At 40.8% G+C, this 113,009-nt stretch overlaps 4 protein-coding genes across 4 annotated transcripts; all 4 read left to right on the forward strand.

The window, feature by feature from the left end:
• Positions 1–19,528: 19,528 nt before the first annotated feature.
• Positions 19,529–36,881, forward strand: LOC122684824 (plasminogen activator inhibitor 2-like). Its single transcript, XM_043889245.1, has 8 exons — positions 19,529–19,613; positions 23,697–23,876; positions 28,030–28,149; positions 30,275–30,403; positions 31,044–31,161; positions 34,171–34,313; positions 34,988–35,152; positions 35,692–36,881. The coding sequence occupies exons 2-8, from the start codon at positions 23,706–23,708 to the stop codon at positions 36,094–36,096; spliced, it is 1,251 nt and encodes a 416-aa protein (XP_043745180.1). The 5' UTR covers positions 19,529–19,613; positions 23,697–23,705; the 3' UTR covers positions 36,097–36,881.
• A 2,059-nt stretch (positions 36,882–38,940) lies between these two features.
• Positions 38,941–42,261, forward strand: LOC122684973 (nucleoporin SEH1-like). Its single transcript, XM_043889563.1, is given in 3 exon segments — positions 38,941–39,388; positions 39,391–40,006; positions 41,600–42,261. Coding segments are annotated over 3 exon segments (1,260 nt in total). The 3' UTR covers positions 41,796–42,261.
• A 3,133-nt stretch (positions 42,262–45,394) lies between these two features.
• LOC122684972 (serpin B10) lies at positions 45,395–68,226 on the forward strand (the record flags this gene model as incomplete). The annotated part of the gene is made up of 8 exons (XM_043889562.1): positions 45,395–45,436; positions 49,364–49,540; positions 53,815–53,880; positions 54,320–54,457; positions 55,476–55,593; positions 61,847–61,989; positions 65,248–65,403; positions 67,405–68,226. Coding segments are annotated over 8 exons (1,245 nt in total), but the record flags the coding sequence as incomplete, so codon positions are not given.
• Positions 68,227–68,985: 759 nt separating this feature from the next.
• LOC122684760 lies at positions 68,986–80,354 on the forward strand. Its single transcript, XM_043889067.1, has 5 exons — positions 68,986–69,004; positions 70,206–70,531; positions 75,785–75,922; positions 76,773–76,858; positions 78,987–80,354. Exons 1-5 carry the CDS (start codon positions 68,986–68,988, stop codon positions 79,075–79,077), a joined length of 660 nt encoding a protein of 219 aa, XP_043745002.1. The 3' UTR covers positions 79,078–80,354.
• Positions 80,355–113,009: the final 32,655 nt, after the last annotated feature.

Genomic DNA, 113,009 nt, shown 5'->3' on the forward strand with positions numbered 1-113,009 from the left:
GTGTGCCGCAACCATTGGGCTTGTGCTCTAGAGCCTGGGAGCTGCGACTACTGAGTCCACGTGGCACAGCCACTGAAGCATGCGCGCCCTGGAGCCCATGCTCCGCAGCAAGAGGAGCTGCTGCAATGGGAAGCCCGCACACCGCAGCTGGAGACAGCCCTGCTTGTTGCAACTAAAGAAAAGCCCACACAGCAACAAGGACTGCAAAGCCAAAAATAAACAAATAAATAACATTGGAAAAAATTAGATAAGGTTTTTACATTGAGTCTGTCAAGAAATTTGATTCAATCATCAGATAAATGGAAGAAGCAATGTCACAACTGAACTTTATCAGACAGGAAGTCAGGGATCGCCTTATAAGGTAGCAGATCCTATTTTCTAGGGGAAGGTGAGCCAGCTAAGGCTGGGCTGGAGGACGGTGACTGGTGGAGGTGGTTTCCCCTGACAGGGGTTGCCCCTAAGTGGAGGCTGATTAGGCTTAGGTTTGTGACGTGGGCTGGGTCCTGAGTCAGCCTCTACCTCGTGGGTCCTGATACAGGAATGAACTTTATCAAGCTAAAACAAATGAAGCACTTACTACGTGTCAGGTGCTGTGCTGGGAAACTGTAGCCAACCATCTCTCTCTCTCTTTTTAAAATTTTTGACCATGCCGTGAGGCACATGGGGTCTTAGTTCCCGGGCCAGAGATCAAACCAGCATCCCCTGCATTGGAAGCTCAGAGTTTTAACCACTGGATCACCAGCAAAGTCCCTGTACCATCTCTTAATTTGAACATTTCCTGCTACAATCCCTCTCTTCTTAGGTTTCATTAGAGTCTAAGAACTATTTTGGAGAAAGTCACCTGTTTTATTGGTAGGTTGTGTGTGTGCATGCTAAATAACTTCAGTTGTGTCTGACTCTTTGAGACCCCATGGACTGTAGCCCGCCAGGTTCCTTTATCCATGGAATTCTCCAGCAAGAATACTGAAGTGGGTTGCTGTGCCCTCCTCCAGGGGATGGGTTCTCTCAAAAGTAAACCTTAAGCCTTGGATTTTTGCAGAAGTGAATCTTTTAAGGAAGTACCCCCAGGGGAAACCAGAAAGGGTACAGGGGAGGAAGGAGAGGAATCCAAATAAGGGTGGGATTTCAAGTGAAGTCCCAGACTCAGCCTAATCACCTGGGGAGCTCCAAGGGGTTAAATTTCAGGGTTTGTACCACATCAGAACAAAGCAAAGGAGTTGAACTTTTGGGTTCTCACCTACGGCAGCTGTTGGCTATGGGCCTCCCACAGGAGTTGTAAAACTGTCATGTTCTCCCAGCTCTCAGTACTGGAGGCAGGGCTTGAGCACCCAGTGGAAACTCTCTGAATGTTGCAGATGTAAGCCATTAGCAGCAGAGCACTCAGAGATGGGGATGAGCATGTAGGCAAGGCACTAACAGTGCCCACTGCACCACATAGCATGGGAGGGTATAGACAGGCTTTACAGAAGGAAAGAACATGCAGAGTCTTGTTCCACAAAGTGTGGTCCTCAGAATAGCAGCATCTGGTCTAACAAAGATCCATCACCAAGGAGTTTGTTGGGAATGTGGAGTCTCAAGTCTTATGGAAGACCTAGTTAAACAGAATTGGAATATTAAGATCTTCAGGAAGTTTGTATCCATATTAATTTCTAAGAAACTTGGCCCTTGAGTGTTTGAGAAAATGATTTACTAACCTCCTAACATTCAGAAAACTAAGATCATGGCATCTGGCCCCATCACTTCATTGGAAATAGATGGGGAGACAGTGGGAACAGTGTCAGACTTTATTTTTTTGGGCTCCAAAATCACTGCAGATGGTGACTGCAGCCATGAAATTAAAAGACGCTTACTCCTTGGAAGGAAAGTTATGACCAACCTAGATAGCATATTAAAAAGCAGAGACATTGCTTTGCCAACAAAGGTCTGTCTGGTCAAGGCTGTGGTTTTTCCAGTGGTCATGTATGCATGTGAGAGTTGGACTGTGAAGAAAGCTGAGCGCCGAAGAATTGATGCTTTTGAACTGTGGTGTTGGAGAAGACTCTTGAGAGTCCCTTGGACTGCAAGGAGATCCAACTAGTCCCTCTTAAAGGAGATAAGTCCTGAGTGTTCATTGGAAGGACTGATGCTGAAGCTGATACTCCAATACTTTGGCCACCTCATGCGAAGAGTTGACTCATTGGAAAAGACCCTGATGCTTGGAGGGATTGGGGGCAGGAGGAGAAGGGGACTGCAGAGGATGAGATGGCTGGATGGCATCACTGACTCGATGGGCATGAGTTTGAGTAAACTCCGGGAGTTTGTGATGGACAGGGAGGCCTGGCATGCTGCGATTCATGGGGTCGCAAAGAGTCGGACACGGCTGAGTGACTGAACTGACTAAACTGGCAGGAATAAGCACTGAGACCAGAGCTACAGTGTGGTGGACTTGGAAAGTTCTCAGTGTGAAGATTCCCTGGTCTGGCAGCTGAAGTCAAGGGGAAGAGAACACAGTTCTAGTTGAAAACAGGTCAATGCCTACCTCTCTACTCCGTACTCCATTGTGCCAAGCTGGCAGGTCCCAAATTCCCGGGCTCTGCAGTGTTCATTATGCTACCTGGAATCCATATCTTTCTGACCATCAAGAAACGGAGGGCAGGGAGAGAAGCTAAGGGGGAAGAGTTTGGGTGTGGACATTGGAAAGAGCAAAATACAAAATAAGGCAAGATTTAGAGCCAACCCCACAATTTAAGCTTGAAAGGCATTTAAAAAATTCCCTGTAACTCACTTGACTCAGATATGTATCACTAAGGAGTCATGCCTGGCACTACTCATGCATGAGGAGAAATATCTGAGGTCAAATACATGGATCAACAAAAGACCTCAAACAGCACAAAATGTCATGATGCAGTCAGTCACCTAACACAGCCTCCTGAAGGCTGTGGTAGGAAATTCTGGGAGACATTTGGTTGAAGATGGTAACAATTACACATGCTTATTTAACCTCAGATCTTTTCTAAAATCACACAAGGAGATCATAAAGTTTTCTTGTTGTTGCTGTTGTTTTAAAGCACTGATCTAGGGAGATAGAATTACAAAGAATATAGCAGCCATAAAACTTTTTGGAGGCTAAAAAGTGGATTGGTTATTTAGAGTGGTAATTGACTTAGCAGAACCCAACATGTTGAATCCTAGAAAGTGAGGGATGGGAAAGGCTGGGACCCACAGAGTATCTCTAAGGAATTAGCAGCACTGGGTACATTAAAAATCCAGGACTGAGTGGAAAAAAAACATACAAATAGAAAGAGTGGTAGACTGCTGAAGAAGCAGTTTGACAAGCAGATCCTCTCCCACACTACACACAGGCAGCAAACTGCACCTCTCCCACCCGATAGGAAGGTAGGTGACCTGGATGTTAATTCTTCAGAGAGAGTCAGAGGGTGACCTCCAGATTACACTGCAGCAGACATAGATAAGATCAGTGTTGCCACAATAAAAAAGGACAAGCAAGTGAAAGTTTAAATTCTGAATTTTTCAGACTTCCCCGGGACCCCAGAAATCTGACAGCCACTGTCCTGCAGGCATCCGAAGATAGTAATATTGGGATTGTCCTGAAGAATCATCCAGCTAGATGATCCTACATTCAACACTTTTCTCCCCTCTTCCCAGGTTCCCTTCTAGGCAGAACTTGAAGTCAGCTTTTTGATGTCCCATTCTAAAATAAAACTGGTTAGGATCCACGAAGATCTAAGGAAAGCATGTAAAATAAGAGAACAATGTCAAAGTGCTTTGCATGTTAGAGATGCTTCTCCCAGCACTTGTCCAGAGGGGCTGGGAAGCACAGCCCAGAAGCTGAAAGAGTTCATGTTCCATGGGACAATCCTGGATTAGAGAGACAGGAGCCTAGAATAAGCCCATTAATAAATGTCTCTCTTTTGTTCTGATGCACCGTCCAACGTGTTCTCTTTCCATACAGCTTCTCGGAGGCGTTCTGTGTGAAAGGGCGTCTGGCTGGGCGTTCGAGCTGCAGCCAACCAGGTGATGAACCTCTTGGTGACAGCTCTCCTTCTTTGTCTGTGTCACTTCCCTTCTTCCTTCCCTTTTGATGCCCTGGGATTATACCTTATATTAATACTTAATGTGTAAGCATTGCCTTATGTTCTTTTCTAGGTAACACGGGATGCTACACCTGGTTTGGGAACTAATACAAAGAGCAGACCATTCACCCTCTACCCACTGATTCACATGGGTCCATGGAGTAGCTGAAAAAATTCTTTTATTGGATTATGGTGTTGAATTTTATTTTATTTCTGTTATGAAAAAATTCAAATATGTATAAAAGTAGAGACAACAGTTTAATGAACCTCAGTATGCTTACCAAGTAGCTTTAGTTATTATCACCGTATGGCCTCTTGTTTCACAGAAACTCCACTTTCTCCCTCAGCTTGGAATACTATGAAACAAATTCTAGGTATCATGTCATTTTATCCACAAATATTTCAGCACATCTCACTAAGGTAAAGACTGTTTAAAATAAAAATACAAGATCCTTAATCCAATGAACAAATAATCGTATCATCCAAAAAGCCAATGTCTGTTTAAATTTCTCCACTTGACTCTCCATTTTCTCCTTTTATAACTGGCTGATTTTAAATCAGAATCCAACTAAGATCCACAAATTACTTTAAAAATATCTCTTCTCTCTTTCAATCTACATTTCTCCTTTTTTGTCCTTGAAATAAAGTTTTTGAAGGAAATTAGTGATTTTATTACATATTCTCCCATGAAATTCAATAGTTTTGCTGATTGCATTCTTTGGTGCTATTTCCTTTCATTATCATTTTAACTCATGGATTTTAATATATTTGCAATGTTCCCATTTATTACTGTGATTTATTATTTTTTTCATTCTCAAATTGCCGTATGTTTAGCCTGTGGGAGATTTTTGCAAGTTGGCTTCTGAGTCCTACTGACATGACCCTAGGTATCTTTGATGGCCTCCTTGTTTTTCTGGTAAGACAATTATGTTCCAGATTCATCTTGTATATTTCCTGCCCTAGATATGGAATCACTTATTTTTTTCAAGTAGCTCTAGTCCTCCTTACAGGCAAAAATTTTAGAAGTTACTATAGTTATGAATATCTTTCTGACTTTGAGATAGAAAAGATTTCCTTAAAAAAACATAAAACACTAAGCATGTAACAAAGTATAGACATATTTAAATTGCCAAAACAACACAAACAAAAATTTTTTGAAAAAAGACAAAATAAGAATATTTTTACAACATATATAACTGAAAATATGTATAAAGAACTCCAATAAGTCAATAAAAGAAAGATAAATTAAAAATGAAAAAAGAAAAAATGCCTTCCTAAAATGTCCCACAAAAAAAAAAAAAAAGCATTTCACAGAAAAGGAAGTCCACATCATTGTAATATTGTGAAAGAATATTCAACCTCTTCTGTCATCAGGGAAATGCAAATAATGATCAACCTTTTTTTAAAATAAGTTAGATGGCCAAAAATTAAGAAATTTGACAATATCAAATACTGGAGAGGTGTGTATTAGAGATATCTCTGTATAGTGTTGGTGAGAATATATCTTAGAAAATCACATCAGAAGATGAACACCAGAAGCAAATTAAATGTGTATTGACAACAGAATGGATAAATAATCTGTGACACTTTAACTCAGTGGAGTAGTAATGAAAACACGGACTATCCCTACAAGAAGCAACCTGGCTGAATAATGTAAAATGGAATCACCAAGATCCAGAAGACTTGATGGAATATGTAAAATTTTGTAACCTATTTGGCATTGTTTTGTACAGACCATACAGAGACTCTTGCGTTTACTGTATATGTACATGTTCAGAGTTTTTCTGGAGCAGGAGCAGCAAACTACAGTTCATGTCCCATCATCCTGCTTTTTGAGTTAAATTGTGTTCAAACATGGGTGAGCCCGCTCTGCCTTCCCACCCCAAGAGCAGAGTAGAGGTGGCAGAGACCATAGGGTTAGCAAAGACTAAAACATTTAGAGATTCTCTGGCTCTTTATTTATTGCTGAGACCCACTCTAGAGTATGGACAAATAGGGCCAAATTTTTATAAAGCTCACACATAAGCTAAACTCAACAACCTGTTATTAGACTTAAAGGTAGTAAAGGCATAAAAATAAAACAAGGGACTGATGAGTATAAACTCAGAATAGTGTAGGGATAGAAAACAAAAAAAATAGGATCAGAAGGAATCCACAGTAAACATAAGCTCATGGAAATATTTTATGTTTCTTTTATTTCTTTCATTCAAGCAAGTCAGTTTAAATCCATGAGCATGAGATGATATTTTTTATAATCTCTTTAGCACATTGGGTTGTTGCTGTTATTCAGTTGCCAAGTCACTTTCGACACTGTGACCCCACTGAGTGTAGCACGCCAGGCTTATCTGTCCCTCACCATCTCCTGCAGTTTGCCATCTTAGTATGGCAACTTTTCATGAATTGGAAGATGGTACAATGGTAAGGCATCTTCCGGCCAAGTGGGAGACCTGGGTTCGATCCCTGGGTTGGAAAGTTTTCATTGTAGCACTTTAGCATATTGTGCCATCTTCCAATTCTTGCAAATTTCTTTCTCCAGAATGACTGCTGTTTAACCATCAGGAAGAAAACATACAAATGAAAAGAGCAGCAGTCCCTGACATTTCAGAAGCTGGTCTGACACAACCAGGTCATATTACTCTCCTGTTAGACATAAACCACCATGTCATGGGATACCAACCTCGACAAGTCACTCTGAGACCATGAAAAAAAATGAGACAAAATAGGGTCCTCTCATAATATTGTCCAAACTCAGACAAAAATGAAGTCACTGTGCCCTTCATAAAATACGAAACACCCTTAAACTTCACCTCTCCAATGATTTCGCTTATTGATCATTTAGTTTTATCCTCATTCTAGTCTCCCCTCCCCATAAGCAAAGCTTTATTCAGATACTGGAAAATTATCCACCTTTCTTTCTGACAGCATCTAATGCAGAGAAAACCCCAGCTATAAGTTGGTTGGGATGTTAGACAATGCATTGCCAGAAGTCACATATCCTGGGAGGGTCCAGCTTAGCATATTGACTGAAGACTTATCATTTGCTAATGACTTTGCCAGGCTCTGGGGAAGCCAAGAGTGAATACCACATTGTCTGATCCTGGTGGTCCTGGTAGTTCCTTAAAGAATCACAGGAATATAGACTCATACGTTTCAAAAGTAGAGCGTTGACCTAAAACATTTAGATTTAATTTAATTTTGACCATTCAGTAACTATGAGGTACATACTTTGACTGCTCTCCTATCCTATTTCCTCAGCTGTAAAACAATGATTTATCTGGTTAAGCAGTCATTGAACATATTTAATAAGATAATGTGCATTAATGGGGCTTCCCTGGTGGCTCAAATGGTAAGGAATCTGCGTGCAATGTGGAGACCCGGGTTCAATCCCTGGGTGGGAAAGTTTCCCTGGAGAAGGAAATGCAACCCATTTCAGCATTCTTGCCTGGAGGATTCCATGGACAGAGGAGCCTGGTGGGCTACAGTCCATGGTGTTGCAAAGAGTTGGACATGATCAAGCAACCAACACAATGTGCATTAAAATATTTTATAATTTGTATGGGACGACCACAATGTGGAAGAGAAAGCCTAAGAAGACCCAGTCAATATCACACAACTATTATCAGGTGTCAGTATAACACTCAAGTGTTATAATTAAGAGATAATTATATCTTAATTATATCTCATAATATCTCGAGATAATTACTAATAATACTCTAACAATAATGTGCTCAGTTGCTCAATTGTGGCCAACTCTTTGCGACCCCATGAACTATAGCCCACTGGGCTCCTCTATCCATGGAATTTTCCAGGTAAGAATACCAGAGTGGGCTGCCATGTCCTTCTTCAATAATAATAATATTGAGTGTTTAATGTAATCAGACATTTTGTTCATGCTTCACCTGCATAATTTCATTTATAACAACAATAGTTCTGAATACAGAACATGTAACTATTTTCAAATCTCTCCTACTTTATAATTTTATCCAAAGCTGTTGGGACTCATGAGTATTATTTACTATAATTTAGATGACTGTATCAAACATTGGAAATGCAGGATACGTGTGCAAATTTCCACACTGATATGATTAGAAGGAAGAGGATCTTGCTTCAAGTTTATGATGCCATATTAGAAAGTCATGTAGCATAATTTCAATATGAGTCATAGATTCAGGCTAAGAGGTCATGACTATTAGGCAAGTATGATGACCAAAGGTCTTCCTTGATGGTGGAGTTCTCCAAAAAAATTTTGTAATGAGCTTTAGTTACAAACTCTTATTCCATAACCAATTTCTCTTTGCCCAGACAATTCCATGAATTGGTTATGGAGTGAGAGTTTGTAACTACTAAAGAAAAGTTAGATTATTGTACTCAATCTCATGTCCTGCCAGTGTGTGAACAGATAAGCCAGCACTTTCAAACTGGGTTGGCCAAGAATTTTATTTGCGTTTTTCCATAATGTACTTCTTGGCCAACGCAATTTTAAGGCAACACGCTTGTGGGGGCAAGTATGGAAATTACTAAGAAATAGGATTAAAGTAGTGTTGGAAGGGTGATAAGAGCAAAATTCACTGAGACACAATATACTTTGGGGGATATTCATTCCTTTGACTCAGACTTCCGATCAGCAAGGGCTCCAAAGGAATGGATTAAGTAACTAGAAGCAAATGTCAGGGAGAAAAAGTCATCCCAATTGAGACTTGATGGAAATCTGAGATGTTCTGATCTTTGTATGTTCTCATTAGCTTATTCACTTCAGTGCCATTGGCATAAATCATTTATTTATTTCAATGAAGCTAGTAATCTTGCCAGTCTCACATAGTCTATAACCTAAAAGGTGGTGTTTAGCAGCATTTTAAAAAAATTCCTTTATCATCGAAAGTTTTATTCACTTCTGTTTGGAGTCAAGTGTCCAATACAAAACTTAGAAAATAAAGGCAGATGGAGTAGACTTCTTCCCCTGTAAAGTCCACTTTCTGTGGCCTTGCCATTATCATCTTTTAGTTCTTTGCCTCCTTCCTTAGTACTGTTACTTCCTCACTGTTTAGACTTGGGGTCCCAACTTCACTCTAGCTCTGGAGTAGAGGAAATGTTGCCCCTTCCACAGGCCTGTTCCCCTCCAAGCCTGTTGTACAAGATGAAGATGTCTGCTCCTTTGCCTACCTGCCCCTATAGTTCCCTGGGCTCTTAGACCCAGGGTCCCAGCATTCACCTCATATACAGTTCATGGGGCTCACTCTTAACTACTCTCTGTCCTGGAAGATTAAGTTTTTGAGAAATGGAGTATTTGCTGCCACATTGGTAAAAAAATGAATGTCCCAGTCATCAGAGATTGCAGTCACCACAGATGGTGAGCTGGTAAGCCCTGAGGAAACTCAGGAAGGAAAGAATACCTGCCATCTAGCAGTGATCAGACTGCACGCACTCCCTACAGTGAGCCCTGAGGAAACTCAGGATGTGAAAACATAGGATCCTGGCCCCAGATAGCTGAGATACATACCAAAGGAATGATTTCAGTGAGCCCAGACTCTTGCATCTTCTCACATATAGAAAAGTGCTAAATTCCTTAACTTGGGATATTGATTTTCTTTAATTTACAATAATCTTTTGACATTCAGACTACCTACCCTTTGTTGCAAAACTTCTATATAACCTGGTTCTCCCCCATCACCTTGTTGGAGAGCAGTTCTCTCAGGGTTACTTGAGATGCTGCCTCCTGGGCTTCAAGTCCTAAAAATTCCCACCAAATAAAACTCTCAGGATGTGATTTTTTTTTTTTTCAGTTGATACTTTCTATCCTCATAGAGAAGGGGAAAGAAGAAAAAAACCATACTTTAGGTATTCAATAGTTCTATAGAAGATCAGCATTGAGACACAAAAGATAGTTTTCAGTTTAATTAAAAAAACAGTAAGTAGGTATCCACAATGAGCACATATTATACCAAGTTAAAAAATGAGACACCCAATTTCTGCCCTGAAAGAGCCTTACTGAGGAAAAAAATATGCAAAGATAGCACTTTAATACAATTTCTAAGTACATAATAAAGTTGAATGTGATAGTAATCATTAATTTTGAGTACTTACTATGTGCCAGCTATTGGGTTGGTCAAAAAGTTTGTGTGGAAAAACCCAAACAAATTTTTTGGCCAACACAATATTATGATAAAAACTTACCTAGAGTCTTTAATGTGATTTGAGAGGAAGGCAGGGACTAGATAACAAATGATCTTGGACCCATGTGAACCCAGTTAGGACATTGAGTATGTGTGCGCTCAGTTGTGTCTGATTCTTTGCAACCTTTTTGGACTGTAGCCCACCAAACTCCTTTGTCCATGGGGTTTCCCAGGCAAGAATGTTGGAGTGGGTTGCCATTTCCTTCTCTAGGGGATCTTCCTAACCCAGGGATCAAACCCATATCCCCTGTGTCTCCTGCACTACAGGTAGATTCTTTACTATCTGAGCCACCAGGGAAGCCTTAAGTGACAGGTAACATAATGGGGACTCATTGAAAAATTTGAAGAAGAGTCAAGGCTGGGTCAGATTTACATTGTAAATACAATAAGCTGTGGCTTAAAGAACAAGACATGCAAGACAGATCAGGGTAGAGATGATGAAGATCTGAGCCAGGGCAATAGTTTAAAAGAAAAAAATAGAGAACTCAACTCAAAATATCTTAAAACTAAAATTAGTGAGATCTGTTAACTGATAGATGTGACAGTGGATGAAAATAAAGACGTCAAGGATGTGGCTTTGATTTTGGCTTGGATGACTGGTAAATGGGGAGTAGGTAAGGAGAAACATGTCTGGGAGAATGATGGGGAGATAGCGTGTCCAGTTTTGGGCACACTGAAACCCAAGTGGCCATGGTCAATCAGTGGAGATGTCCGTAAGAAGTTGGATTTGGCATCTCAAGGTCTGGGAGAGGTCAAGGCTGGAGATAGAGTTGTAGGAGTCTTCGTTGTTTCCTTTCCCTCCTCCTCCCCAGTCATCCACACATCCCATTCACATCCCCATATTGCTGTCCATACATTCCATGAATTGTGACTAATGAACAGGGAAGAACTAAGCAAAAATTTCCTCTCCCTCCTCCTCATTTGACACAAGTCTAAATAAGGCTATTTGAAGACAATATGGATTCCCTGGTTTGATCCTGTGATAAAACACATCCCTGCCTCACAATTCATCTAACTTTTCTTTGCCATGTCCTTCCTAGAAATTAAAGGATTACCCTACTCATTTTATATGAGGCCAAATCTGGATGTGTATGTGAATCAGGCATGTAATTTGGTCTCAAGTCATTTATCTACTCAAAGGAAAAAAAAATACAGAAATTCATAGAAGTGTAAAGCAAAAGTAATTGATACCTAGATTTGGAGTGCCTTAAATGAAGATGTGGTTATTTATTGTCTATGTATGTTTTATGAAGGTTGAAACTGAAGTGTTTACTTTTACTAGGCATATGCCATTGACTGAGATGTAGTAGGAACATGCTAGATAAAAGAGAGAGTAAATTAAGGAGTGTTAAGTGATATAATAATCCATTTATAGAAAAGTAATCCACAAGGATAATAGAGTTGAATGATGCAGGCAATTGTGGCTTCAGGAATCCAATAATACATCACTAGGTCCTTGAAGGAAATGCATCATTGTAAGTGCAGAGTTTCACCTGATGTGTATGGTGAGTGAATTCATGATTCACGATGCATTCTGAGGCTGCTCTAAAAAGGCAATCTCTTTGCATGCTTTTGTCATGATAAGTCTTAGGAAGGTTGTTGACCTTCTCAAACCACTGAATCACAGAACCCTGGATATGTGTTCCCACAGTCTACCAACCATGGCATCCACATTGGGTTTATCACTTGGCAACAAGATAAATACTCTGATGAGGTATTACACCCCCTAACAAAGCTTGTTTCATGTACAAACTTTCTCACACTTGTGGCTAGCCTGGGGCAACATCTTAAAATAGGTGAGGTTTGCTTTCTGTTGTCCTGGATTCTGGAACTGTCCCTCTCTGTGGCCTAGCCCCAATCTCACTAAAAACCTTCTCATTCTCTTGCTTATCCTCTTCACACACCCCGAAACTCCTTCCTTGACCATGTCCCCTTCCACTCAATCAAAACCCTCTCTGCAGGAATTTCAAAACATGTATCATCTCTCCAAGAGACATTAACATACTATATTTTTTATTGCCAATTGTAAAAGGAGATATTTATTCTCTTATAAAGATACTTCAAGGAATGTATGTTGGAGGATGTTTTAGTCAAGGTGACCCCAAATTCACACTACAGGGGTAACTACTTTCATATACACTTGGTCCTGCTCTCAGCAACAACTATTCAAATTTCTAAAGTGAATCATGCTATTTAAACGCACAGGCTAATCTGTTTTAATGATCTTTGTTATAAAAACAATGTTGTAGTATATTTAACTGAAAGTATTTTATAAAATAAGATTACTATATGGAGTTTTTTAAAAATAATTTATTCTTCTTACAATGTTGTGGGTTATCTGGATTTTTTTTTGTTGTTGTTGTTCCAGTGATATTTTTTGGAATCATCTGATATTTGTTGGAACTGTCTGAGTACAGCTGGTGTTCAACTTGGGGCATTCTCCTCTGTACATTTTCTCTCTCTGCATGATGTCTTATCTTTAAGGGTTGTTTATTTTTTGACTACGCCATGCATGCGGGATCTTATTTCCTGGACCAGGGATCAAGCCTGTGCCCCCTGCAGTGGAAGTTCGGAGTCCTAACTACTGGATCACCAGGGAAGTCCCACTATATGGACTTTTGTATCAAATGGGGCTCCTTTTTGACCTACATTTACATTATCCTTTGGATAACTTCAATAATGACATTACTGCCAGGGTAGATATATCTTTCTAAATCATACAGTCCCCAATCACATGGAAAGGGTAATTAGGAAGTGTTAGTGTTTGCTCATTCAACTTGGAGAGAACAGAAAGACATCACAGTGCATTGAGGATGAATAAGTCATTTATCAAGCATTTAGTGAGAAACAGCCTGAGCCAAGTGTCTCTCCTGGCCATCAGGAAAGATGATTGTGGTTGTGGAACTCATGATGTTTACCCATCTGGCAGGAAGACAGACACCGAATAGTTAACTGCAAGCACTATTCAATCACGGTTGACCTTGAGTTTCAAAAACAAAGGACAGGGTATGTCATCTCTAAATTAGAATATTAGAACCTTATTCATAAAGTTGCTTTCTTATTTTGGGTATTATTTCTGCATATTATTTCTACTTTATACATAATTCATTGTAGTGCTACTGGAAAGAAAATGAACACTTCAATATAGATAATTTGATAATATATTTTTGATTTTAAAATAAATGCATACCCATTATAGTATATATAAAAAATTTTTAAAGTAAATGAAAAAATGTTGAACATCTATGAAGCTATAATGCAGAGATATCACTGTTTACATTTTGACGTATTTTCTTCAAGTCATATTTTTGCACATATTAATATATATAGTTCACATCATACTATATATTTAATTATATATCCTTCCTTTTTCCACTTAAGATAATCAAATACACATTTCCTAGAAAATAAGAAAATGAGAAGGTGAAAGATATTCTGTTCATTTTATTCTTTACTTCCATAGAAATGATCTGTCCTACAACTGTTACATGTACTATTTCAGGGTCACTAATCTTACCATAAAACCTAATCAAATATATTTTACAATAGTAAGGAACACTTCGTAGAAGCTGTGCTTTTCAAAGTAGCATCCTAAGACGTGTTTATCCTTTGGATTCTTTCTCTTCCAGACTTCCCAGATTTTTCTTGGTAAAACACCACATTTTACAAGTTACTTCCCTTCTCCGGGGTGTGCAGTAGGCTGCCTTTAGATTGGGTTTCCCTGCTGGCTTAGTGGTAAAGAAACTACCTGCCAATGCAAGACACATAGGAGAAGAGGGCTTGATCCCTGGGTCAGGAAGACCCCCTGGAGAAGGAAATGGCAGCCCACTCCAGTGTTCCTGCCTGGAAAATTTCACGGACAGAGGAGCCTGGCAGGCTATCATCCATGGGGTTGTGAATAGTTGGACATGACTTAGCAAGTGAGCACAAAAGCACACCTTTAGATTAGCGTTCAACTCCATCTAGCATTAGAGGCCCCTCTGTGAGATGCTGTCTCCTTTCCTCTCTCCAGCTCCTGGACACTGACTGCTCCAGACAGCCAGTCAGTGTGCTCCCCACTTTGTAATTTTAGTGTCTTTTCTTTTCAATCTTCATTTTTAAAATTTATCTCAACCCTTTCCTTGCGGTCCTCACACATAGTTTCAATGCTTTCCCCTCCTCCCTATGACACTTCCTACTTTTGGCACTATTCAGTTTGGCTCTGAATCATATATTGCCTTTTACAACTTTCTCCAATTGCTTGATTGGTGAATGTCTTTTTCGGATGTTGATCTCATCAAATTGCTCTAATCTAGGCAGGGTGGTGACTTCCACACCTGGACACCAGCGATCACTCTGTTATACCAGCTAACACCATGGGGCACTTGCCATGTAAAGGATAATATGTTAAGTACTTGACAAACAGTAGTTCATTCATTCTTCACAAAAGTCTGTGTCTTCTAGGAATGCTTTTGGCTGCAAACAAGGACTCAAGCTGTCTCACAATGCCTAAACAATACAGATTTATTTATTATCTAATACGACTAACAACAAGAGAAAAAACTGGAGGTAGCTGGTTTCCAGCATTGGCTTAGGAACTCTGGTGTCGGGCTTCTGGTTTGGCGTCTTTACAAGTCTTTCCGGCTTCCCTGTGGTTGCGATATGGCTGTAGCATTTCTCAGTATCACATCATCGTACAACCCTGCTCAAAGTCGGGTAGGAGGGGTGGTGTAGAGAACAGAGGGTTCTCTTCACATATCTCCCTCTTATCAGGAAGGAAAAATTTCCCCAGATTTTCCCCAGCAGGTTTCTCCCACATCTCATTGACTAGAACTGGGTTATCTATCCACCCTCTAGATGAGCAACAACTAAGTCCTTCTTCCCAAGATCAAGAAATCTGTGAATAATACTAAAAATCAGGAGAAAAGACATGAAAAATGAACTGCTCTTGCATAGGCAATAAACAGTACTAGCTGTGGGTCATGTTAGGAAATGTAAGCTCACAGAAGTTGAGGCATTTGCATAAGATTACCCATCCAGTATTCTTGCCTGGAGAATCCCCATGGACAGAGGAGCCTGGTGGGTTATAGTCCACAGGGTTGCAAAGAGTCGGACATGACCGAGTGACTAAGCACAAGGACAGGACATACAGTTAGTCTATAGCATCTTTGTTGATTTTTTTGTCACTAAGTTGTGTCCGACTCTTTTGCAAACCCATGGACTGTAGACCACCAGGCTCCTCTGTCTATGGGATTTCCCAGGCAAGAATACTGGAATGGGTTGCCATTTCTTGCTCCAGGGGATCTTCCTGACCCAGGAATCAAACCTGCTTCTCCTTCTTAGGCAGGTGGATTCTTTACCATCTGAGCCACCAGGGCTTCCCACTAAATGGCAGGAAGAGGATTCAAATCAGACTTTTGGAGTCTCTCAGAATCCACATCTTTGCTCATCACACTATAAGATCTTTCTAGAGAGTTTTAGCATCTTATTCAATTCATCAAAAAATATTCAGTACCCACTTGATGCTCAGCACTGTTCTTGCTGCTAAAGGGGAATGAAGCATATAATCTAGTTAGTGCCAGAAGCTCAACCCAGATGAAACAGTTGGAACACACAAGGGTAATTAATTAATAATCATACATTTTTATGTTGCAAGTTCAACTTGAAGGGGTACAGTTCTATGTAACAGAAATTCACCGAAGTTGGTAGAAGTCAGGGTGGACACTATGGAGTGTGAACCGAATCTCACAGCTTTGGTTCAATGGAAATAAAGGTGACTAATGTTTTAGCTGTTAATACATTCACTTTTTTTTCTTTCTTTTTAAAAAATGTATTTATTTTAATTGGAGGCGAATTACTTTACAATATTGTAGTGGTTTTTACCATACATTGACATGAATCAGCCATGGGTGTACATGTGTTCCCCATCCTGAGCCCCTCTCCCACCTCCCTCCCATCCCATCCCTCAGGGTCATCCCAGTGCACCAGCCCTGAGCACCCTGTCTCATGCATCGAACCTGGATTGGTGATCGTTTCACATATGATAATATACATGTTTCAATGCTGTTCTCTCAAATCATCCCACCCTCGCCTTCTCCCACAGAGTCCAAAAGACTGTTCTATACATCTGTGTCTCTTTTGCTGTCTCGCATATAGGGTCATCGTTACCATCTTTCTAAATTCCATATATATGTGTTAGTATACTATATTGGTGTTTTTCTTTCTGACTTACTTCACTCTGTATAATAGGCTCCAGTTTCATCCACCTCATTAGAACTGATTCAAATGTATTCTTTTTAATGGCTAGGTAATATTCCATTGTGTATGTGTACCACAACTTTCTTACCCATTTATCGGCTGATGGGACATCTAGGTTGCTTCCATGTCCTGGCTATTATAAACAGTGCTGTGATGAACATTGGGGTACATGTGTCTCTTTCAGATCTGGTTTCCTCGGTGTGTATGCCCAGCAATGAGATTGCTGGGTCATATGGCAGTTCTATTTCCAGTTTTTTAAGGAATCTCCACACTGTTCTCCATAGTGGGGGTACTAGTTTGCATTCCCACCAACAGTGTAAGAGGGTTCCCTTTTCTCCACACTCTCTCCAGCATTTATTGTTTGTCGATTTTTGGATAGCAACCATTCTGACCGGTATGAAATGGTACCTCATTGTGGTTTTGATTTGCATTTCTCTGATAATCAGTGATGTTGACCATATTTTCATATGTTTGTTGGCCATCTGTATGTCTTCTTTGGAGAAATGTCTGTTTAGTTCTTTGGCCCATTTTTTGATTGGGTCGCTTATTTTTCTGGAATTGAGCTGAAGGAGCTGCTTGTATATTTTTGAGATTAACTCTTTGTCTTTTGCTTTGTTTGCTATTATTTTCTCCCATTCTGAAGGCTGTCTTTTCACCTTGCTTATAGTTTCCTTCATTGTGCAAAAACTTTTAAGCTTAATTAGGTCTCATTGTTTATTTTTGCTGTTATTTCCATTACTCTGGGAGATGGGTCATAGAGGATCCTTCTGTGATAATACATTCACTATTGGCTTAGCAGACTGTTGTGCTGCCTATGTGTGGTTAGAAAACAGTTGAACAAATTGGTTGCAGTGTCAGGGGTGCCCTCCAGGGGACTGAGACTGAAAAAAGAGAGAGACCTAGGCCACCAAGCAATAGCACCCACTGAGTGTTCACTGAGACAGAGCAGTGGCTGAGTGCCAAGGGACATGACAATCTATGAAAGGGCCAGTGGCTGCCTGCAGGGTTACTGTGGTCTAATGGAGAAATGAGGAGTGGAAAGGTCACTCTTTAAGTGAAATTTCAGCTCTTTTTCTTTATGTGACCTGAGATCTTCCAGAAATTAATAAACTGAATAGTTTGGCTTTTGAAGGCCAGATTCTGAAGAACACACCTATCTCATTGCCCCTTTAATAATAATGAGGCATTTGGGTTAAGTCTGGTGGTTCAGATGATAAAGAATCTGTCTGCAATGCGGGAGACCTGGGTTTGATCCCTGGGTGGGGAAGATCTGCTGTAGAAGGGAATGGCTACCCACTCCACTATTCTTTCCTGGAGAATCCCATGGACAGAGGAGCCTGATGGTCTGTAGTCCATAGGGTCACGAAGAGTTGGACACAACTGAGCGACTAACACTTTGGGTTAAGTCAGCCCACTCCTTTTTGACCAGAGACTCACATTAGCAAGAAGAGCTAAAAAGAAAAGTCTGGCTCTGTGGACCACAGTCAGGCTAAGAAGCTCACACAGGGCTCAAACCCACAGGATTGGTTTCAAGGACACTCCAGGTTGTCAACTCAGCTCTTCCAGTGGAGACATGGGGCTTGCCACACCAGCAGAGAAGAAGCATGGTGCTTTTGCTTCTTTTCATCCCTAACGCTTTGGGGATTTCCTATGCATAAAAGTTAAGTGTGCAACTAGAGATGATCATACTAGGTGAGGTAAGTCAGAGAGAGAAAGACAAATACCATATGATATCACTTATTTGTGGAATCTAAAATGTGGTGTGAGTGAACATCTGTGAAACAAATTCAGACCTAGTGATTAGACTTGTGGTTGCCAAGCAGGAGAGAGGAGAAGAAGAAGGATGGATTGGGATTTTGGCGCTGGTGGATGAAAACTATTGCATTTAGAATGGGTATAGAACCAGGTCTTACTGTATAGCACAGGGAAAGTATATACAATCTTCTAGAATAAGCCATAATGGTGTTTGTGTGTGCTCAGTCATGTCTGACTCTGGTTCCTCTGTCCATAGGATCTTCCAGGCAAGAATACTGGAGTAGAGTGCAATTTCCTACTTCAGGGGATCTTTCTGATCCAGGGATCTAATCTACCTCTATTAGTTTCCTGCATTGGCAGGAGGATTCTTCACCTCTAGTGACACCTGGGAAGCCCATGATAGCAGGATATTAAAAAAACAACAACTATATATATGTGTAAAACTGAGTCACTTCACTGTGCAGCAGAGGTTGGAAGAACATTTTAAAACAACTCTACTTTAATAAGGAAGCAAAGTGAGAAGAAAAACCATCTTCACAATGTGTTGCAAACACTTTTCAATAAGCTCTAACAATATGAACATTTTATTATTTTTTTTTTTCAATATGAACATTTTAAAACTCAGATTCTCTCTCATTATGCATATCTTTTATTTGTTTTTATCAGAATCCTTTGACTGTATAAAAAAATCTAGTGATTTTCAGAATCATGTTTTCAACATCACAAATTCCAATTAACAGCTTTAGTTTACCCACTTAAAAGTTAACTTCAAGTACCAGTGGATTTTCAGTTTAATTAAAGATAAGATTTATGTTCTAAAAAAGGGCAAATGAAATGTTCTTTGGGTGTGATTTGTGACAGATTAGGGTGGAACTCAGAATTATTTAGACAATGTAAGAGGGTTTAAAATAGAGAATACATAAGGAAGAAAAGTTTTTTTTTTTCCTGTTCCCAAAGAATTGTTTGGGGGCTGTCTAGATTCAAAAGAGAAAGGATTCCACTGCAAAAAGCTCCCAGGCCATTTTTGTCAAAAGATACAAGAGACATTGTAGAATTTCTTACTAAGAGAGCAAGTTAAAGAGGGGACTGTTGAAACTGGGGCTGACAGATTTTAGCTAATTTTAACAGGCCTGTGTAGGTATTGCTAAATTCTTAAGTTTCTGAATGATGTCATCTTCTTAAATGATGACTTAGCAAACAAGCATTTCTATTCTAATGATGTCTTTCTGAGTAAAATGTTGAATCACTCAAAGGACACAGATAGACAGAGACAAACATACCATGTGGGAGGGGCAGAGCTTTATAAAACCAGTCGTTGCCATGTCTGAACTCTAACAACGCTCGGAAGACCGTTTCCTGTCAAGCAGAGAAGAACCAGGTATTTCAGCCATTTCCATGTCTCTCTCTGTGAAATAGGGTTTTATTTTGCATACTGGTATTATTAACATAATGAAAATTAAACTGTGGGATGTTTTTAGAGGATGAGTAAAAATTTAATGGTGTTTTCTTGTTTAGATGCTTGTTTGAGAATATTTTGGTTCAAGATTTGAATTAAGTTATACATAATCTTAAATCTCAGAGATCAGCAAATGCCTATGTAACATTCACCAAACCCAAATGTACATTCTGGTTGTGATGTTAGTTTTACTGAATAGCTTAGAATGTGTGTATCCTTTACTAGTTTGTGTTTGGCACTGAATTTAATGAAAATAGCTAGACCAATTAAAATGTATTTTTTTAGCAACTGAAAGTAATTTATAAATTGTACATAAATATGATATGGACAAAAAGAAGACTCAGTTTTCATCTTAAACAACCAGAAATTAAGCAGAAAACTGAGTGGTTCAGTTCAATACCAGAATATACTTACTGAATTTAGTTTGATAATTGGTCAGTTTAGTTAAAGAGAAAGAACAGCCCAGTTAGTTGCTGGATCGACTGAAGTAATAGTTCAATAAATAATTTAATATCCAATAAACAAAAAATTATTCATTATGAAAGAAATCAAATACAGAAAAGTCTTTTAATTTTATGGGGGAAAACTTGGTAATTTGGAATGGGAAATTTCCTTGAAGTTGTTGTTTTCTCTGTGTCATTAATTTTTCTGGTCAATTTCAAAATATTTACACTGTGTTCCTGCAAAAAAATTCAATTAAAAATGCTGCAGCAAGCTCAAATCTAACTTCGATGCCAGTGAGCAGAGGGGGTGTGGCTGCAGGTCTGAGCTCTTTGTCACCTGTGCCAAGTTTCAGGGGCACATTTGACAACTTTTGTTGTTTTAGGAACCAACACAAGCATCGCAGAGACCAACCCCACACTTGCTTTTCATCTGCTTGTTCTTCTAAAGATGATAGTAGATGTTGGTTAGGAGTATAAATCTAGAGATTGTTGGAGTTGTGCACCTCACTCTAGTGTTAGGAAATTCACAACAGGTGTTTCCTGTTCTGAGAGATTCTGAAGTCACTCAGTGACTTCGGTTTTACATGGTCTTAGGTAGATCCCACTTAAATGTAGGGTGGACGTGTGGTAGAGTCAGAAGACACTGTGTACATATACATATATATATATAGAGAGAATATACATTCATAGATTTCTACAAATATAAACTTCTCAAACCTTATTTGAAAGGTCCGTAGGAACAGCACTAGAGCTGGAATTGAAAGCTAGTCTAGGCTTTGAAACCAGCTGTGCTATCGACATCTTCATATTCTCATTGGTATAACAAGAATTACTAGGTTTACCAGGCAAGTAATTATGCACGGTAAATAAAACAGTGAGGCTGAAGGCTCACTGAGGTTGAGGCTGACATAGACATCACACATTAATTTTTATGTTAAATGCAGTTAATTGCACCTATCTGAAAGATAAAAGTTAGACTATTTTTAAAACAAGTAAATACATCTGGGGTGATTTAATTCTGTCCTTACTTTTTAATTTTTTTAAAAAATAGTCACAGTCAACTGGAATTCTAACTTGGCATTAAAAGCCCTCACTTCTCATTTGTCTTGACAAATTTTGCTAGTGTCAAAGTGACTGACTATTTAGGTCATTATAAAGAATTAGATATAGGAGAGGCCTACATTAACTAATTAATTAATTAATTGGTCACATGATGCAGCTTGTGGGATCTTAGTTCCCCAGCCAGTGATTGAGCCCATGCCCTCAGCAATGAAAGTTCCGAGTCTTAACCACTGGACCACTAGGGAATTCTTAGGCTTAAGTTTATTTTTATAGCTCCAATTCTTTATTTTTTTGCACACAATAACATTTATGCTATTAATTCTCTGTTTTTAAAATGTTTTTGAGAGGAATAATTCATTATAAGGATGATTTTAAAATTGAGAAAGAAGAGGAAACAAATTTCTGAGTCACCCAGGTTAATCTAACCTCAGTGATGAAGCAAGAGAAAAAAAACAGTGATTTTTTTTTTGAAACTTAAGCCTTCTAGGAGTATTACAAACTGGCTTCCTTCCTCTTTTTATTTCCTCTTTCTAGCATTTCTCAATCCAGTAGCTGGCTGAAACTCTTATACGTAGTAGTTAAACATCAGTAGGTGAAGTATAAGTGACATTGGACAAAGTGGGGAATCCTGGGCTTGAATCCCTGCACCATTACATACAAACCCTGTGACCTTATATATGTCTCAGGGCATCAGGATGTAACCTGCAGAATAAAGATCAGAATATGTACCTCACACTGATCCTGTGAATATTACATGTTAAAGGAGATAAGAAGACATGAGAGAGTTTTGGGGACAAGTTTTATTTAATTTACTATTTTGTCTTGATAAAATACAATTGGGTGGTATCTCGCATGAGAAATTTTGATACAAATGGCAATCACTTTTTTCACAAGAAATGTTCGTGAACTGAGTGTTCACATGACAGCCGTGGACTAGGGAGATGTGAGCCTGGGAGGCCCCGCTAAGGGAGCCCAAGGCTGAAGAGAGCCTCCTCCAGGGTCTCCCCCAGCAGCTCCCCAGCCACCGTCCCCAGAAGGGTTCCTGTGGAATGATGAGTGTCAGCGTCGCTGGGTACATTTATAGATTTTGGTAATTGCAGGGTGTGTTTGAAGTCATTGTGAAAGTGTAAGATACAGTCTGTTGGCTAGAACCAGCAGGTACCCACCCACACCGGGTGTGTCCAAGCATTTGGCTGCATGCAAGTCTTAGGTCACGGAAGGTGTGTCTGTCATTTATCAGATGGTGGATGGGGTGTGTGTGTTCATGTGTGTGTGTGTGTGTGTGTGTGTGTATGTGCATGTGTATGTGTGTGTGTGAGTTCCATAAATCCAGGGCCATTCCTGCAGAGAGACCTGGAGTTGACTGTTCTGCTAGGGGTGGTGGTAGGAGGGGGGCCTTTCCAGCACCCCCAGTTGCTCAGCTCAGGGGGTGCTTTGGTAGAAAGGCTGTGGTGTGTGAGTGAGTCGAGGGGGTATAGGAATGGGAGATAGGGCAGTGTGAAATCCTCACTCTCAAAAGGTGAGTCTAAGCCACTTGTAGAAAGGAGTTTGGCCATCTCCACTGGGGCCAACAAGAGTGTGCGTGCATGTGGTATGCATTTGAATATGTGTGTGTTTTCCTCTAGTGTGTGTGATGGTGATGGTTTAGTCACTAATTCGTGTCCATGGATTCTTGTGACCCCATGGACTGTAGCCTGCCAGGCTCCTCTGTCCATGGGATTTCCCAGGCAAGAATACTGGAGTGGGTTGCCATTTCCTTCTCCAGGGGATCTTCCTGACCCAGGGATCAAATCTGGGTTTCCTGCACTGCAGGCGGTCTCCTGCATTTCAGGTGGATTCTTTACTGACTGAGCCACCAGGGGAGGCCCTAATGTGTGTATCTGTATGTCTGTATGTGTGATGTGTGTTTGTAGGTACAACACAGGGGTTGAGAGTATGACCCTGGAGGCCACCCACCCACCTGGCTTCAATTTCCAGTCCTGTCCCTTATAGTTGAGTGACATGGGTCACTTTTCTGATTCTCTTTGGGCAGTAATTTTTCCCCTTGTAAGCACAAGAATAGCAATGCCTTCCTCACAGGATTTGTGTGAGGATTAACTGGTTTAGAACAGGTGAAATGTTGAACACAGCATCTGTTGTACAGTTAAGAATTCAGTAAGGGCTATTTATTGTTATTGCTGTTATTATCATTATTATGAGGTGGAATGTCACCACGCATCCCAGGACGGTTCCCTCTATCTCAGGATCAGCTGTGTCATTTGCAGAATCCAGTGCAGAAGGGAGATGCAGGGAGGGCCCTTTGTATAAAATTATTAAGGGATTGCAAGGTTGTGACAGCAGCACACCGCACCGAGAGCGGAGCCTTCTGTGGCTGCGCCGCTGGCCCTGTTCAGTGAAGGGAGAGTAGAGAGGGGACCCCTGCCCTGTGCTACGCCACTGACATCACTCAAAACGTTGAGTCATCTTTTAGAGCTGTTGCTTTTCCTCGTTTTCCTTCCAGATTGAGACAATGGAAGAACTTTATGTGGCAAACACAATCTTTGCCCTCAATTTCTTCAAGTATCTGGCAAATACAAGCGCCGACACCCAGAATCTCTTCTTCTGTCCCTGGAGCATCTCCTCCACCATGGCCATGGTCTACCTGGGCGCCCGAGGCAATACTGCAGACCAGATAGCCCAAGTGAGTTTCTGTTAAAGTTCCCAATTGGGACTGAAGGATTCCTGGACTGAATTGTAGAACTGCTCTGATTATATGCTTGCAAGATCTGGACTATAACAGTCAGCTACTAGTGGGATCTTAGTTTCCCCACCAGGGATCGAACCCATGCCCTCAGCAATCATCACAAACCATTACAACACAAGTTACTTAGATTCAAATATATAAAAGAGTCAAACCACGAAAATCCTCAATGGTAGATGTAGTAGAAGGATTATCAGTTTTCTTATCCTGCAACGTTAGAAATAGTTAATAGTGACTATATCTGACATCTGAAAATGTTTATATTTTTCAAAGGATTTGTCTGCTTTATCTCTTACTGGTTTTAAGAGTGTCACTGATGGATGGGCAGTGGGACTGAAGCACCTTTCCCCAGGGTTCCTCTGGTTTCTGCTCTCTCGTCTCAGGCTCTTTCCATTTATGTGAAGAATTCCTAGTAGTGGTTTTAAGAGAGTGCCATGAAGAGAAAAAACTGTCCCAGAGCTCGGTCTGTGCACTCTGGGGGAGGCACCGAGGGCAACAGGACTTCGGGGAGCCTCAGCCAACATGCTCTGCCCCATGAGCTCATGTCAACAAAATGGGGCTGATGGGATGGCTGTCTTCAAAGCCCAGGTGGTCGGGGGGTCCAGCACTCTGGGGTCTTTCTGTCAGGGCCGCTGGCTTCCTTCCTTGGTGAACGGACACCAGCTCAGTCAGGAGACCCTTTCACTGGGTCAGGGACTGTGGAAATATGTTGACCTACTTCACTTGTACACAGCAGTCATCCTCTGGTATGAGTGTGGCGCTATTAAATTTCACACGGTCCTGTCTTCCCTGGGTCCATGAGCAGACGAGGTAATTATATCATTAAAGTTCTTTCCTGGTCCCATGTGTACAGACGTCAGTGCTGAGTGCTGGGCGTCCAAGCTCTGCCTCTCACAAGCGTGGCTGCTGTCCTCAGTCACACAGAGATTCCCGTGAGGATCGCACCTGAGTGTGCGAGTGCCGGGGGGTGGAGAGTCTTCCAGGTACACGGTCACCCACTTAAGGCGGGCCTCGTTTGGAGTGGCTCACACAGTGTTAGCCAATCTCACCACAGGAGGGAGAGGGCCAGGAGCTTCTCTCTCTGTTTGTGGCAGTTTGAACAGCAAGACTCACAACAAAGCCTAGTTGCTCAACTCTGATGCCAGCCACATCTTGCAAGACTCCTTCCCCTTTATTTCCTTTGCTTTGGAAAAAAAAATAAATAAAGGCAGCGAACTCTGTTATAAACTTTAGAAAACATCAAGGACTTCAATTTTTATTTGTATTTAGTTTTTGGCCATGCTATGTGGCATGTGGAATGTTAATTCCCATCCCGCTGCACTGAAAGCATGGAGTCTTAACCACTGGACGGCCAGGGAAGTCTTCATTTTTTAAATGTAAAGGAATCAGAAGAAATTTTTTTTTCTTTTTTTTTTTTGAGGACAGATGCCAAACAAAGTGCTCTAGGTGCTAAAGGGAAAATCTTGATTTTGCTACCAGAGGATAAGTAACTTATTGGTCACTCATGGTACAACACAGCTTTTCTGTGTTTCGAAAGTATTTTCTGCATGTGGGACAAGAATTTTATATATAATAGTTTTCTTGTAACTGTTACATGGGAAGATTTTAAAATTCAAAGGCAAATTGGCATAATTCTCTACCAAAAAAATAGAGGAGACGCTTTTTGGTTTGGACGTGGAAGCCTGGACTTTGGGGACAGACCTGCCTGTCTTTGGTTGGTGGTTTTGCCACTTACTAGGTGTGCAAATGAAGACATTTAAACGCTCTGAGCCTCAGCTTTCTTATTTTTTATAAGAACAACTTTGTTGAGATATAATTCACATTTCATAAAATTCACCCATTTAAAGTTTACAATTCAGTAGTTCTTAGTATATTCGCAAGAATTGTGCAGCCATCGCCACAGTCTGATTTTAGAGTATCTTCTTCCCCAAAGGAATTCTCTATGGTCTATGGCTATACCACCCTGAACCCTCCCAATCTTGGAAGCTAAGCAGGGTTGGGCCTGGTTAGTACTTGGATGGGAGCCATTCTGTACCCATAAACTATATTAATTTGATCATACATAACGTGGATTTTTAACCACATATTTTGTACAATAGTTGCAGACCTCCAGAACACCATTTGATAACTCAAAAGAGTCTAGTAGTAACTTTCTTATTTTTAAAATGTAAATGAAAATGTGTATTGGGCAAGATGAGTATGAAGAGTAGAGTTAATAGGAGAGGCATGTGCTGGAACTAATTGTTTTCATAACTGATACTTACAATGCCCCAGCCAGGCACCTTGCTGAGAATGTGTTATGAATTTATCCACAGAATACAAAGTCCTGTGAGGTAGGTGCTCTGATTACCGTATTCACTTTACAGATGAGAAAATCATTGCAGGAAGAGGCTGCCCACATTTGGGAACTGGCGTAGCTTGTAAGGCTGAAACGGTTGTAGTGGATAAAAGGAGCAAATAAAATAAATAGATAATCTCTTCCCTTGTGGCTCAGATGGTAAAGCGTCTGCCAACAATGAGGCAGATCTGGGTTCGATCCCTGGGTTGGGAAGATCCTCTGGAGAAGGAAATGGCAACCCACTCCAGTACTCTTACCTGGAAAATCCCATGGACGGAGGAGCCCAGTAAGCTACAGTCCATGGGGTCGCAAAGAGTCAGACACGACTGAGTGACTTCACTTCACTTACAGAGCACAGGCAACGTGAGATTTGCAGGAGTATTTTTACCCAGCTCTTATCTTTAGGATAAGGGCACAGAACGGCCGGGGCCAGGCCTGCTCTCTGGGCAGGGTGCCTGCCTCAGCCTGGCTCAGGACCATGACACACACCCCATACCTGCAAGGACTCTTGCCATGACTTGAGTGGGCTTCAGTGCTGCCCAGAGACCCCAACTTATGGGCCAGCTTCCTTAAAAGGTAGGACAACCAGAGAAGCTCTTACAGAAGGCAGTCCTCCCTTTTACAGTGGCAGTCAGACTGCTTTTCAGAGGGTATTAGGTAGGAACTTATAATATATGATCTGAAGAGCAGAGAAAGACCCCAGAAATCCTAACACCTCTTCTTCCAGCCTAGAAATCCACCATCTGCTGGGCAAGGCTGCCTTCCCTCCCTTGGCAGTCTCCACCATCAATGCTTTACCAATAAGTTCCTCCCTGCCTGGGGCCCCATGGCACTGGGACCCAAAGGATGCTGGAGGTGGGGGTGGGTGGGTGGCAGGGCCAGTCGGAGGAGTCTATTGTACTGGGGGAGGGGGCTTGAGGCAACTTCCAGGGCCAGTCTGCACCTGCCAGTTTCACTGTTAGCTGGATCTGCCACTTACAACATAAAGAAATTCACATAGGGACTTCTTGATGGTCCAGTGGCTAAGACTCTGTGTTCCTAATGCAAGGGAACCTCGATCTGATCCCTGGTCGGGGAACATGTGGAAACTAAAGATCCTGCATGCTGCAACTAAAGATGCTGCCTGCCTCAACTAAGACCGTGGGCAGCTAAATAAATACATAAATGAAAACAAATATTTTAAAAAAGGAATTCATATTGCCATCTGACCCCTGCCATCTTCCCCCAACATGGACAGAAGTGAGATTTCTTTATGTGTAAATAACGTATGTGCAAATGTTTTAGGTGATCCTTGGTAATACTGAGCACCCTGTTTTTTTGCTTAAACTAGCTGTGGCTGCTAATTTTTAACAGTCTAGAAGGGTATAATGTGTAAGGCCACTGAACAGAGAGATACAAAGTCAGGAGTTAACCTTATTACTTCCTTCAAAATACTGGGATATTTTCAAGGAAGTTTATGAGTTGGGTGATAATTTAGATAACTTAATTAAAAGGCTATAAATCATCTCATTATAATTTTTTTTTGTCAAAATGGCCAGTATGTGACTTAGTATAAAATAACTCATGCTAATCCCCATGAAGGGAATTTCACTGACTGACACATATTATGTTTGAAGAGCATCTATGCTTGTTGCCCAGACACAAAGGCAGGGAACTTGACATAGGAGGTCAAGAGGTACCTTTGACAGCTGTTGGTTTAAAAGCTAAATAAAGCAGCAAAAAAATGTACCCAATTTTCTCTAATTCCAATTGTAGGTGCTTCAGTTTAACCAAGTTGGAGTCCACAGAGGCACCCCAGTGAGCCCAAGGAGCCTCACAAGTTGTGATTTCTCACAGCAGATCCAGAGGGGCACCTATCCTGATGCTATTTTGCAGGTATCTGACTCATCCATTCCTACTTCTTTTGTATTTTGTTTCCAGAAACTTCTTGTGTTAAAGTCACAATATTAGGGAAGGAACCTAGTACAACTTCCACCATTCATAGGAAGAAAACCAAGACTCACAGTCCTTGAGTAAATATCTTACGGTCACTCTGATAAGGAAGGGTAGAGCTGGGGTAGAATCCATGCTTTATGACTTCCAGGTCAAGACTGTAAATTCTGTCACATCACTCTGCCATTAGTTTGGTATGCATAATTTATCCTCAAGCCATGGTAGAGACTCCTATAATACACATGTGTGAATGCAGATTTCCAGAGTAAGGGGTGACAAGTAATTGAGGAATGGAGATGGCCAGGCCTGGTGACTTCAGGAGAGGTCAATGACCTTTGTGTATCCTTTATCTCCTCTCTCCCTGTCTATCTAGGGCTTCCCCAACGGCTCAGTGGTAAAGAATCTGCCTGCAATGCAGGAGACGCAGGTTCAAACCCTGGATAAGATGATTCCCTGGAGCAGGAAATGGCAACCCACTCCAGTATTCTTGCCTGAAACATCCCATGGACGGAGGAGCTTGTCAGGCTACAGTCCAGAGAGTCACAAAGAGCTGGGCACAACTGAGCGACTGACACGAGCACACATCTATCTACTTTACTCTGTCGTCATTACGGTCACCACCTGCTGTCTGTCATCTGTCATCTGTCATCTGTCATCTCTATCATCTATCATCTCTATCATCTATCATCTCTATCATCTATCATCTATCTATCATCTATCATCTATCTATCATCTATCTATCTATCTATCATCTCTATCTATCTACTTACTGTCGTCATTATGATCATCACCTACTATCTGTCTATCATCTATCATCTCTATCTATCTATCATCTATCTATCTATCTATCATCTATCATCTATCTATCTATCTATCATCTATCTATCTATCATCTATCTATCATCTATCTATCTATCTGTCATCTATCATCTATCATCTATCTATCTGTCATCTATCTATCTATCTATCTATCATCTATCATCTATCATCTCTATCTATCTATCATCTATCTATCTATCATCTATCTATCATCTATCATCTATCTATCTATCTATCTAACTATCTATCATCTATCTATCTATCTGTCATCTATCTATCCATCTATCTGTCATCTATCTATCTATCTATCTTCCTTCTTTCTCCCTATCTATTGATCTATCATCATCATCATTAGCAATAGAACACCACCAATCTATCTACCTATTTATCATCATTATCATGATTATCATCTACTCTCTATCTATCTACCACCCGTTCATCTAATCAGTCTCAGGTTAATATCTTTTCCCAGTACTCCACTTCCTTAAACACCATTCAGCTGCATTATAAGAGCCTGGTGTAGATGGGCTCCTATTGGTAAATAGCTTCCACAATCACGCCCTGATTTAGGTCCTCTCACAGGTTCCTTCCTAGGAACGCTGATGCTCCATCTGTCTGTCACTCAGGGGATTACAGATTCAAGATGGTGAGAGGGCCTCTTCAAAAGGCGATTCTGCCAGGCCTGAGTGGACAGCTGATGGTCCATCTTCAGGGCTCTGACCTCAGCTTCACCCAGGCACTCCTGTGACTAAGCCCCGTGTCTGTCATCATGCTCACAAACTTCAGGTTGGGGATTGGAATTCCCCTTGATTTTATGTTTTCTAAACTCCAGATTCCATTGCACACACTATTCCTTAATTATGCCAAGGGACTTGTAGAAGTTATATAAACTTTTAAAAGAACATTTCTAAGGTAACATTTTAATATAATAAAAATTTCTTAGAGACTTTATAGCTTAGGTAAATATCAAAGGAGCCTGACTTTTTCTAGGATCTCAGTTCTGTTACAATTAAATCCAATCCTATGGGCACAGAAAAATCTGAAACAAGTCAAAAATTATCTGATACATTTTAATGTACTATATCCATATCAACATTATTTCCTGAGTTACCTCTAAAGTGCCAGAAAAAAAGGTTTATTGTAATACAGCATTGTATTGATATCTTAGAAAAAAAAATACTATTGCTTAAGAAATACCTTGTTTAGAAGTCCTGAGTTATATAAAATGAATCTCTTCTTTCCTTTTAAGGCACAAGCTGCAGGGATAATCCATTCATCCTTCCGTTCACTCAGCAACGCCATCAATGTGTCCATGGGGGAGTATTTATTGGAAAGTGCAAATAAACTGTTTGGAGAGAAATCTGCAAGATTCAAGGAAGTGGGTGAAACCTGTGATCTAAATGGCAGGGTCCCAAACTTGCAAGGAGGTCACTTTCAAAGCTGTTTTCTCTGATTCATTCCCAGAGGGTCAGAGTTCCACTCAGGCTCGCTAAGGCTCCCCAAAGCCATGGGACACAATCCAACACAGCCATGCTTATGCTCCCTCTGTGGGTGCTTCCTATTTCTACTGTAAAAACTCCATATGTAAAGTCACAAGAAGGTGTGCACAGGTGTGCCCAGAACCGCCGACCCCACGCCCAGCCTCTCTCTCTGCACTCAGTGTTCATCGTGCAAAGTGTGTAGGAGAACAAAGGCAGTCGGGACTGGACTGGGGAGGGGGAGGTCAAGAGAGCACATAATCAGCCCCCAGCCAACCTCCCCTTACCCTGCTTCAGGCTCCCCAGTCTTGACAGGAAACCTGTAATTTACAAATACACCACAGGTGGTTGGATATCCTGGAGGAGAGCATGACAGCCTACTCCAGTATTCTTGGCTGGAGATTCCCATGGACAGAGGAGACTGGCGGGCTATAGTCCATGAGGTCACAAAGAGTCAGACACAATGGAGCAGCTAACACTTTCACTTTCACTCGTTGGGCATATTTTAAGTAATCTTGTCATTATTTTTTCGCTTTAAAGGAATACATGCAACTGTCCAAGAAATATTACTCTACAGAACCTCAGGCGGTCGACTTCCTAGAATGTGCAGAAGATGCCAGAAAAAAGATTAATTCCTGGGTCAAGACTCAAACCAAAGGTAAAACCAAAGAAATAGCTTCTGCTCTTCTTTCCACATAGAAAACTCTGATGTGTGTTTTGTGTTTTTTTTGATCTTGAACTTAGCTCTTACTCCTAACCTTAGTTATTTTGGCTAATGTAACCTGATTCTTGTTGAGCTTTGTGGTGTTTGAAGTGAGAAACAAATAATCAAGGTCTACTAATAGAAGATATATATTCAGTACTTCAATAATCTGGTTTGGATTATTACCGAATAGAGTGTAAGAAGAGGCAGATATTTTCTAATTTAGGAAATATCAGTGTTGAAATAATTGTGACTTTATGTTCACTGCAAACAAAAGCAAAAATAAAAGGAACAATATTCAACTGAGTAATTGGTGTGAGAAAACGGGCAATGGAAAAAGGAGGGATCATACAATTTTAGCTCTTTCTTCTATTTCACCATCCAGAGTCAGTATGTTGTCCAGTTCTTTCAGTCCCTTCTTTATCGCCCATTAATCGTCTAAGCTACTTCTACCTTTGTTATGCATGTCCTCAGTTCTTAACTGACTCATCCAAGATCCCACTCTCTGTTCATGGTGCAGCTGGGGTTTCCTCTTCTTCTGAGCCTTAGTCTAATTCTGGAATTCTTCAAATTAATGTTTAAAGAGTTTGATACCTTAATGCAGAAAACATGTTTTCACTTATCTTCTATGCTTATTTATTTGCTTTTAAATACATTTTTATTTGGCTGTGTTGGGTCGCAGTTGTGGCATGTGAAATCTAGTTCCCAGACCGGGGATTGAACCTGGGCCCCCCCAGCATTGGCAGCATGGAATCTGAGCCACTGGACTACTTGGGAAGTCCCTGCCTCCTGTGTTTAAAACATTATTTCAAACCATAGTATGCTATCCTGATTTCTTAGCTACCATAATAGAAAAAGCACTTGTATTAAGTTCTGTAGAATTGAAAAAAGAATTATTGTTTCTCTATAAACAACTGGCCTACTTTAGTTCTTCATTTCTAGATTTTTAAATTACTGCTCTGAAAGATTCATGCACCACTGACAAAAAGGAAGCAGAGAAAGTGAAGATTTAACAAAAATGAAAGTCAAAGCAGATTGCAAAATCAAAGAGATGCATGAAAGCTTTGCTTTTTTGAGAACAGCAAGAATTTCTCTTCTTTTTAAGCGTTTGTGGTGAATGGCTATAAATCAATCAGTGAAACTGCAAAAATGCCAAATAGTCATTTAGACTGATTGTTTTACCAATTTTTATAGTAATTTGAGAAAAATTTCTTTTTTCCTTGTTATGATCAAATATTATGTGTCACAAAGTTAAATAAAGTCTCAGTAGATATCCAAGTAGTAACCAGGAGTTTTAATTACTAGGGGTTATACTGAATGAAGATATTGAATAACTATACTGAAACTGGTCAGACTATAGTGAGGTTTTTGCTTGAGTCTTGTATGTGTCAGCAGAAATGGAAGATGGTGGAATTCTGACCAGCTCTCAAGCATTGTGACCTTGGAAAGATTACTAATATCTCATTATGGTGTCCGTTTGTGTTGTTGTTCAGTTGCTAAGTCATGTCCAACTCTTTGCCACCCCATGAACTGCAGCAAGCCAGGCTTTCCTGTCCTTCACTATCTCCTGCAGTTTACTTAAACTCATGTCCATTGAGTCAGTGATGCCATCGAACCATCTCATCCTCTGTTGCTGCCTTCTCCTCTTGCTCTCAATCTTTCCAGCATCAGGATCTTTTCCAATGAGTTGACCCTTCCCAGCAGGTGGCCAAAGTATTGGCATTTCAGCTTCAGCATCAGTCCTTCCAATGAATATTCAAGGTTGATTTCCTATTTGTGTAAAATGACACTAATAATACTCCCTTACTAGAATGGTTGTGAGGATTAAATAAAATAGTGTGCTTGAAATATTGCAGAGCTGGTATTCACTATAAAAGGACTGTTTCTTAAACCAACTTTAAAAAAAATCACACTCAGATATTATCACTTCTGGGAACTTTCTTGGACTCAGTCATTCACTCCCTTCTCTGTGTTGTTGCAGTTTTCTGCATTATTCAGCTCTCTAATAGGACTCACTTCACTTTCTTTCCTGAATGATTTAGAATGTCTCTTCCAATATTCTAAGCCCGCCCTGCCCCCAGGACAATTTTTCCTTTATTACTTCATGAATCTGTGCTATTCCTGATGTAGGTGTAGCACAACTTCCAAAACACTGTTTTTGGATGAATCAGTGAGTTAGACCTATGGGCTGTCTAGACCAGATCTAGAAGGAGGCCTCCTGACGTACTGAGGAAATGTGCTATTGAATACCTTGTTAGTGTCAGTCGATCAGTCGTGTCCGACTCTTTGCGATCCCATGGACTGTAGCCCGCCAGGGTCCTCTGCCCGTGAAATTCTCTAGGCAAGACTACTGGAGTGGGTTGCCATTCTCTTCTCCAAGGGATCTTCACCACGCAGGGACTGAAGTCAGGTCTTCTGCATTGCCGGCAGATACTTTACCATCTGAGCCACCAGTGAAGCCCATTATACTCCTTGAGTCTCTTTTTCACTCCCATCTGAATGAACTAACTTCATATAAGTATAAAACTTTGAGAAAACAGTATAAAAGGAATTAAAAAATTTCTGGGACTTCTCTGGTGGTCCAGGGGTTAAGACTCTGTGATCTCAAAGCAAATGATACAGGTTCAGTTCCTGGTCAGAGGAATAAGATCCCGCATGCAGCACAAAGGAAAAAAAATTAAAAGAAACTTAAAATTTTTTTTTCCAAGTCTGATAGCAATTCTAAATCTTAATTACATTACTTCTTCATTTGCTCTTGAATTTTGCAAACCTGCAAAATTTGGTCTGAGTTTTACTTATGTTTTAAATAAATTAAGAGAAAAATTTGAATGTGAATATTAACATCTCTGCAGAGTTCGATAAATGTGGATGCTAAGCTTGATGGTGACTCAAAAGGTTCAAGAAATCATAATGACTTCATAATTGTTAATCATGAAACATAAACATATATTATATTTTCTGTAGGCAAAATCCCAAACTTGTTACCTGAAGGTTCTGTTGATGCAGACACCAAGATGGTCCTGGTGAATGCTGTCTACTTCAAAGGAAAATGGAAGACTCCATTTCAGAAGAAACTAAAGGGGTTTTATCCTTTCCGTGTGAACTCGGTATGAGACAATGACAACAAAACAGATTTTCTTAACATATATTTTAGGGTCTTTGACAAAATAGAGAAAGAAAAATTGGGACCACTTATTGATACCCATACATGGTTTGCTATTAATAGTTATATACACACTGGGTAGTTGATTGACTCTTTCATGTTACTGAATGGCACTTAGTAATTTTCTGAGAGGTCATATGAGTAATGGTAAGGACCATGGGCTTTATAATTACACAATCTTGGACTCATATGTAGGCTGTACCAACTAAGATGTTACTTGTGGTTCATGCACTCCTTTTTTTGATCTGTGAAACTGGGATGATAACATCCAACTCAAAATGTTGTTGTAAGGATTCAATGAGATTTTGCAGAGTTCTTGACCCCTAGTAGGTACAGAACAAATGTTTTATTATTTAATTATAATTGTCCATCTTATTGCTAATGGGTATAATCTTGAAAAAACAAAATAGATCAGAGTCACTGTGAGAGTATACAAATAATAAATTTTTATTTTTTAAATATATTTTGATGTTTTTAAACAAATTTCAAAACAAATTTTTGATTAAAAAAGATCTGTTTCTTTAGCATGAAAGCAGAACCCTTTCTCTTTCATGTCTGATTGTAAATCTTTTGACATCTTACTACCAACTTTCATATTTTACTTTTTAATTACTTTAGACTCAGTGCAAATCAGTAGAGATGATGTTCCTGCATGAAAAGCTAAACATTGGATACATAGCAGACCTGAAGGTCCAGATTCTAGAACTCCCATATGCTGGAGAGGTCAGTATGTTCCTGCTGCTTCCAGATGGAATTGCTGAATCCTCTACAGGCTTGGAGTTGGTAAGAATTCCAACTTCCGTTGTTTTAAACTTCTGGGGCTAAACTCGCCTTTGTGCATGTCTGCTGTTCTGGCTGCTGTTTAGTTGCTCAGTCATGTCCGACTCTTTGAGACCCCTGGACTGTAGCCCGCCACACTCCTCTGTCCATGGGGCTTCCCAGGCAAGATTACTAGAGCAGGTTGTCATCTCCTTCTCCAGGGGGTCTTCCTGACCCAAGGGTCAAACCCACGTCTCCTGCATTGGCAGGTGGATATGTTATCACTGAGTCACCTGGGAAGCCCTTGCACATGCCTACATCTGAGGACACGGCGTCAGTTTGAATATGTGAACTTGTTTGAGATGAACTGTGCCAGGTTTCCCAGTCATTCAGAAGCCTTAAACACGTCTCATATATGCTATCTTCTTGCAAAATTTTTACCGAACTATTAAATTTTAATATCACCTACTTTACTTTAATATAGTAAAGTCATTGGTTGTCATCATTAGAGGTTGTTGTCCTTCTCTGCTAGCACTCAGTGGTTTTATCTTTTGGATTCGTAGCTGGAGAGAGAAATCACCCATGACAAACTCAGCAAGTGGCTCAGCGAGGACACCATGGGTGAGGATGACGTGGAGGTGTACATCCCCAAGTTCAGACTGGAAGAGCATTATGGACTCAAGACCATTCTCACGAGCATGGGCATGGGTGATGCCTTCAGCCAAGGCCAAGCCAATTTCTCAGGCATGTCAGAAAAGAATGACCTGTTTCTGTCTGAAGTGTTCCATCAAGCTTCTGTGGACGTGAATGAGGAGGGCACTGAGGCTGCTGCCGGCACTGGGGCCATTGTAACAGGGAGAACAGGCCATGGAGGCCCACAGTTCGTGGCAGACCATCCTTTCCTCTTCCTTATCGTGCACAAGATAACCAATAGCATTCTCTTTTGGGGCAGATTTGCATCACCCTAAATTGAAAGTTTCCGTTTCTACACAGGAATTTGTAATATGAGGTATAAGCCTCAGGATTTCTGCAAATGCCAAAACTTTAGAGACCTCTGCATGTTTCTGCCTTTCTGAACTTTTATTACATGCTAACTAGAAACACAGACATAGTGTGACTGTCAATCATAACATTACCCTCCCCATTAATCATTTGGCCTCCTAAAATGGGATGATATCTCATTTAGCTCTTTCTTACTCTCAGTTTATTTTATAGCATTAACTTCTACTGTATTATTTATTGTTTTATATATATTTTTTAATTATGGTCACTGTCTACTGGAGCTGATACGTTTACAGAAGCCAGTCATCACTTATTTTTCTTTCTCAGGAAATATATGTATTTATGGGCTTCCCTGGCGGCTCAGAGGGTGAAGAATCCACCTGCAATGCAGGATACCTGAGTTCGATCCCTGGGTCGGGAAGATCCCCTGGAGAAGGGAATGGCTACCCACTTCAGTATTCTTGCCTGGAGAATTCCATGGACAGAGGAGCCTGGCAGGCTACAGTCCATGGGGTTGCAAAAAGTGAGACATGACTTAGTGACTAAGCATGCAGGCATATGTATTTGTTCTTAAAATGAGGGATAAGTAGGTGGCCTTCCATGTCCTTTTGTAATAGAAACCTAGAAGAAAGCATTGAACAACAGGGAAATATATATTGTATGCATTTCTAGCATTATGTATCCCATACATGTGGCTGTAACTTATGTAAGGTGGCAAAAATATAGAAAATAAATCTATTTTCACAAACCATTTGTTTGTTTACATTCTATTAGGTCTTTAGATTATAAGATCTGGTTATCTTGTTTCTCAGAAATCAGGCATCACAGCTTGTTTGTGAGAATCAAGTAAATAGAATAAAGGAGCCAAGGGAACAACCTACTGCTTTGCAAGGGGCCCCAGTGTTGGGGGTGGAATGGAGCTGTGTGAAAAATTGATTAGAACTGCCTTCTCACAGCAGCAAAAAGTATAGCAGTATATCCAAAAGGATAGTATGGGTCAGAGTCCTTTGGGGACCCCTGTGTTCAAATCAGGACATCAGGCATAAACACTGAGTCTAGTGGTGCAGACATAGCATCAAGGTCAATTCACTGAGTCCACTGAGAGAGAGAGTTCAGAGGGGTAGAGGAGAGCTGGGCACAAAGGTTGAAGGAAAACATAAGCTGACTTCTTTTAAGCGTGTTTGCTTTGAATAGCACTGAATACTTTTGAGTGGATCAGCAGCACAGAAAAACATAATTTAAGTCCTGAGAAATAAGGAAGATCTGAGGTTTACGGAGTTTGACCTGGCTGCAGAAGCGTGGCTGGATCCTGAAAATGCATTTCAGGCACTGCTGTCTTTATGATGAAATCCAGGGATGGGTGACCCACTGGAGCATCGTGGCTAAAGAGGTAGCCTTATGACCTTGACTTAACTGCACCCAAACCCCAATTCGAACACTTAGGAGTCCTCTAACCACAAGCTGGGAAGGATGCTTCTTCCTGCTTCAGTTTTCTTCCAGTGTAAACTAGAGAAAACAGTGCTTTTCTCATAAGGTTGTTCTGATGATGGAATGAATCCATACCTAATAAGAAATTAAATGAATGCTTGGCACATACAGTACTTAATAAATACTAGTGAGTATAATTATTTTCTTAGTCAGCAATAAAACTGTCTCATTGTCAGCTGGTCAAGCATAGAGTCCCCAAAAATTATTCAGCTAATTCTTTAAGGCTTGAATTGTGATTTATTTCCTCTAAATCAGACATTCTTAAAAATTAGAGGTTCTTCCTTGCTTTCTCCTACTTACTTTTAGATTCATTTAAAAAATGTATTTTACCAATTCATTCAGCAAGGTGACAAATAGTAACTTTCTGATCATTGTGAGGTTGTGAGTCTTAAGATATATATCACCATCATTGCTGAATTAGAGCATGAGCGTAGAATTCTAGGTTCAAAGTGTTCTTTACACTTTGTTGTTATTCAGTTGCTAAGTTGTGTCTGACTCTTTGTGACCCCATGGACTGCAGGATGCCAGGCCTCCCTGCCCTTCACTATCTCCCAGAGTTTGCTCAAATGCAAGTCCATTGAGTCAGTGATGCCATCCAACCATCTCATCCTCTGTCGTCCCCTTCTCCTCCTGCCTTCAATCTTTCCCAGCATCAGAGACTTTTCTAATGAGTTGGCTCTTCCATCATGTGGTCAAAGTATTGGAGCTTCAGCTTTACAATCAGTCCTTCCAATGAATATTCAGGGTTGATTTCCCTTAGGATTGACTGGTTTGATCTCCTTGCTGTCCAAGGGACTCTCAAAAGTCTTCTCCAGCTCCACAATTCAAAAGCATCAATTCTTCAGTGCTCAGCCTTCTTTATGATCCAACTCTCACATCCATACCTGACTATTGGAAAAACCCTAACTTTGACTGTAGGGACTTTTGTGGGCAAAGTGATGTCTCTGTAGTTTTGCTTCTTATAGTTTAAATTATTAAAATTCAATAATTTTATTTTTGTTTTTGATGCTGTTCTTGATATTTCATTGCATTAGGAGTCCTTTTAAATAGTTTTCAAAATATAGCTTATTCATCAGGAGATGTTTTCCATTTGGAAACCCGTGTCTTGGTTTAGTTCTGGGAAACTCTTAGCCACCACTATGGCCTGAATATTTGTTATCCTCATTCCAACACAGATGTTGAAACCATAATCCCTGATGTAATGTAGTTTGTAGGCTGGGTCTTTGGGGATAATTGGGATTAAAATTGGTCATGAGGGGGTCCGGGTGGGCTGCGGTCCGCGTGCCCCGCCGTGTCAGAGGCGGGAGGGGCCGGGCGCAGCTATGTTCGTGGCGCGCGGTATCGCGGCGGACCACAAGGATCTCATCCATGATGTGTCTTTCGACTTCCACGGGCGGCAGATGGCCACCTGCTCCAGCGACCAGAGCATCAAGGTCTGGGATAAAAGTGAAAGTGGGGAATGGCATTGCACTGCTAGCTGGAAGACACATAGTGGATCTGTGTGGCGTGTGACATGGGCCCATCCTGAGTTTGGTCAGGTTTTGGCTTCCTGTTCTTTTGACCGAACAGCTGCTGTCTGGGAAGAAATAGTAGGAGAATCAAATGATAAACTGCGCGGACAGAGCCACTGGGTCAAGAGGACAACGCTGGTGGACAGCAGAGCGTCCGTTACCGATGTGAAATTTGCTCCTGAGCATGTGGGTCTCATGTTAGCAGCGTGTTCAGCAGCTGGGATAGTTGGAATCCGTGAAGCTGCAGCTGTCGCAAGTCTCAGCAGTGGTCCCCGCAGCAGGGACTCAGGCCGCGCAGCTGTAGCTGTATTTCTTGGAGCCCTTCCAGCTCTGGGGCTCATGCTCCCGTGATTGCTGTAGGAAGTGATGACAGCAGTCCAGACGCAATGGCCAAGGCTCAGATTTTCAAATATAATGAAAACACCAGGAAATATGCGAAAGCTGAAACTCTCCTGACCGTCACAGGCCCTGTCCACGATATTGCCTTTGCTCCAAACTTGGGACGATCTTTCCACATTCTCGCCAGAGCAACCAAAGACGTGAGAATTTTTACATTAAAGCCTGTGAGGAAAGAACTTACTTCCTCTGGCGGGCCAACAAAATTTGAAATCCATATTTTGGCTCAGTTTGATAATCATAATTCTCAGGTCTGGCGAGTGAGTTGGACTATAACAGGAACAGTGCTGGCATCTTCAGGAGACAATGGCTGTGTGAGGTTGTGGAAAGCTAACTATATGGACAACTGGAAGTGTACTGGCATTCTGAAAGGTAATGGGAGCCCTGTCAATGGGAGTTCTCAGCAGGGAAACTCAAATCCGTCCATAGGTTCAAATATCCCAAGTCTTCAGAATTCACTAAATGGATCTTCTGGCAGAAAGCACAGCTGAGTACCAGCTAACTGGAGTAACTTTGCTGTTTTGCTGCTTATTGCATGCACAAAGGAATGGAAATCAAGCTCCTTTTCCCCTTCCCCAGCGCCGTTTGACCTCTCCCAAGATACACCAGCAGCCTGCTTACTACTAAACGCAATCCAAAAGGCCTTTAAAAATACAGTGTATATCATTTTTTTTGTACTAGCCAGTTTATTGACACTTATTTAAAATTTTTGAAATATAAATGGAGAGGCTTTTTGTTGAGACACTGTCACCAAAACAATTTTTTGAAATGTTTCTGAAACTCACGGGTTTTAAAATTAAAAGATTGTTACCATCCTCAGTAGTTGGGAGGAGGGAAAATATCACTATTCCATCTGGAGAATGTATATAGACTTCTGTCTTTTATTTTCTAAAACAGTAGGCTAAAATGAATTTTTATAATTTCAATTTGAGGATTGAATAATTATTTTTCATAAAGATTGTTTTGAGTGATAATTTGTTTACTTTTTGTAATATTGGTTTATACATGATACTATTCAGTATAACTCTGTTATTTCTTTGAAATGTTTAAACTATTATTAGTGAAAAAGTGAGAGAAATAGTAGTGACAGTAACTTGACTGCACAGTTTGTAGCCAGACAACATTTGGTATTGCTTCATTTATAATGTGGTAGTAAAATGAAAACATTGTTGTAAGTTTTCAGTTTATATTCACTAAAGAGGTAAATATTTCTATTACGTGCTTGTATATTTTTATGGTGTGATTTCATGGCTTAAGGTTTCCGTCAAGTCAAAATTTGGAAACATACTATAAGAAGCAGATAAAGCTTTGCTAAAATTGTGCATGCATGTTAAACCTCCAGGTTCCATGTCCCAGGATTTTCTTAATTTTGTTGGCTGCTTCATTTAGTTCATACTCTCTGATGACAGAGCTATAAATCTTTTTTTGAGAAAATGCTAAAGTATTACGGGTAAGTTATAAAATAGTAGGCTAACAGTAGGACATATTTTTGAGCTCTTTTATTTATCAACATTTTGTACTAATCAAAGGTTTTTGCAGAAAAACATCTAAGTGTATTCTAAGACTGTGTTTCTTGGAAAGTATGTTGCAGTAGCTGGCCATACTATGTGAACCTCTCTCTGAATTGGTCCCGAGTGTCATGTGTGCACTAAAACTGCTGTTGCTACAGGGGAAGCGTTGCTTAAAGAAAAGCTTACCTGATATGTAGATTTCAGGACAGCATCAGTATGTTTCTGAGAGATTAGAAAATGTTTTAAATTATAAAGTTAATGTCTTCTTTAGTAACATTCATACTGAAGATTTTTTTTTTAACATTTTTAAGTTAAACAGATTCTATTTCTTTTTTCAAGTTTCTACACTTGCTTAAGCAAGTCTGATTTGAGTGAGGGTCTTGATTTTGCTGTTATGTTCTGTTAGTTTTGGCATGAGTATACTAAAGCTTTTTTTTCTAGCATGTGTTTTCCCCTCTTTGGTTCTCTTTGTATTTACTACTTTTCTCTTTTTCTTCTGTTTTTTTTTTCCTCTGTTGTTTTTGTTTTGTTTTGGTGTTTTGTTCCTGTCTTCATTGTTTCAGGTATTTCTTTCCCCCTCTGGATTCCCCACAGGCTGGATCGAGATGGTCCAGTTATGCCCAGCTCCTTCCTCCTCCTCCTCCTCCTCTGGTAGAGCACTCTTGCGATGCTGACACTGCCAGTCTCCAGTATCCTCACCCTCGCAGACGATCTCACTCTCGGCCTCTTAATCCCTTACCTGAGAATGAAGGGGTTTAAAAAACACTGATTTAACACTTAAAGGCCTTATTCAAGTGCTTGTAAATGCTTTCATTCCTGGCTTTTTGTTTTTCTTTCAGAAGATTTTTCTAATTTAGGGTGTGTCTTGCATATATTACAACCAGAACATGGTGTTTGGAACCTAAATGTGTTTGTGCTTTTGCATCAAAGGAATATTTGTTTCATTGGTTGATAACCTTTGATGAAATAATGAGACATGTACACACAACATTAACTGTGAGTTACACACAAATGGTTGACTTCAAAGTGCCTGTTCTGTACATTTTATTTTGAACTGTTATGGTGTTAAGTTTCTTATGGTTTGTCATACTGGTTAATGTGAAAGCATATCATTATAAAGTTCACCTTGCCTTTGAGACATTAAGAACTGTTTTTGATTTTTCAGGCTAATGTTGCAACTGACTAGTTTGTAAAATAAATCATTCGTGTGTATAAAGCAGCAAAACATAATAAAGACTATTTGGTCTTTTTTTTCTTTTAAAGAAAAAAAAAAAGAATTGGTCATGAGGGTGAGTCAAGGATATAATCAGTGTTCTTGTGTAACCAGGAAGGGTTAATTTTGAATTCACAATGGATCTGCTCTGTGACTTTAACCCTTATCTTGCCAGTTTTGTTATTATAGGAATACATAGTGGTCTGCCTCAGGGAGATAACTTGAATCCACCCACCTGTGAAAGACTGTGACATTCTTAAATTCTTTGTGTGGCAAATGGTGGAGCCCCTCCCCCTCACCTGCTGCTTACTTGCGTGGCCCAGAAATTCACATTTGGGGAGGCGGGAATTGCAGATAGATGCAGCATCTTTGTTTGTTGATATGACAGGAGATATTCCATTTCACACCACCCATGAAATCACTGTAAGAAAGTGAAACCAACACATCCCCCTGCCTGAGGCTTGCCATTCTCGGGAACATTTGCAAGGTGACATTTTACTTTGTTGCCTCACCACCTCCCCATCTCTGATCCATAAAAGAACCTGGCATCTAGGCTTGGACAAGATGGTTATTTTCAGGTGCTAGCCTGCCATCTTCTTGGTCAGCCGGCTCTCGACTAAAGTCCCTTCTTTGACTTAACACCTTGTCTCGGATTTATTAACTTATCGTGAGGCGAGCAGAGAGAGCTTGGACTCTGTAACACCTATACGTGCTAAGTTGCTTCGGTCGTGTCCGACTCTTTGCAACCCTATGGATCGTAGCCCTCTAGGCTCCTCTGTCCATGGGAGTCTCCAGGCAAGAATACTGCAGTGGGTAAGCCATTTCCTCTGCTAGGGGATCTTCCTGATCCAGGGATTGAACTTGCATCTCTTATATCTCTTATATCTCCTGCATTGGCAGGTGGGTTCTTTACCACTAGTGCCACCCGTGAAGCCCCGGTGATTTATAGAGAAAGGAAAGAAAGACAAGAGCTCTCAGCTAAGTAAAGACAAGGAGGCAACCACCTGTGAGCCAGGAAGTAAGCCCTCACCAAGCACCCAATCACACTGGCACCCTCGTCTTAGACCTGCAGCGTCCAGAACTGTGAAAAATGGATGTTCACCAGGCCCCTAGTCGGTGGTGTCCTGTTACCTGACCAGTGGTTGAATGACAGCCATCATCCATACAATTGTCTCCGCTCCACTCTATTTCCTCTCTTCTTCTGGTTTCCATTTGAATAATCCTGATGGACCTAAAGTTCTTTTTTGTGTTCTAATAGATTTTGAATACTTAATAAATTCCTGCAATCTTAACATCAAATATTGTAAAAACAAAACAAAAGCTAGAGCAAAACTCTCCTTTTACACCTGTTCTCCATTCATATAGCTCCTATTCTTTCATTCTCATTAGGAATATTGGTACATATTGCTAAACATACACAGGGCAGGCCATAACTAATAACAATAAATAAACATATGAGCAAAATTCTGCTGATGATATTATATTGTTGACTTAAGATAGCATTACCTCTTTCCCAGTCTGCTCCAAACAGTCATTTGAGCCATTTCCCGTTGCTCAAAACAATGCAAAACCAAAATTTTATCAATATAGCTAGTATGTGTGTGCTGTGCTCAGTCACTTCAGTTGTGTCCAACTCTTTGCAACCCCGTGAATTATAGCCCACCAGGCTCCTCTTTCTGTGGGATTCTCCAGGCAAGAATACTGGAGTGGGTTGTCGTGCCCCACTTCAGCTGGTCTTCCCAATCCAGGGATCAAACCTGTGTCTCTTATGTCTCCTGCACTGGCAGATGATTCTTTATCACTGGCGCCACCTGGGAGGCCCATAGCTAGTATATCAATATATAAAGATTTCATTTTAGTACTTATTTATTTTTGGTTGTGCAGTGCAGCATATGGGACCTTCATTCCCTGATCGTAGATTGAACCCATTCCCCCTGCAGTGGAAGTGCAGAGTCTTAAACAATGGACTGTCAGGAAAGTCCCTAAAATTTTTAAATAAGAGGTAAGTGAGAATGGAATCTAGAGAAGGTTTGTGGGGAAACATGAATAAAACCTAGTCTGTGGTTTTAGAGGAGATGAAACAATTTCTTGTTTTTGATCCCCCCAAATCTATATAGGTGCATTGAATGTAATGCAAATAACTAGATCTGTGCAGTGATATAGCCTGAGTCACTCTCTGGTGAACCACTGGCAGTCAAGATGGACAATCCCTCCATCTGGAACCTCCATGTGATGCGTGTGTGTGTATGTGCATGTGCGTGCTAAGTCATTTCAGTTGTGTCCAACTCTTGGTGGCCCTATTGACTGTAGTCCACCAGGCTCCTCTGTCCATGGAATTCTCCAGACAAGAATACTGGAGTGGGTTGCCATGGCCTCCTCCAGGGGATCTGCCCATGCCCTCCTCCAGGGGATCAGACCCAGGGATTGAGCCAATATCTCTTAGGTCTCCTGCACTGGGAGGTGGGTTCTTTACCACTAGTGCCACCTGGGAAGCCTTGAGATCTTCCTGACCCAGGGATCAAACCCACATCTCCTGCGTTGGCAGGCAGGTACTTTACCAGACCTAGTAACTGCATCTAAAACATCCATCCAGACCCCATGTCCCTGGAGTGGGGACAATGGACACGAACTAGTTAGAGTTATGCTTGGGGGTCGACACCAGAGCCCAAATGAGAAGAACAGAAACATTTCTTGGATACTTCACTTAATACCTTGTGAGCAATTTAAAAGCAAATACTGCTATTTATAATAATGATAATCTCCATTTCATTGCTCATAGTTATTCTACTAACTTAAAACTTTCTGATTTTATGAGAAAAAAAATATCTAGGGGAAGTCACTAATCGCTGCCAGTTGGCAGACTAGGGAAAACATGAAGCCAGGAATGTGTGAGTTACAATTTGTCAGAATTCCAGGTTCTATGTACAGACAGACATGGAAAATGTGGGTAATTAAGTAATTGAGGCAAAACCTTGTCTATCTCTCTTTTTATTTGAGCTTCTGGCCAAGATAAACTTGAAAGGAAGAGTGTATGGGCTTGTAAAAGTGAATCAGAGGGTGGGGCTAAGAAAAGGGTGGTGCTAAAATTGCTAAAAATTACTCCTACATTTAAGAGTTACTTAACTCAGCCACAATCTCTTACTAAAGGAACCCGTTGCCAATTCTGTTCCAAGTGGAAGAAAACAAGGTATTGTAAATATTTCTTTGTTTAAAAATGTTTATGTTTTCTTTCTTCATTGAACTGCCTAGATGAATAACAAATTATCAAGACCTCCACAGAACAGAAATGATAGTTGAGGCCATCCCCCAAGAATTCTGTGCAAGTCTGAGAGATTTAACCCCGAACCGGTTCAAAGATTGTGCTGGGAAAGGCTAAGCAGGAGAGTGCTTTCATTTCCAAAGATATGAGAGAGGTGGTTTTACCATGAATTGTGAAATTATGAATGATATTTTTTTCCAGTCACATTTTTGGATTTGCTACCTTTGTATCTGTCAACAGGGGCAAAAAGAAATAGAATATTTTCAGAATGATTGAACCAAAACCCTTCTATTCCTTCAAAAGAGTGGACTTGGCACCATGAACTTGATCTCCCTCATTTGTGTAGGGAACTAATGATTTGACTCTCTACCCCCTACCCCTACACAACTTCAAGTCTTGGCTGTCATTCCAGGGGCCATTAGCTTTCTTCTCTTCCACGAAATAATCAAGGCCTTAACCTTATACTACATGCTCATCGGAAACCCTCCCAGACTATTAATTCCTTCAGAAATGGCTTCAGGTAAACTCAGAAGTGCTGGGGGTGTGGAGAGGTCATTTGCTGATATGCTTGACTCCACCAAGTAGGCAGTATTATCAGCACCCTGGGAAGGTCAGGAGGCCTTGACTGTCCTCTAACAGAAAAGCAGAGCAGAGTCCTTCCTGCTCCCTCCTCCTGCTCACCATCACCCCTCCTTTCTCCCTCCTCTTGTTCATCCTCTTTTGTCACCCAATCCCTCCCTTTCACCATAAAACCTTAAAGGCAATAAAATATAGTGGCAAAAGGATTTGTATTTAGAGTCTAGAGACTGGGATTGCAATGATAGCTCTGCTGTTAGGTAGCCATGCATGTTAGCACATTTTACCTCTCTGGGCCTTAGTTTCCTAGCAGATAAAATGAGACAATTTGATTAGGATTAGAAGATTCTTTCCAACACTGATTTGCTGGGAATATGTGTATCTATAATGAGACATTTCGATGAATGATACTATTTTTTTCTTATTTTCATATTTCTTTAGTTAAGCCCCTTTACAGACTGAGATATTACATATTTTACAGAAATGTATGGATACTGATACATGGATTAGGAAATGACAACTCACTCCAGTACTCTTGTCTAGAAAATTCCAGGGACAGAGGAATCTGGTAGACTACAATCCACGGGGTTGCAAAGAGTCAGTCATGACTGAGCGACTGAGCAGGCATACTGAGGCATCTATATACCTCCCGGAAACTGCAAAAGAGCAATTTGTTCTGAAAAGGGCACACTTGGTTTTTGATCTAGACTTTAGTCTTTATGTATAGTCCCCTCTGAAAAGATCACTCTCCATCCCTTGAATGGATAAATTATTTAGTGAGAATTTCATCCCCAAATTCGGCATCTTTCAGGAATCACTTTTAATTCTGGCTTAGCACTTTGGTACTTTTTTTTTTTTTAAAGGCAAGAATTGTTCTTCTTGTATGTTCTAGGCTGCATCTGATATATTAATGATGATATTAATGAGAGAGTTAATGAAGCTGAAGGTAACTGTCTATTAACTTTCCACAAGAAATTAACTCTTTCATCAGAGAGAATTATCATTTTCAGGAATTTTCTACAAGTATCTAAACTCTAGAATAATCATAAATCATAGGTAGAAAGATAAAAGTCCTCAGCCTTAAAGTAATAATTTCTCCTCTCTTCCCTTCATGGTGATTATGCTTTGGCCATGGAGCCAAGCAATTTCCATATGAAAAATTCATGAGTTCTTAAAAGAGAAAGTTTAGGGGACTTTCCTGCTGGTCTAGTGGCTAACAATCTATGCTACTAAAGCAGAGGGCCCGAGTCTGATGACTGTTCAGGGAACTAGACCCTACTTTCTGCAACCAAAGACTCCACATGCTGCAAATGAGACCTGGCGCAGCCAAATAAAAAAATTAAAACATAAAAGATAAAGCTTGATATATGGGTAGTAAACAAAACATCATTTAAAGGGATATAGCTGTGAAGAAAACAGGGAGCTTATATCCAAGATAGCACTGGATCTGTCAGGAGAAAGTGCTATTATGAGGGTGTAGAGTTATTACAAAACAAGAGTGGTTGCTTTTTTCATTTAATAAAATAGTGTTAGCCTAGAATTATCATCAGCTTCTACAATAGGTAGAAGCTACGACTAGAGATGATTTACGGGCTGAGAAGTTGTTTGGTTAAGGGTAAGCCTATGACTAGGAGGGGTTTCAACAGTGTTACTATTAATTCAAGTCATGAAGAAATCAAGACTTTGTCTGCACATGTCTCTCCCTTGATTCAACCATTTAGCTAGAGAGATCTCCTGACTTCTCTAAAGTTCTCATTCTAGGTTTCTCAGAGGGCGGGATGGTATCAGTGCAAGACCGAGTTCTATATAATACTGGCCCTAATAGGAATCTCCAGACCTAGGAATTTGGTTTATTTTAAATTATTTAATCAGTTTGAGCCAAATTAATTATTTGGCTTTAAAACGACAATAGATTGAATTCACTATTTCTTTGGTAATGATCTAGTTTTAAAAAACTTAAATGAGAATATCAGGGTGATTAGAGGTGAAATGTAGAAGCTGAATACAGTATTTTAAAAAATGAGAAAGCTTGAGTTCCTTTGTTCATTATGATTGGTTTCAGGGGGTCTCACGTAAGTGAGGATAAAGACAAGAGAGTCTTGACTTCTCTACTTCTCTATAAGCATTTCCACTAGACTGTGAAAGTTTCAGGTTTAAATAGATTTAAAAAAATGGTGACTAGAACCTTAACTACAAACACTCTAAATAAGAAATAAATAAATATTTGGAAGTTTCCATTTTGTACAAAGTCCTGATCTGGGTGCTAGCGGATGCGCAAAAGAGAGTAAGAAAATTTTGCTCTCAGGGAACTTATTCTAGAGATGAAAAGATACGAACATATGAAAACAGAACTAGCAGTCTGATAAGTACCAGGCAAGTGGCAAAAGCTACTTTATGGGACTTTGGTGGCAGACATGCTCCTGTGAACCCCAAAGTTCAGAAAAAGCATCCAGAGGAAAATGTCTGGAACAGAGTTGGGTTTCATCTTATTATGAAAGAGGATAAAGGCTCTCCAGGAACCAGGATACCATCTATCAAGGTGTGAACAGATAAACAAGGTTAAAAAATATAAAAATAGGGATGAAAGATAAGTGAGAAAAAGTACAAAGTCAAAAAGTTGTATAATTATTCCTCATTTACTGGTAAAGCCAGCAGATATGTGGCGTATTGAAAAGAAGCATTTGGCTGATTCGACTACAATTTAAACTCTGGCAATTTCAACAGGGAGACCAAACTGACCAGAATCCAGGTGTTCTCTCAGGTGTTTCCACTCTAGAATTTGAGGGAGTTCTCTTAAACTCTCTGGACTTCAGTTTTCTAAGATTTAAAATAATATTGGAATTATGTTCATTCAGCTCTTAGGAGGACATAAATACGGATATATAGATTATTGTTGTTGTTTAGCTGCTAAATCGTGTCTGACTCTTTGCACCCCATGGACTGTAGCCTACCAGACTCCTCTGTCCATGGGATTTCCCAGGCAAGAATGCTGGAGTAGGTTGCCGTTTCCTTCTCCAGGGGATCTTCCTGACCCAGGGACTGAACCCTTGTCTCTTGCATTGGCAGGCCAATTGTTTACCACTGAGCCACAGGGAAGCCCCGTATAGATTGTTACATAGGTTATTATGTATATAATCGGGTTGGACAATACATTCTTTTGTCATTTCAATGAAGGATGATAGAAAAGATAATTGTGTAAACCAAAAAATCTGTTTACAAAAGTAAAATAAATGGAAAAGATTATTAATATGTTCTTTAACTCTGCTTTATCTTTCTTAGATCTTCCCAGTGGACTCGCTAGCAGAATCTATCAACCAATTTGCTCTGGAGTTTAGTAAAAAGCTAGCTGAATTTGCTGAGGGTAAAAATATCTTCTTTTCTCCCTGGGGGATCTCAGCCTCCTTGGCCATGGTGTATTTGGGCACCAAAGGGACCACTGCAGCCCAAATGGCCCAGGTGAGTAAGAAAGGTCAACTATCCTCTGTTGGCTTAAAATGAAATGCTTTTATTTGGCTTTCACCTCCATTCCTCTCCTGGAACCCAAATAGTCCACATTTTACAATCATGTCTTCCAAAATAAAAGACACACACATTTTCCAGACCTTAAAAAATAAGGCTGAGAAAGTGAATTAACAGACAGCTGTTTCTAGGAAAGCTATTTAAGAACCTGTGTTCTCTGGCAAAATCAGATGGAGACAAGAGGTTATCAAGTTTGCTTCAATGTTAAACTTTTTAAAAAATTTTGACTATTAAAATATTTCAAGAAAGCCACGGCTCATACTTTAGTAGACTTAGCCATCATCTTTCTAATCTTAGAAGGATTTTCTTAAAAACACAAATAGAGGACTTCTCTGGTGGCCCAGTGGTTAAAATCTGCCTGCCAATGTAGGGAACATGGCTTGATCCCTGCTCGGGGAAGATCCCACAGGCTGCAGGGCAACTATCGTAGCCCATGAACCTAGAGTCTAGGCTCCAAAACAAGGGAAGCCCCACCCTGAGAGTAGCCCTCAGGCGCTTCAAATAAACAAAGCCCGCATGCCCACTCGAAGCAGCGAAGACCCAACACAGTCAAAAATAAATAAACAAAATAATACATTGATTTAAAAAGACACAAATAGAAAAATCAGGTGAAATCTGTTTCTCATGCTTTGTTTGGTTGTTACTTTGTTCAGTCCCTGCTTGTTAGGGTGAATCTAACAAATACATGAAGAGCATTAAAATAGTAGAACAGTATTATTGTTTGTTTCTAAGGCAAACCATTCAATATCACAGTAATCCATGTCTATGCCCCAACCGCTAATGGTGAAGAAGCTGAAGTTGAGTGGTTCTATGAAGACCTACAAGACCTTCTAGAACGAACACCCAAAAAAGATGTCCTTTTCATTATAGGAGATGGGAATACAAAAGTAGGAAGTCAAGAGATACCTGAAGTAACAGGCAAATTTGGCCTTGGAGTACAAAATGAAGCAGGGCAAAGGCTAACAAAATTTTGCCAAGAGAACAAAGTGGTCATAGCAAACACCTTCTTCCAATAACACAAGAGAAGACTCTACACATGGACATCACCAGATGGTCAATACTGAAATCAGATTGATTCTATTCTTTGCAGCCAAAGATGGAGAAGCTCTATACAGTCAGCAAAAACAAGAATGGGAGCTGAATGTGGCTCAGATCAGAAACTCCTTTATTGCCAAATTCAGATTTAGATTGAAGAAAGTAGGGGAAAGCACCAGACCATTCAGGTATGAGCTAAATACAATCTCTTATGATTATACAGTGAAAGCGACAAATAGATTCAAGGGATTAGATCTGATAGACAGAGGACCTGAAGAACTATGGACAGAGTTTGTGGCATTGTACAAGAGGCAGGGATCAAGACCATACCCAAGAAAAAGAAATGCAAAAAGGAAAAATGGTTATCTGAGGAGGACTTACAAATAGCTGAGAAAAGAAGAGAAGCTAAAGGCAGAGGAGAAAAGTAAAGATATACCCATTTGAATGCAGAGTTCCAAAGAATAGCAAGGAGCGATAAGAAAGACTTCCTCAGTTATCAGTGCAAAGAAATAGAGGAAAACAATAGAATGGGAAAGACTAGAAATCTCTTTAAGAAAACTAGAGATACCAAGGGAACATTTCTTGCAAAGATGGGCACAATAAAGGACAGAAGTGGTATGGACCTAACAGAAGCAGAAGATATTAAGAAGAGGTGGTAAGAATACACAGAAGAACTATACAAAAAAGATCTTCATGACCCAGATAATCACGATGGCGTGATCACTCACCTAGAGCCAGGCATCCTGAAATGAGAAGTGAAGTGGGCCTTAGGAAACATCACTATGAATAAAACTAGTGGAGGTGATGGAATTCCAGCTGAGCTATTTCAAATCCTAAATGATGATGCTGTGAAAGCACTGCACTGCTGCACCAATATGCCAGCAAATTTGGAAAACTCAGCAGTGGCCACAGGACTGGAAAAGGTCAGTTTTCATTCCAATTCCAAAGAAAGAAAATGCTAAAGAATGCTCAAACTACCACACAATTGCACTCATCTCACACACTAGCAAATAATGCTCAAAATTCTCCAAGCCAGGCTTCAACACTATGTGAACTTCCGGATGTTCAAGCTGGATTTAGAAAAGGCAGAGGAACCAGAGATCAAATTGCCAACATTGAAAAAGAAGAGAGTTCCAGAAAAAAGTCTATTTCTGCTTTATTGACTACGCCAAGCCTTTGACTGTGTGGATCACAACAAACTGTGGAAAATTCTGAAAGAGATGGGAATACCAGACCACCTGACCTGCCTCCTGAGAAATCTATATGCAGGTCAAGAAGCAACAGTTAGAACTGGACATGGAACAACAGACTGGTTCCAAATCGGGAAAGGAGTATGTTAAGGCTGTATATTGTCACCCTGCTTATTTAACTTATATCATGTGAAATGTCAGGCTGGATGAAGCACAGGCTGGAATCAAGATTGCTGGGAGAAATATCAATAACCTCAGATATGCAGATGATACCAACCTTATGTCAGAAGGTGAAGAAGAATTGAAGAGCCTCTTGATGAAAATGAAAGAGGAGAGTGAAAAAGTTGGCTTAAAACTCAACATTCAGAAAACTAAGATCATGGCCTCTGGGCCAATCATTTCATGGCAAATAGATGGGGAAACAATGGAAATAGTGACAGACTATTTTTTTGGCTCCAAAATCACTGCAGATGGTGACTGCAGCTATGAAATTAAAAGACACTTGCTCTTTGAAAGAAAAGCTGTGATCAACCTAGTCATGTTAGTCACTCAGTCACGTCCAACTCTTTGGGACCCCATGGACTGTAGCCCACTAGGCTCCTCTGTCCATGAATTTCTCCAAGCAAGAATACTGGAGTGGGTTACCACTTACTTCTCCAGGGGATCTTCCCAAGTGAGGGATTGAAAATGGTTCTCTTGCACTGCAGGCCGACTCTTTACCCACTGAGCCACCAGGGAAGCCTGTGATCAACCTAGACAGCGTATTAAAAAGCAGAGACATTACTTTGCCAACAAAGGTCCATTTAGTCAAAGCTATGGTTTTTCCAGTAGTCATGTATGGATGTGAGAATTGGACTATAAAAAAAGCTGAGTGCCAAAGAACTGTGCTCTTGAACTGTGGTGTTGGAGGAGACTCTTCAGAGTCCCTTGGACAGCAAGGAGATCAAACCAGTCCATCCTAAAGGAGATCGGTCCTGAATATTCATTGGAAGGACTGATGCTGATGCTGAAGCTCCAATACTTTGGCCACCTGATGCGAGGAACTGACTCATTTGAAATGACCGTGATGCTGGGAAAGATTGAAGATGGGAGGAGCACAGCATGGCAGAAGATGAGATGGTTGGATGGCATCACAGATTCGATGGACATGAGTTTGAGCAAGCTCCCAGAGTTGGTGATGGACAGGAAGCCTGGCATGCTGCAGTCCATGGGGTCACAAAGACTCAGACACGACTGAGTGACTGAACTGAACTGATTACTGTATAAGCAGTTAATTTGATGCAAGCATTCTCAAATCACAGTGTCTGTATGTGTGTGTAGCCTTACATAGCAAAGTGAAAGCCGTTCAGTAGTGTCATTCCTTTCTGTGAGCTGCATCCGGGATGCATGTGGGAGAGAGAATTGAAGTGTCGTTTTTTCTTCTTGGACAATTTAAGGGAAACACAGAGTCCACATCCTTCCTGTGAATTTACACATAAATGCTGGGTGAACACAAAGACTCTGACTCTATCATCAGATGATGGTCGGCAGTGAGAACTGAAGCACTTAAGTAGAAAAAAACAACTAAAACTCCTGAATTTTCCAGATAATTAAGGCAATGGTGGCTTTTGCTTAAATTGGCTAAATGATGCACTTAATTTAATAGTTTTCTTCTCAAAACAATGATAGATAAAAATGAAACATGGAAAACATGAGAATTTTACATCTAAGGCTATTCCCAATGTTATTTTCAATGTCCAATGCAAAGCATTAAAGTAAAGAGACTAACAACTTAAATTCAACTGAAAAATTTATTTAAAAGCAGCTCTTGACTTACTCTATTAGTCCAGGTAATACACCATTTAAGTCAAATCAGCACTCTCTTGATTCATTAATCACATGTTTTGCAGCTATGGGAATGACTGGCTTGTAGTTACTGATGTGTATTTCGAATGATCACATCTCTGCAAAATGTGCTCATGTATTGGCTTTTTATTGAAATTACAGGTTCTTCAATTTAGCAGAGACCAGGACAGCAAATTTTGTCCTGACAGTGAAAAGAAGAGGAAAATGGTAGGTCTTATATTTCAATATTCATTTGATAATTAAGGAGAAGGTATTTTTAGCATTGTTTTCTTTTAGTGGCTAAATCAAACAACCTTTAATAGGTAATTTTTCTTAGAAAAAGATATTAAAACTGTAGGAAAATTTTAGAGTACACAATGTCTACACTTTTTGAAAGAGTTGTATTCTTTCCCCTTATCTTTCCCTTCAAAACTATTTCACTTTCAACCTTGTTCTTATCTTTGCAAACTAAGTGTGAAGGAAATTACGCCTCAACAACTTTTGCATCCTGCACTAATAGTACCAAAGGAAAAAAAAAATTACCTACCATACAACTGATTTCATGATCAGTTCGTGAACATGAAATCATTTCTTTTATTCTAAGTTGTTCATATACACGTATTTCTTTTTCAACATTTTTATTTGATCAATTTATTTTCTTTGAAAGGAATTTAATGTGGGCAAGCCTGAAGAAATACACTTTGATTTCCAGACACTTATTTCAGAAATCAACAGTTCCGGCCATGCTTGCATACTTAAAACAGCCAACAGGATCTATGGGGAGAAAACTTATCTGTTTCACAAGGTAAGGGCAAACCTCTTATTTTAAGTTGATGGGAAAGAAAGAGCCATGTGAAACCAATCAATAAACAGTTTGTACTTTTCTACAGGGATTCCAGGGACAATCTTAATGTATAGGATGTTCGTGGTCAGTATTTCTGATAATCATTTAAACTGACCAATGTGTCAAGTTGTAAAGGAAATCAACAATGTATCTCAAACCACATCTAGTGATCAGAACTTTATGCCTAGAATAAAGGCGTACAACCCACTAACACACATAGAAATGTGGTTTATATAACCCCTAGGCCAACATTTGTTTCATGGGAAATAGAATAAAAGATTTAGAGTAGTTCCATATGGTGAGTCTGAAGGAGCAGAGGGTGGCATGATCATCAGAGGATGGCTGGAGACTCTGCCCTCAAGAGCAAAGCTGACTTTAGGATCAGATAAGTCACTTCACATCATGATTTTAGAAAACATTCTTTACATGCAATTAAGTCAACTTCTCTTCTTTGATGGTTGAGACCCCACAATGTAGATCCTCAGAGGAGTCAACCCCACACCTGGCCAAGCATTTAGTTCTTCCTGTTTGTCTATCACATTCTTTGGCACATTTCAGAAAAGACCCAGAAGACCCAGGTGCCCAGTGGGTAAGAAGTAAAGAAACTGAATAGGATAGAAGGATAGCAATAGAAAAAGTCAAGCTGTACAGTGGTGAAGTCTCCTGGGAATAAGATCCCACATGCCACATGGCAAATATATATGCAGATGTGGGGGCTCCAGAGCTGTGGGGGGCAGGCCTTCCTTCCACAACTGCAGTTCTGCGTGGCTAGTCTGCATCCAGCTAAGTTTACACAGGGGAGCTTAGTTTTTAACCATAGCTGGAGTATGGAAAGACTGAAGAAAAAATGGGGTAAGAATTTGCAATTATCCATCTAGCTGGATTTTTAATTTTTTTTGATAATCTAAATAGACTTGATTTCTCAGCTTTGGTAAAAAAAAAAAAATCTATAAAAGGAGATTTTACCTATATCTTCCAGAAATATTTAGAAGACATGCAAACATACTTTGGTGCAGAGTCACAGTCTGTGAACTTTATGGGAGCTTCTGACCAAATCAGAAAGGAGATCAACTCTTGGGTTGAAAAACAGACTGAGGGTAAGCTTTCTCCAAGGTGATCACCGGTGTATTTTCGAGAAGTATCACTTTATCATTTTGAATTGTGTTATGTGTTAAGTATGTGCATGTCTTAAATAGAACTGTGGGCATATTCTAATTATTCAGAACATTTGTTTTTATTCTATGTCTTATCTAAAACATATAAGACAACCATTTTATTAATACCTAGTAAACAAGAGAATGATCAGACTCCACTAATTCCAAAGAGGACTCTAGAAAAATGCAAAAAGTTTTGGAATACTGATGCACATGTGGTTTCTAAAGAAAAGTAGCTGCTAATGAATAATTAAAGTGTGGCATTAAATATATTATATAACCTTAAGTAAGTTTCAGAATAAGGTCATATATTAGAACAGATTTAAAATACAGTAACTATCTTAGTAATAGGATAGAAGTTTGTTGTTGCTATTGTTGTTCAGTTGTTAAGTCATGTCTGGCTCTTTTTGACCCCGTGAACTGCAGCACACCAGCCTTCCCTGTCCTTCACCATCTCCCAGAGTTTGCTCAGATTCATGTCCAAAAAACATAGAAGTTTATCTCTGACCTAATCACCACAGGATAGATAAGTATTCTGTTCCCAGAGGCCTTCCAGAGATACAACCTTGTGGGTTAGTGCTGCATCTTCAAGATGTGGCTTTTGTATTTGTCTAAGATGATTCTTCGGAGAAGGCAATGGCACCCCACTCCAGTACTCTTGCCTGGAGAATCCCATAGATGGAGGAGCCTGGTGGACTGCAGTCCATGGGGTCACTAAGAGTTGGACAGGACTGAGCGACTTCACTTTCACTTTTCACTTTCATGCATTGGAGAAGGAAATGGCAACCCACTCCAGTGTTCTTGCCTGGAGAATTCCATGGACCGAGGGGGCTGACAGGCTACTGACAGGCTACAGACCCCATGACTCTGCATGGGGTCGCAGAGTGGCACACGACTGAGATCGTGCACACAGGAGATGATTCTTAACATTTGTCAGTTTCATAGTCAGCAGGAAATAGGGAAAATAAAGCCTCTTTGCTTTTAAGTGGCTGCCCTGAAACTTTCACATATCAATTCCATTTATATTCCAAACTTGGGAACATGGCATATGTTATGCTCCGGTGACCATTTTGTCTTAGTTTGCCTGGGAATTTCCTGACTTTATTTTCTGAAAGTCTCTCAGACCTGGACAAACCAAGTCAGTTGCCTGGACTTGTAGTAAAAGATGAATCCTAACTCCCTAAACTGACATAGAAGCTCAGCGTGACCACAGGGTCTTGCCTGTCTCTCCACTCCAACTCTTGTCATTCTCTGACTCAAAATTAGTGCTCAGGAATTCCAAGTGGCACAGAATTCCAGAAGATTCCTGTGCCACTTCACAAGCCCACACATTTACTCCTGTGTCCTCTCAATCCGAAACTGCCCCTCTCCTGCCACTCCCAGTCCCTTCATGGCCTCTGGATAACAACTCAGGGCCTCCCTCAGACGACCAGCCTTCCTCCTTGCTCTAAAAGCCCCTTTGGGAACCTTTACCTTGACACTCACCGCGTCGTTCCTAAAACTAACAATTGTTCAGTTATTCATTGAAGTCCCTGCCTCTCCCACTAGATTCAAAGACCTAAGTGCAATAAGTGAAGTCGCTCAGTCGCGTCCAACGCTTTGCGACCCCATGGATTGTAGCCCACCAGGGTCCTCGGTCCATGGGATTTTCCAGGCATGAATACTGGAGTGGGTTGCCATTTCCTTCTCCAGGGGATCTTCCTGACCCAGGGATCGAACCCGGGTCTCCTGCATTGCATGCAGATGCTTTACCGTCTGAGCCACCAGGGAAGCCCAAGTGCAATACCACTACGTTATCTGAGTTTCCGCTTTGAATCACTAACACGTAATAGCCTCACTCATGGCAGTTGTTCAGAACATTGATGTTTATTGAAGTGAATTGAGGAAGCTGGCAGCCCTATATTCTCAGTTCTTTTTTCACTGAACTAGTGACTCAGAAGCCATGCTGAGGCAGGAGTGACTGTTTTTCCTAACTTATGCCTGATTTGGATTCATCCAAATGTGAGTCTGGTTTGAGAATTACAGATTAGCCTGTATTTACAGAAGGAAACTACTTGCCTTGTTCCAGCTCCTGTGAGAACCAAGTGCGACTGTGCAGGCAAGAGCACACTGAAACGCACGACACAGCCCCAGCGGGGGCTGCGCTGAGCCGCGCAGTCATGCCTGGCTCTGCGCGGCCCCACGGACTGCAGCCCGCCAGCCTCCTCGGTCCGTGGGATTCTCCAGGCAAGAACACTGGAGTGGGTTGCCGTGCCCTCCCTCCAGGGGAATCTTCCTGACACAGAGATTGAACCCATGCCTCTTATGTCTACCTGCATTGACAAGAGGGTTCTTTCCAGTAGAAGTAGAAGCAATTATAGTGCCAGAGCTGAACTAAATCTCAGCTCTCAAATGCCTACCCTCTGCCTACTTGGGTCCCTGGAAGACAGAAGAGGGCCTTATGGGCAGGAAGGCAGGGAACAACTCATATGCTGTCTTTTGCCCCAACAAATCCTTTCAGAGCTGAGTAGAGAGTAACTGTCTGATGCTCACAAGATTGGTTTGCATAAGGGTCTTGCCATCTTCCTCATATAGGCTGATGCCCTCAAGGAGCATGACAGAATCCATTTCACCAGGTCACAGAGCTGTCCAGATGTTCCTATGATCATAGAAATGTGCCATAAATGCTAGGGCTGTCATACCAAATGACCACACACTGTATGGTTTAAACCAATGGAAATATATTCTCTGGTAGTTCTGGCACTTCCCTAGTGGCTCAGTGGTAAAGAATGTGCCTACCAATGCAGGAGATGCAGGAGACACAGGTACCATCCCTGGGTTGGGAAGATCCCTTGAAGAAGGAAATGACAACCCACTCCAGTATTCTTGCCTGGGAAATCCCATGGACTCAGGAGCCTGGCGGGCTACAGTCCACCGGATCACAAAGAGTCAGACACAACTCAGTGCTAAACAATACAACAACACAGTTCTGGAGGCTGCACATCTGAAATTAAGGTGTTAACAGGGCTCTGTTGTTATTCAGTTGCTAAGCTGTGTTTCACTCTTTGCAACCTCATGAACTGTGGCACGCCAGGCTTCCACTTCTTTGGAAAGTTTTAGGAGAGAAGCCATTCCATGCCTCTCTCCTAGTTGCTGATGGTTGCTGGCAAACCTTGGCTTGTAGAAGCATCTCTCTGATCTCTGCCTCTGTTGATACATGACTTTCTTCTCTTCCTCTCCTTTGTCTTTGTGTTTTCACACTCCATGTGCCTGTGTTCGAATTTCTCTCCTTTTATAAGGACACCAGTCATTGAATTAGAGGCCGAACTAATCCAGTATGACTTCATTTTAACTTGATTGCACCTGCAAAGGCCCTATTTTGAAATGAAATCACATTCACAGGCACTGGGGTTAAGAATTAATGTATCTTTTGGGGAGGACAAAATTCAGCCCACAACAGCAATCAGTTCAGTTCAGTTCAGTCGCTCAGTTGGGTCCGACTCTTTGGAGTTCATGTGACCCCATGAACCGCAGCACACCAGGCCTCCCTGTCCATCACCAACTCCCGGAGTTCACCCAAACTCATGTCCACTGAGTCGGTGATGCCATCCAACCATCTCATCCTCTATCGTCCCCTTCTCCTTCTACCCTCAATCTTTCCCAGCATCAGGGTCTTTTCAAATGAGTCAGCTCTTCGAATCAGGTGGCCAAAGAATTGGAGTTTCAGCTTCAACATGAGTCCTTCCAATGAACACCTAGGACTGATCTCCTTTAGGGTGGACTGTGTGGATCTCCTTGCAATCCAAGGGACTCTTGAGTCCTCTCCAACACCACAGTTCAAAAGCATCAATTCTTCTGTGCTCAGCTTTCTTTATAGGCCAACTCTCACATCCATACATGACTACTGGAAAAACCATAGTCTTGACTAGATGGACCTTTGTTGACAAACTAATGTCTCTGCTTTTTAATATGTCATCTAGGTTGGTCATAACTTTCTTCCCAAGGAGTAAGCCTCTTTTAATTTCATGGCTGCAGTCACCATCTGCAGTGATTTTAGAGCCCCCCCCCCCCCAAATAAGGTCAGCCACTGTTTCCACTGTTTTCCTGTGCATTTGCCATGAAGTGATGGGACCGGATGTCATGATCTTAGTTTTCTGAATGTTAAGCTCTAGCCAACTTTTTCACTCTCCTCTTTCACTTTCATCAAGTCGCCCTTTAGTTCTTCTTCACTTTCTGCCATAAGGGTGGTGTCATCTGCATATCTGAGGTTATTATTTCTCCCGGCAATCTTGATTCCAGCTTGTGCTTCTTCCAGCCCATCGTTTCTCATGATGTACTCTGCATATAAGTTAAATAAGTAGCGTGACAATATACAGCCTTAACATACTCCTTTTCCTATTTGTAACCAGTCTGTTGTTCCATGTCCAGTTCTAACTGTTGCTTCCTGACCTGCATACAGGTTTCTCAAGAGGCAGGTCAGGTGGTCTGGTATTCCCATCTCTTTCAGAATTTTCCACAGTTTATTGTGATCCACACAGTCAAAGGCTTTGGCACAGTCAATAAAGCAGAAATAGATATTTTTCTGGAACTCTCTTGCTTTTTCAATGATCCAGAGGATGTTGGCAATTTGATCTCTGGCTCCTCTGCCTTTTCTAAATCCAGCTTGAACATCTGGAAGTTCATGGTTCACATATTGCTGGAGCCTGGCTTGGAGAATTTTGAGCATTACTTTGCTAACATGTGAGATGAGTGCAATTGTGCGGTAGTTTGAGCATTCTTCGGCATTGCCTTTCTTTGGGATTGGAATGAAAACTGACCTTTCCCAGTCCTGTGGCCACTGCTGAGTTTTCCAAATTTGCTGGCATAATGAGTGCAGCACTTTCACAGCATCATCTTTTAGGATTTGAAATAGCTCAGCTGGAATTCCATCACCTCCACTAGCTTTGTTTGTAGTGATGCTTCCTATGGCCCACTTCACTTCTCATTTCAGGATGCCTGGCTCTAGGTGAGTGATCACACCATCGTGATTATCTGGGTCATGAAGATCTTTTTTGTACAGTTCTTCTGTGTATTCTTGCCACCTCTTCTTAATATCTTCTGCTTTTGTTAGGTCCATACCATTTCTGTCCTTTATTGAGCCCATCTTTGCATGAAATATTCCCTTGGTATCTCTAATTTTCTTAAAGAGATCTCTGGTTTTTCCCATTCTATTGTTTTCCCCTATTTCTTTGCACTGATAACTGAGGAAGGCTTTCTTATCTCTCCTTGCTACACTTTGGAACTCTGCATTCCAATGCGTATCTCTTTCCTTTTCCCCTTTGCTTTTCACTTCTCTTCTTTTCACAGCTATTTGTAAGACCTTCTCAGACAGCCATTTTGCCATTTTGCATTTCTTTTTCTTGGGGATGGTCTTGATCCCTGTCTCCTGTACAATGTCATGTACCTCCGTCCAGAGTTCATCAGGCACTCTGTCTATCAGATCTAGTTCCTTAAATGTATTTCTCACTTCCACTGTATAATCATAAGGGATTTGATTTAGGTCATACCTGAATGATCTAGCGGTTTTCCCCACTTTCTTCAATATTCTCCCCCAAATGTATAACCTAAATATTATCTTGAGGAAGCATCAGAAAAATCTGAGCTGAGAGTTAAGCATTCTACAATTATTTTTTTTTTTCCAAATGTATCAAGGTCATGAAAGACAAAGAATGAATGCAAAACTGCCTCGGATTAAAGAGGACTAAGAGGAAATGACAGCTAAATGCAACTTGAGCCCTTGGATTGATTTCTGGTCTAGAAAAAAAGGACACTATTGGAACAACAGATGAAATAATTTAAACAGGGGACACCTCTTGTGGTCCAGCGGGGTTGGGACTTTGCCTTCCAAAACATGCAGTATGGGTTTGATCCCTGGCTGGGGAGCTAAGATCTCACATGACTTGTGGCCAAAAAGCGAAAACAAAACAGAAGCAGTATTGTAACAAATTCAGTAAGGACTTCAAAAATGGTCTATATAGAAAACAATTTTTTAGAAGAAGAAATCTAAATAGATCTGTTAATATTAATAGTATTCTATCAATACTGACTTCTTGGTTTGAATTCTTATGGGTATAAGATGTTACCATTTAACAGTGTTTCATAATCATCAGTTTCATAAGTGTGGCATTTCACCAGGACATAACTACATCATTTGAAATCTGTCCCTTTGCTCTTGTAGGAAAAATCCTAAATCTCCTACCTGATGATGCTGTGGATCCTACAACCAGAATGGTTCTGGTGAATGCCCTTTACTTTAAAGGAGTCTGGGAACATCAATTCTTAGTCCAAAATACCACAGAAAAGCCTTTCAAAATAAACAAGGTAGGAGCCTGTTAATGACCAGTATGTATTTTATAAGACATTGCAAATGAAATTCTATTTTAAATTCATTCTATCTGAATATATGTTCCTGTAAACTATGGCTCTTTACTTGGACAGGGATGACTGACCTAAAAGACCCAGTTTCATCCCACCTGGACTTTATCCTTTCATTATGTTAATCTCTGTAAACAGACCATGCACATATCTTATCACTCACCCCTTGCTGAGACTATGGTGGAGTAAGTAAGGTAGTTACTGCATTTATTTTCCAAGTTAGAAATGCCGTGGGGCTAAGTGACTAGATTCATGTCAAGTTTATTTGTTCTGGTTGCATTACAGTTTCTCTGGTCAACAGAGGAACCAACCATTAAATGTCCAGTGTTGGTGTGTGTGTTTGTTACTAGCTCTTTGCGACCCCACAGACTGTAGACTGCCAGGCTCCCCTTTCTATGGGAGTGTCCTGGCAAGAATACTGGAGTGGGTTGCCATTTCCTCCTCCAGGGGATCTTCCCGACCCAGGGGTCAAACCTGGGTCTCCGGTGTCTCCTGCAGTGGCAGGCGGATGCTCTACCACTGAGCCACTGGGAAGCCCCAAGTGCCTCGGACTGTGCCTCAGTTAGATGGACGCCAGATTCCGCGTTTTTCACTTACGAGTTCTGTTCTTGTTCTACTAAACTAGCACTATCTTACACCAAACTCTTACTTTTCCAGAAGAAAAAGAAATAAAAAACATTTTAAAATCTCATCTTTTTCTTTAAGTTTTCCCTCTGGGCTGGCACACAGAGCATTTGTTTTTGTAGTAGGAACTTACTTTAGCAACAAGGGAGATTAACAGAAGGTCACAGATACACCCAAGGGCAGGAATATGGCTGGGTCTTGGGCCTTGAATGGAAACAAGGATTCAAATATTCTCAGGGTTCATTCTCTATCTTCTCAACTCTGTTTCTCCCATCCTTCTTCTCTCAATCTGAAGTCTGATCGCCATTCTAGAGATGAGTTTGATAGGTCACATTCCAAATTCTTAGGTAAAGAACTGACTGGCCAAAGTTTGTGAAAATGTTTTAGTCCTAGGTGGATTATCTCACTTAAACACTGCTGCTGAAGACATATTGCTGTAACAATATGTTGTGTGCCATAGATTGTGTGCAATAGGAAATTTTCAGATAATTGGTGGGGAACAGAGGTAGAAAGGACTGAATTTATAATCCAACAGGCTAACTGGAAATAAGCTGGATAGTTACTTGGCTTAATAAAACCACTAGGAATTTTCAGCTGCAAGTGATGGAAAAGCATTCCAAACTGGCCCCGGTGACATGAGAATTATACTAGTGTTAGCCCAAGGGCTTCCCTGATGGCTCAGGGGTAAAGAATCCGCCTGCCAGTGTGGGAGATGTGGGTTCAATCCCTCAGTCGAGAAGATCCTCTGGAGAAGTAAATACATCTGGTATTCTTGCCTGGGAAATCCCATGCACAGAAGACAATGGAGGGCCACAGTTCATAGTGTCACAAAAGAGTCAGACATGAATAAAAGACTAAACAACACCGAAGAAACTAAGAGGAACCAGGAGTGGGACCTTAGAGTCTCAAACATAATCTGTCCTCTCTGCCTCTACCCTTGAGCCATCATTATTTCTTTCATTCTCTAATATTAAGGATGGAGTTTATCCATATGACCAGGGAATATGACTGCCCTTTATTCTAGCTTCACAACTGTACTGTTAATACAGAGAAAGTCTTGGCTGCTAGCTCTAACAGAATGCTCCCAAAGAAGACTCTGGTTGGTCCCACCCATATGCTTATCCTTGAGATAATCATTTCATCACAGAGCATCCTGAGTGAACAGCCATGGTCACAAGGCCACTACTTTAGCAGAAAGGTAGGGCTTTGTGATTTACATTCAGCGCCACTTAGAGTGGATAAATAACAAGTCTAAAATGTCTGAATTGTAGGGTTTTGCTTTTGTTTACCGTTTGCTTTACTAACATTTCATAATGTCATGTATCTACCATTACAGTATCATACAGAATAATTTCATTGTCCTAAAAATGCCCTGTACTCAACACATTCATCCCTCCCTCTAAGTCTCTGGCAACTGATGATCTTTTTACTGTCTGTATAGTTTTGCCTTTTTCAGAATGCTGTAAAATTGGAATTGCATAGTATGCAACCTTCTCAAAGGTGCAACCGCCTTCTACTACTTAGTAATATGTATTTAGAGTTCCTCCAATATGTATTTAAAGCCACTTTTTGTGGCTTGATAGGTCATTTCACTGTATTGCTGAATAATCTCCCATTGTATGGATTTAAGATTTTGTTGATCTGTTTGCCTCTCTGAAGGGCATTTTGGTTCTTTCCAGTTTTTGGCAATTGTGACTCAAACTGCTGTATGCATTTATGTGCAAGATTTTGCGTGAACATGTTTTTAACTCATTCTCGTGACTGCCCAGGAGCACAGTTGCTGGATCACGTGATAAGATTGTGTTTAGCTTTGTGAGAAACCACTGCACTGCCATCTGGTGTGGCTTGCACTTTGCATTCCCATTGGCAGAGAATGTCAGTTCCATCTTAGCTAGAAGTTTGTGTCATCAGGGTTTTGAACTTTTGGCCATTCTTTTAGCTGTGACACTCCACAGCTAATCTTCACTGTTTTAATTTGCAATTGCCTAAGCACATCGGATTTAACATTTTTTCACATGCTATAGGTCTTCCTTTAGTGAGATATCGGTTCAGATCTTTTGCCTATTTTTAAAATAGAGTTCATTGCTTTATCATTGTTGAGTTTTAAGAGTTCTTCACAAATTTCAGATACTGGTACTTTATCAAACATGTGTTTTGCAATTCTTAGCTCCTAGTTTATTTCTTGTGTTTTCCTTCTCTTAGTGGATTTCAGTTTTATGATATTAAAAGGCTGTCTCAAATGTTTGCATCTGAAATGCAACTTAGTTTCTGAATCATTGGTATTGGCATAGTTTGCATAAGATTATATATTCTTTTAAGTGTTTGGGAGAATCCAGCTTGCCATGATTCCTAGAGGCTGTCATAATACTGTCAGAGAAAGAAAGTCTCACATCATTTATTGATGATGTTATCCAGTAGAACACATATTTTCAGAAAGCAAGGTTTGAATAATTTTATTCAGCATTTAGCAGAGGATCATCATCTTTGTCACTGTCCCAGATGGCTGGGAACCAATGTTGCTAAAGAATTAAGAATTTGGTGAGATACCTCCCCAGTGATTTTGCTGTATATATTCTACAGACTACAAGCAAACCAGTGCAAATGATGTCCATGAAAGAAAAACTTCAAGTATTTTACATAGAAAGTCCACAAGCCATAGGCCTTCAACTCTACTATGTGAGTCGTGACCTCAGTCTGCTCATACTACTGCCAGAAGACATTGATGGACTGGATCAGGTAAAGGGATCAGTCTATTCATACCTCCCTCCTTTCCTCTCCCCTTTGGTAACATTTGTTTTCTCTCTGTGAGTCTGTGTCTATTTTGCAAATGCATGCAAAATCACTTTAGTCACGTTTGACTCTGTGCAACCCCATGGACCCACCAAGTTCCTCTGTCAATGGGATTCTATAGACAAGAATACCGGAGTGGATAGCCATTTTCTCCTCCAGAGGAACTTCCCGATCCAGGGATTGAACCTGTGTCTCTTATGTCTCCTGCATTGGCAGGCAGGCTCTTTACCACTAGCAGCACCTGGGAACATTTACTTGCATGGAAAAATAACTTAAGAAAAAAGACATCAGTCTGACACGAAGATGGTTCTAGTGTTTATCTCTCCTGGGAAAAAATATATGATCTTAAAAAGATATGATCTCCCAGTTCTTGAATTTCTGCACAGGAAGGCAACAACACACCTTTAGCCCTAGGTACTGTATTTTCACGTATCACCTAAGCTTTACAAAACTTTGTAAGGTTGATGTTACTATTCCTCAGGAAGGATAAGTAGTCCACAGACACCTTTAGCATTGGGTAGTCACACAAACAACAGCTAGAGATATTTATTGTGAGTAACAAAGCTTTGTAGATTGATCATAACAATCTTTCAGGTAGTATAGGTCATTTTTCTCCTTCTGGTAGAACCTACCTAATTAATTTTTAAATCACATGCATTAAGCTAGCCTTAGACATACATTTAAAAACATTAAACAGAGTCTAAAACATTTTTTAAAGAATGCTTTTTATCAAGTAAACACTCTTCAGGAGATATACTCTGTATCAGTGCATCTTCAGGTTATTATTTAAGTTGTTCACCAGTTAAACATCTCTTAAGCCTGATTTTGGCCAGACCACATTTCTGAGCAATTCACGTGCAATAAGTGGTCTGTGTTTCTTTGCACTGTGCCTAATTTTTCATGTGTCCCAGACTGTTTATATTTCTGCTTCCACTGCCCTACTGGTGTTTAGAAAGATTTCTAGATAGTGTCATAAAATTTGTGAAACTGGAGAGGATGGTAAGACCAAGTGTGAATACTAAGCCATTAGAGTTACATCAGTATAAACCTTTCTCTAGAAAGTGCAAGTTCCTGACCTGAAAACATTGTCACTTAATGCACATCATTTACATATGTGTCTTTGATAGCAATACTTGGATCTAGAAAACTTCAAAGTAGCAAAACCATGTGCTTTAAACAAACACGTTATTTAAAAAATCAAACATTGCTTTTTATACTATATATGTAATGCATGTGTATATACATATATATTTATTGTTTTAAAATTTTAAATATCAAGAGAAAAAGCAGCTTCAAAATCACTATTTAAAAAGTTATTACTCTTAAGATAGAATGATTTTCCTTTTTTTTTTTTTTTTTTTAGAGATTTTCCTTTTTTTACTACTCTTTTTTCCCCCATAATTTATAGTTATTAGTTTCATATTGGTGTGATTATAGAGTATAGGCATTTTATCTCAGATTTTGTTTTTGAAGGATTGTATATTGTGCTAATGAAACTAATTTAATAAATTAGTTATTGAACTAGTTTATTAGTTAATAAACTAGTTTTAAACTAGTTAATACAACTAATAAAAACGGGTTCCCTGGCGTACAACGTGTCCTAGAGTATAAGCTTTTGTGTCGATGACATTTAAATGTATATTTATATTAATATATTTGTGTATGCAGTTGCTGTCTTGCAAATATCATAGAAGTACTTCCATTTCAAATCAAGGTCTAACTTATAAAGCCTATATCCTGAGAACTATTAATCTGCAAAATGATATGTCAACAGTGTGAAGGATCTCTTTATAAACAAAAAACTTCCAAATGTGTGTGTTTTGTTACCTTTGGTAATGGGAGTGATTATAATTCATCTATGTTATATCTAGAGATCTCATTCAACCTTTATTTCTTATTTCTTAATTGGAAATTACTGACTCTTTCTTCATTGGCTCCAAATTGCAGCTGGAAAAGGCCATCACCTATGAGAAGCTGAGTGAGTGGACCAGTGCAGACATGATGGAGTTGTGCAACGTGCAGTTAAACCTTCCCAAGTTCAAGCTGGAAGAGACTTACGATCTCAAGTCAACTTTGAGCAGCATGGGGATGAGCGATGCCTTTAACCAGAGCAAAGCTGATTTCTCAGGAATGTCCTCAGAGAGAAAGCTATTTCTGTCTAATGTTTTCCATAAGTCTTTTGTGGAAATAAATGAACAAGGTACAGAGGCTGCAGCTGGTACTGGGAATGAGGTGAGTGTAAGAATTAAACTCCCCTCCATCGAATTCAATGCAGACCACCCGTTCCTCTTCTTCATCAGGCACAACAAAACCAACTGCATTCTATTTTATGGGAGATTCTGCTCCCCCTAAACCCTGCATCTCTCTCATCAAACAAGAGCATCTTACAGTGTGAAAAAAACACATATGATGGAAAATACAATTACAATAAAACCAGTTTGTAGCCTGACTCTTTGTTATGCATAAATATTAGAAAGATTATCTTGAAATAATATATTCTAGTGATCTGATCAGGCCTATATAGCTAGAGAGAGTGCAAATTTAATTTTTTTAACATTTTAATGTGACTTTTATTTACATTTCAGAAATTTGGTTATTCAGTCAAATGCCTTACAATGCTTGACCTACCTGGTCACTATATTTCCATTGTCACTTATATTTCACATGCATCATTTAGGGAAGAAAAATCTTTATAAAGGTGATATAATGATATCACTGATATTGATATGTGAATTTAAAAGTATTGTAAAATAAAAAATTTATTAGAAATAATTGTTATGGGTAAAAGTTGTCACATTAACATCTTTGCTTTTAAAAATCTTATAAACCAGAAGACTAAATTTTTAATTTATATAAATGCATATTGTCAGGTATAAGAAGATATTCTTACTAAAATTTTATCTCCACAAAATTGCCTGTGTTTTTCTAATTTCTACTAAAAATGCTCATACACAGTGGCTTATTGGTAGTCTCATCAGCTGTTATTCTAATTTTAGAGACTGAAAGTATCATTCTAGTTGCTTTTTCCATTTTAATTTACTAAGTGAAAGATATAATCTACGGATCTGATATGAACAGTGTGTAAATTAGTACAAGAAAGTGTGTTTTCTGTATCAAATCTTGTTTTGGTATCATAGAATTAAAAAAAAAAGATCCTATACTTTGGGCTTCCCTGGTGGCTCAGGTGATAAAGAATCTGTCTGCAATATAGGAGAACTGGATCCTTTGCTTTAGCTCCAAAGAAGGGAAATTGTAGTATATATGACATTTTATCACATCATCATGAAACATTTTGCCTCTACCCATAGCACTTCACATTAAGTAACAACCAAAGAAATCCCTGTGTCTGTGTACTACCAAATTAAAAGTCCTTATGTTTTAGGTATCATGTGGACTCAAAAGAAAAGTAGGTTAACAAGTGAACAGGGAGCCTGAAAACCAAGATAAAGGAAGACCAGAGTGACTCTGTCAGAAGCTGACAGTCAAAGAATATTCAACACAGTATTTTCCACACAAACAGGAAAAAGGATGATACTAGAAATTGCAGGTTAGTAAGATGCATTCAGGCAGTCATTCATTTAAAAAATGGTTACTAGACATCTATGCTGTATCAGTTGATATTTAGGGCATGAAGACTATGTTTCTGAACACAAACACCCTGGTCCCCTGTCTCTTGGAGTCATGGAGCTTACAAACTCAAGGGAGAAATAGACTCAAAGTGGATGCTAGTGCAAAGAATGATTGCAAAACAAACTGCAGTCATCCTGGACACACACGTATGTGTGTGCACTCATCAGACTTTTTCAATAATGAGGCTTAAAACATTCGCTGATGATATTTGTTTTTCTCCCTTAGTGCAAATGTATATATATAGCCTGCCTTTTTAGAAGTATCACAGACTTTAGAACAATAGATAATAATCATGGGCTGTTAACCTCCTTTTTTCCCCCAAGGAAAACAAAACTATTTTTAAAAAATGGAAAAGCAGTATAGTAATTAAAGAGCATATGGGTTTCCCTGGTGACTCTGGTGGTAGAGAATCTGAAAACCAATGCAGGAGATGCAAGTTCAATCCCTGGGTCTGGAAGATCCCCTGGAGAAGGAAATGGCAACCCACTCCAGTATTCTTGCCTGGAGAATCCCATGGGCAGAGGAGCCTGGAGGGCTACGGTCCATGGGGTCACAAAGAGTCGAACAGGACTGAGCAACTAAACAAGAACATGTTAAACAACACAGACATTCGTGTAGTGGCTAAAAATATAACTAGACAGACCGGAATCAGGATTTTGAAAGTGCTCTTCCATAGGCGTACTAAACAAGGCGTATTAAACAAGCTTGTGCGTGCCTGCTAAGTCACTTTAGCCGTGGCCGGCCAGGTTCCTCTGTGCATGGGATTTCCCAGGCAAGAATACTGGAGTGGTTGCCATTTCCTTCTCCAGGGGATCTTCCCAACCCAGGGATTGAACCCACATCTCTTATGTCTCCTGCATTGGCACGGAGGTTCTTTATGCCACTAGCTCCACCTGGGAAGCCCACTAAATAAGTTAAGACTGTGGCAAATTAACCCAGGAAAGCACACGCATTCCCTAATTGGAGAGGCCTTCCGCAAACACCCTCGGAGGCCCAGGCGCAAGCTTCCGCCGCCAGTCCGTCCGTTCTCAGGCCGGGGTGGGGGGACACGCGCGAGGCTCGGCCTGCGCGAACGGTCCAGCGGCTGTACAAGCCGGGCCGTCTCCAGGAGTTCTGAGTCATCACCAGAAGCCCGGCCCGAATCAAAGCGGACGCGAAACATCCGCCGAGCTGGAAGAGCCGCCGCCGCCGGGGAAACAGGAATCTCCCAGATACCCGGTGTGGGGGCGCTCCCGAGCCCTTGGGGTCCCCCGGTGGCTTCCTGGAGCCTGGAGCTCAGGCGGAGACGCAGGGACGGCGGGGGGCCGGAGGCAGCCGCGGCCAGAGAAACGAGGGGACCAGAAGGACCTCCGGAGGTGTCCGGGTGGGAGGGCCGCGGGGCTGGGGTCGCCCCGGTCCCCGCCGCACCCTGGGGACCCCGGCCCTTTTGGTTTGGGCCTCAAAGGTGAGTCTCCAAGGGTGGGGCTGGGAGACCCGAGCTCAGGAGCGCGGACCCGCCCTGGTCACAGGGTGGTCCCTCCACTGTGCTGCGATTTGCCGGCAGGGAGGGCGCGGCCGGAGCCCCTCCTGGGCGGTGGTTCCCCGAGAAGGACCGGGGAGCCCTGGCGGGGGTGGGGGGTCTGTGGGCGTCTGTGGCTCCCGCTGCAGGCGGGAGTGGAGCCTCGGGCGAGTTCCGGGCGGTGCTGGGTGCCGGCCATCTCCAGACCCGCGCGGCCCCGCTGCCGTCCAGCTCAACGGGTGTGACCAGCCCCCTCCCCTCCCCTCCTGTTCCTCCAACATTCTTCTCTCTGTTCCTCCCTTCTTTCTTTCTGCATTTCTTCCATTCTTTTCCTTTTTCTTGTTTTTCTTTAGCATCTTTCATCTGTTTTTACTCATGGACTCCTCTCTGTGTTCCGCTGTGCTTAGTCGCTCAGTCGTGCCTGACTCCCTGAGACTCCATCGGCCGTGTGTAGCCCGCCAGGGTCCTCCGTCCATTAGATCCAGGTGAAATCCAGGCAGGAATGCTGGAGTGGGGTGCCGTGACCTCCTGCAGGATCTCGGGGATCTTCCCAACCCAGGCCTCCCGTATTGCCGGCGGTTTCTTTACCAGCTGAGCTACCAGCGAGGCCCTCTCTCTCGCGTGTAACAGTTTACTCTCCATTTCGGCTCCGAAGCAGCCACAGAATGGATTCCACACTCTTCCGATACCCTAGCCCCCTGGTTCCTGCTCCCACTAAGTCTGCTGAGGGATTTGAGGTCCGAACTGCCATCTGCCGCCCGCTCCCCAGGGCAGCCCGGGGTGGTGCCTTCCTGTCCTCCTCCATCCTCCCCACGTCCCTGGTCCCTCTCATGTCTGGTTCTCCCAGGACATCTGGATTGTCGGGTCCCAGTCTCTTGACTTTTCCTCTCACTACCTGCAAACATTGGAAATTCCCAGAACGAGGTGGATTTTTTTTTTTTTTTTTCCTCTTAGGCCTCCACTTGTTTGCTCTAATTTCACCCATTTACCTAGAGGTTCCTGGAATGAGGATGCAGACTGAGGGCTGTCAGTCTCTTGCTCTAGAGCTTCTAATCATTGCAAGGTCCCTCCCTATGTTGACAAACACCCCTGGGCTGTCTTTGTCACAGGATCCCTTGAAATGGTATGTTGCACTCATCTCAAATGGAATGTAGTGCCTTCCCCTTTCCAAGCTGACTCAAACACCTTCCTGTGGTTGGTGTCCCACCCTTCAGGTGGATTAGCTAAGAGCCTCAGCACGGGACTTGGTCCTTCTTGTCCTCGGGTGACCAGCCCTCCAGCCTGGCAGTTCCGTCTTCCACTCTCTAGTGCAGACCTTTCTGCTGTGTTGGGGGAGGTGCTGGTCAGTAGCAGGGGCCCCCAGTTTTTTTCGACACCAAACCATGAGCCACAATATTTTTCTAAAACTCATATAAAGCATTTGTTTGAAAACAGTGCCTGGCTTCCTAGATCATATAGCTCATGTTCCAAACTCAACCTGGTGTGTGGGGCGCCTCCTTCCTGTCTCATGCGCCGTGTCTATCGTAGGAAACTGAGCTCACCCACTTCCCGGGCCCCACGCGGACCCTGCCCTTCCTTTCCATCCTGTGCACCGGCCGGCCCTGATACTCTGCTTTCCGGAGTTCCTGCCCAGTCTTTGAGAACCAACTTACTGCTCCCCTTCTCCTGGGCTTCTGCAGAGAATTCTTTCTGCTTTACTGTTGGCTTCCTTAGCACTTTGTAGTTTATCCTGGTACAGAGTGCAAGGCTGGCTTGAAACTGGACATTTATGCCTGCATATCTCCCCAAGGATGGGAGCTCCCAGTCAGGAATTATGGCCTTTGATTTTTACCTTTTTTTTTTTCCCCTCCAAAATATTACAAGGAAAGTTCAACATAAATGCTCTTTGAACAAATTCCCTTTTGGATGTATGTGTTAGAGGTAGAGGGTGGAGCAGGGAGCTGGCAGGCATTCAGGGCCCCCAGGAGAAAATGATGCTAAATACAGTCCGTCCTCCATTCTATCAGAGGTTCTACTTCTGCAGAACCCACAAGAGACTGCAAAAAAAAAAAAAATCTTAAGATGACAAATTGCCTAAAGTAAGTTCTTTAAGGAAAGGGAGGTCAGGGATTAGAGGCGGGAAGAATCTTGTCTGTAGTTGAGTTAAGCTGGGGAAAGGTCAAGGCTGGATCTGTAATGAGTGCCTGATTCAAAGTGTCCACCTGATGACTTGAGGTCTGAGCTTCATATTCCATTTGCGTTCCCGGGGGGGAATGTTTCTTCAAGATTATGCCTGAGATGCCAAATTAAGGGAGAACGATCAGTAATAGGGGGATTTATCTTATACTTCTGGAGGTCAGAGGTCTGTAAGAGGTTGGCAGAGCTACTTCCCCGCCCCCCCCCCCCACTCCCACTGGAGGCTCTAGGTCACAGTCCAGTTCCTTGCATTTTGCAGCTCTGAGAGGCTATTCTTTGATCTGTGACCCCACATCATCCTCATCTTTACTTCCATCTTCATATTTCCTTCTCTGCCTCTGACCCTCTTGCCTTGATTTTTTTTTTTTTTAATAGTGATTTATTTGGCTGTGCCAAGTCTTAGTTTTGGCACTCGGGATCTAGTTCTCTCACCTGGGATCGAACCTGGACCCCCTGCATTGGGAGCGTAGAGCTTAACCACTGGACCACCAGGGAAGTCCCTTGCGGTCCTTACAAGAAGCCTGTGACTACACTGAGCTCACCCGGTGATCCAGGTGACTCTCTCCATCGCATGATCCTTAATTCAGTCTTACCCACAGGTTTCCGGGATTCGACATGGATGTTTGAGGGTCCAGCTACTCTGCTGACCACACCCAGTGTCCACAGACGGCACGAACGAGCAGGTGGCTAGCGGAGGGCATGGTTGATGTGCTTCTGTTAGGCTTTTGATAACAGACCTCCACCAATGAATGCTCTCTGTGAAGCAAACGGCACTTTTGCCATCAACTCATTAAAAATGGGTGAAGAGGACCACTGGTGACACGTGTTCTCTCCTCTGAGCTTCTCCTCTGTCCTGACCACGGTCTTAATGGGGGCTGAGGGGAACACGGCGGCCCGGATGTCCCAGGTGTGTGGGCTTCCTCTGTGTTCTCATAGAGCTTGTCTGTTCTTACCCCACATTGGCTGGTGGAAGCCAGTGAGGCTGGGAGATGGGAGGGGCACCGAAGTGATGGAGAGAATGCAGACCTGAAAGTGGCAAGAAGAATTGTGTGAGACGAAACCTCCTGCTAGTGTTCGTGGGATACACTGAGTGTTGTTTGCTGCATCTTTGATAAGCAAGGGAAATTACAACTGTATTCCACAGAAAAGCCAGGAATTTCAACTTGTTCTGTTTTAAGCTTTTACTGATGTTATATTTCAAGTGGAAATGCAACCATGTAAATGAACTTTTTGTTTAATGCGTTGTTTCTAGTATAAGGTTATGCATAAGTGGAAAAAGTGGAACATAAATGGGGACTTATATCTTCTGGAATTTTTTAGATATAATCTTATCTATCTATCTATCTATAGATCAGCCATATATATCAGTTCAGTTCAGTCACTCAGTCGTGTCTAACTCTTTGCGATCCCATGGACTATAGCACACCAGGCTTCCCTGTCCATCACCAACTCCCAGAGCCTACTCAACTCATGTCCATCACGTTGGTGATGCCATCCAACCATCTCATCCTCTGTCATCCCCTTCTCCTCTGCCTTCAATCTTTCCCAGCATCAGAGTCTTTTCCAATGAGTCAGTTCTTCACATCAGGTGGCCAAAGTATTGTAGTTTCAACTTCAGCATCAGTCCTTCCAATGAATATTCAGGACTGATTTCCTTTAGGATGGACTGGTTTGATCTCCTTGCTGTCCAAGGGACACTCAAGAGTCTTCTCCAACACCACAGTTCAAAAACATCAATAGATATGTGTATATATGTATATCATCAATCAATATATAATCTGATTGATCTGACATGGTTTATATATGACTTCAGGTACAAATGAAGTGGGCTTTCCAGATAGCTCAGTGCATAAAGATTTCACCTGCCAATTCCGGAGATGCAGGAGACTGGGTTCGCTCCCTGGGTTGGGAAGATCCCCTGGAGAAGGAAATGGCAATCCACTCCTGTATTGTTGTCTGGAAAACCCCATGGACAAAGGAGCCTGGTGGGCTACAGTCCATGGGCTCACAAAGAGTCAGACATGACTGAAGTGACTGAGCACACACACAGGCACCAGTGAAGCAGTGGCTCTTCCTTTAGGGAAGTAGGCTCTCTGGTGAAAGTGTCTCAGAAAACTCTCATATACGCATCACATTCTCATGAATACCAGGGTGCATGGACCCTCCTCAGAATCTGTCCCCAGCCCCAGTTGAATCCCGGGTGGCTGTTCCTTTCAGCTCTCTGGAGGAGGGAGGCTTTGGGCCGGGATCATTTGGAGATAAGGGAACAGCCTTAATTCTCTCTGATTTGACATTTAAATACAGTCTAGACTGCAGGACTTCTGTGGAAATCCTAATGAAACACTTCCATGTCTATTTCTGCTCATTCCTGTATTGTAGAGGTTATTCCATATATCTGTTTGTTCTGTTCAGTCTCCCTCCTGAGTGATTGCGTGCTGCCTTCCAGGAATAGATGCACCTGCTGGAGCAGGGCTGTCCGTCCACCTGGGGCGATTTTGTGCCCCCTTGGACAGTTGTCAAGGTCTGGACAGTTGATTGTCATACCCGAGAGGTGCTGCTGACGTCTAGTGGACAGAGGCCAGAAATGCAGCTAAATATTCTGTTGGGTGCAGGACCGCCTCACAGCAAAGTCCTGGTGGTGGTTTAGTCGCTGAGTCGTGTCCAACTCTTGAGACCCCATGGACTGTACCCCACCTTGGGATTTCTGTCCATGGGATTTCCCAGGCAAGAATACAGGAGTGGGTTGCCATTTCCTCCTCCAGGAGATCTTCCCGACCCGGGGATCAAACCCGCATCTCCTATGTCTCCTGCATTGGCAGGCGGATTCTTTACCACTGAGACACCAGCTTTGTGGCCCCAAATGTCTGTATTTCCAGGTTGAGTAACTCTGTGCTAGGTGGTCAAACCAAACTTCTTTTAAAATAGGATCCTTTGTGATTTTCAGCGCAGACATTTGTTTGGGAAGAGCTCTTTGAGGGAGAAGATGGCCTGTTATAAGTCGGTGTTCTTGTCTTCTGTCACCAGGCACTTTGTCTGAATGAAGGTGGAGCTGTCCACCGAGGTTTGCAGTCACTCCTCAGGGAAGTGAGCACGCCCGGCCCACAGAGCCTGCTCACAACTGCCAACAGACTCTTTGGGGAAAAGACGTGTGATTTCCTGCCAGTAAGTAGTGCTCCCACATTGATGAAAAAGAAACTGAAAATAAAACAAGTTACGGATGTCAGTTTCAATGTCCATCCTCCTGCACTCACACATGTCTTCCCCCATCCCCATCTCAGTGACCACAACCCCTAACCCCTGTCTCATCTCTGCTGGGCACTTTCTGTGGAGCTGACCTCGCAAGGTCTCTTAAATTTGTCCTGTCTTCTGAATCACCATTGTCATTGCCTGTTTCCCGGTTCTCACACCTTCTACACTGTTATTTTAATTGGTTTCTAACTGATCTCTCCAAGTCCAGCCTGGTCCTTCTATACTACTGATAGAATAGTCTTTCTAAAATTAAAATATGTCCCTAAAAAATAAGATTTTGTATCTGAGTATTTCCTATTTACTGCAGCGTGTAATTGCAAAGTTCCCTAGGCCAGTAAAAGCTTGCCATTAGTCAATAAGTGAGAATCAAACAACTGTGCCAAATGATAAGCAGCGGGATGCTGTTTTAAGATTAAGGAAATGATCAGGGTAAGTCTGGCCATCTTACCAGTTGGCAGCTCCAAGGATTATTCTGTAAGATGCAGCTATAACCTTGTCTTGCCTGCTGTTGCATGCTACCCTGTGCAGATTGCCTGCTCTGGGCTTCAGTATCCTTGGAGATGATTCTGAATCCTTCAGCTAGTTAGGTTTTCTAGGATAAGTACTTGTGATTCCAGGAATCTTCTGGTTAATGGATGCTCATTTTTGAATATCAGCCAGATCTTTGAATATTGTAATTGGGGAATACTGAGGACACAGGGGATCATTCTCCACTTTTCATGGTCGCTTGGGTTCTTCTCTCTACATCTTCTTTCCTCTGTAGAAGCTAAAATGTTTGAGGACAGGAGATGGGCAGAGGATGGGAGCCAATTGCCAGGCACATGATATCAGAAAACAAGTTTTTATGAGGTGAGTTATCTGTGAATTTTAATGTGTTACATATAATGCCCTTCCTGATTTGACCCCAACTTACATTTCATGACTCATCCCTTGTTACATTTCCCCCTAATTCCCTACACACAGACACACATGCACACAGACATACACACACATGCACGCACGCCACACCCCCCACGCCCCCACCGCGTGCACACGTGCGCGCGTGCACAAACACACACACACACACAGACAGATTCTATTCCTGGAAGACCTACAAGACTTTTTCATAGCCTACTTCAAGCCTCCCAATCATTCCATGAGGATGTTTCAGACCCTCTGGTCGGTGTTGCTGGTACAGAAATGAGTAAAACATGATTAGACCACCTAGTGGAGGAGATAAAATCAAACAGAAGGTCAACATGGAGTTACATGTTTAACAGGATGTTTATGGGCTGTTATATGCCTAGCTGCTGCTGCCCATGTTCTCAGAACAGCCTGCAGCTTCTGTGTGTGTGTCTCAGCAGACTGTGAGCCTGTAGCTCTGTGTGTGTGTGTCTCAGCAGACTGTGAGCCTGCAGCTCTGTCTGTGTGTGTGTCTCAGCAGACTGTGAGCCTGTAGCTCTGTGTGTGTGTGTCTCAGCAGACTGTGAGCCTGCAGCTTCTGTGTGTGTGTCTCAGCTGACTGTGAGCCTGTAGCTTCTGTGTGTGTGTGTCTCAGCAGACTGTGAGCCTGCAGCTTCTGTGTGTGTGTCTCAGCTGACTGTGAGCCTATAGCTGTGTGTGTGTCTCAGCAGACTGTGAGCCTGTAGCTCTGTGTGTGTGTGTCTCAGCTGACTGTGAGCCTGTAGCTTCTGTGTGTGTGTGTCTCAGCAGACTGTGAGCCTGTAGCTCTGTCTGTGTGTGTGTCTCAGCAGACTGTGAGCCTGTAGCTCTGTGTGTGTGTCTCAGCAGACTGTGAGCCTGTAGCTCTGTGTGTGTGTGTCTCAGCAGACTGTGAGCCTGTAGCTCTGTGTGTGTGTGTCAGCAGACTGTGAGCCTGCAGCTTCTGTGTGTGTGTCTCAGCAGACTGTGAGCCTGTAGCTTCTGTGTGTGTGTGTCTCAGCAGACTGTGAGCCTGTAGCTGTGTGTGTGTCTCTCAGCAGACTGTGAGCCTGTAGCTTCTGTGTGTGTGTGTCTCAGCAGACTGTGAGCCTGTAGCTGTGTGTGTGTCTCTCAGCAGACTGTGAGCCTGTAGCTTCTGTGTGTGTGTCTCAGCAGACTGTGAGCCTGTAGCTTCTGTGTGTGTGTCTCAGCAGACTGTGAGCCTGTAGCTCTGTGTGTGTGTCTCAGCAGACTGTGAGCCTGTAGCTCTGTGTGTGTCTCTCAGCAGACTGTGAGCCTGTAGCTTCTGTGTGTGTGTTTCAGCAGACTGTGAGCCTGTAGCTTCTGTGTGTGTGTGTCTCAGCAGACTGTGAGCCTGTAGCTTCTGTGTGTTTGTTTCAGCAGACTGTGAGCCTGTAGCTTCTGTGTGTGTGTCTCAGCAGACTGTGAGCCTGTAGCTTCTGTGTGTGTGTGTCTCTCAGCAGACTGTGAGCCTATAGCTTCTGTGTGTGTGTGTCTCAGCAGACTGTGAGCCTGTAGCTTCTGTGTGTGTGTTTGTGTCTCAGCAGACTGTGAGCCTGTGGCTTCTGTGTGTGTGTCTCAGCAGACTGTGAGCCTGTAGCTTCTGTGTGTGTGTGTCTCAGCAGACTGTGAGCCTGTAGCTTCTGTGTGTGTGTGTGTCAGCAGACTGTGAGCTTGCAGCTCTGTGTGTGTGTCTCTCAGCAGACTGTGAGCCTGTAGCTCTGTGTGTGTGTGTGTGTTTGTGTCTCAGCAGACTGTGAGCCTGTAGCTTCTGTGTGTGTGTTTCAGCTGACTGTGAGCCTGCAGCTCTGTGTGTGTGTGTTTTTTAGCAGACTGTGAGCCACCTCAGGTCCAATGTCCTGTCTTCAACCTGGTGTGAACACCTGGCACAGTGTCAGTGGTCTATACATTTTTATTAATTGCACAAATGAGTCTTAAAGTACAGATTGCCCTGTGCAAGCATTTATGCCAGAAACATGTTAAGATAAAAATGTTTTCACACTTTGAGGAAACCTTGCCACGTAGAATACGGCTACACTTGATATTCATTTTGTAGGCTTTTAAGGAATCCTGCCAGAAGTTCTATGAGGCTGACCTGGAGGAGCTGTCCTTTGCTGAAGACACCGAAGAATGCAGGAAACACATAAACGACTGGGTGATGGAGAAGACGTAAGGTGAGAGGTTGTCTTTTTGGGGTAGGTGCTGTTATGAGGGAGATGGCCGAGACTGCCTGGATGTGACCCCACAGTGTGACCACTCTGACCCTGCTTCCAGTGGCCTGTGTGTATGTGTTTGCTGGGTTTTCAGGCCAGTAATGCCATTCTGACATGAACTCTAGTCTGCCAGGCTTCTCTGTCCATGGGATTCTCCAGGCAAGAATACTGGGTTGCCATTCCCTTCTCCAGGGGATCTTCCCAACCCAGGGATCAAACCTGGATCTCCTACATTGTAGGCAGACTCTTTACTGTCTCAGCCATCAGGGAAGCCCCAATGCCAATCTGATATTTTTCTTGGGCTTATGAAATGGTGATTTCTGAAAAATGCTTAAACCCAGTGTTAGTCTCTGCTTCAAGATTGTTGTTTGAGGACAAGCACTACACTGCATGTGTGCCCAGCATGAAACATCATCCCCCTGAGTCCTCAGGTGACCAGAAAGGCAGGATTCCAGCCTTTTCTAAATGTTGAGAGAACTTTTGTAAAGGAAAAGTTTATTCTCCCCCAATAGCAGTAACTTTCTCTCATACTCTGTACACGTAAGATATCAGAGATAATGGGGGCTGGGACAGTCTGTCCTCTTATTAAGCTCATCCTGGTGAATGCCATCTATTTCAAAGGCAAGTGAAATGAGCAGTTTGACAGAAAGCACACAAGGGGAATGCCCTTTAAGACTAACCAGGTAGGAAAACATTTTGCAGACATATTGTTACTTTCTAAAGTAACACTCTGGGAAAGATGCTGGGAAAGATTGTGAAGGAATGGAAAAAATAATTTATTTCACACTGTCTTGATTCTTAATTTATTTCTGAATGAATTTCATGTCCCCTGTATATCTCTTATTGGAATGGTAAAGAGAAATACTAAAATAATTGTTATATTGATCTTTTTGTCTTTGGTCAAATCAATCTTCTGTCTCCGGTCATGTTATTTGGATTGAAAGAAAATTTCTTCTAAGCCTTGGAGTTGTGTTTGTATTATCCTATCACTGACTATATTTAGACTTTTCCTTGCAATTGTCAATGACAACTATGAGTATTTATTGCCTTAGAATTCATGGCTGTATAATTCAGAATATAAGAAAAAAGTGTTAGCAAATGTTCAGGACAGCTTTCTTTTTATTTATTTTTGGATCTTTTTTTAAAAAATAGAAAATTGTACATATGAGGATTTGAGATATATAGTAAAATGATTACTGCAGTGAAGCTCATTAAAATTTGATGATTTAATTCAAGATCCTATATTTCCCTCTATTGATGCTTTTGCATCAAATTTTTATGTATATTTAAAATAGAAGGTATAATTCGATTATACCTACTTGTTATTTTTTACTGTTAATAAGTTTGTTGAAGTGTAAATGGCCTCATATACTAATTGGGTGTTCTTCCTGTGACATATGCAAACTGACTTAGAAACTAACATATGCTGTTATTACTCATAATACATCAGCTTTGTCTGAAATATTTGTGCCCAAAATTACCATTTGGCATGTCTCCAAATTCAAATCCACCTTCTGCCCTGAGATGAAATTCAAGGATTTGTTTTCTGTTTTATATATTTTGGAGAGGCTGCTTTCACTGCTATAATAAGGCGTGTTCAGTGTCTACATTATAATGACTATTTATGGAGGTTTAATATGTTGCTTGTTGCAAATCACATCCGACGGAAGCTTGGCAAAGCAGCGCAGAGATGTGGGACCACATTCAACTATATTTAACATCATATCATGCAGTTGATCTTTTGAAAATCTATTTGCATTCCCACCAGCAGTACAAGAGGGTTCCCTTTTCTCCACATCCTCTCCAGCATTTGTTTGTAGACTTTTTGGCGATGGTCATTCTCACTGGGGAGAAGGCAATGGCAACCCACTCCAGTACTCTTGCCTGGAAAATCCCATGGGCAGAAGAGCCTGGTGGGCTGCAGTCCATCGGGTCGCTAAGAGTCGGACACGGCTGAGTGACTTCACTTTCACTTTTCACTTTCATGCATTGGAGAAGGAAATGGCAACCCACTCCAGTGTTCTTGCCTGGAGAATCCCAGGGACGGGGGAGCCTGGTGGGCTGCCGTCTATGGGGTCACACAGAGTCGGACGCGACTGAAGCGACTTAGCAGCAGCAGCGTTCTCACTGGTGTGAGGTAGTACCTCATTGTAGTTTTTATTTGTATTTCTCTAATAATTAGTGATGTTGAGCATCTTTTCACGTGTTTGTTGGTCACCTGTGTGTCTTATTTGGAGAGATGTCTTGGGTCTTCTGCCCTTTTTTCTTTGATTGGGTTGTTTGTTTATGTGATGCTGAGCTGTATGAGTTGCTTATTTATTTTGGAAATTAACCCTTTGTCCGTTGCCTCATTTGCAATTATTTTCTCCCATTCTGAGGGTTCTCCTTTCATCTGGTTTATAGTTTTCTTTGCTGTGCAAAAGCTTTAAAATTTAATTAGGTCTCATTTGTGTACTTTTGTTTTTATTTTCATTACTCTAGGAGGTGGGTCAGAAAAGATTTTGCTGTGGTTTATATCAAAGAATGACCTTCCTATGTTTTTCTTTAAGAGTTTTACCGTGTCATCTTACATATAGATCTTTAATACATTTTGAGTCTATTTTATGTATGATGTTAGGGAGTGTCCTGATTTCATTCTTTCACAGACACCTGTACAGTTTTCCCAGCACCACTTATGAAGGGGCTCTATTTTCTCCTTTGTGTGTCTTTGCCTGCTTTGTCATAGGTGCCCACAGGTGCCCGGGCTTATCTCTGGACTTTCTATCTTGTTCCATTGGTCTATATTTCTGTTTTTGTGCCAGTGCCATGCAGTCTTAATTACTGTAGTTTGTAGTACTCTCTGAAGTCAGAGAGCCTGATTGCTCCAGCCCCGTATTTCTTTCTCAAGATTGCATCAGCTATTCGGGGCTGTTGTATTTTCATACAAATTGTAAGACTTTCTTGTTCTAATTCTGTGAAAAATGCCATTGGTAATTTGATAGCAATTGCATTGAATCTGTAGGTTGATTTGGGTAGTACAGTCATTTTCACAATATTGAATCTTCCAATCCGAGAGTATGATATATCTCTCCATCTGTTTGGTCATATTTGATTTCTTTCATCACTGTCTTATAGTTTAATGAGAATAGATCTTTTGCTTCCTTAGGTAGGTTTATCCTAGGTATTTTATTCATTTCGTTGCAATGGTAAATGTGATTATTTCCTTAATTTCTCTATCTGATCTTTCCTTATTAATGTATAAGAATGCGAGAGAATTTTGTGCATTAATTTTGTTTTATTCAGCTTTACCAGACTTCCCTGGTGGCTCAGATGGTAAAGTAATCCTCCTGCAATGCAGGAGACATGGGTTTAATTCCTGGGTGAGGAAGATTCCCTGGATGAGGGCATGGCAACCCACTCCAGTATTCTTGCCTAGAGAATCCCCATGGACAGAGGAGCCTGGCAGGCTACAGTCCATAGGGTTGCAAAGAGACACGACTGAGTGACTAACACTTTCACTTCCTTTAATTTTCAACTTTACCAAATCCATTGATTAGCTATAGAAGTTTTCTGGTAGCATCTTTAGGATTTTCTATGTATGTCACCTGCAAAAAGTTTTGCTTCTTTTTCCAATTTGGATTCCTTATTTTTTTTAAATTAATTTATTTCTTTTAATTAGAGGATGATTGCTTTATAATATTGTGATGGTTTTTTGCCATGTATGAACATGAATCGACCGTAGGTATACATGTGTCTCCCCCATCTTGAACCCCCCTCCCATCTCCCTCTCCACCTTATACCTCTGGGTGGTCCCAGAGCACCGGCGTTGGGTGCCCTGCTTCATGCGTCAAACTTGCACTGGTCATCTATTCTACATATGGTAATGTACATGTTTCAATGCTATTTTTTCAAATCATCCCATCCTCGCCTTTTCCTACTGAGTCCAGAAGCCTGTTCTTTATATCTGTGTCTCCTTTGCTGCCCTTAATGTAGGAATTTGGCACTGTCTTTCTAGATTCCATATATATGCATTAGTATACAGTGTTTGTCTTTCTCTTTCTGAGTTACTTCACTCTGTATTATAGGCTTCAGGTTTGTCCACCTCATTAGAACTGACTCATGTGTTCCGTTTTAAAATGGAGTAATATTTTATCGTGTATATGTACCACAACTTCCTTACCTATTCATCTGCCAATGGACGTCTAGGTTGCTTCCATGTCCTATTTATTGTAAGCAGTGCTGAAATGAACTTTGGGGTACATCTGTCTCTCATTTCTGATTTCCTCGGGGTGTATGCCCAGCAGTGTGATTGCTGGGTCATAAACAGTTCTACTTCCAGAGTTTTAAGGATCTCCACACTGTTCTCCATAGTGGCTGTACCAGTTTTCATTCCCACCAACAGATGTAAGAGGGCTCCCTTTTCTCCACACCCTCTCCAGCATTTATTGTTTGTAGACTTTTTGATGATGGCCATTCTGATCAGAGTGAGATGATACCTCATTGCGGTTTGATTTGCATTTCTCTAGTAATGAGTGATGTTGAGCATTTTTTCATGTGTTTATTAGCCATCTGTATGTCTTTGGAGAAATGTCTGTTTAGGTCTTTTGCCCACTTTTTGACTGGGTTTTTCATTTTTCTGGTATTGAGCACATGAGATGCTTATATATTTTGGAGATTGTCAGTTGTTTCATTTGCTATTATTTTCTCTCATTCAGAAGGCTGTCTTTTTCACCTTGCTTATAGTTTCCTTAGTTGTGCAAAATCTTTTAAGTTTAATTAGGTCATATTTGTTTATTTTTGTTTTTATTTCCACTTCTCTGGGAGGTGGGCCATATAGGATCTTCCTGTGAGGATGTCAGAGAGTGTTTTGCATGTTTTCCCCTAAGAGTTTTATAGTTTATGTCCTTAGATTTAGGTCTTTAATCCATTTTGAATTTATTTTTGTGTATGTGAAAGGCAAAGGAGAAAAGGAAAGATATACCCACTTGAAGGCAGAGTTCCAAAGAATATCAAGGAAAGATAAGAAAGTCTTCTTAAGTAAATAGTGCAAAGAAATAGAGGAAAACAATAGAATGGGAAAGACTAGAGGTCTTCAAGAAAATCAGAGATGCCAAGGGAACATTTCATGCAAAATTGGTACAAGAAAGGACAGAAATGGTACAGACCTAGCAGAAGCAGAAGATATTAAGAAGAGGTGGGAAGAATACATGGAAGAACTGTACAAAAAAGATCTTAATGGCCCAGAATAACTACGATGGTGTGGTCACTCATCTAAAGCCAGACATCCTGGAGTGTGATGCCAAGTGGGCCTTAGGAAGCATCACTACAAACAAAGCTAGTGGGTGTGACAGAATTTCAGCTGAGTGATTTCAAATCCTAAAAGATGATGCTGTTAAAGTGTTGCACTCAATATGCCAGCAAACATGGAAAATTCAGCAGTGGGCACAAGCCTGGAGAAGGTCAGTTTTCATTCCAATACCAAAGAAAGGCAAAGCCAAAGAATGTTCAAACTACTGCACAATTACACTCATTAAACATGCTATTAAAATATGCTCAAAATTCTCCAAGCTAGGCTTCAACAGTATGAGAACTGAGAAGTTCTGGATGGTCAAGCTGGATTTAGAAAAGACAGAGGAAGCAGAGATCAAATTGCCAACATCCGTTGGATCATTGAAAAAGCAAGAGAATTCCAGAGAAACAGCTACTTTTGCTTCATTGACTATGCTAAAGCCTTTGACTGTGTGGATCACAACAAACTGGAAAATTCTTAAAGAGATGGAAATACCAAACCACCTTACCTACCTTCTGAGAAACTTGTATGCAGGCCAAGAAACAACAGTTAGAATTGGATATGGAACAGCGGACTCTGTCAAAATTGAGAAAGAATTATGTCAAGATTGTATATTGTCATCCCGCTTATATAACTTGTATGCAGAGTACATCATGAGAAATGTCAGGATGGATGAAGCACAAGCTGGAATCAAGATGGCTGGGAAAAATATCAATAACCTCAGATGTGCAGATGATACCACCCATATGGCAGAAAATAAAGAGGAACTGAAGAGACTCTTGATGAAGGTGAAAGAGAGTGAAAAAGCTGGCTTAAAACTCAGCATTCACCAAACTAAGTTCATGGCATTCAGTCCCATCACTTCATGGCAAATAGATGGGAAAACAATGGAAACAGTGACAGACTTTATTTTCTTGGGCTCAAAAATCGCTGCAGATTGTGACTGCAGCCATGAAATTAAAAGACGCTTGCTTCTTGGAAGAAAAACTAGGACAAACCCAGACAGCATATTAAAAAGCAGAGACATTACTTTGCCAACAAAGGTCCATCTAGTCAAAGCTATGGTTTTTCCAGTAGTCATGTATGAATTGTGAGAGTTGGACTATAAAGAAAGCTGAGCACCAAAGAATTGATGCTTTTGAACTGTGGTGTTGGAGAAGACTCTTGAGAGTCCCTTGGACTGCAAGGAGATCCAACCCGTCCATCCTAAAGGAGATCTGTCCTGAATATTTATTGGAAGAACTGATGCTGAACCTGAAGCTCCAATACTCTGGCCACCTGACTTGAATAGCCGACTCACTGGAAAAGACCCTGATGCTGGGAAAGACTGAAGCCAAGAGGAGAAGGGGATGACAGAGGATGAGATGGTCGGACGGCATCACTGACTCAGTGGACGTGAGTTTGGAAGCCGGTCATGCTGCAGTCCGTGGGGTCACAAAAATTCAGACACCACTGAGTGACTGAAGAGCAACAGCATGTGATCTCAGAGAGTGTTCTAGCTTCAGTCTCTCCACATAACTGACCCGTTTTCCTAGCACCACTGCTGAATAGACTATCTTTTATCCATTGTATAGTTTTGCCTCTTTGTCAAAGGTAAGTTATCCATAGGTGCATAGATTTATCTCTGAACTTTCTATTTTGTTCTATGGATCTATATTTCTACATTTTTTTAATTTCTTTCATCAGTGTTTTATAGTTTTCTCTATACAGGTCTTTTGTTTCTTGAGGTAAATTTGTTCTTAAGTATTTTATTCACAAGATGGCTAGCATAGCAAATTTCAAATTAGAAGAGGGTGGCAGACAATGAGATGATTGTGTAGCATTACCAATTCAATGGACGTGAACTTGGGCAAGCTTTGTGAGATAGTGAGGGACAGGAAGGTCTCGCATGCTGCAGTTCATGGGGTTGCAAAGAGTCAGACACAGCTTAGTGACTGAATAACAACAACTCTGCCTATAAAGTAAATAAGCAAGTTGGCGATATACAGCCTTGATGTACTCCTTTCCCAATTTTGAACCAATCCATTGTTCCACGTCTGGTTCTGTTGCTTCTTGACCTGCATACAGCTTTTGCAGGAGGCAGGTGAGGTGGTCTGGTATTTCCATCTCTTTAAGAATTTTCCACAGTCTGTTGTGATTCACACAGTCAAAGACTTTAGTAGTTGTCAAAGAAGCAGAAGTAGATGTTTTTCTGAAATTCCCTTGCTTTTACTATGATCCAATGAATGTTGGAAATTTGATCTCTTGTTCCTCTGTCTTTTCTAAACCAAACTTGTACTTCTGGAATTTCTGTACCACGGAAGCCTAGCTTGAAGGATTTTGACCACTACTTTGCTAGCATGTGAAATGAGTGTAATTGTGCGGTAGTGTGAACATTCTTTGGCATTGTCCTTCTCGGAACTGGAACGAAAACTGACCTTTTCCAGTCCTGTGGCCACTGCTGAGTTTTCCAAATTTGCTGGCATATTGAATGCAGCACTTTAACAGCATCTTCATTTAGGATTTGAACTCGCTCAGCTGGAAATTGATCACCTCCGCTAGCTTTGTCCTTGGTAATGCTTGACTTCACACTCCAGGCTGTCTGGCTCTAGGTTAATGACCACACCATGGTGGTTATCTGGGTCATTAAGGTCTTTTTTGTATAGTTCTTTTGTGTATTCTTACCACCTCGTCTTAATCCCTTCTCCTTCTATTAGGTCCTTACCATTTCTGTCATTTGTTTTCTCCATCTTTGTGTGAATTATTCCCCTTTGCATGAACTATTCATCTTTGCATGATATCTCTAATTTGGTTTGCCATATATGGCCTTTATTATGTTGTGATAGTTTCCTTCCATGCTCACTCTGGAGAGTTTTTGTTCTTTTTTTTAATCATAAGTGGGTGTTGAATTTTGTGAAAAATTTTTTCTGCATCTACTTAGATGATCATTTTTATTTTTTGATTTGTTAATATGCTGTATCATACTGACTGATTTGTGTTATACTGAAGAATCCTTGCATTCCTATGATACATCTCACTTGATCATGGTGTATGATCCTCTAAATGTGTTGTTGGATTCTGTTTGCTAGTATTTCGTTGAGATTTTTTATGCCTATTGTTCATTAGTTATATTGATGTGTAATTTGATCTCTTTGTAATAGTTTTGTCTGATTTTGGACTCTACTTTTTTTTAACTGCTAATGCTTTGGTAAAAATATTCAGGGACACTCATGACTCCTGCCAGTTGCTTTCCCTGACAATATTATTTTCAAGAATCAACAATATTCCTTTGAGGTTAAACACTAGCTGGATATACTATTGTTTACATGATCTGATTCAGTGATCTTTAACTCTTTCAAAATCTAGAACATTTAACCTGTTTACACAAATTACAGCTTATGAGATGATGAAGAATCTACTTCTTTTCCTACGTGTCTAAAACTTTAGATTTTACAACTTAGTGCAATATTTCAAACTGGTATAGTATAATATAAACTGCTCTTGTACAAACCAACCATTTCATTTTGGCCATTGTATTATTCTTTCCCAAATACACATCCCCCACCCGCCCCTTTAGTTTCTGCCTCCATCTTTTACTCAGCCACAGGGGGATGGATGTGCTAACAGATAAGACAAAAACACAAAAGTCCAATAACAGTCCACAAAGCAAGTGTCCCTGAATACTCCGGCCCTGTATATAAGCTACAGGGTTTATCCACGTTCTGACCCTGAGCACTCTTCTTAGTTAGACACACGGGCCACTAAGGAGGTCCAGATGACCCAGGTGGCCTCCTTCCTAGTGGAAGGGAACTGCTGCTCGCTCAAGGATTGCTGCTCCCTTGGCTGTGGGCCTCCATCTGGGCCCATGGGTTGCCCACAGGACTCGGGGGCCCAGGATCCCGCACCACTGTGCTAATGTCCCTGCCATGTGCTCTGCTGTGAGTGATAAACTGTCTCATCTACATTTGACATCTATGGAATGGTAGCACCTTGTTTGTTCCCTCCCTTTCTCTTAAAGATTGAGGTTCCTCCCTGACAAATATATTTTGAAAGATCCTCCCTGCCTCCCAAATTTTGCGCCTAATTATGTAAGGATTGTACATTGGCAAACAAGTATAATAAACAATGGAAGATATTTTACAAAGAATATAGACATCACTCATTTTTAAAAAGCATTGTATAACATTTATTAGAGCAGAGTTAATGAATGAATAATAAATTTCCCATTTATTGGTGTCTATGATGTACATTTTTCTCAATAACCTCATAAGATCACTATTATTATGCTGTTTTTACATACCAGTTTGTATTATTTTTTTTTTCCTGCTACAAATTTTGTGTGCTAAAACATTTATTTTCAGGGATTCAGTCTGTCACCTCCAGGTGTGGCTGTTGTACACTTTTCATTCTACTGCTCTGCCATTCTGAAATCATAAGCTATATTTTTGAGGTAAAATCAGGATTAGAAATCATAATTTGAGCAAACATCACTGTCATGGGATCTGGACTGTTTCTAATAAATAAGGTAAGATGTTTCAGATAAACTTGATTGTTCACATTAGTAAGTAACTAAATAGTCCCCTAAAGGTTGATGTTATTTTAAATAAACTGATTTATGGTGAATTCAATTCACCTCAAATTTTTATATAATAGAATTTAGTTTTGCCAGACTCCTCAATGCAATCGATAAATGATAGAATCTGGGTTAAGTGAAGGGACCAGATGGTCTGAGGTGGATAGGATAGCATAGTCCCCTTAGGTATATTTGATATATCATGTTTAGGATTTTCCCAGTTCTAATGCTGCTGGCTGGATCTACTATAATAATGTAGTGACAATAAACAAAGCAAGCCAGTTGATTCTGCTGTCACTGTGATTAAATTTATAAAACGTGACTTGCTGTTAAATCTTCTAACTGCAGGCAAATAAATTAATACATGATTGAACATCTACTAGGGCTCTGTAGCATTTAGCCAAAAACTTTAAGAACAGATTCTAGAATGTACTGGGGGAAGTAACAGTTGTGGACCCTTTTGTATCCTAAGAAGGATACTTCTAAAATGTTGCTTTGGAAAATCACCATCTTCTGTGCTTAAAATGGGAACATTCTGAGCAGTTTCAATTCTCAGACTAATGCCTGAAGAAAGAAGAGGAAGTTCTATTTATATAAGATGGAGTCTGACTCTGCATACAGAAATAACCTAGGCTGGCCTGGTTGATTGAATCTACTGCCCTTAGGCATTGTAAATAATAAGAAAGTAGGTCTAGGCTCTGTGGGAACTGGAGTTTAAACTATGGGAAGTGACCTCTCAAATCCAGAAAAAAAGATTATGCTATCAGGTACAAAAATAAGTATTTATTCATATTAGGAAAAAAATTAAACAGTTTAAAAATGTGATAAAACTGACAAATATTATAAACACTCCCAAGCTTAGACAAATAACACTATTTTTAGTCAATTAAACCTATATCATTTTTTTTTTGGCCATGTGTCATGGCCTATGGGATCTTAGTTTTCCTCAGCCAGGGACTGACTCTATGCCACCTGCATTGGAAGCACAGTCTTAACCTGTGGACCACCAGGGAAAGCCCACTTCCATAACTTTTTTAAAACATTCTTTCCCTGTATACTCTTTAATCACCACTTCAAAATGACAGCAATTATGTAAATTTTTAAACATTGAAAATTTATTATTTCTTTTAACATGGTTGAGTAGAATTTGTATTCTTGTGTTGGTAATTTTGAAAATACTTTAGATTTGTAATTTGGATTAATAATGTCATATAGACATTTGGGATACTTGTCAAAATTGTGAAAAATCTCTATCAAAAAAATTTTTTTTCATGTATTAGCTATCTCATTTCAGATCATTTCAAGTTTTCTTGTGCGATGACTACTTTCAAGTGGCCTTTGAATTAACAAAGGGCATTAACTGGTTTGTCATTGGCATTTTTGTTGTACTGTAGAATTTTGAGTATTTTATTATCTTTCCCCTTGTTCATCTTGGTTTAATCAGAAGGTAATTTAAATCTTTTCTTCAAATGTATTAATATGATTTACTTCTTTTCATTAATTGAATTCTTAAATAAACCAAATGCCTATTCATTATTTCTATTTGGAAATGATCCCCTTATGTAAAGAGCTACTGACTTCAGTATTATGTGAGTTTTGTTGTGCTGAAATTCATCTCTTGTTATAGAAACATTGTCTTAATTTCCTTGTATGTATTTTTATTCTGTTTCCTACTCCATTAATTTTTAATCTGAGCTTAAAAAGCATATTTAATAGGTAAATTTAAAACAGACAAAATATAAAGTCAAATCAATTATCTGTAATTTCCATGTATTTTACTGAAACCTTCTAAAACATCTTTCTCTATTTCATTCAATATGGCATACCCCAGCTTACCTCTTCCTTAGCCAGATCCTAAAATATGGTCAGGGTATAGTCATAGCCATGCTAAAGCCATGGTCAAAGGTAAAGTGTACGTAGGAGTCCTAGGAATGGAAAGATACACCCGTCTTAATCAAGTCAGGTTAAAAGGTCTGACTTTTGAAAAATGTTATTAAAAAGCGTTCCATCATGGAATACATTAATGAAACCTTTCTCAGGGACTTTGAAAGGACTCATGCACATGCAGGGTCTTGAAATTCTACGCTTCAGCAGCTCATGGTAAATGGGCCTCTGCTGCCCACCTGAGGAGGAGTCCAACCAGAAACCATCCCAGAGCACGGGGGCTCTGAAGTTGTAGGTGGCTCCCCTGGTAGCATAGCAACAACTTGGGCTCATTTGAAGATTGTCGCCTCTTCTGTTCACGACTGAGAAGCAAGTCAACAGGACAAAGTTAAAAATACGTGAGTTAGGGCCATTTTGACCTATGCTCCCCTAGTTCCTTACCAAGACAGCTGAAAACAGCCTCAGAATTGAGTAACTCTTGAGGTCAGAGTGCTGGGAGCCTCTAACCTTTCCTAGGTTACACCAGGAAAGGGTCACTTTGGCCTTCGTGTGTCTACGGCTACCTCAAGTTTACTGCAGGCCTGGCCGTGCTGCACCACAAAGACAAGAGGAGCCAGGATTAAGGTTTCTAACAGGCTAGGGGCCCACAGTACTGACTTTTCCGAGACTGAGGTGTTTCCTTGGAGAAAAGAGGCGCATCTCAGTTAAAACCAGGATAGTCCCAGGGGAATCAGGGTGATGGGTCATCTAAATCAGACAGGCTGATCCTTTAAATGGAACCCTATATCACAATATTTTCTAAACGGCAGAATGTGGATTTCGGAGTAAGCTACAGTGAGTTTGAATCTAGTTTCTAGTCACAGAACTTGGGCAAGTGGCTTAAACTTTCTGGGCTTCATTCATAAACCGAAGATGACAATGTTCACATCATAGAATTTTTGTGATCAATAAATTACATACTAAATGCAAAGGTTTTAGTATGGTATCTGACACGTTGAAAGCTGGTGACTCCCACATCACTCATATCATCATCATCTAAGAAGTTAGAATTTTAGTGGGTGAAGTCGGCCACAGTTTCCAGGTGATGAAGACATTTTCAGCTAGGTAAATTGCAGTATCCGGACTCATAGAGTCTGTCCAAATAAAAGTTACTAAATGTAAGGGTCTCTGAGGATGTCTTGGGGTACTGGTGAACAGGCTTCTGTCTTGGAGAAAGGAACTGGCAAGAATCAGGCAAATGACACAGGTACCAGCTGAATGGACTGGTTTCAAGGGAGCGCATCAACCCTGTTGGGGAATTAGTACCACACGCAGAAAGTTGAAGAAGTCATAATTCTGGTTTTGTGTCCTTGGGTGACAAAAACTTCTCTGTGCCTATACTGTAGAAGAATTTGTTAGTGGAGATTGGTACTAATGAATGCTAAATTCCTGGGACTGAGTCTGAGTCCTGGTAGGCACCAAATCAGTGGAAAAGAAAGGCGATGCAGGTGACCCATCCTCAGCCAACTTGGCTTCGGAGTTGTGTACCACTTCTAGAGCCCATGACAAATGAGCCAGTTACCCAGGTGCCTGAGTGTCGGGCATGCAGGGGTGTCCCGTGGCTGATTCCACATGGGTCCATCTATTCTGTATTGCCAATCGAGTGCCAGGGTGTCTGAGATCAGATCTGCTACCCAAACAGAACTTTGGGATAAAGTCCAAATTCTAGTGAGCAGTTGAGCTACAGACTCAAGAGGGAGTGCCAATCAGAGCCTTAGCAAGCTCTAGACCTAGATATTTGAGAGGGTGTAAAGTGATAATGGTAGGTAACAGGGACCGAGCTTATCTTTCTGTTTGTTATCTCAACAATGGCAGTTCCCTTCCAGGAGGGCAATATTTGTTTGTTGGTATTGTTTCTGGTGTAAGCTGGGGTGTTTGGAAAGTGTCTATTAGAAGTTGGGGAAGGGAGAGGATGTAACTTCTGTTGGACACTTTCTTGGCTTCATGGGATAACTGGGGACAGTGAGTACCTAAGACTCCACAGATTTCTTTAGATTGAGGATGGTCCTTTCGTTAAATTGTGGGTTCTGTTCTGGGATCTGGAAGGGCAGTTGGGTAAGCAATGTATCATTAGCGATAAGAGAGTCCAATACCAGAGAGCAGCCACTGTCCTTATATCTTTCTATTCTTGTGCTTACTGGTGTTGAGAATGCCAGAGAAGCACGCTTTGGGCAAAACTGAGGGAACCATTTGTGTTAGAGGGAGCTGAGACTTCCTAGGAAGAGTACCCCGAGGCCTTTGGGGAAAAATATGTTACCTAGTACAGTGACAAGCTTGAAGAAGGGTCCAATATGCATTTTTTTCAATGGTTGAACAGAAAATGAACAAGTAAGTACTCTGGTTTTCAAATACCTAGGTGATTTTAGGCATAGTTTCTCCATTCAGTGATTGGTTAAAAACCCAGAAAAATCAGAAAACTGAACAAAAACATAAAGTTGTAGAAAACAGAAGGGAATCACATTCCAGCATTTCTTAGTTGTTTAGTCACTAAGTTATGTCCAACTCTTTGTGACCCCATGGACTACAGCCCACCAGGTTCCTCTGTCCATGGGATTTCCCAGGCAAGAATACAGAGTGGGTTGCCATTTCCTTCTCCAGGGGATCCTTCTGACTCACGGATTGAGCCTGCATCTCCTGTATTGGCAAGAGGATCCTTTACCACTAGCCACCAGGAAAGCCCATTTCTTTGTTGCCACACAATTATTTGACTGAGTGAAATAGGCTGTCTGAAGTTGTTGTATAGATATTGGAACTGAAGAGTATTTTCACTTGAAATTATTTTGACTGATCTTATGAAGCCTTATAGCCACCACAGAATAAATCTCTGGTATTCTGATGTATCTAAGGGAGCAAGATTGGGTTTCTCAGGTGGTGCAGTGGTATAGAGTCCACCTACTAATGCAGGACACTGTTTGATCCCTGGGTTGGGAAGATCCCCTGGAGTAGGAAATGACAGCCTCCTCCAGTATTCTTGCCTCAAGGAAAACTCCTTGAACAGGGGAGATTGGCAGGCTATACAGTCCATAGCATCTCTAAGAGTCAGACATGACTGAGCAACTGAGCACGCAAGACAGCAAAATGGGTTTGTGGTATATACGGGTTGGGGTTAGCCGAAAATAACAGTGCAAAACTTCACCCATTATTTTACAATTTTTAAAAAAATGATTGCATTCTAAAACTTTTAAGGGTGAAGAACTTTGCTTTATGTAATTTTCCCACTGCTGTCTTTTATAAGGGCTTATAAAGTAACAATTTTCTCCATTAGAGAAAAACACAAACTTTCTAAATTAATTTAAGCTCTCTCTTTATTGTCCACCACCTTTGGCACATCATGTAGCAAACCTCGTACTAAAAATCAGCACGTGGAGCATTATCACAATTTATAAAATCCTCTGGAGCATAACATGCAAAAGCCACTTTTCACTAATCGAAGAATCATTGTGAACTTGACTGATGATCCTATGATAAATGACCTTCATTGTTTCTCAGAAAGTATATGCTTTGTAAATACAGTACATTTCACATGATCTGAAACTCAGTATTGAGGAAAGAGGCTCTTTTTAGTCCAGCAAGAGAATGAAGGATGACTTTTTACTTAATTTCTATGCCTTGGAACATGCCTCTAGCAAAACTGTTGGGACTTTCTGTGTTTACATTTGTAGAAGAGAAATCCTAACCTGATTAGTAAGAGTGCAAAAAGCATGAATTTTGCACTTGTGATTAATTCAGAAACTTTCTTTGCAGAAACTAATTAAACCATAGAAATTTAGATAGACTGACCTACAAATTTCATCTAATCCAAACTGACCAAGATTTCTAAATGTACACTATTTTTTTTCTAGAGTTGGGAAATCCATTCACAATTATAGCTAATAATGGTTTTGTATTGAAGATTATGAATATGAAGTAGATTAAATCATCAATAAACCATTATTTCTATTATGAGTTTTAAAAGCTAAATAAGAAATTCTCTTGTCTTTGGTCATGATACCTAAAGAAATTTACTTAGTAAGTGGGCAATTTTATCTACTTAAAGACAGATATTACTGATATTACTTTGAAATATATTAAAGAACCAAGATAAGCACCTTGGAAGACATATATTGGACAAATAGTTGACAACCAATATTATTTGTGTAGGATAAAAATGGGAAAAAATGGATTAAAAATATAAATCATTCAACACCCACATGAAAACGTAGGGGAGCATCTACACCCAGGTGGACCTAACTTCTAAGTCCAAGACTCTACCAAACAACCCAGGGGAGGTCAGAGTTCACAGAACTCTGAGACAATGCCATCACACCCTAGAAGAGCTAAAGCCATATTCTGAGTCAGAGTCCCCTTTCGAGAATAATATATCAGGGCAACAGTGTTATAAAATTCTGAATAATTTTTCTGAGAATTGTATTCATCAAGAAAACAAAATGTTAATAAAGATGTTTCTAAGACACTAGAGATTAATAGTCATGTTGTTTTATTACATTCTTTTTGTTTCAAATGATTCATCTTTCAGAAAAAGAAAAACTCAAAATCCTCCAAATATGATCCATATTGCTGAGTTGGACTATAGAACAATCATTTAAACATGCTGGCTTACCATTTACTCTTTCAATTATGTAACAAATTATGACTGAGCAGTAACTAGGTCAGCTAAAAAGGAAGAAAGACACTCCCAAGGAGCTCACAGTTTACAGTTAAGAGACGGCTTCCTGGGAAATAAACTGATTAGGAAGCTATGGTTTTGCTCTTGGGTTTGCAAGTCCAGGAGTTTCATTTTTCAGTTTACCCATGGGGCTTCCTAGGTGGCCCAGCGGTAAAGAATCCGTCTGTCAATGCAAGAGATACAAAATACATGGGTTTGATCTCTGGCTCTGGAAGGACCTCGGAGGAGGAAATGGCCACCCTCTCCAGAATTTTTGACTGGAAAAAATCATGGACAGAGGATCCTGGTGGGCTATCATCCATAGGATTGCAAAGTGTTGGACACAGCTAAGCAGCAGGCGTGATATAGCATAGGTAAGCTGACTCAGGAGGATAAATGTACGAGACGCACAAACAAAGATAAAGAATCTTGAAAGCATCACAATAAAAAAAAGTCTTGGTATATACAGGGGTTCCTTCATAAAATTATTAGAGGATTTTGTGGCAGAAACATTACAAGCCAGAGGGAGTAGGATGATACAGTCAGAGAGCTGAAAGAAAAAAAAAGCAACACTTGCCAACCAAGAATGCTAAATGGAGCAAAACTGTCCTTCAAAAACGAAGGAAAAATAAGGAACTTCCCAGATAAAACCTGAGGGAGCGCATCACTGCTAGGCTTGCCTTAACAAGAGTTGCTAAAGAAAGTCTTTCAAGTTAAAATAAAAGACCCTAGGCAGGAACACAAAAGGATATAAAACTCTCCCTGGTAAGGGAAGTATATAGATAAATACAGAATCCTTTAATGGTGGTACATAAATCATTTTCAATTCAGATATAGAGCTTAAATTATAAAAATATACTTATGAAATATGTTAATGGATTAAAAATATTTTTAAAAAGATGAATTTTTGACATTGATAACAAAGGAGTGGTGAAGACTTAAAGAAGTAGAGCTGTTATGTCACTGTACTTAATTTGTTATCAGTTTAAAATTGATTATTTTAGTTATAATATGTTTTATATAATCGGTAAAGAAAATACTTGTAGAAAATGCACAAAGGAAAATGAGAAAGGGATCACAGTCTGCCATTGTATAAAAGTAAACCACAGAGAAAAAAATAAATAAATAAACCACAGAGAGAGGCAGTGAGAGGAAAGGAGGGACAACACAATCATACAGCACACAGAAAACAGTAAACAGAACGACAATATGAGGTTCTTTCCTATCACCAATTACTTCAAATATAAATGATTTAAACTCTCCAGTCAAACTCTCTCTATATATGCCTTATATCTAGAGAGGCAGCTCCTTTCTGCCTCCTTATGTCTAGTAAGAGAATCACTAGCCCACTTCAACTGGAAATGTACCAAAAAGATAATGGGAATATAGTTCAGTCAAACAGGCAGTTTACAAAGTCAACAGTCATGCATTAAGTCTATAGAGTTCTATGCAATATGCTTCTTATATTCACAACTGCAGGTTCAACCAAACATAGACCAAAAATATATTTTAAAAAATCAAGAAAGTTTCTGAAAGCAAAACTTGAATTTGCCCTGCACCAGGAACTATTTATATTTTTTATTTCAGAATTTACTATTTACTATTTATTTCAAAATTTACCTTGTGTTTACAACTATTTGCATAGCATCTACATTGTATTAGGCATTATATTAATAAGTAATCTAGAGGTAAGTTTAAGTATATGGGAGGATATGTGTAGGTTATATGCAAATACCACATGATTTTGTATGATGAGTTTGAGCATCTGTATGGGGTCCTGGAATGAGTCCCCGAGAATTTCAAGGGACAATTGCATTTTGTTCTCTTTTCTCGCCTTACATATTCTCCTGGCCACCTCAGTCTTCTCTATGACTTTGACTACCATGTCTATATGAATATTCCCCAACTTTATATTCCCAGCTTGGATGACTATAGTCTTCTCTATAGTCTTAGATAACCAAGATGCTGATAGACGTCACCTCGATATCTCACTTAATCTTCCATTTGTTCAGGCTGAATTTGTCTCTTTCCTCTTTGTCTCATTTTGGTTAACAGTACCATTATGTACCTAGCACTCAAACCAGAAATCTTCTAGTCATTCCATACAGTTTTCCTTCCCACACACATATGAGTAGTGAGTACTAGTCCCATTTACTCAATTTCTCCTAAATTTCCACTGCTGTTATTCTGATGCAAACCATTATCATCTCGCATATAGATCAAGGCAACCATCTCCTGCCCCCTACCCTCTCCTGTTACCCCATCATTCTTTGTGCTTTAAGAATAGAAACCAGATATATTACTCTTCTATTGAAAGCCCTTCACTGATCCCCTTTAAGATAATGGGTGAAATCCAAGTGTTGCATAGCTTAAACCATTCTCAATAATCCGACTATGACCTACCTTACCTGTAATCATGTTTGGAGCTATTATATTTGCTTCCTTTTTTAAGACTCAGACTGGACCTATTTTATTATTACTCCTTCCCTGGAGGTTCTCATTCTGCAGCTGGAAGAGAAAAACCTTTCTTCTCTCTTGATGGAGTTATCAGCATGTGGGACTCTAACTCCCTGTGTTCGTGTTCTTCACCCTGTAGGGAGATCCCGGCAGAGTGAAAAGGAACGAACGATAAGATGCAAAACAAAGAAGAGATTAGAGACAAAGGTGGAGAAACAGAGCACTAACAGAAGTTGTGTCTCTGGATCCCGTTGCCCTGAAGATTACTGTTGACTTTCTGCAGTTCAGATTTCTCTTATATGTTTAAGTTCACTTGAGCTGTATTTCTCTTGCATCAGAGTAGTGATTTATATACATAATTGAAACTCATACATTCAATGTGTAGCCATAAAGTACCACATGAACACATTCCCATTATATGTCACTGTGTCTGATACAGCATTTCTCTTCATTTTTTAAGTGAATGAGCTTGAAGACTAATTCTTCAAGATTCTGTTTAAACATCAAATCTTACCAAGTTACTTCTTGATAACTTCAGATTAAGCTGACCATTATATTTTGAGAGCCTCTTCATACATACAGAATTTACCCTTTTATTTTTATTCATATCCTTTATTAGGTGGTAAAATTTTGGAAAAAAGGGACCCTTCCTTCTTCATTTTTGTCATTGATCATAGTGTCTGAGGTAGAGAAAGTGCCAAATTAATATTTGTTAAATGATGGATGATTTTGCAATTTATGTTTACTATTTTAAATGGGAATTATTTTTGTGTTTGGGGATGTTTTATCAATTTGCTTTTGGACATACTTGTAGGAACCTTCATATTATCACTTTATTTATACACTATGGGAACAAAGAAAGGAACAAATGCTATTGCTTTCATTTTATACAAAGTATAAATAAGTCAATTTATAGTATTTTGTCAACATGTAAGTTAGAAAAATAAATGGGATTAAACCAAAAGGAAATCGCCCTTAGGACATAGGTTCCTAAGCATTGTGAAGTGAGACTGATATTAACAAGCAGCAATCCAGTGGAGACTAAGCCAAGTGTTGAGGTAAAGCTTTTAGAGTAGATACCCTTACAATTGGGCTTCCCTGGTGGCTCAGACCGTAAAGCGTCTGCCCGCAATGCGGGAGATCCGGGCTCGATCCCTGGGTTGGGAAGATCCCTGGAGAAGGAAATGGCAACCCACTCCAGTATCCTTGGCTGGAGAATCTCATGGATGGAGGAGCCTGGTAGGCTACAGTCCACAGGGTTGCAAAGAGTCGGACACGACTGAGCAACTTCACTTCACCCTTACAATTATCAATTTTTTTTTCCATTTATTTTTATTAGTTGGAGGCTAATTACTTTACAATATTGTAGTGGTTTTTGCCATACATTGACATGAATCAGCCATGGATTTACATGTGTTCCCCATCCTGATCCCCCCTCCCCGCTGCCTCCCCATCCCATCCCTCTGGGTCATCCCAGTGCACCAGCCCCGAGCACATGTCTCACGCATCCAACCTGGACTGGTGATCTGTTTCACACTTGATAATACACATGTTTCGATGCTGTTCTCTCAATTTCAAATCTGGTATGTGCAATCACCAGACTTAAGCCTCATATTCATTTTTCAAAGATTAACAACAATAAATTGATGTACCTATACACAACTGGGGCTTCTGTCATAGCTCAGTTGGTAAAGAATCCCCCTGCAATTCAGGAGATCCTGGTTCGATTCCTGGGTCGGGAAGATCCCCTGGAAAAGGAAAAGCCTACCCACTCCAGTATTCTGGCCTAGAGAATTCCGTAGACTGTATAGTCCATGGGGTCGCAAAGACTTGGACGTGGCTTTCACTTTCATACACAATTGTTCGTAGAAAGCTCTGTAACTTCCCAATGTAAGTCTGTTTTCTAATATTCAAAATAAAACTCCAAGTCAGTTTGCATGAACTTGCATCAGACAGCCTCTGTATTTCATTTTCAAATTATGTTGTATTGTTCACTTCAACCAATCTCCAAAAGCAATTTTAGTAATTTAATATTATTTTATTTTACTTGAGATAAAACAATCTCCAAATTGATAAATAGATGTACATAATTCTAGCCAACTAGATTGATAGCAAGTAATTGTAAACAGTATTTTAATTCTAATAGAAATATATATATATATGTATATATATATATATATATGTATGTATATATATGTATATATATATATATATGCTTAGTTGCTCAGTCATGTCCAACTCTTTGCAACTCCACAGACTGTAGCCGACCAGGCTCCTCTGTCTGTGGGATTCTCCAAGCAAGAATACTGGAGTGAATTGCCATGCCCAGGGGATCTTCCCAACCCAGGGGTCAAACTCCAGCCTCCCGCATTGCAGGGAGATTACTGAGCCACCAGGGAAGCCCAAGAATACTGGATTGGGTAGCTTATCCCTTCGTCAGGGAATCTTCCCAACCCAGGAATCAAACTGGGTTCTCCTTCATTGCAGGCGGATTCTTTATCAGCTGAGCTACCGGGGAAGCTCACATATATGTACACACACACACACACACACACACATATATATATATATGTATATATTCAAAAGTTTTTTATAATTTTAAAATATTGTCCTCTGTCTTAAGCCAGGTTGCTTCAACAAAAATACTGGGTGGCTTCTAAACAACAGAAATTCATTTCTCACAGTTGTGGAGGTGGGAATCCCACGATCCAGGCTGGCAGGTTTGAAGTTTGGTGAGGGCCTGCTTTCTGGTCCATAGGTGACTATCTTCTCACTGTGGCAGAGGGGAGCTAGAGAGCTCTCTGAGGTCTGTTTTGTAAGGGCACTGATCCCATTCATGAAGGCGCCATCCCCGTGCCCTAACTACATGCCATGGGCCCCGCTTCCAAATACCATCCCCTTGAGAGTTAGACTTCAGTATGTGAATTTTGGGGAGCACAAACATTCAGTCCGTAGCAGTTTCTGATCTATCATTTACTGAGAAGCTGCGTGAAACTCTGCCCCCATTTGTATGGATTGCTGAACGAGTATTGTCATTCTATCTGTTTTAAATTTCATATATTTTGAAGCAATGAAATTGAATGAAATGATTTTTGACATTTTATGTTTCCAGATAATTGTTCCTTTTATTCTTATAGTGTCCACCTTTCTCCCTAGCAACGAATATTCAACCATTCCTTATCATAATAGCAAATGATTATTTAGTGCTTCAAATGACTAGATGGGCTTCCCTGGTGGCTCAGCGGTAAAGAATCCACCTGCAATGCAGAAGACACGGGTTTGTCCCTGGGTTGGGAAGGTTCCCTGGAGAAGAAAATGGCAACCCACGCCAATATTCTTGCCTAGGAAATCCCGCTGATGGAGAGCCTGCTGGGCTGCAGTCCAGGGTCACCAGGAGTCCAACATGACTTAGCGACTACACCAACCGCCGTATATTTGCAGGTTTACAGAGAGTTTTAGCCCAGTAATACAATGCAGTGCTGAGTTTGATGGAATCATAGCATAAAATTTTCTTCATTGATCTTCAAAAAAAGCTGTGAATCAAACCAGTTCTTTCACTCATCTGTACTCAACACCATTGTGTCCATTTTCCTTTCTTTTGAGGTTTTTAGCCAAAAAAGAAAAAAAGATCTAGGACCATCTGATTTTAACCCCATAGGCAGAGATGACCATTTACACTGATGAACTCGGATTCTTTCCTTTGGTTGCTGTTCTTCAGTCACTCAGTCGTGTCTGACTCTTTGGGACCTCATGGATTGCAGCACTCCCGGCTCCCCTGTCCTTCACTATCTCCTGGAGTTTGCTCAGAATCATGTCCATTGAGTGGGTGATGCTGTTTAACCATCTCATCCTCTGCCGTCACTTTTCCTTTTCCTATAGGAAAGCTGAAAATCTTTGAAAAATCTATTTATAGAGCATAACATAACATTTCATTTTATTTAACCTGATAATTTGTTCCATTCCTTAGATATGTAGTTCTGATCAAACTGATGAATTCCTCCACCAACCCCATAAACTTCATTCTACTCAATGTGGTTCTGACTTGGCCTAAGATTTTATATCTCCTATAGCTCTGTGGGATAGTTTGGAGTTGTATATTCAAATAAGGTTTTTTTTGTTTTTGTTTTTTTTTGGTTTGAAGGTATCAAAAAAGTCTATAACCTATTTGAACTAAATAGTAACTACTGTCTCATGAAACTTAGAATTCTTGGAACAGAGCCAACTTCAGATAATAGCTGCATCCTGGCAATCAGAAATTGTCCTCAGGGTTCTCCTGCACTCTTTCGCTTGTCTCCACTTAATTTCCATCTGCAGGCAGGGGCTCTTCTTGTGATAGTCAGAATGACTTCCTGGATTCCCTCTTAGCTCTTAGGAAACACTGTGACTGTTCCAGTAAAATCATATGACCATATTGGAATAACCAGCCTTGGTCACACCCTGTATATCCTGTGCCTAAGCGAAGATATGATATGCTTTTCCAAAAGAAAAGAAAAAACAGGATGGTATAAGCAAAGAGGAGGAAATGGAAGCCCGCTCCAGTATTCTTGCCATCGACAGAGGAGCCTGGTAGGCTGCAGTCCATGGGGTTGCAAAGAATCAGACACGACTGTGCACACATGCATAAGCGAAAAAAGGGCATAGGATACACCCTGTATGACCACATCATAGCTTTTATAAGATTACTGTTCTAGAAAACATTCATCTTATCTGTGCAGCCCATATATCCTGAACAAAATGGTACAAAGAATAATGTTAAAAACAGTCAGTTGGAGGAAAGATTGTTTAGGAAAACTATACACTTTTTGACTTATAAGATGTTTTAATGTCTTATACAAGATTTTGAAAAACAAATAAACAAACTCCTGGTCTCAGAGGTGCTCTTAAAATATACCTGATGATGGAGAAGGAAATGGCAACCCACTCCAGTATTCTTGCCTGGAAAAGTCCATGGACAGAGGAGTCTGGCGGGCTGAAGTCCATGGGATTACATGACTGAGCATGTGTGCACAAGGGTGGAGGGAAATGGGTTGGTAGCAATAAAGTGGTAGAACTAAAAAAAAAAAAAAAAAAAATATACCTGATGAGAATTTACATTGGTATAACATTTCTGGAAAACATTTTTGCCAATTCGTAACCAAGATAGTAAAAGATCTAATGATTCTTAACCTAGGTATTTATCTGCTTCTAGGTATACAGCCTAAGGATAAATTAGAAATAAAGACAAATATGTATCAGAATGTTAGTCATAGAACATCAGTCCTTAAAACTGATGAAACATTCAGTTCAGTTCAGTTGAGTTCAGTTGCTCAGTTGTGTCTGACTCTTTGCAACCCCATGGACTGCAGCACGCTAGGCCTCCCTGTCCTTCACCAACTCCCAGAGCTTGCTCAAACTCATGTCCATTGAGTCGGTGATGCCATCCAACCATCTCATCCTCTGTCGTCCCCTTCTCCTCCTGCCTTCAATCTTTCCCAGCATCAGGGTCTTTTCCAATAAGTCAGTTCTTTGCATCAGGTGGCCAAAGTATTGGAGTTTCAGCTTCAACATCAATCCTTCCAATGAATATTCACGATTGACTTCCTTTAGGATTGACTGGTTTGATCTCCTTGCAGTCCAAGGGACTCTCAAGAGTCTTCTCCAACACGACAGTTCAAAAGCATCAATTCTTCGGCGCTCAGCTTTCTTTATAGTCCAACTCTCACATCCATACATGAATACACAACAACTCTCACATCGGTACATCAAAACCATAGCTTTGACTAGACAAACCTCTGTTAGTAAAGTAATGTCTCTGCTTTTTAATATGCTGTCTAGGTTCGTCATAGCTTTTTTTAGGAGCAAGAGTCTTTTAATTTCATGGCTACAGTCACCATCTGCAGTGATTTTGGAGCCCAAGAAAATAGTCTGTCACTATTTCCATTGTTTCCCCATCTATTTGCCATAAAGTGCCGTGATGTTAGTTTTCTGAATGTTGAGTTTTAAGTCTACTTTTTCACTCTCCTCTTTCACCTTAGGAAGATTAAATGTACTACAGTAGAAGATGGTTTAAAAAAATCATACATATTTCAAATAGTGGAATATTATGTAACCATTGTAACTTAAATGAAAAGAAAAATGCTCATATAAAAACCAGATTTGAAGCTACTTAATACAAATTTAATCTTTATTTGGTGTTTGTAAATAGTTGTATCTATAGAGTTACACAAAAATTTCAAGTTTTTTTTCCCCTGGTGGTCAAGATTACATGTGGTTTCACATTCCTATTTTTTTTTCTAAGTACATAATTTATTGTTACTATTGATTTTTTAAAGAAAAATCTTTCTTCCTGAAAACTGTATCTTATTTAAAACTCAATATTCAAAAAAAGAAGATTATGGTATCTTGTCCATCATGGCAAATCTATGGGGAAATAATGGAAACAGTGACAGACTTTATTTTCTTGGGTTTGCAGATGGTGACTGCAGCCATGAAATTAAAAGATGCTCACTTCTTGGAGGAAAAATCTATGACCAACCAAGACAGCATATTAAAAAGCAGAGACATTACTTTACCAACAAAGGTCATCTAGTCAAAGCAATGGTTTTTCCAGTAGTCATGTATGGATGTGAGAGTTGGACCATAAAGAAAGCTGAGCACTGAAGAATTGATGCTTTTGAGCTGTGGTGTTGGAGAAGATTCTTGAGAGTCCTTTGAACTTCAAGGAGATCCAACCAGTTAATCCTAAAGGAAATCAGTCCTGGATGTTCATTGGAAGGACTGATGCTGAAGCTGAAGCTCCAATACTTCGGCCACCTGATGTGAAGAATGGACTCAGTCGAAAAGACCCCAGTGCTGGGAAGGATTGAGGGCAGGAGAAGGGGATGACTGAGGATGAGATGGTTGGATGGCATCACCGACTCAATGGACATGAGTTTGAGCAAGCTCCGGGAGTTGGTGATGGAGAGGGAAGCCTGATGTGCTGCAGTCCATGGGACTACAAAGAGTCAGACACGACTGAGCGACTGAACTGAAGTGAATTGACTATTAGACACTATGAATTAAGAGTTTTAAGTGCCTTTTTAGTAGCTATGTTACAATGCCAATATAACTCACTCCTTCCCATAGTGCAACAAAGAATATCTCAGAACTGCTCAGATAACATGAGATACTTAAGCGTGTTGGTAAACCAGCAGGGAGAGAGCCACTTGGACTCCTAATGGTGCCAAAGGATGTCAGCTTCCTGAGGCAGGGGCAGGGTCCACTGTCCCCAGCACAGTGGCTGACACAGACGCGATACTCATGGAATTGCTCATCAAACACATTTTCTCACTCATGCAAAATAACAACTCAACTAACTATAGCAGATAACTATGAATACAACTCACTGGCTACCTGTGTCTTTGAAATCTTTAAATGCTGGCACATATGAAGAGAGGCTTGTTAGTTGGCATTTATGGAGAAAAGGATGATACAATATGAGACCTGGAGGTTCTCCTGGAGACTCCCACCCCTTCTGATGCTGTGAAGTGATTGTCATACAAATGGCACTGAACAATAACTGCACCACACTAACATCAAACAAAAGCATTTTGGATTTTCTGACAAACCAGAAATAATTTTCCAGGTGTAGGCAATACACTCATGTTGGCATTTGTAAGTTCTTACATGTGGTAATAAATATTGGGAAGCAGCCATGCCAGTTGTCTTGGGGGTGGTGGAACCATAGTTATTGGAGTTATGGTGTTCCAGGTCAAAGCAGAAACTACGTCCTTGCCTTAAGTTCATGCAGGGATTCTTGGTAATATGTGGGGTCAGAATGGAGCTTACACTAACCTGCTTTCCATTAACTTTTACTCTAGCATTTGGTTCTGCAAAGAAACTGAAAATGACTAAAGGCAGTAAATAAAACTCGTGGCTCGATCACAGCTCTGCAGTTGTTTGCCAAAGGTTAGGCACACCGAGTGAATAGCAAGAGGAAAACAACCTAGGAATCTACAGATTGAAAAGATTTAAATGCACTTGTTTCAGCATGTACCCTCATAGGCCTTCTGTTAATAGTAGGATAACTGGTGTGCAGGGTTGCATGTTATAGGGATATTTGGTATATATGACAATCGAGAGAAATGGCACCAAATCCTACTTGGAGTAAAGCCCGACACTCATTCTCTTTATTTAGCAGATTCTCAGCGTGCACATCAGAGTTGAGATGTCTCAACATCACTTAGGGGTTTGGAACAAAACTGAGAGTGGGATCATTTGATTTCAACAGGGTGTAAGGGAAAAAGAGCTGCCCAGCCCTCAGCGGCTTACTACTGATCTCTTGACTGTATTTAAACCACATGCTGCTGGTCAGGCCACAGAGGGAATGCCCGGAGTAACCCTGAACAGGATAAGGAGGGAATATGTGAACAATATTAATGCATGTCTGCAGTCTACAAAGTTAATGTTCCCCCAGGCTTATGGTCCTGAGGTAGAGTGAAGGAAACAGAAGATAAAAGTGGAAGTTACTTTGGCAGGTAATGGATCATGGGGAGAAAAGCCATCATACCTCTTCTACGGGAATGCTGCTTCCTGAAGGAACTTCTAAGGATGTCTGATGGACACTGGGGTCCCTGTGACTTTGGCCACACAGAGGATGCTAATGCAATGACAGCCAAGCAGACAGGGGAAAAAGTGAGAAAATGAGTCCACTCAGCCTTGAGTCCTCCACAAGCTGTCCTTGCTTTGCTCAGAATCACTCTATCATCTCCTTTGAGAGGTTCCCATCTTGGAAAATCTCAGTGGTTCCTTTATAGCAGTGGTTCTCAAACTGGACTGCTTCAAAGCAATCTGGGTGACTTGTTAAAGCATCCATTTCTGGGCCCTTCCCTGAAGATTTGATTAAAAAGCTCTGTAGTGGGACTTGAAAATTTGCATTTCTAAGTTGCCAGTTGATAATGGTCTTGCTGGTCCTGGCAGCAAACTTTGAGACCCATTGCCTTACAGGACACTAGCTAAGATCACGGCATCTGGTCCCATCACTTCATGGTAAATAGAAGGGGAAAAAACGGAAACCATGAAATTAAAATATACTTGCTCCTTGGAAGAAAAGCTATGACAAAGCTAGTGAAAGTGAAAGTCAGTCATGTCCGACTCTTTGCGACCCTATGGACTGTAGTCTGCCAGGCTCCTCTGTCCATGGAATTCTAAAGGCAAGAATACCGGAGTTGGTTGCCATTCTTTTTTCCAGGGAATCTTCCCAATTCAGGGATTGAACCGGAGTCTCCTGTGTTGCATACAGATGCTTTACTGCGTGAGCTACCAGGGAAACTCTAGACAGCATATTGAAAATAGAGGCCTCGCTTTGCCAACAAAAGTCCATATAGTCAAAGCTGTGGTTTTTCCAGTACTCACTTATGGATGTGAGCATTGTGCCATAAAGAAAGCTAAGGTCTGAAGAACTGATGCTTTCCAATTGTGGCACTGGAGAAGACTCTTGAGATTCCCTTGGACAACAAGGAGATCAAATCAGTCAATCCTAAAGAAATCAAGCCTGAATATCATTGGAAGGACTGATGCTGAAGCTGAAACTCTAATGCTTTGGCCGACTGATGCAAAGAACTGACTCACTGGAATAGCCTATGATGCTGGGCAAGTTTGAAGGCAAAAAAAAGGAGGGGGGCTGCTGCAGAGGATGAGATGGTTAGATAGCATCACTGACTCAGTGGACATGAATTTGAGCAAACTCTGAGAACTAGTGAAGGACAGGGGAGTCTGGTGTACTACAGTCTATGTGGTCACAAAGAGTTGGACACGACTTAGCGGCTAAACAACAACAAATTCTGCTGTCTCCCCTCTCTATCATGACGGTTTTTCTAGCTTCCCATCTCAAATGGCAGGACCAGATTACTGGAAGCTTGTTATGTCAAACCTCCAATTTTCCCTGTAACACTATTGCTATGCCACCAGAGCAGCAAAGGAAATTCAATGTGAATGACTGGCAAAGATTATACATTTCTCAAGAGACTCTGATGCATTTTTTGCACAACCAGCTTAATTAAGAATCCTTGGCAGTATATTAACCACAAGCTTATGGATCTCAATGTGCCAATCAAACATAATGAGATAAATGCAAATGTCAAAGTACAGACTCTTTGCCTAGGAAGTTCCAATGGCTTAAAGCTGTGTCTTCAGTCAGTTGGCAGAAAGCAATGGGAATAGCTGGGTCTGGTGAGGCTGGGGTTTGCCCATTACAATTTAAATATATATGGCATGACCTCCAGGACTGAGCTATGCTGTGTCCACGTGGGGTTTCAGGGTGTGAGTATGAAGATAAAAGTCTCTGGCTCACAAACTCACGTTAAGCTAACGACAGCAGCAACAATAGGAACATACCCCAAGATGCTTTTAGAAAACAAGCCTATAAGTCAGGAGCCAGAATCAAAACCTGCACCCAGGTCTGCCTCTATAAGGTAACAGACAAGTCAAATGACAGCTCTGTGTCTGAATATCTAATAGAAATGATAGTAGCTGCCTGTGTTTGTTTCATAATAATTCATATCAGAAAAAGAGAGCAGTACATTTAATTATATTAATTTGTCTTTTCAATGACTGCACTAACAAACGGCTACACTATAGAACTGTTATCTACTTGGTGTATCTGGTTCTTGGCTAGATTTGATGATCTATTGACAGTTGAACAACTTGAAACTTAAAACAGGCTAACAGATGGTTGTTAACCTGGTGGTGTTTGCCATTCTTACTGAAGACCTGAATTGAAAGTATAGATAGCACATTTATGTGTGATGCAAATTTGGAAGAGATGGGCAATATTTTCTATGAATAAATCAGGAGCCAAATATATTTTCTTTTTAATTTGACTATAAGGTGAATTTAATCAATTGCACTTTAATAGAGTAAATATAAGGATATTCACGAAGATACAGAAAAAGAAATTCAAACAACAAATTCCACCCTATGGATAGGTGACTTAAGAATATTTTAGGTGGAAGAGACTTTAAAATTTCACTGTGAAGCATTAATGTGTTTCAGATTCTAAGACAGTTAATGTGATCTTTGTTGTCTTTAATGGATTATAATGTACAGAATGAAAGAAGTGATGATGTTGCTGTAAATTAGACAGACTATCTCTGGAGTATCCTTCTTAGCTCTGGATACCATGCTGTTGAGTAAAGAGACAAGCAATCAGGTCAAGGAGACAATGGTTTCATATAACGTGCAGTTGAATGAAAAGGGAGGTTGTAGCCCTTATACATGCAAACTGAAGGAAGGAGAAGATATCTGGTTTAAAGTACTTGAAAGATAGTCAGGATGAAGAGAAACAATCAATACTTTTATATGTTGAGTCATAAGGAGGATAATTAGGACCAGAAGGTAGAGAGGCAGATAATAGGTCAGAATAAAAAAAAAAAAGAAATTTTCTTTCAACTGCTTAATACTTAAAAAAAAGTTTATTAAAATAATTCATGCACACAGTTTACAGAGACAAATAACAGTGCAAAGCATGTAATTTAAAACAACAGCTATTTTCTTTCTCTTCATCCTAGTCCTTGCTTCCCAGAGCAAACATTATGGGCTGTTTTCACTTATTCTTCCAATATTTCCCTCTATTTTCTAAACGTTATGTATATTCTGCTCTAAAAACATTAAATCTAAACACTTTTACTATAGAACATGGGAATTTGGGTGTCTATCATCTCCCCTCCTTTTCTCCCAGCAAGTTAAATAACTGTTTCTGGTTAAATCAATATTTAGAATGTTATTTTATATAAATAGCTCATGACTGAGTCACATAAAGTATTGAGGATATTTTCTGTTTTACACAATGTTTTGTTTTTCTTAGAATTAATGATTATCCTATTTTTGCTATTTCCCCTGGGTGCTTTTGTTAATTCATCCTCCAGATTCTCCATCAGAGCTGTAGGGCTTCAATCAATGCAGTAAACATGTTGGTCAATCTTTTAATGCCATTTTTTTTCTCAGGAAAATGCTCTTTGGGGCCTTGAGCTCACTGACTCCTATCTGGCAGCTATGGGTCTTTTCAACACTCCTTACTTCTTTCTGAAATATTACGTATCCTATGTCTTGTTCTATTTCCCTATTTCAAAGGAACATTTTCCCCAGTAAGCTTCCTCAGAAGGGATGTATGATAAATAAAAATTTTGAAACATAACAATCTGTTTCTGTTCTTTTCTGAAGTTGATTAAGAGTGTTCCTGGGACTAGAATTCTGGATTGGAAATTACACTCTTTCAAATTTTAAAGGCATGGTTTGAATTATTGTTTTCTAACTTTCAAGATTGTTGTTTAGAACCTGAGAATATCATTTGCATATACATTACATTCATTTTTTTATTCTCCTGGAAATTTTTCAGTAAATAATCTTTATACCTTGTTATTGTTCAGTCTCTCAGTTGTGTCTGACTCTTTGTGACCCATGACTGCAGCATGCCAGGCTTCCCTGTCCTTCACCTCTCCCAGAACTTGCTCAAACTGATGTCCACTGAGTCGATGATGCCATCCATTTTGCTGTCGTCCCCTTCTCCTCTTGCCTTCAAATCCTTCCCAGCATCAGGGGCTTTTCTAATGAGTCAGCTCTTCACATCAGGTGGCCAAAGTACTGGAGGCTCAGCTTCAGCATCAGTCCTTCCAATGAATATTTGAGATTGATTTTCTTTAGGATACATGTTTGATCTCCTTGTTGTCCAAGGGACTTTCAAGAGTCTTCTCCAGCACCACAAAAGTATCAACTCTTTGGCGTTCAGCCTTCTTTATGGTCTGACTCTCACATCAATACATGACTACTGGAAAAACCATAGCTTTGACTATATAGACATTTGTCGACAAAGTAATGTTTCTGCTTTTTAATATGCTGTCTTGGTTGGGCATAGCTTTTCTTCCAAGGAGCAAGTTTCTTTTAATTTCATGGCTGCAGTCACCATTTTCAGTGATTTTGGAGCCCAAGAAAATAAAGTCTGTCACTGTTTCTACTGTTTCCCCATCTATTTGCCATGAAGTGATGGGACTGGATGCCATGATCTTCGTTTTTCTGAATGTTGAGTTTTAAGCCAGTTTTTTCACTCTCCTCTTTCACCTTCATTAAGAGACTCTTCAGTTCCTCTTCACTTTCTGCCATAATGGTGGTGTCATCTGCATATCTGAGGTTATTGATATTTCTCCTGGCAATCTTGATTCCTGCTTGCGATTCATTCAGTCTGGCATTTTGCATGATGTACCCTGCATATAAATTAAATAAGCAGGGTGACAATATATAGACTTGATGTACTCTTTTCCCAGTTTTGAACCAGTCCATTTTTCCATGTCTGGTTCTCACTGTTGTTTCTTGACCTACATACAGATTTCTCAGCAGGCAGGTCAGGTTGTCTGGTATTCCCTTCTCTTTAAGAACTTTCCAGTTTGTTGTGATCCACACAGTCAAAGGTTTTAGCATAGTCAGTGAAGCAGAAATAGATATTTTTCTGGAATTCTCTTGCTTTTTCTATGATCCAATGGATATTGGCAATTTGATCTCTGGTTCCTCTGCCTTTTCTAAGTCCAGCTTGAACAGCTAAAAGTTCTTGGTTCACGTACTGTTGAAGAATCGCTTGGAGAAGCATTACTTTGCCAGCAAGTGAGATATGGAGATGACACCACCCTTACATCAGAAATCAAAGAAGAACTAAAGAGCCTCTTGTTGAAAGTGAAAGAGGAGAGTGAAAAAGTTGGCTTAAAACTCAACATCAAGAAAACTAAGATCATGCCATCTGGTCCCATCACTTCATGGCAAATAGATGGGGAAACAATGGAAACAGTGACAGACTTTATTTTGGGGGGCTCCAAAATCATTGCAGATGGTGACTGCAGCCATGAAATGAAAAGACCCTTCCTCCTGAAGAAAAGTTATAACCAACCAAGACAGCATATTAAAAAGCAGAGCCATTACTTTGCCAACAAAGGTCCATCTAGTCAAGGCTATGGTTTTTCCAGTAGTCTTGTATGGATGTGAGAGTTGGACTCTAAAGAAAGCTGAGCGCTGAAGAATTGATATTTTTGAACTGTGGTGCTGGAGAAGACTCTTAACAGTCCCATGGACTGCAAGGAGATCTAACCAGTTCATTCTAAAAGAAATCAGTCCTGAATATTCACTGGAAGGACTGATGCTGAAGCTGAAACTCCAATCCTTTGGCCACCCGTTGCAAAGAGCTGACTCATTTGAAAAGGCCCTGATGCTGAGAAAGACTGAAGGCAGGAGGAGAAGGGGACGACAGAGGATGAGATTGTTGGATGGCATGACCGACTCAACGGACATGAGTTTGAGTAAACTCCGGAAGTCGGCAATGGACAGGGAGGCCTGGTGTGTTGCAGTCCATGGTTTTGCAAAGAGTCGGACATGACTGAGCGACTGAACAGAGCTGAACTGAGATGAGTGCAATTGTGTGGTAGTTTGAGCATTCTTTGGCACTGCCTATCTTTGGGATTGGAATGAAAACTGACCTCTTCCAGCTCCACAGGGCTGACCTGTGTTGATTTTGCTCCTCAGGGCCCTGCAGCACGTTTGACGGTGCCTGCTGCAGGCACACCCGTGGCTGTCAGACACATGTGCTCTGGCTGCCTGTGGGCAGTGCCTGAGATGTGCCAGCATCACATCCTGTCATGGAAGCTTCGTGTCCTGCCGTGGGATGAGGGCACATGTGGCAGAGAAGCAAACTGAATGTCAAGAGGCTGTCTCCTTGCTTGGGGGCGTGACCTGCAGCCAGTCTTCCTGACACTGAGGCCTCAGCGTTGGGCAGAACTGTTCAGTTCACAGGGAGCCTATGGGCACCTTCCTGATCAGGCAGCAGGGTCTGCTGTGCCACTGGGGGCAAGTGGGAGACTCTGGTGAGCTGCACTCCGGGTATGGGGAACAGGTCAAGCGCAGGGCCGAAGGCTGAGGTGGAACCCGGTCCTTCCAAGGCCAGGAGCTGGACCTCTGTCCACCTGTCCAGTGCTGTCCCAAGCACACAGCTGCACCCTGAGGTCTGCCCTGGAGATGGCTGGGTCTGC

The sequence above is a fragment of the Cervus elaphus genome, chromosome 27, assembly GCF_910594005.1.
Source record: "Cervus elaphus chromosome 27, mCerEla1.1, whole genome shotgun sequence".
Classification (NCBI taxonomy): domain Eukaryota; kingdom Metazoa; phylum Chordata; class Mammalia; order Artiodactyla; family Cervidae; genus Cervus; species Cervus elaphus.

Excerpts from the sequence above, each read along its gene's own strand:
- LOC122684824 (XM_043889245.1), top strand. The coding sequence starts at position 23,706 with ATGGAAGAACTTTATGTGGCAAACACAATCTTTGCCCTCAATTTCTTC. Across the intron at positions 30,404-31,043 it reads AATCTGCAAGATTCAAGGAA|GAATACATGCAACTGTCCAA; the intron begins GTGGGTGAAACC and ends TTCGCTTTAAAG. Across the intron at positions 35,153-35,691 it reads CCTCTACAGGCTTGGAGTTG|CTGGAGAGAGAAATCACCCA; the intron begins GTAAGAATTCCA and ends TTGGATTCGTAG.
- LOC122684760 (XM_043889067.1), top strand. Across the intron at positions 70,532-75,784 it reads TTTTGGTTTGGGCCTCAAAG|GCACTTTGTCTGAATGAAGG; the intron begins GTGAGTCTCCAA and ends TTCTGTCACCAG. Across the intron at positions 76,859-78,986 it reads AGAAAACAAGTTTTTATGAG|GCTTTTAAGGAATCCTGCCA; the intron begins GTGAGTTATCTG and ends TTCATTTTGTAG.